Source organism: Eschrichtius robustus, chromosome 6 (genome assembly GCF_028021215.1).
Source record: "Eschrichtius robustus isolate mEscRob2 chromosome 6, mEscRob2.pri, whole genome shotgun sequence".
Classification (NCBI taxonomy): domain Eukaryota; kingdom Metazoa; phylum Chordata; class Mammalia; order Artiodactyla; family Eschrichtiidae; genus Eschrichtius; species Eschrichtius robustus.
In genome coordinates, this window is record NC_090829.1 from 117,449,089 (window position 1) to 117,593,267 (window position 144,179).

Sequence of the window (144,179 nt, forward strand, 5' to 3'; positions counted from 1 at the left end):
CATTTTTTAATGACTTGAATACATATGTCTTCACTAACATTTTAGAGTAGTGAAGAGGCCTTTTAAGAACTTGTTATGAAGTGGAGATATTGGATCAGATAGAGCTGAGAACCATTGACTTAGATTTATCACTCTTCATTCTAGGGCCAAGGAGGGCCCACTGAAGCTCATGGTGTCCAATTCCTACATAAAATAGGAGTTCTATTAACCAGAGAAATAAAGAATGTTTCTTATGAAAGTAAAAAGTATATCCTCTATGGCTTATAACCTATGCACTGTCTAATAATCAAATAATTAAAAGTTAAAGCCTCATAATTTGAAAGACATATGATAAGTAGTTTGAAACAAAAAATATGGTCCCTGTTTTCAAGTAGTTGGCAGTCTGATTGCTGAAGCAAAATACAGGTCTTTTGAAGAACATTAAATGGAAGAGAATGTAAGAACATCTCTGTGTGTCTGCAGTGTGAGCTTTTTTTTGCTTCCTGTTAAGGGCACATTCATATGATTTAATAACTGAGCATAGAGCAGCCTAAAGGATAGTTTATTATTTATTTGCCAACCAACCAATTTCTAGATGAAAAATCAGCCATCCTTTCCTCAGGAATCAGCCCTAGGAGAAGCTGTGGGCAAAGGCAAAGGGCAATTGTAGCCCCACAATAACTTTACTCTGGAAATATCCAGGCTGTCAATGTCTAAAGCCTACTTTTTTCTATCAGTCAGGTAACGATGTAATTGAGGTAAGCTTGGCATGACTCACTCTTAGTGAATCTCTGCTGCCAGCTTTTTATCCTAAGTGCTCTCAAAACACCTATTTAATGGACCTTCCTGAAATTGTGCTCACAATCAATATGAAGCTCATTGATATAGTATTTTTGGAATTCACCATTTGCTTCTTTATTAAACCTGGAATACTTACCTATCTTCAGGATTCTAATACCCCAAACCCTCTCCTCGAGTTTCTCAAAATCAGCAACATTTTTTTCCACTAGGATTCCTAGAAGACTTCTTGATAGTGTATTTTTCTGACACTTAAATTATTTTATAGCAAGGAGAATATAACATTATCTTTCCCGAACCTAAACTCACAATTACACGTCTTGAATCATCATTGAGGACCTTATCCTTAATACCAGAGATCTCTTTTATAAATTTTAGTCTTGGAAATAATTTCTAACTTCTCTATGAATTTAACCAACATTCTTGTATTCTGCTATTAAGAGAATTACATAATATATTGAAGACTAAAACCTGCCCAATTTTCTGATGGGAATGGGAAGGGTTTTTTTTTTTTCTCCTAACTAGGCAAAGATCCTGATTTTTCATGCCAAAATATAGGCAAACTCAAGCATTCAGGCTCTGAGATTCTAAGAAACTTGACACAAGTTGGCTTTCGGTAGTTCTAGTTTCTAAATTACAACATGGGCATGTAAACATAAAGGGGAAAATCAACTATTACTATGTAAACTTCATGATATTCAAAGGAAACTATGTATCCATGTGTTTGGGCTTACAGAGCAAGAAGTTTAGCTTGCTTGGATGTCACTAATGAAAACTTTTATTACTATTCATAGAATTCTAATACATTTAAGCCATCTCCAGAGTAGCACCTGTGGGGAAAAGAGCATATGGAAAACTAGTTGTTTTTTGATTTGGCATTCCTCTGGATTAAATTTAGCACTTTCTTTTTAAACTCTCTCCCTTTGCAGGTCATATGTAATAAACTTTCTAGCTGTACAAGAGCTACTTGCGTAGGAAAGGATGGAGAGCACTACACCCAACAGGGATTCTTTGCTTGATACAGCCAAGCTAGAGCAGCTTCTAAAGGTGTGTCTAAACAGTGTTCTTCTGGATTCATATTATTCACCCAAGTATGCCCTGAAAATCCTATCTGTTTATGCCATTTATAAAGCTAAACTAAGAGGTCACAAGTGTAGCATTCACAGACTTCAGATTCTGACAAAACTTAATAATTCTGTGCAGTTCAAAGGATTTTTTTCTTATTTGTTTTATCCTTCTGCACACAGTCATAATGCTATTTTGCTGACTGCCCTCTGGGAGTAAAGTCATACCAACCACAAATACGTACCTTAAAGAGAGATGTTTATTACTCTGCTATGAATTCCATCTCCTATTATGCTTTAAGGATGCTACAAACTTGAACCATTACTATGTAGATGACATTTCCAGAAAGCCTCCAAGTAACATTTTATGAGATTTCAAATGCTAAGATTATGAAGCAGTAAAAGATTTAAGGAAATAAAGGAAAGAACAATATATGTATAGATGGTGTTAAAACACAAATTTGCAATTATGAAAGCATATAATAAGTAGCAAGCTTTATTTTAAACACCAGTTAAGTCAGAACCACCACACAGGGAATAAAAGTGAATATTAAACGACTGTACCAACAATAACAAAAGTTTCTCTTGCATGATAGAATTTAGTATTTACTAAGGAAAGTATAAAATAAGATGCCTTTAAGAATTCATCTACCAGACACAGTGTGGAGAAAAGGGAACCCTCTTGCACTGTTGGTGGGAATGTAAATTGATACAGCCACTATGGAGAACAGTATGGAGGTTCCTTAAAAAACTAAAAATAGAATTACCATATGACCCAGAAATCCCACTACTGGGCATATACCCTGAGAAAACCATAATTCAAAAAGAGTCATGTACCACAATGTTCATTGCAGCTCTATTTACAGTAGCCAGGACATGACAGCAACCTAAGTGTTCATCGACAGATGAATGGATAAAGAAGATGTGGCACATATATACAATGGAATATTACTCAGCCATAGAAAGAAACGAAATTGAGTTATCTGTAGTGAGGTGAATGGACCTAGAGTCTGTCATACAGAGTGAAGTCAGTCAGAAAGAGAAAAACAAATACCGTGTGCTAACACATATATATGGAATCTATGAAAAAAAAAAAAAAAAAAAAAAGAAATGGTTCTGAAGAACCTAGGGGCAGGACAGGAATAAAGACGCAGACATAGAGAATGGACTTGAGGACACGGGGAGGGGGAAGGGTAAGCTGGGATGAAGTGAGAGAGTGGCATGGACATATATACACTACCAAATGTAAAATAGATAGCTAGTGGGAAGCAGCCGCATAGCACAGGGAGATCAGCTCTGTACTTTGTGACCACCTAGAGGGGTGGGATAGGGAGGGTGAGAGGGAGATGCAAGAGGGAGGGGATATGGGGATATATGTGTATGTATAGCTGATTCACTCTGTTATAGAGCAGAAACTAACACACCATTGTAAAGCAATTATACTCCAATAAAGATGTGGAAAAAAAAAATTTGTCTACCAAACTTAAGAAGTGCATACACTGGCCAATAAATAAATAAAAAGCAAAATGAATATTAGTCAACAACAAATTACATTTATTACCTTTATATTAATAATATGTTGACCATTATTAAGCATTAACATTTCATTCTTTGAGCCAAAACATACTTAACATCCACCACACACAGCACTGATATACTATTGAGAAAATAAAAGCTTACCATCTTCCAGTTCCTTCTAAAGCCTTTATTTGTTATTTCATGCAATAATTACAATAAATCTATGAGGTATACACTGACTTTATCATTTTACAGAGAAGGGAATTGAGTTATACAGAGTAAGTTGTAATGACATCCATATAATCAGTGGCATAGTTGAGACCTGAAGTCATCAACTAGTAGAGTTTAATTTATGAAAGAAGTACAAATGATGGTTAAAAGCATGGGCTCTGGATTCAAATTCTAGCTCATCCCCCTTAGCAGCCATGTGATTTGGGGGAAAGTTCCCTTACCTCTCTATGTCTTGTTAGTTTTACCTATGCATCAATCTGTGCCTCTTTTGTGAGCTGGTGAGTATTATACTAGTTGATGCTTATAGAACGCTTAGTGCCTGGCTCTTGATAAAGATTAGCCATCTTGTACTATATTCTTTACCTTGAATAGTTCATGGCCTCATAGAAATCAATGTCAATATGGATAAATGCTTATAAAGGCAACAGGAAGAAATATAAAACCATATAAACAACTCCATTTTACTGGAAAGCATATTTGAAATCTATGTTAAATTGAGAAGGAGAAGGGAAAGCCTCTAAGGATGAGCTCATAATGGGGGATCAGTGACTGGAAACTGATGAGGCTTGTCTAGAACATTCTCTTGGAGACCCTGAGATTTAAAAGTTTTGACAAAGGAGAAAAGATGATTGAATAGTGTTGGGAAAAGACATTTCTGAAGCCAGCAGATATGATAATTCAATAACAAGAAAGACAAATGCAGTAAAGGGAAACAATATAACGTTATTTAATAAATAATAACGTTATCAGGTATCAGTAATGTCTGTCCACAGCTGATCAGACCCTTACAGCTTGGATGAAATTGATTGTCTTTAAATGCACCTTTTAAGATTTAAAAATCTATTGTCAGTGAGTAAAGTGGGGATTACCATCAACACCTTTACCTCTAGTGGGTTCTCAGATCATATTACAATGTAACTCTCTTTTATCACATTCCAGACATTCCTTCTTCCTCCTGAAAACATCTTCTTTGAAGATTGTGGCATCTCTACACCTTTTATGTCTGTCATCCATAGACCATCAGCCTCTTGCTTAGTCTTCCATTTAATCCTGAATTCTGTTTATCCTATGTCACATGCCGTCTCCCCCAATGCAGGTTCTTGACTGTATTCTTAGCACTGACTGTGGTTACTTGGCTCTGTTACCCACTCCATTCCCCGAACTACATCTTCAAGTATTTCTCTCTGAACTTCACCTCTAAGCACCTAGGATCAATTTCTTGCTTTCCAACTATACTTTCCCAGTGCGCCAAGTATCCCCTATGACCTCTTGTACTCCTGCTTTTCATCTACACAGATGCCAAATTCATTGATCCCTCCAATTTATCACATTTTTTTGCTTATTCCAAGCCTTTATGTGTCCCTGCAATCTGTATATTTCCTCAGGAATTATGGCCCCACAGTGTATTTATGACAGTAGACCCTATGTTAGGCACTGTAAAAATAAGAAGAAATCCTGGCCCCTGCCTATAAGAAGCTAGTTTCCAGCCTAAAATACTGTCAAGAAAGTAAAATGCAGAATGGTAAGTCTCCAGAAGCTGATGAGCACATACCCAATTCAGATTGGGAACATCAAGGAAAACTTCTTGAAAGTGCTGTTAACGTGCTGTGACCAGAAGAACAAAAAAATTAGAAATAAATAGAAATAGAGGATTATATGGATATGAGTGTAGAGAAAGGACATCCCTGTAGACCAAGGAAGCTTGGGAGATGAGAGAAGGCATGAGAACATTTAGGAAAGTTCATTAGCTCAATATGGTTGGAGAAAATGGTATGAAAGTAAAAGCAGGAGAGAAAGCTATAAAGAGAATTATATTTTATCACAATAGGGTCTATATAAAACGCTAAGCTATTTGGACTTCTTCCTTACGGCTACAGGAAGACCTAGAAGAACTTGATGTAAAAGAATGGCACGCTTAGATGTGTGTCTTAGAGCACTCACACAGCAGTGTGGAAGACTTAGAGAGGAGACAAAACTTCCAACGACATGAGATTCTGAAATCAGGTACCATCAGTGGAGATAGAAGGAAAGGGTTATAGAGGTTAAAGAGTTGGAAGAGATGGGCTATGGAGGACAGGTGTGCATTGGAGTAGAGGAAAAGATGCTGAGTATGACCCATGGCTAGAGGTGGATGACCCAGTGGCTGGTGGTAGCTTTCACAAAAGATTGAGAAGTAATAACCAGAGAAGTAAGGAGAAAATTATTGGAGTGTTATATTTCCTTCTTAGTAGAAACCTAAGTAAAACTTATAATCAAATACTTGATCTTTTAACTGATCTCTACTTATATTGCTCCTGAATTAACATACATTTCAGTCTGAAAAACTGCTCAACACTTTTGGCTGGCAGGTTTGCTATTATACCCAGGTATTTTTGCTAACACCAGCTGAGGTATAGGTTTACGAAGGGTGCCTAACCTGTTCTCTACCATATATACCATATTTTATCATTGTACGTACAAGATTATTTAAATATTATGAGCATCAATAGCATGAGTATAAATTTAGTTATAAATACTGTGAAGATTAAATTGATGCTTTTTCAGTGGCTGTCACATCTTAGATGCTGAGTTTGCAGTATGTGTTTCTAATAAACAGAATAATTAAACAAACTATCTGATTCATGGTTGTCTATAGGGGAGAGACTTTAATATTGCCCTGAAACTTAGAAAACGAAGGACCATCAGAGGAGTGAATGGTGATCCAGAGTCTGTACAACTTTAGCATAAAACACAGTTCACCTGAGTCAAACATTATTGCTTTAGGGAACTACACTTTTTAGTCAATATCCAAAATTTATAATTTCAAAAATAAGGCATTGGTCTGGGACAATTACCATTGCATATATGAAAAAATGGAGAAATCTAACCAAGTGTAGAAATTCTAATGATTTCCTTCATCAACTGTTTCCAAATGCAAGCCTATGGAAAGCATACGTTCGGGTTATTTGGAAGGACATGCAAAAGTAATACATATCCTCAGCTCCCCAACCCAGAAATCTAGGAGAAAGGCTAAACTCCTGCCCAATCATAGATAGATATCGCTATGTTACAGTGTTGTCAGTAAAGGCTTCTAACAATGCCTCATGGTTACACCAGATTTGATAATTAAAATGACTGGAAGACTCTCATAAATGGTTCTTATTATTCACATCACATATTAAAATAATATTTCCCAAACTAAATATTGTCTTTCATGAAAAATAGCCAGAAAATCATGACCCAAGCTTAGTCCATAATAACTGCAGAAGCATTCAAGGCATACCAATGCCTCCTGTGTTGAGAGATTAACAAGAAATTACATGTTGTTATAATGTAAAATTTTATCTCATTTGATAACAGGTGATCTTCATTATGCAGCAATAGAGAATTCTAGGACTTATGAGATTCCAGTTTCTCAGGAAGCTGACATTTCAAGAGGAAGCCATAAGGGAAGGAAGAACGTCAACCCTCATTTCAGGTAATCAGAATTTAGCAAATATCCTTCCTTTGTTGAAGTCGCAATGGGCACTTCAATGCTATCATTAATTCTTTCATTATTAGATAATACTATGGGAACTTCATGGGAAATAGGCACTATAGCTCCATCACAAATAGAAACAAGGTCTTTTTTATGATAAGAACCCCCATAAAAGCACAGTTGCAAGATCACAACTCCTAGATAATTATTACCTCTACAGATCATGAATTGTCTGATCATCTTTCCTGTATCTTCACTTGTTCACATTTGATTCCATCATTCTATCAGTTGTTACAGAAGCATCTTACATTAACTTCCCAACTACTGTTTCGTATAATGTCACCTTGCCATCTTGAGCAACAAAATATAGGGCTCACTGAATGAGGTGATGTAGACTCTGGCCTGTACAGTCTTGCTTATATATGGCACCATTTTCTACCAACACCAAGGGCAGCCATACCTGCAACCATCTAGAGAACACTGAAATGGGAGAGTCCATAGATCAAAAGGCAATAATAAAGGGTTAGTGTAAGATAAAAAGGCTACCTAGACTCCTGCTTAATCCAAATCTGAATAGATTCAAAATGCTGGTGCTATTCATGCCTGTTCAACAGTTCCAAAGCTATTGATTTTTCTGGGCTACACCTTCCACTGCTAAAATTACTAAATGTATAGAAAATACTACTGGATGTTGATAACCTTGTTTTGTGCCTTTGAGTGCCCTTATCTATAGTTGTGTGTTTCAGTGATCTAACTTGGGTTTAGACCCTAAACTTTACTTGCCTTGATGAGGTAAAGTTGTTAAGATTCTGCTTATTTCTTGATTCTTATTATTATCAACACTTGATTTACTGAATTCAACAGTGAGAATAACAAATAAATACGTCCTGTAACCTGGACGCATCTTAACCAGGCATGTTCCTTGGTCGTGCTATGTACAAAAGCGTGTGGAGATAGATGACCTGCAATGCTGCATTTGTTGCCTGTGAAACCAATGGGAAATGCAGGCTACTGAGGTTTACTTATGCAAGGCATATTTCCCACCAGCAGTTTTGGGAAGCTTTACCCACAGCCCATATATCTTTTGATATGTGGGTTACCTCTAAGGGAGAAAAACCGAACACAAGCATCAACTTTACATAGAGCTGGACCTGTCCCAGAGCTTTTGCATAAATTTGCTTATTAAGCAACTGTTGTACGTCAGCACATTCACACTATCAAACTTCAAAACAAGAGACCAAATTGTATATTTAGTATTCTGTAAAATTTGATAAAAATATTTTTAAGCTTATACTCTTACAAATGCTGTTATTAGATTTTTATGGCATATTAGGATATGCCAATTAGGAGATTACTTTCAATTTAGTTTAACCAGCCCCCTGCAGGTGGGCTAATTAGTTATACATCACAATTATATTGGTGGCCATGGGTCTCACAAGAAGGTCCCAAGAGTGTTATTTCACCTACAAGGGCATGAATGAAGAGACTTAATGAAAATCAATCATTACAAAGGAAGAACTGTGGTAGCCTAGCTTTTCACTTGTAAAATCCAATTAATTTTACCATTTAATATTTTAACCTGGCAGGCATTCCTCTTATAAACATGTAAGAATAGAACTTGAAACTTGCTAAAAATCCAACTATAAATGTCCTATACACTTTGACGGAGGTAGCTGTTTGGAGTTGAGCTTTTGCCAACTAGACACCCCTAGAAAATCTGGGGGGGGAGTTTTCAGGAAGTCATCACACCCCCTAAACATCAAGGTTCTTGCTTTTAACATAAATATAAATAATTTACCCACTGTCAATCACTTTCAAGAGTCCAGTAAGTAGTCTTTATTGCTCATTGCACTGGCATGATATACATAAACAGCTGATCCATATTCTGTGGTACATTCAGAAAGTTCTACCTGGTAAAGTCAAGTTTTGAAATTACCTTCCATCTGATATTTTTCTTATAAAAATTTGTCCACTTAAAGGCCTATTTCTATTTTTTTCTCATTTTCACCTCCACCCCATCGTTTGTCTCCTGCCTGTACCTCATGATCAGTGCCCTGTAGCATTATTTCTGGAAATACTTCAACATAAAGTTATTAGATATAGAAAAAAAGCACTTTACCAAACTTTGTTTTATTCATGGATATCTTTACCTACTCATCTATAGATAACTATTTATAGGTTCCATATGCTATTTATATGCAGTTTAGAAGAATTTTCTTCAAAATCAAAAGTTTTACATAATTTAAATTATATACTATTGTAACTATACAGTGCTTCCACTTGTGTTTCAAAATTTAGAAATTGAAGGAATCAATGTCCAGGTGCATAGGATTTATAATACAAGAACAAAGGTTGCTACAGAAAGCTGTCTGCCTTATATATGTGTCTAATGACTGTTTATATGATTTTGTATATACCAGTAACTCTGGAGACCTGGACTGGTCAGTAATTATATTAAACAAAAGAAAGAAATGTTGCTCAAATTTCAACAACCAGCCAAACTGAGTAGGTTAACCCTTTGAATTAAACAGACACTAGACAGCCTTTACAAATTAAACATTTTCACTGTTTTAAAAAATTATATAACCATCAGAGTAAGAGGAAAAAAATGAAATAATCTACTTTAACTTTTTAAATTGTATTAACCAGAGTGCTTATATCCTAACTTCATTAGTGTCCTTTGGGTTTAAAAAGAAATCTTTCTTTGAAAATTCACACAAATAAACTAATGTTGGCATTTATTTGAGGTACTCTTTAACCTTGCGGACAACATTTTGAGAACTCATTAGCCACATATCACCATAATACAGGCTAGTAATACACGGAAATAATGAGTTCATTGTAAAGTTTAAATCAGTGATAGCGTGATCAGGAATTTTCGTTAACCTAAAATGCATAATTAGCTCTAGAGGTGGAAAGAAAGACAAAAATCACTTCACATATTAGTAAAAAACGAATTAGAACATAACTTTATAAACCACTACTGTTCCTTGGGTATTAAGAATCAGTGAAATCTATAATTAGGGAACATTAAGGAAAGGTTAAAGATGAGAATACATGCAATCTATCTATAGGAAACCTTAGCTGTTTAGGTTAATGAAATGGCTACTAATTAGCAAGTTCACAGGAACCTAACTTTTATTTTATAAATGCCATAATAGAAAGTATTAGAGCTCCATGCACACACCTGTGTCCCAACTAGGTTACTGCACAGTGCTACCTCTTTCAAACTTCTATTCATTCCGCCCCCCACCCCACCCCGCAATGATCTGGATGCTATTAAGTATCACACATTTCTGGAAATTCTTCATGAAGTAGAAATTTCATTTAATGATATGGCATTGAAGATGTTGAGAAACAGTAGAAACTTCCTATTTTTTAGAAAAAAGGATTGTTGAATTTTCAACGTTTCATTAACATAATGTTATAAGATGCGATATTTCCTTATTTTCCTTTGTCATTTCTAATGTTGACCAAAACTATTCCTTTCATTCAAAGATGAGAATTTTACCCATAAAAATCCAGTTTAAACTGGAAAACAGAAGGCTAGAATCAAATCGTATATGAGGGATTGATTGTATAATAAGTAGCAGGGCCAAAAACAAAGACAAAACCAGAATATTATCAGAATCAATCATTACCACAACACCAGTTCCACTTCTATACCATGAAGTTAACCACTTATCCACAGAAAAACAATCACTGAAGGCAGATTTTTTTGGTGAAAGTTGATTATTGTTGTCCTTGCCTGCATCAACTAAAATGATACCTGCAAATAATACCTTTTATCACTGTTCTTACTTTCAAATGTATGGGTATATCTGATTAGCTGAGCCTAAATTTTATATGCACATCTGCCTACATGGGATATTGGAACTTCAAGCCTTGATTCTGTTTACAGAGGGATTTACAACTTGGAAATTTCTTTAAATATAGAGAGGTCTTTTCAAAATATGATGTACAAAAGTTTAAATTACAACGATGTGGTAGTAGCTCATATCTGACTAACTCAAATGCAGAGGAAAAAATATAAACTCAGATCAAAACATTTGAAAGACATTTGATATCATAGACTGAAAAAGTAAATAGGTAGAGATATCAGAGTATGAAAGAAGATGACAGCATTAGTTAAGTTTGCATTAATTCAGTTTTATATCTGATGACACTCTGCAGTCTCTGAAGAACTGGATGACTATATGAAGCAGTAAAGTTTTTCTAACTTGAGGAATAAGTAATAAGTACCGAGTTCCAGGCTAAAAGAAAAGAAGGGCTGGGAAATTGAGTGGGGTGGGAGAGAATCCCATACAATTGAAAGTCACAGAGGAGAATGTCACAGATAGTGAAGATCTGAACTATGCATATAAACACCATTCAGATTATGGGTGACCCCTAAATTACACACCCATAGAGGAAACTCCATTAGACCCCAGCAGAAAGCAATAGCTGGGGAATTAGAGCAGAGATTTCAATTACTACCCACCACAGAGGAATGAAAATTTGATGTTTGAGTACAGATAGATGCATAATACTAGAAGAAGGTCACTCTTCAAAGGAAAATAACAGAACCCAGAGTCTCTACAATGTATCAACCACAAAATCTAGTATATAATTAAAAATAGCTAGACGTAAAAAGAAACAGGAAAATATGACACATTAAAAAAAGCAGACAATGGAAAGAGACGTTGAGATGGAGTACATGTTGGAATTTGAAGACAAGGACTTTAAATTAGCTATTATAAGTATGTTCAAGATTAAAGGAATGGGTGGTCATACATATGAATATATGGGGAATTTCAGGTGAGAAATAAAAACGGAGAAATGAGGAAATAGAAATTCTAAAACTGAGAAATACAATATCTGATATGAAAATTTTACTTGATAGGCTTACCAGAGATGGCAGAAGAAAATATCAGTAAACTTGAAGACAGGTCAAGAGAAATTTTCCAATATGAAGAATACAGAGGAAAATATACCAATTAAATTCTGCAATGGTATGTAATTTCTCTAAATTGACTGGAATGTTCATTGTTACATCATATGCCTTTTTCATCACTTTAATCCAGTGATTTTCAAACCACAGTAGATTTGCTTAAAATTTTTAAAATATCTGTAAGAGCTGAATTAGTGTCTTAAGGAGTAACACCCAGACTTCTAATTTTTTTTGTTGTCAACTCCCCAGTGATTCCACTGTGCAATCTGGCTCTGCCTTATTCAAACACATGTACTTCATTAATTTTCTGCAAACTCAATTTTCTTTTATATGTGAAAGCCAGTTTTGACTATAAACATGACCACTTAGTTACTTTGCAGCTACAGTATATCCATTTATTTAACCAATATTTATTGACAACTGACTATATTTTCAGTTGCATGCTAGACTCAGGAATGTAGCTGAAAATTACCCAGGTAATTTTGCTGTTTGTTTGAAGACAGAAAGAGAAGTACACTCAGTCTAGAATCAAAAATGAATGTAAAGTTCCAACAACAGAACTACATTATTCTATGAAATTCCCAACTGCTTTTATAATTTAGGCTGAAATTCTGCTAATACACAGGAAATTACTATACCATGTCATATAGAAATGGTTTAATTTTTAGGTTAATAATCTTCAGGTGTTAAAAATGTACTGTCAATGCCTTTTTAAAATGTTTAATTTATAAGTACTTCTCTTGGAGTTTGCTTGTCTAAAAATCCTTCAGTCATAAATTGATAAATAAGTTTATCTAATTACATTCAATTCATAAAATGCTGATTAATGGGGCACAAGGCTTTGAATTATAAAATAGAGATAAATTTTAAAAAGCTAGCCAAGTTCATAACATACATAATATATATATTTTAAACTATTGTCATTAATAATTCTCTTCATCTTTAATCAGATTTGTTCTAATAGTTTGAGACTAAAGTGGACTGTAGTGATTAGATTAAATGCTTTATTATGTACAGATGAAAATTTTTCAATGCAATTTTACATGATATTTTGCTGATATACTATCCAAGTTCCCACATAATTTATATTTTAAGGTTTTGCTTTTAGTTTTTCCAAAGAGTTTAATGAGTTTCTTCCCTGATATAAAGTAAGTTTAATGAAGCTCAAAATGCATTGAAATATTTATATTTTAGATTGAAAATTGATGAGTTACTATGATTTTTATCATCGGGAGGTAAAATGTAGATTTTTAAATCTTACTAGTTTAAATAAATTCCACTCTATCTCACATAAAGATTAGCTGTGTATATGGTATCAATATTTAGGGGTAAAGAACATAGTTGCTCTGTGTTTACATCTGGCTTGACAGGTGTGTAATGTTTCCCATCATTTTTTAAACTTATGAAGGCAGTGTCACTTTATACTAGAAAGTTATTTTCTGCTGGTGACAAGGCTGAGAATTGCTGTAAATTGCCACCAAATGGATGACAGTGGCTGATGCATGTACACGTCATGTGCACAGCCACTAGACGGCAAAATTTAATTGTCAGTTCACATTCCCCTTCATCTTCTCCCCAGAATTGCATCTAGATTCCGAGGACCACAGAGGGCTTTTCTATATTGTTGAGATTTTGCAGTGCGTGGGAAGTAGCACCAAAGTTAACCATCAAGATAGACTTACTCTTATTGGGTCTTTAGTCATTAGTCCATGAAGATCACTGCTGTGTCCACTTTGTTCCAAGGACAACCATAAGACCTCTTCAGATCTGCCAGGTCTGTGGAACACATATTTCTGATATCAGGTCCACAGGCTCATGATGAAGCTCCCTTGTCATTCCACCTACTGCACAAAGTGCACTAATTTGACTAAGCACCTCACTTTTTTCTTGAGGGCAATGTCCAGGATAGGGTCACAGAGAGGCTTCTCAGGCCGATCTGATTCCACCACAGTGCAGACATTTCTCCTGCTCCTACAGGAGCTGGTACAGAGGAACTTTAGGATCTTGTTTTTAACCACTCTTCTTGGATTCTCCAAATCCATTTCCAACAGTCACCCCCCAATACCAGTTTCAATCTGAAGTGAGGAGAGGTTCTCACCATCAATTTCTAAGCTATCTTAGAAATTGCTATCTGTGCTTCTTCTCCTCTGTCTTTTCTCTTCCTTACCCACAGCCTAACCTAGGGGATCAAGGGGAAGACAACTTCTCTACATCTGTGATCCCAAAATGTTTGGGTCCTGACCTAGGCTTTAAAACCCAAGAGCCTGACAAAAAGTTGACTGGTTTGTTTTTTTGTCCTATGCAGTGTCATCCATATTCAAATAAAAAACATATAAATTTATAATTATACCACATCACCCGACAACTGGTCTTTGTAGTTTATTCTGTCTCCTATTTTATGATTTTTTTTTAAATACATAGTTAAACAAATTTTAAAAGGGTATAAATAGTGACATAATTTAGTTTCCTCTCAATGAACGGATGTTTTATCTGGAGTCCTAGAGCAATACCCAGACTCTTTGAAGAGTGCTTAGTTGTTATCAAATTCTTTTTAATTAATTAATTAATTAATTAATTTTTTAATCTATTTTGTTTTTGGCTTGTGTTGGGTCTTTATTGCTACGCGCTGGGTTTCTCTAGTTGTGGCGAGCGGGGGCTACTCTTCATAGCAGTGTGCAGGCTTCTCATTGTGGTGACTTCTCTTGTTGTGGAGCACAGGATCTAGGCACACAGGCTTCAGTAGTTGTGGCGCACAGGCCGTAGAGAGCATGGGCTTCAGTAGTTGCAGCGTGTGGGCTCAGTAGTTGTGGCACACGGGCTTAGTTGCTCCACAGCATGTGGGATCTTCCCGGACCAGGGCTCGAACCCGTGTCCCCTGCATTGGCAGGCAGATTCCTAACCACTGTGCCACCAGGAAAGCCCCTGGTATTAAATTCTAAAGACCATCTACAATGCCACTTGCAATCCAAAAAAAGGCAAATTAAGGGGAAGAATAGTTCTTTACTAATTAAAAAAGAAATTTTCATATATGTATACATAAAGCTGATTCACTTTGCTGTACAGTACAAACTAACACAACACTGTAAAACAACTATACTCCAATAAAAATTAATTAGAAAAACAAAAGAAACTTTCAAAACTCACAAACCAGTGAGTATAGTTGAACAATTAAAGATCTATCAGGAAATAAAAAACAATTCTTTCCTGCCCCTTTACACTTTAATTCCATATGTAAGCCAGGCTTATTTCACGGTTTGTATTAACCCCAGGAACTGTGCTGACTCATGAGTGTTATCTTGGAAATTTGTGAGGCAAATGTAGTTACTGGGAACCAAGCTGGGTAAAGAGGGAAAGGCCTAGCTCTGACATAAAGTCCACACAAGGAGTGGGTCACATGCTATTAGACAGACACCCCCAGCCCCCTTCAGGGTTTGGTAAAGAAGGTCCTTGCTACTGGGAGATAATACATATTAAACTATTTCAGTTACATTCAAGGTAAATGGATTGGCAATGGTGTCTAAGATGAAAGAGTATATTACCCACAAAAGGACATTTAGAATAGTCAGTACTTGAAATTCAGAAAGAGATTAGGCCTTTAGGTTGAGTGAAACTTGCAAGAAAAGCGGAGATGCAGTTTTAGAATAAAATTAGGCCCTAGGAAGGTTTGTAATTGAAAAATTTAGAAGAAGCCATAGCAGAAGGCTGTCTGCTGGGGCTTTCAGGCAGTGAGAATGACTGGACTACTAAGCCAATTACCAAAACAGGAGCTCAGGAATATGGATTCTTAGGGGCCAGAAACTAACTTGCCAGATTATTGAGGTAATTATGAGGTAGACAGTGGTAGAGAGGAAGAACATGTGTCTGGGAATAAATGGGGTAACCTAAGATCTTAATTGGAAAACTCCATAACTGTCAGAGGTGATGCAGAAATAAAACTTTAAATGTGAGCTCTTTTAATCCCCAGGATTGGTTCTAGAGACAGGGAGAGGGATATAGGCTACAGATAAGTGTGTGTTAGTGGCAGGGGATGAGACTGTGGATAGGAGAGGGGTATTGGGTTGGCCAGAAAGTTCGTTTGGTTAACGAATATGTTGTTCAATAAAGTTCTTGGTGAAAATGAAAAATGTGTCTTTTATTTTTACCTCACACCAAATGAACTTTTTGGCGAACCCAATGTTAAGGCTGAAAACCGGATGCAGTCTTTAAACTACACAGGGGCATTTGGCCTTTGCTGCTCCCTGCCAGCAGCTGCCAGTAGTTCTCAATCATAATCACTTGGAGGGCTTGTGAAACCACAGTTGGCTGGGAGAGTTTCCAATTCCATAAGAAACCCAAATTGGAGCAAGAGAGGGTAAGGTGGACATTTATAACACTGTGGGCTGCTCCTGGAAAGAACATTGACTTTGAGAGAGGTAACTATTCAGCTTAGGACAGGGGCAGACAGACAGGGAGAGATGCTGACGCAGATGATCTGAGCCATACACCAAGATATCTTACAATTTACTCTTTATCAATATATCCACATGGCATCGTGTCTTTAGACGCTTTAAGAGGTTAAAAATTAGAAACATACATTCAATGACATTCATTTGCCCTTGGGTAATATATCAGTCTGGGTGCTTCCAGCTTGCCCTTGCTGGGTTAGAATTTTGGATAGCTCAGAGGAGAATTTCACCTTTGATCGCATGAAATTTTAATGCATTCAACTCAGCCACTGACCTACTGTTGACATTTAAAAGATACAACCTACATAAACCCATCTTTCTACATGAGACAATTCAGCTCTTGTTTTCCTTGGATTTTAAATATTTTTCATAGTAGTAATGCAAAACAACATGCATAACGCAAAAAGCTGCTTGAATGCTTTGTATTGTTTTATCATTATTTAGTTATGTGGATTAAAGTAACCTTAAAATTTCAAGGATTGACTATAGTTTGAGGAACAATTCATGTTAAAATGCTGCCCTCTTGTGACAATCTGTTGTGTGTTTTACGGGTAAAACAACCTTATACCCTTTAGAATCCAACTCATAATGGTATTAAAAAGAAATAAAACCTGAACGTATTTTGAGATATTTTAATAATATTTTGCGTATATGGAAATTTTGGATAATGGATAGTTCTGATTAGATAGATGTTCCAGGGAGATGAAGGTTTAAACTTCTCTCGTTATTTAATTTACTTAATGGATATATTTCTAACATTTATAAACCACTTTTCTGTTTCTTTTAAAAAAATTAGTTAAATTTCACTATAGATCAAGGTGTCAGTGGCACATATCATAGAACTTAACAGCTTAAGTTGTCATCTATGTTACTGTAACTATGAATATCACCTCCAGATTGAAGAATCAGTTAATCAGTAAACATCAGTAATGGAATGATGACTAGTACATATCTTCTGGCTTTCAAATGCTCTTGGTCTAATGTAGGAGAGAGATGATATAAAAAAACAATTGCAAAGAAAGACTGTAATGTTTTGTGATATCAATTTTGGGGGTTCTTTTTTATTTCCAGTATTTTCTGAGGTCTTCTTCCCCAGTTCTAGGAGCAAAGCTATTCTGGTCTCACTGATTTAGAGAAATAGCAAAGAAGAAGGAAGAATTTCATGGAAAGGAATAAAAACCTGCAATTCTTTCTGTCTTTTGACTTCTAGAAGCCTGAGCCTTAGGGACAATTTAGAAGCATCATGGAACTGGTGGAGAGAAGTATTTTGCTGAGTGAGAAAGACTTGTATACATGTGAAAGGAGAAAGCTTGTCCCCAGATAAGGAAAAAATCCACTGTCCATACCTCTACACTCTCTCCCCATGGTTGAGATGAGGGGAAAGGAGGGGCCCCTTGATGAACAGTAGAGATCTAGGAGCAGTTCTCTAGAAATATCCCAGGAGATGTAAAGGTCCCAGAAAGAAAACAGCAACAAGGGTGTCTAGGCGGAAGGGGCCAAGGGGAGACTCATGGAGGATTTTTGCACTCCAAGTACGATAAAGCAGCAGAAGTGAGCTTGTTGTCCTAAATGTGTCATGCAGGAATGGACGAAGGAGAGACCAGCAGCAGACTGTGTGGACAGATGGCCAAACACTAAATGCCTAACCACCTCCATCCCCCATGCTCTGGCTCTGCTCACCAAGGCTATGCTCTGCCACCCCAATGCCATCTTCAGGACTACGGCATCATTCTTCCAGCTCCTGGGAGTGTTGACAGCTGACTCCTTGCAATAATGCCCCCAGATGAATAAAATGATCTCATCCAAGTTCACAGCCCCTTTTCAGGGACAGTCCATATCCAAAGACTGGTCCTGTGGACATAAAAGGCGTGGCTACTTTACCCTGATTTAGAAGAATTTTTAGACCCCTCAGAGTCAAAAGAGGAGTAAAATAATTTTATCAAAGACTTAATAATCAATCCTAATAGTGTAACATCAAAATTGCAATTAAACATGGCACTTCATGATTACTTAAAATGAATAGTTTAACTCCAGGTACGAGATATCTGGGATATACAAGAAATTGGTAATAGTTTTGTCTCTAGAGCAGGGAACTCTGGATCTATGTCCTTTTAGTGCATTTTTATTCTGTATCATATTGAGAGAGAAACCCTTAAACAAGCAATAGGAAATTCCCTGTAACACTATATACAGATTCCAAAAGTTCTGTAACTGAGACAACTTAGACAGGAAAACTATGGCCTACAAAACCCTGTAAGATAACTTTAAAGAGGGCTTAATTGATTAAAAAAAGATATTTATGTAAAAAAATACATGTGAAGAGTTTGGGTAAATTGTTTCATGAAAAGTGAGAATTTCTATATCAGCATATCATCTTACATAATATGTATAATTAATAAATTTTATAAGTAGATGTTTGACTTTTATCCACAGCATAACTTCTATATTCAATTTATACATTCAAGTTTGCTCACATGAAAAACTGGATCTTCTCAATGGGAAAATTTGGGAGATCTCTAATACCCTCCCTTTCCCCACCCAGGGACATAAGTAGATACATATAGTTATTAGTCAGTGATTTTTTTCCTAGGAAGAAAGAGAAAATAAAAATAACATTTAAGAGACTTATCATGATCTCTTAAAAAAAAAAAAACTGAGCAAACAAAAAATACCCTTATTCTGCCTTATTCTGGAGAAGGAATTGCCGAGATGTGATGCAATTTGGGCCTAGAGAGTATTGATCTAACTCATTTGGGACCTCTATGTTTGGCAGGCATGGATTTTCAAACCATCACTACTAGTAGTACTTCAAATAGCAGGTCCCATTCAGATTTTATCTCTATTATGTAGATCAACTAAATCTGCCATGTTCTTCAAGTCCCTGCTATTGCCAGAAAGAAAGACTGTAAATGGTCTTTCAAAATAAAATCCATACAGTTTTCAGGTGGATGGTATATAGCAATCCTTAATTGTTTCTCTTATGTTTTTACTCACTCCATTTGAGGACATTTAACAGAACTCCCACTGGGTTTTCCCTTTGGAACTCAAAAGGGGTCGCAGCATGTATTAGAGAAGGGATGAAGAAAATTATGTCACGTTAGAGGGCCACATCTACACAACACATGAACTTTTCCTTTGCTCTTTCCAGGCTGTTGTGACAAAACTCCAATGTATCTCTGTGCTGAATCCCTCCATCTTTTATTTCCCTTGCTTACCTAACATCTCCTTTTATTATTCCTACCTCGGTATGTTCAGGGCTCCAGCAGAGGGGTTGGTAATGTCCTCTGCAATAAGGCATATGAGAGATATGTCTTTTTAATAACACAAATATGCTCATGCCCTATTGTTACCTGATAATCTTAAATAATTCCTGACTAGAATAACTCCTTTTCTATGACATACAAAACTTCATATAAGCTGACCCAGCTGTATAACATCTGTTCTCCCTTCTTGCCTCATACTCTACAACTGTACCAAGCTACATTCTCCTCTATAGGTCTCTCTTTGCATGAGCTAATCCCTGAACATCCATCAGGAACCAGCTTAATCATCTCTATCATCAGTCAAGCCTTCCCTAACCTCCACTGCAGCTGATACTCAGCATCTGCTCCACACCAGCCCTCGGAGTAATCATTATTTCCGCAATAATCACAGGGTATGACAACGTATGTTTAACCAGGTCGCTTTTCTAATAGAATATAACTTCCTTGAGTCTAGGAATTCAAATTTCTCCCTTTTTATATTCCAAATACCTAGCATACTTGAGGAAGCCTCGTTGTTAAGTACACAGTAACCTCACTCCTTTCAAGGAGATGCATGAGGAACTCTTGAATGTTTACAAATATTTTAAAGCTGCAAAAGTAAGTCTTCAGAGATACACTCTCTAAAAAATGTTTCAGGAGATAGCTAGCACAAAATTGAAGGAGATGAACAAAGTTGGAGGACTGACATTATCCAACTGTAAGACTTACTCTAAAGCTACAGTAATCAAGATGGTGCAGCAAAAGGATAGCCAACTAGATTGATGGAACAGAACAGACAGCCCAGAAACAGACCCACATAAATACAGGATAAAGGAGCAAAGGCAGTACAGGGAGCAAAGGTCACTTTTTCAACAACAGTGCTGGAACAATCGGACATCAATATACGAAAGAATGAATTTAGACAAAGACCCTACCCTTCACAAAAATTAACTCAAAATGGATCATGGACCTAAATGTAAAATGCAAAGCTATTAAACTCCTAGAAGATAACATAGAAGAAAACCTAGATGACCTTTATCATGGCCATTGCTTCTTAGATAAGACAACTCCAAAAGTATGATCCATGAAAACAGTAATTGATAAGCTGGACTTCATTAAAATTAAAAACTCTGCTCTTCAACAGACAATGCCAAGAGAATGAGAAAATAAACCACAGACTGGGAGAAACACATCTGATAAAGGACTTATACAAAATATACAAAGAACTCTTAAAACTCAACAATAAGAAAATAAACAACCCTATTGAAAAATGGGAAAAAAACCCAAAACTTAACAGACACCTCACCAAAGAAGATATAAGGATGACGAATAAGCATGTTAAAAAATGCTCAACCTCATATGTCATCAGGGAAATGTAAATCAAAACAAAAGTTAGATCCTACTATACATCTATTAGAATGGCCCACATCCAGGACACTGATAGCACCAAATGCTGGTGAGGATGTGTAGCCACAGGAACTCTCATTCGTTGCTGGTAGCAATGCAAATTGGTACAGCACTTTGGAAGACAGTTTGATGGTTTCTTATAGAGCTAAGCACACTCTTACCATATGATCTGACAATTCTGCTCCTTGATATTTACTCAAAGGAAATGAAAACTTATGTCTACACAAAAACCTACACGTGGATGTTTATAACAGTTTTATTCATAATCGCCAAAACTTGGAAGCAACCAAGATGTCCTTCAGTAGGTGAATGGATAAATAAACTGTGATCTATCCAGATAATGGAATATTTTTTCAGCACTGAAAAGAAATGAGTTACCAAGCTATGAAAACACATGGAGGAAACTTAAATACATATTACTAAGTGAAAAAGCCAATCTGAAAAGGCTACATACTGTATGATTCCAACTATATGGCATTCTGTAAAAGTACAACTATGGAGTTTATCCAAACCCATAGAATATACAACGCTAAGAATGAACCATAATGTAAGCTACAGGCTTTGGGTGATTATGATGTGTCAGTGTAGATTCATCAACTACAATGTAGATTCAGCACATGTTCCACTCCGTGGGGAATGTTGGTAATGTGGGCGGCTCTGTTAGTATGTGAGCAGGGGGCATATGGGAAATCTCTGTACCTTCCTCTCAACTTTGCTGTGAAGCTTAAACTGCTCTTTTAAAAAGTCTTAATAAAATAAAATTTTCAAGCAGTATTCAAATTGAGACCCTCTGGCTCACAAGCAAGCCAAATGGGCAGCTTCCAGTGATGTCAGAGCACAGTGTTACCCTGACATATACTGCCCATGCATCATGGCTGCTCTGCAGCTCCTGAAGTAGCTGACACCAATGACCAATGTCCTGCTTCTGGTCTCTACCATACATAAAGATAACAGTTATAATAATTACTATATCTCTGTGAATTCTGTCATGTTCTAGACATTATAATTATTTAATCCACACACCAACCCTGTGAAGAAAGTATAATTAATACCACCACTTCTCAGCTAAGGAAATGGAGACACAGGTGCTTAAGTAGTCAGGTGAAAAGCACCCAGATGGAAAGTGGCAGATCCAAGATCTGAACTCAGGAAGACTATCGCCCAGGCTTGGATTCGAAACCACTCTCCAGCACCACATCCTCCAGCAGAGTCAGAACCCCAGACACTCTGATTCAGAAATGAAAAGCATTCAGAAATGCTTAAGACATGAAGTCCTTAGGGATGACCAATTTCCTTCTGTAGCTTATTTTGCAAGATGAGATTTCAGGGAGAAAATATAGTGACAGTGATAGAGACATTGTATTGTTTTCCCCTATACATGTGTTCATCACAGTGTTTTATGCCTAAACACGTAGTTTGCATGTTCATTCCACACTTAAAAATAGATGCACTCAATCTGATAAAACCCAGAGGAAGTGGGCAGAGTATATTTACAATCTTGATAAAATGTTTCAAAAATAACCCCATTCCCAGGCTCTTTTGGATCAGTTGCAGAGCCACCCATGGACTGGATTCCTTAGCTTTAGCTTGGTAGCCTTGAATGTGGGTGTTCCATGTTGAGTTTAACTTTGATTGCTCCTAAACCATAGCAGTTGGTACATACAGGACTCTACAGAGTTCTCGCTGATTTAGGTGTTCTGATATTCTGGCAGTTCTCACCATGAAGGGATGGTGCTTCATGGGCATTTCTGTTGAGATTCTCTCTTTTTTAAATCAGAAACCAATTCCTCTTGCCCCACCTACATTTGAAAATTTACCATTGAATTCATTTATTCTAATCTCTTTTTCTTTTTTGTCTATCAATTTTACAGCAGAAAATAATCGCTACACTATTACAACTAGAAATGATGACTGGCGTTATTTGTACGTCACCTCACAATATATTGCTTTTTTTCTTAATACCGTAAAGTTAATATCTCATAGTTATTACACTATTTAGAGTGGTACTAAATACAATCAAATTCATATTAATCTTCTAGACTCAAATTAATTTTTAATACCATTTCAGAATATGATAGCACATTAAAGGCATAGTGTTATGTATTTTAAAAACTTGTTTTTCTCTTTTAAAAAAACAGGATTTTGTAGGCAGTGGTGGGAGGAATGTAGATACAATTTTTGGGTCTCTTTCGTTTCTGCCCAGTTTGCAAGCACTGACCTCCTAGTTCTTGACTGTCTTTGAGGATGTCTATAAAGAAAACCGCCTTAGAATATAAACCAGTGTCTCCTTCCGGAGCAAAGGAAAGATTTGTTTACTCTACAGTATAATACAGATAATGTCTCCCTCTGCGGAAAAGTTCTGCAAGTGAAGTGCATCAGCGTCCCTAAGCTTGGGTTGCTCTCCTGCACTGCAGTGTTCACGCATCACTTGGCCCACTTTGTGTTGCCCTGTGAGAGCTGGAGCTGTCAGAGTTGGATACTCTGCCTATGCTATTGCGAGGTTATTTTTTTCTCTGAGTCAGAAATCATATATCTTCAGCCAGCATCCATAAAACTATAGCAGAGAAATTTGTTAGCTTGCAAGTAAGGAAATGTCTCAGGAATTTCTAAGTTACTGACAAATATGATCTAAAAAATCTTTCAATGTACCCTTTTATACAGAGATACATGTTTGGAGTCAATCAGTGAAGTGGGGAGAGAGAAAGAAATTAAGAAAAATGCTCAGAGGAATAAGATTTTATGATTTTAAATTTTACTTTTACTTAGTTTTCCATTTTTCTATAATTGATAGGTTTATAAACATAAAAATCAATGTTTTATAAAAAATAATAAACTAGGTATACTATACTTTATTGCAAATGTGAAGTAGATCTCTTTTATAATTGTATTTTCAATGTTTTGTAGCTAATAATGTAGGGAAGTTATTAATTTCTGTGTATTCTTTTCTATCCTACCACTCTACTACATTCTTATTTGTTATGAGGGTAGTTTACTCTATTGTGTTTTGTTTGTAGACAGCATTATCATCTAATAACTTTGGAAAGGAGAACTCACAACATTGTTTGCAGATGGTGGTAATATATTTTATTGTAATATGTTATACTAAAGTATCCTATATAACATTCTTCTATAAGATACATATTATATTTTGTTTGTTGTCTAACAATTATATATATATAATACACGGTTTTTCTTGCTGTCATCCATGTTCTATGTATTTCAAGTTTCAGAAAGAATATTGCTTAACTTTTGCTGTATAACAAACCGTCCCAAAACAGTGTCTTAAAACAGCCACCACTTTATTTAGAGTTCATGACTTCGTGGGTTGGTTGTGTGTTTCTTCAGGTCTGGGCCAGCTCTGCCAGTCTCTGTGTCTGTGGTCAGTCCTTTCGATGGCAGCTGTTGGCTGGGGTGTTTCAGTTCTCCTCCATTTGGTGTCTCATCCTTCCAGGAGACGAGCTTGGGCATTTCCACTGAGGTCTCTGGGATCCAATGGTATCAGGTACTTTTCAGGACTCAGCTTGCGTCACATTTCGTTATTGTACCAGTGTCCAAATTAAGACATATGTTCAAGCCTACAGTGAGGGTTTGAGGGGCTTATCTACAGGAATGGTTACAGGGAGATTGTAACAAATTGAACAAATTGCGGGCCATTACTGAAAAAAAAACTTTACCACAGGTGGCAAACCATCATTGCCTGTCTATATTTGTTTCCAACAGCATAATTTTCCTGGACTTGTGGGCTCCTGATGACTGGAAAGTGAAATAATGGAGGAGAGTGTGAAAATTTTCTTGCTCTCAGAAAGTAATTACTTCCCAGTAGATAAACGACCATATACCTCTAGTTGGAAAGTGAAATGGAATCACAGAGCAAGTGGGTCAACCTCTTCCTCCTTATTCTCAGCTCAACTATCTGCCTCAGTGTCCTGTTTGGCTTTGATTATTATAATTTCCTCCTGAAGTTTGGAAGATTGTGAACAGTTTTCCTAGATAGCAGAGATTTTCAAACCTAGATTCTGTGTATTTCCTTGACTCGTTCAATGGGAAGGGAGATAAGGGTGAATCCAGCACTGTTGGTTGCCAGCACCCTAACACTGGGGTGTCTTTCAAATAATTTTTATTTACCATATGTGAAAGGCTGTGCCTATATTCAAATCTATAAATATTGATCAAGTGTTTTTTGGTACAGGCTGTGGGAAAATAAGGTTGAAATAAGATAGTCCCTATGTTCAGTAACTCATTATTTAACAGAAACCGTATCTTGGCATTTAGAATGAAAGTTTCCTGTGGGAAGTGACCCAGGTCACATGGTTCTGAGAATACATTTACTTTAATCATTAAAATAATATGTACTCTTAATAAATTCTGAGTCTCTTTGTCACTCTCTCTCTTTCTCATCCCATATCCCCCACTTAAAGAGTATTCTGCTAGGAGTAAACCCACTTTCTAGTTCTTCACTCTTCATTCATTTTGACAACACTTATCTTGAAAAAGCTTTTTCCATAGACATTTTCCTAATTAAACATCTCTCCTACCAAGTGTTAAAGTGAAACACAACACTAATAAATATTAGAGAGTAAAAAATCCTTTGAAAACTTAGGACAGGTTCCACTGACAAAGTTCCAATGATTTCAGGATCTATGCCTGCAGTAGAATTTTTTTTAACCCTCAGATTGTTTCTTTTCCCAGAGAGTTATTAAGGAAAAACCTAAAATTTATAATTCATCTGTGTTTAGAATGTTACTATTTTAGTACTTTAACACTATATGTAAAAGAACTTTTAAATTTAATTCTAAATGCAAATTATTCTTAAATACTATAATTGTCTTGACTAACATCGACTAATATTAAAATCAAATCTGGTTTTACGACATTCTTAGAAAAGAATGTAAGACAAAGATAATCTTAAATTATCTTCGTGAGGGCTCTCTGATCTCTAACCAGAACCACTTGAAACATTTTGTTCTTCTAAGTAGCCAGCAATCATTGGTGTCTGCCCACTCTTACCCAGCTAAGCCAAAAAGAAACTTACTGCTTCATTTATTTAATTTTGCATTTATCATTCAACAGATGTTTATGGAGCTCCTGAAACAAACCAGGCATTCATCTAGACCCTGAAAATACAAAAATGTATATATAACACAAAATTCCTTACTCTCAGGAAGATCCCATTCTAGTGATGGATATGAACAAGTAAGCAAAGAGTTATAATACCCTATGCCGTAACAGAGACATGAAATAGCATCTTTGGGAAACAGAGGAGGAGGCAAAAGCAAAGGAAGGAGTGAGTTTGGGAGAGATAACAAGTTAACCATGGAAAAGGCCAAGAAAGGGCCCAAGTGTGAAGGAAGGTGCGAGGGTAAACCTGAGTTAAGAGCTGGAAGGTGCTGATGGGGATCAATAGGAAATCTGGAAGAGTTTTCAAAGGGTCCTAGTGAATCTGGGTGAATGATCTGTTGCTTTGAATCTTCAAACACTTTCTGCAATATTATGTTCCATTTAAAGCACTTTAATCATGACTGCTAGCCTACATGCAAACATTCTTCCATGTCCCTGGGAGATATATAATCCTACCCCCAGCCAAAAGCCTCACATTCCAGAAACTCAAGCCATGGTACAGAAATCCAAATTCAACTCATCAACACCATCTGCATAACCAGCTGTTCACCTCCCATATATCCTTCTTTTTTCATGTGCCACATGTTCACAGGAAAAAAGAAATTATGAATGAAAATGCTATCTGTGCACTGAAGTCCTACATTTCATAACTCCAATGTCATCCCCTAACGTCCTCTGACAATTCTGTTTATGCCACTTGGAGAGGCAGGTTATATATTATCTTGGGGAAGGATTCAGGTATTTGGTAACTTTTAGCAGCGTCTTCATCCTAAGATCCTGAAAGCACAGACCAGAAAACCAGCACATGTGTCTGATGACTTATGGGATGTTCCCATGCAGCAAGCTTCATGGCTATTGGCAGGCACTCACTGGCCACGTCACAGTTTCTCAGGGCCAGGCTTCCCCCTTTGTCCTGTGCTTTTTATCCAGAGGATTTGACTTCCTGTTCACCCATTCACAAACATTTACAGGATGCCTAATAAATACCCAATAGGTAACTATCAAAATACAACAAATATATCTTTCAAGTATTGAAAGTAATAGTCTGAAGGATTTTTTTTTTTCTATTTCTCCCCTTAGTCACTGAAGGTGATAAAATAACATACCTGATAGGGCATTTGTAAGGACTAAATGAAATATTGCAAATCAAAGACTTAAAACACAGATTGGCATATAGTAATTACTCATTATGTATTTGCTATTATTATTATTAGAAAAAACAGGATTAAAGCATAGACCATAAATGTTATGACTTGTGACAACACTTTTATGGTTACAGCTGATTGTAAGCTTACATAATTGTGCCTTGTCAATACTGGGCACACACACACAATTAAACAATTATCCAGTAAATTAGATTGGTATTGCAACTTATCTGAATGATAGTTTGTTAAAACAAACAAAATCTAGTTGCCCTTTGATTATGTCCACTTATCATTTCAATCAACTATTGTGTGTAACAAAGTATGATTTGTTGCTTTGTTGGTGATTTATTTTTTTAATAAGATGTTTATTATTCAATGGAAACACAAAGAGGGCACATCAGTAAAATATGGAACATGTTATTTAGGTAAATCCTCAAATTAACTTAAAAATACACTATATGTTGTTGAGAGGACTTTGAACGACAATGTTGAGTTCAAGTCTATGACCCATGCCAAGTAGGCATCCTGAAGGATAAAGAACTTAAACAATTCATCTCTCTGTAGCTTTCTGTATCTGATCCAGAGCAGTGTGTCTTCAAAGCAGCCTGGTGTAATGCATTTTGTGCATAATGGCTGCCTGTTCCTTCTGTTGTCCTAGATAATTGCTATAAAAATACCTGTGTTTCATCACAGTCCTTCGAACAGTTAATTTTTTTCCTCTTACTACTATTTTTGATCTATGATTTCTACAAATTTGGAAAAAAACAAAAATGATTAAAAATATTGCTTGAAGACTTGTGGATCAGAGGAGTTTACTTCCCTCACCCTCAAGACAGGCTCCAAAGGTTTCTTTTCATTGTTCATCTTAAAAAGAGTAGAGGGAATTAGGACACTGGTGAAGATAATACAATATGAAAACCTATAAACATTTCATAAGTTTATATCTTCAACTTAGCCGTGAAAGATTCCATCACTTATGACAAGGAAGTTTTCTTATGATGGTTACGGGGCCCTAATTTAATATGCTGTGGGACAAGTCGGGTACTATTTCTCTGCTACCCAGAGGCCCTAAGCAGTCACAAATACTGGAGCAGGATTTCTGCCCCTAGGGACATATCTCTAATGCATTTTATTTAATTTTAAATGTCACAAACTGAGATTCAAAATTTCTGGGGATATCTGACAAACTACTTGAGGGGGATTGGAAAAGTGAAATTACATAAGCGTTCCTGGTTTTGTTTAAGAATGTGGGAAGTTTGTGAGCAAATGCCTAAGTGACAGAGAGGAGAGAGAAGGTATCTATTGCTTGGAGTCAGAGGCCTGTAGAGTGAAGGGCTGAGGCAGAAACTGAAGGAGCTATTTTCAAGAAGGACTGACAGACAGTAGAGGTGCAGGCAGCACTGCTTAAATCCCTAAGCAAAATGTGAAGAGCCTTCTACTTGTTTCTGCCTGGAACACACATATAATATACATCAAGGGTCTTACATATCAGTGTTTTCCAGGTAGGCACCAATAATGGTCCCAATTCACCTTCAAATGTCATTATACAAAGGTCATCATTGTGGAGCTAATGAGTGATAGAAGGTATTATGAGATGAACTTTTTCCCCCCAAAATTCATATGCTAAATCCCTAACTCCCAGTACCTCAGAATGTGAATATATTTAGAGACAGGGTCTTTAAAGAGGTGATTAAATTAAAATGAGTCCATTAGAGTGGGCCATAATCGTATAAGGACACAACTACCCAATCCTGGGTAAATTAGTTAACATTTCTTTGCCTCTATTTCTTCATCAGTAGAGATAACAAGGCCAATCTCATAGGGCTTTTGTAGGGATTAAATGAATTGATGTATATAAAGTATCAAACTATGCCAAGAATACAGTGATGTATGTAAGCGTTAGCTGTTATTATTTTTATTATTATTATCACTCTGGGCAGACACTAGTCAAAGTGTTGAATCAATCTTCACAAAAATTCTTAGGTAACTGCAACATGGTGAGGTACATTTTGTTACTCAAGATCACACCATTAGTAAATGGCAGACCCCAGATCTGACATTAAGGATTTCAGGCCCATAGATTATTGTCCTCCACAGAAACAAAGCCTTTATTTACAAAGCATTACAAAATGCCAAATAGCTCACTAAACAGGTGTATTTATGGTTACAAGATTTACATTAATCCAAGTGAATTCTCAAAATGATAAATTTACAGATTTTTTAAAAATTCATTTATTACTGCATTCTGAGTGGAGAATGATACTATTTAGACAGTGTTGAAGCAATAAGCTTCTCTCTTTTTCTAAAGACATATTATCTATTAATACTAAGTAATTAAGGGAAACATTCAATGAGAAACATTTGATTAAGGTAAACAGAAATAAATAGCTTTTAAAATATATTCAGAATGCTTTAGCATATGCATTTTAAAATATTCTATATTTTTGATTCTTAAAAATTTATTCAAGAAGTAGAAATATCTGAATTTCAGATTGAACAATGCATTCTGAAAGAAATACTAATTGCGTTGTTTCCATTTACAAGTTCTTTAATTCACAAACAAGTTGTTATATTTGATAGAAGAAGGCATTTTATATTTCATTTGGTGCGCACGTATTTGGACTGAGAAATATTTCCTCACTTTCTTTAAGTACAAAATTATAAGTGCATAGTGGTGGTCTGTGAAAGAGAAAAAGAGAGAGAAAAAATAACTATTAGTAAAACAGCAAATTTATTTTCTTCTCATAAATATTGTAATACCCTATGCCTGTAACTAACTAGTTCTCTAAATGCAGGGAGTTGAAATAAACCTCTGGGATCATTTCTACTCCATCTCATTTGTCTACATAGGGATGAATAGACACAGTATTTGTGAGAAAGAAAAAATTCTCTGTGCTTCAACATCTTCTCTCCTTGCTGCTTCACTGGAGTACTTAACATTGAATGGGAAGTATTTTTGGATACTGAAATAGCTGAAAACTGAACTCAACTCTTAGTGGCTGGGCCACTTCTTCTACCGTGATAGCCACCATGGAAGAGTTGGGCTGAATTGCACAGACAATTTTGCCAAATGTTTTAATCAATCCTCTGCCACCTGCTAAAATGGAAATAATAACATTTAAAGTATTCTATATCTTGGAGAAATTGTGTATTTAGTATTTGAAGGTTTCTGAGAAGTCACGTCACTGTGGTGAATCAGGCATCTTGTCTCGTAATTTATCTTCCTGTTAATGTCTTGAAAACTTCAAAAAAGCAATCAACTAGAATAAGCAAAGATTGGTCAAAATTCAGGAAAGGAGCTAAAGGAAAAAAATGGTGTAATAAATGGAAATTTCCTGTATCAGCCATACTAACTTAGTCTAGGAAAAGGGAGCAATTCAGCTGCACAGGTGCTGGTAGTTCGCCTTTATTTGACATATGCACTGCTCTAGTTCAAGAGATATATTGCTCTCTGTCTCCTTCTAGCTTGATTAAGACATCATTGAACATGTTTTAAAAATATCAACAGTATTGTTAGGTTAAATTCTTCCATTTTAAATCAATTTCCTATATCTGCTAATATTTGAAAAGTAATAAAATATGAACATATTCATCTTTAATTCTAAAAGCTGATATAGAATACTACAATATTTTCCACTTGAAATAATAAATGCATCTAGGAATTTTAATTTTAATAGTGTAGAAGTAAATATGAAATGACAGTACCTCAATTTGATAAGATTCTGATTCTTAGATATTAGCAAAAGTAGCTTTTTGTTAGATTGTCAGAGTTCAGAACATAATCGAAAAATCAGATATAATCCTTTCTCCATTATTAAGAAATAAGTGGAAGAATGACTTTACCACTTCCCCTAACAAATACATATATACTTATGTCAATTTCTAATCTAGCCTGCTACAGCCTTTATTCAATGAGTGAGCCTTCAATGTTCTGGATATCCCTGATCCACCTAATTTTTAAGTTGTCATCGTAGGACAAGGGTGTTATTAGACTTATTAATAAATTACCTCAGTCATTAAGTAATTGTTCTATTCACATATTCATAATACAATATTATGGCAAGTGTGCTCTTATTTATTTTCTATAAAAAAATAAAAGCTCATAACCCTGTTACCATTGAAATATGTTCAATATAGTAAATATATATTTTAATTAAATATTCCACACTTTACAAAGCCTCTGCAAACATTACAAAACAGTTTAGTCAGGTTCATTATGCCTACCAAAGTTAAATTTTACCAAAACATATGAGAAAAATTAATTTTCTTTGTTTTTACATTGTGAAAAGCCTATCTAGTTCTGCTGCCAGGACTCTGATTTTGAGATCATTTATCCTATCTTTATTAATAGTTCCTTCTCCCCGAATCAAAATTTTTAAACTCTATAATTTAGAAAAAACTATGTGATATATGTTGAACTATCATAGGAAGAAGACTATTCGGTGGATTTTTTTAATTTAAAAAAAGAGCACTGAATATTGCATTTCTAATGCTTTGTTTACCACAAATTAGCAGAAATGAGCACAGTACATTGATAAAGTATAAACTTTAATAAAAAATAATAGAAGAAATCCAAGGGTTAAAAGATCTCTCTAAAATTCAAATATAATTAGCTTTTAATTTTAATCCATATATATTCTACCAAATTACAGGGAACAGACATGCTTCTTTATTTGAAAAAGCTCCCTAGGGCTTTTGTACAACATATCACCACATCTATGCATCTAGTATTCTTTTTAAAACTTACTTAGGATAAGGTTCCCAGCACTAACAAAGGTGTCTGTTCCTACCTGCCAGATGATCAGGTAAAAAGAATAGAATGGTCTTGCCTCAGTAGTGGGGGTAATTAACCCTAAACTTAGCACTACTCCAGTCCTGCCTAAAACACCTTGAAGGCAGGACCTGAAAGAATCAACCTGTTTAAAAGTAACTTAACAGCATCTTGAGAATAAACCTGAAGAATATTTATAAGAATACAAAAATATGGAGCACCTAACATGATAAAATACACAATGGTGTCTAATCAAGAATTACCAAGCATGCAAAGAAGCAGGAAAATGGATCCATATGAGGGTCAACCAATTGAAACCACCCGAGAACTAGCATAGATGTGAGAATCAGCAGACAAAGATATTCAAAGAGTTATTATAACTGTATTTCATATGTTCAAATAGCTAGGTAGAGACACAAGAGATATTAAGAGAGTCAAATCAAACTTCCATAGGTGAAAACTATAATATCTGAGTTGAAAAATACCCTGGATAGGATAAATATCAACTTAGACATTGCAGAAGAAAAGAATAGTGAACTTGAAGACACAGCACCAGAAACTATTCAAAACGAAATGTAGGGAGTAAATGAAATTTGAAACTTCACAGAGTATCAGTGAACTGTGGGACAACTTCAAGCAGCCTAATAAACTTGAAATGAGAGTCCCCAAAGGGAGAGGAGAGAGTAGGGGCATAGAAAAAGATATTTCAAAAGAAGTTAAAAATTTAGATAAAATCTGATGAAATCCATAAACCCATGGATCCAATAAGGTCAACAAACACTAAACACAAGAGATATGAAAAAAAATTCCAAAAAGCCACATCAAATCAAACTGCTTAAAATCAGTGATAAGGAGAAAATCTTAAAACCAGCCAGAGAAAAGAGGCTTATTTTCCTCATAGGAACAAAGGAAGGATAGTAATATATTTCTCATTAAGATCAATGCATGGTCTAAGACTGTACAGCAACATTCTTAACGTACTGAAAGTAAAACAACAACAACAACCGTCAAACTAGAATTCTATACCCAGAGAATTTATCTTTCAAAATAAAGACATCATAAAGACTTTTTCAGACACACAAAAGTTGAAAGAATTCACAACCATCAGATCCTACAAAAAAATCTTAAAGGAACTCCTTTTGTTATAAGGTAAATTATACCAGATGGAAATACGCATCTACATAAGGGTTAGAAGTGCACCAGAAATGGTAACGATATGGAAAAAATATATAAGACTTTTCCTCATGATTTATGTATCTTTAATAGACGTTATCTCTTTGAAGAAAAGTGATGCACTGTATTATAGAGATCTTAGCATATGTATAATTAAAATGTATGCCAACAACAGCACAAGAGAGAAATGGAAGTATACTACTGTAAGGCTCTCATGTTATATGTAAAGTAGTAAAATTCACTTGAAGGTACATTGTGATAAAATAAAGATTATAATATAAACCCCAAAGAAAGCACTAAAGTAATCAAACAGTTATAGATAATAAACCCACAAAGAAGATCAAATGTAATAATAAGACTCCTCAATTTACCAAAAGAAGGCAGACAATGAGAAATTGGGAACAAAGAACAGATGGGACAAACAGAAAACAAAATAGCAAGATGATAGATTTAAACCCAAATATATCTACAATTACATTAAATTTAAAGATGCAGATACCCTCAATTAAATGGCAGAGGTCATCAACATCATTTGTCATTTGAGACATGCAAATTAAAAACACAGTGAACTACCTCTACACAAGTATTAGAATAGCAAAAATAAAAAACAAACAACAAAAAAAACAGTTGAAGGTGCAGTTTTTGGTGTAAGAGAGCAGTAGAACTCTGGTAAGTGCCAGTGGGAATACAAAATGTACAGTCACCTTGGAAAAGTCTGGCAGTTTCTTATAAAGTTAAACATACACTCACAATATGACCCCACAATCTCTCTTCTAGGTGTTTATCTAAGACAAATGAAAACTTATGTTCACATCAAAACCTGCAGGCAAATATTTATGTTGGCTTTGGTCATGGACAGATATCAAAAATTATGAACAAATTATATTTCCTCCAACTGGTGAATGGATAAAGGAACTGTGGTATAGCCATACAATAAAATACTATTCATCAATAACATTCCACTGATATAGGCAACAACATGGATGAATTTTAAATGTCTGAAGCTAAGTGAAAGAAGCCATACTTATAGGGCGACATACTATATGATTCCATTTATATAATGTTCTGGAAAGGGCAAATCTAGGTGCAGAGGTTGTCAGAGAGTGGGCATGGGGGGTTGAAAATAAAGGGGCAGCACAAGGCAGTTTTTATGATTGATGGAAATGTTCTGTATCTTAATTGTGGTGGTGGTTATATGACTCTATGCACTTATTAAAACTCATAGAACTGTATACCAAAAAGAGTACATTTTACTTATTAAGTGAAGTTTTTAAAAGTAGATTTAGTTCAGCTTTTCTCAGGCCGTCATCTGGGTACCTCCACTTGAATATCCCTCTCAGTCCCTAAGTTTGAAAGCCTAGTCCGCTGGAAAAGCTCAGAAGGACTATGTTGTTGGTGTAGTCTCTATCATAGTTTGTTACAGAGAGCTAATTACTGATTGAGTAGATACACAGTTTAGTCTGGACCATAAGGCATCATATTTTTATAACTCGCATTCCCAATGATTTGGCAGTGCTAATTCTCATTGATTGCACATTATCTGTATGGACAGATCTAAATGGGAAAAGCAGCTAAATGGTTGCTGCAATTATCTAGGTAATTAAACTTAAAGCACACATTTCATCCAAGCATCTGTTAGCATCCAAAGCCAACAGGGAATGTTAAGAGTTTTGTCAACCACCCACAAAATATATTTTAGGTTTTTTCTTCCCCCTGAGTAGAAGTAATTGCATCTAAATTTTGTAAATTTAGTCAATTTTCATAGTCTATCCACTGTTTAGATTTTACATAAAAATTAAAATGACACGCATGCTTATTTTTTTCTCTGTGGCATATCCCAATGACTTTACCGCATTTCTTACTTAACCAATGAAGGGGTTGTATATAACATTTGTCTGTGTAAAACACGATTAAGGAGACAGTGAATCAAATATAATAGTGGACATACCTGTCTGCCTTTACACTTTCTTTTCCTCTTACAAGTGACTTGAAAAAGAAATAAATGGAGCAACCTATGACTGTCGGTAGGGTCACTGACATTCTGTGTTAAGGTGTGAACATCATGTGGTGAGGTAAAAGATTTGAAAATGTTCTTTCTATGAATATAAAAAAGGCACTTGTTTAAAGTGCAGATAGTTGTCTATGCATGGATAGTGTTTATGAAAAACAAAACTTGGGGGAAAAGTATTCAACATAAAGGAAAATCTAAGTTGAATATTCTATAAAAGATGAAATATATTGAGTCATTAACTTACAGTTAAAAAGAGAAAAATTGCTTATAACCAGCTACATGATGTTGCACAGCTCCAAGTCCAATGTGGTCACATTATTATCTATGTGAACAGTGACCCTTGAAGCTATTATTGCAGTGAATAAGCTGCACGATTCTACACAAAAAGCCTGCTTATAATTCAATGTAAATAATTAAATTCATGATTCAACTATAGCATGTGTGATTATAAGTATGACAAAATATTAACAGTGTTATCTCTTAGTTGTAGGATTATATATGAATTAAATTTTCCAAATGTTCCACAGTGGGAATAATTGACTATATTAATTAGTGAAAAACTGTTTATTCCTATAAAAAGAGCAGCAACTAAAAGCAAAGAAAACAACAAATGAAAAAAGCCAAGAAATTTTGGCTTCGAGTCATTGTGAAGGCACTTCTCAGCTGAGAAACCTTAGACATGTTATAAAACCTCTGAGTTTCTGTTCCCTTACTAGTAAAACAAAGAAAATACTTAACTCATGGAGTTGTTGCAAAAATTGTAAAAATAGCATTTGGGATGTAGTAGATGCTAAGTAAATTTAACCACTATAATTCATCTTGAAAGCAGTTCACTAATATTAAAACAAACTTCTCTGGGATATCCTTTTAATGCCTAAATCTTCAAAGAAGTCATTAATCCTTTGTACACAATAATGTTTCCTTAAATCACATGCATCATCCAAAACATGCATCTTGGAAAAAAATCTAAAAATCCTCCTTCTTATATACTAGTTCCCTAAAGGAGAAGGTTAAATTGAGTTTAGGGCAAATAACTCACAAGATACATTCCACTTTATGAGATAAATTTGCAATCAATCCAGATTTCTTTTTCTGAAGTTCTTAACTCTGCTGAGAGTCTTCCTATATCCCCCAAAACTCTGATGGGTGAGGATTCTGATCACTACATTATAAGAGTGGGAAGTGTGGTAGAAGTGAATAGAGAGTTTGGATAAGAAGTTTACAAAGTATTAATGAATGAAACTTGTACAGAAAGGTAGGGGTGTTTTTATGGTTGGAGAATGTGACATAGTTTCACAGAATTATTGGGAATAAAGCATTTTATTGATGAATTACTTCAGCAAAACAGGCCGATATTTTTCATATAATTATGGGCTTGGCCAGTCTATTGCTTGAGCTGTGTATTTGTAGATAAAAGGAGGTATAAGAAGAGTTAAATTGGGGACCAACAAGAGAAGGGAATAAAAATGAAATGAAAGGATTGCTACTAACTGAGCATCTGCTATGAGCCGAATGTATACTTCACATATATAATGTCACTGAAAACATATGGAACATATTGCAAGGCAAATATAGAAAGAAAAGCAACTATTTTGTGAACACGGGTTGATTGTAAAATGCATTTATATTTATATATTTATTTGTGTAATGTACTTTTAATCAAATTTTGTTAAGATTTGTGTCAATTATTGGGTATTTATATAATAACTATAATTGTATCTTACAGCATAGTGAAAATATATGTGCTGTAGTTTTTAGGATTATAACCTGAAATTTCTTGCTTACATTGTCCAATTATACACTTACCATTTAAAATTATGTCATAACTTTAGGCAAATTAAAAAGATAATCACTTATCTTAATTATCAAATATTTTTTAAAAATTTATTTAACTGCAACAAAATTTTAATCTAAGATAAATAATTTTAGAAGTAGAATATGAATAAAGTATCTTGTCCCTAAATATGGTAAATAAAATATTGAATTTCTAAAAATATTTAGGTATAGTAACCTTTTTGTTCAATACTCTAATGGTATACAAAAGAAGATCATTTCCAGTCATCCTAAAACCTTATTCTTATATGAGGCATAGTTTACATTACATATAGAAACACGCAGTGGCTATTCACACTGTTGACATTGTTTGGAGTTCTTTATCTGTATCACCTCTCAGCATTACACAGACCTAGAGCACCATTTGAGGACCCCCAAGAAAATGGGCTGTGGATAGTGAAGATGGAGGACAGGCTTCAGAATGAGTGAACAAACTTTGTAAAATTGTAAAACAGTTTTGCCAAAATTGTTACCTTTAAACGCCCTTCACAATTCTAGCGTTCCAATCCCCACATTCTCCCAAAGTACCCTTGGTCTTTTAACCGGGCAGTTTAAAAGACAGAAAATGAAGCAGCCGCATAGCACAGGGAGATCAGCACGGTGCTTTGTGACCGCCCTGGGGCGGGGTGGGATGGGGAGGGTGGGAGGGAGGGAGGTAGATGCGGGAGGGAGGAGATATGGGAACGTGTGTATATCTGTAGCTGATTCACTTTGTTATAAAGCAGAAACTAACACACCATTGTGAAGCAATTATACTTCAATAAAGATGTTTAAAAAAAAAAATGAAGTGTTAATGACTTCAGCACAAATAGTATAACTGTAAATTGGTTTTCTGAGGTTACTCTCTAAAGACAGTTCTTTGGCTGTTCTTAACCAAATACTTACCCTCATTAAATCTAAGCTTCATGTATAATATTTTCAAAAGAATCTTGAAACTATTTAATGAAATGAAATACTAAATTAACAAGAGAAGTTACCATGAAGTAAGTAATGCATAGAGGCCAAAGCTACAGAATTATAGATTTAAATGTTTAATTAATTTGAAAAAGGACAAACGTCTAAATTTATACATAAACCCTCATGATACTGCAGTAAATTATTTGAGGAGTTACTTCAATGTTTAATCTCACATTGTCTTGTCAGTCAAAATATTACATTATAGTCATGCAGAACTATAAACATACCTATTTAAAAAACCTAACTTACCCCCGAATTGTTTGAAGTATCCAGACCCTGAAAGATCTGAATTTGAGTGCTCTAGCTTAGCTATTCATTTATTGCTTTCATTCACAAGTTAATTGTGTCAGCCAGTCAGAATTATATTTTTTAGTTAAATCAATATTTAACTTTAGTAAGATATATTACAAGCCAGACAGTCAACGTTTAATTAATGTTTTGCTGACTTATCAAAATATTTTCAGTCTCTCTGTAGTGGTCTGTTCTTTTTGCCACCAAGCATCTATCCCTTTCGGGTAATATTACCATCATCATTCTTTACCCCACTCTCAATCTATAAACTTTGGATGAACTTGATCCCATCTTGTCTCAGAGTTAAGCATAAAACACTGAAAGAACTTATTTCCCTGGCCGATCAGAAGAATATAATTCCCCAAGCACAGTGTGACGTTCAAAGATAGGTACTTGCCCAATCAAAATCAGTGAGATGCAGTGGGACCTTAAAACTTTTTTTTTTCCCTGAGGGGTGTGAACTTGGAATCAGGTAGGTATGATAGTTACCTATCATAGTACCTATTACCATCATAGTGTTAGCTAACACATGCATCACATCACATCACATCACATCACATAATTACCATTTAGTTTGTGGTGAGAACATTTAACATCTACTATATTAGCAACTTTCAAGTATATAATACAATATCTGTTAACTATAATCACTCTGCTGTACATTAGTTCCCCAGAACTTATTCATCTTATAACCGGAAGCTTGTACTCTTTGACCAACATCTCTTTTCCTCCTCCTCCCAAGCTCTAGTTAACCACCATTCTAGTCTCTGGGTCTATAAGTTCAGCTTTTTTAGCTTCCACATGTGATATCATACAGTATTTCTCTTTCTCTGTCTGACTTATATCACTTAGCATAGTGTGCCCAAGATTCATCCATGTTGTCACAAACTGCTGGATGTCTTCTTCCCTGTGGCTGAATAGTATTCCATCACACACACACACATACACACACACACACACACACACACCCCTTCCACATCTTTTTTTTTTTTTAACACCCCTTTCACATCTTTTTTTTTTTAACATGTTTATTGGAGTATAATTGCTTTACCATGGTGTTGTTAGTTTCTGCTTTATAACAAAGTGAATCAGCTATACATATACATATATCCCCATATCTCTTCCCTCTTGTGACTCCCTCCCTCCCACCCTCCCTATCCCACCACTCTAGGTGGTCACAAAGCACCAAGCTGATCTTCCTGTGCTATGCAGCTGCTTCCCACTAGCTATCAGTTTTACATTTGGTAGTGTATATATATCCATGCCACTCTCTCACTTCGTCCCAGCTTACCCATCCTCCTCCCCGTGTCCTCAAGTCCATTCTCTACATCTGCGTCTTTATTCCTGTCCTACCCCTAGGATATTCAGAACTATTTTTTCTTTTTTTTTTTTTTTAGATTCCATATATAGTTAGCATACGGTATTTGTTTTTCTCTTTCTGACTTACTTCACTCTGTATGACAGACTCTAGGTCCATCCACCTCACTACAAATAAGTCAATTTCGTTTCTTTTTATGGCTGAGTATTCCACTGTATATATGTGCCACATCTTCTTTATCCATTCATCTCGTGATGGCCACTTAGGTTGCTTCCATGTCCTGGCTATTGTAAATAGAGCTGCAATGAACATTGTGGTACATGACTCTTTTTGAATTATGGTTTTCTCAGGATATATGCCCAGTAGTGGGATTGCTGGGTCGTATGGTAGTTCTATTTTTAGTTTTAAGGAACCTCCATACTGTTCTCCATAGTGGCTGTATCAATTTACATTCCCACCAACAGTGCAAGAGGGTTCCCTTTTCTCCACACCCTCTCCAGCATTTATTGCTTGTAGATTTTTTGATGATGGCCATTCTGACTGGTGTGAGATGATATCTCATTGTAGTTTTGATTTGCATTTCCCTAATGATTAATGATGTTGAACATTCCTTCATGTGTTTGTTGGCAATCTGTATATCTTCTTTGGAGAAATGTCTTTGGAGAAGTTTAGGTCTTCTGCCCATTTTGGGATTGGGTTGTTTTTTTGATATTGAGCTGCATGAGCTGCTTGTAAATTTTGGAGATGAATCCTTTGTCAGTTGCTTCATTTGCAAATATTTTCTCCCATTCTGAGGGTAGTCTTTCCATCTTGTTTATGGTTTCCTTTGCTGTGCAAAAGCTTTTAAGTTTCATTAGGTCCCATTTGTTTATTTTTGTTTTTATTTCATTTCTCTAGGAGGTGGGTCAAAAAGGATCTTGCTGTGATTTATGTCATAGAGCATTCTGCCTATGTTTTCCTCTAAGAGTTTTATAGTGTCTGGCCTTACATTTAGATCTTTAATCCATTTTGAGTTTATTTTTGTATATGGTGTTAGGGAGTGTTCTAATTTCATTCTTTCACATGTAGCTGTCCAGTTTTCGCAGCACACCTTATTGAAGATGCTCTCTTTTCTCCATTGTATATTCTTGCCTTCTTTATCAAAAATAAGGTGACCGTATGTGCGTGGGTTTATCTCTGGGCTTTCTATCCTGTTCCATTGATCTATATTTCTGTTTCTGTGCCAGTACCATACTGTCTTCATTACTGTAACTGTGTAGTATAGTCTGAAGTCAGGGAGCCTGATTCCTCCAGCTCTGTTTCTCTTTCTCAAGACTGCTTTGGCTATTCGGGGTCTTTTCTGTTTCCATACAAATTGTGAAATTTTTTGTACTAGTTCTGTGAAAAATGCCATTGGTAGTTTGATAGGGATTGCATTGAATCTGTAGATTGCTTTGGGTAGTATAGTCATTTTCACAGTGTTGATTCTTCCAATCCAAGAACACTGTATATCTCTCCATCTATTTGTATCATCTTTAATTTCTTTCATCAGTGTCTTATAGTTTTCTGCATATAGGTCTTTTGTCTCCTTAGATAGGTTTATTTCTAGGTATTTTATTCTTTTTGTTGCAATGGTAAATGGGAGTGTTTCCTTAATTTCACTTTCAGATTTTTCATCATTAGTGTATAGGAATGCAGAGATTTCTGTGCATTAATTTTGTATCCTGCTACTTTACCAAATTCATTGATTAGCTCTAGTAGTTTTCTGGGAGCATCTTTAGGATTCTCTATGTATAGTATCATGTCATCTGCAAAGAATGACGGCTTTACTTCTTCTTTTACGATTTGGATTCCTGTTATTTCTTTTTCTTCTCTGATTGCTGGCTAAAACTTCCAAAACAATGCTGAATAATAGTGGTGAGAGTGGGCAACCTTGTCTTGTTCCTGATCTCAGTGGAAATGGTTTCAGTTTTTCACCATTGAGGACGATGTTGTCTATGGGTTTGTCATATATGGCCTTTATTATGTTGAGATAAGTTCCCTCTATGCCTACTTTCTGGAGGGTTTTTATCATAAATGGGTGTTGAATTTTGTCAAAAGCTTTTTCTGCGTCTATTGAGATGATTATATGGTTTTTCTCCTTCAATTTGCATCTTGGCTTTCTGGTGGGCAGGACCGTGTCCGGTGGTGTGTTTTGGGGTGTCTGTGACCTTATTATGATTTTAGTCTGCCTCTCTGCTAATGGGTGGGGTTGTATTCCTGTCTTGCTAGTTGTTTGGCATAGGGTGTCCAGGACTGCAGCTTGCTGGTCGTTGAGTGGAGCTCGGTCTTGGCGTTGAGATGGAGATCTCTGGGAGATTTTCACCATTTGATATTATGTGGAGAAGGGAGGTCTGTGGTGGACCAATGTCCTGAACTCAGCTCTCCCACCTCAGAAGCACAGGCCTGATGCCTGGCCAGAGCACCAAGACCCTGTCATCCACGTGGCTCAGAATAAAAGGGAGAAAAAAAAGAAAGTAAGAAAAATATAAAAAAATAAAATAAAGTTATTGTAATAAAAAATAATTATTAAAAATAAAAAAAATTTAAAAAGTAATTTAAAAAAAGAAAGAAGAGAGCAACCAAAGCAAAAAACAAATCCACCAATGATAACCAGCGCTAAAAATTATACTTAAAAAAAAAAAACAAAACGGACAGACAGAACCCTAGGACAAATGGTAAAAGCAAAGCTATTCAGACAAAATCACACACAGAAGCATACACATACACACTCACAAAAGGAGAAAAAAGAAATATATATATATATATCGTTGCTCCCAAAGTTCACCGCCTCAATTTGGGATGATTCGTTGTCTATTCAGGTATTCCACAGATGCAGGGTACATCAAGTTGATTGTGGAGATTTAATCTGCTGCTTCTGAGGCTGCGGGGAGAGATTTCCCTTTCTCTTCTTTGTTCGTACAGCTCCCAGGGTTCAGCTTTGGATTTGGCCCCGCCTCTGCATGTAGGTCACCTGAGGGCGTCTGTTCTTCACTCAGACAGGATGGGATTGAAGGAGCAGCTGATTAGGGGGCTCTGGCTCACTCAGGTTGGGGGGAGGGAGGGGTACGGGTGCGGGGCGAGCCTGCGGCAGAGGGTGGCGTGATGTTGCAGCAGCCTGAGGCGCGCAGTGCGTTCTCCCGGGGAAGTTGTCCCTGGATCACGGGACCCTGGCAGTGGCGGGCTGCACAGTCTCCGGGAGGGGCAGTGTGGAGAGTGACCTGTGCTCACACACAGGCTTCTTGGTGGCGGCAGCAGCAGCCTTAGCGTCTCATGCCCGTCTCTGGGGTCCGCGCTGATAGCCGCGGCTCACGCCTGTCTCTGGAGTTCTTTTAGGCGGCGCTCTGAATCCCCTCTCCTTGCGCCCCGCGAAACAAAGAGGCAAGAAAAAGTCTCTTGCCTCTTCGGCAGATCCAGACCTTTTCCCAGACTCCCTCCTGGCCAGCTGTGGCGCACTAGCCCCTTCAGGCTGTGTTCACGCTGCCAACCCCAGTCCTCTCCCTGTGATCTGACCAAAGCCCGAGCCTCAGCTCCCAGGCCCCGCCCACCCCAGCGGCTGAGCAGACAAGCCTCTCGGGTTGGTGAGTGCTGCTCGGCGCCGAGCCTCTGTGCGGGAGTCTCTCCGCTCTGCCCTCCGCACCCCTGTTGCTGCGCTCTCCTCCGTGGCTCCGAAGCTTCCCCCCTCCGCCACCCGCAGTCTCCGCCTGTGAAGGGGCTCCTAGTGTGTGGAAACCTTTCCTCCTTCACAGCTCCCTCCCACTGGTGCAGGTCCCGTCCCTATTCTTTTGTCTCTGTTATTTCTTTTTTCTTTTTCCCTACCCAAGTACGTGGGGAATTTCTTGCCTTTTGGGAAGTCTGAGGTCTTCTGCCAGCGTTCAGTCGGTGTTCTGTAGGGGTTGTTCCACATGTAGATGTATTTCTGATGTATTTGTGGGGAGGAAGGTGATCTCCACGTCTTACTCTTCCGCCATCTTGAAGCTCCTCCACATCTTCTTGATCCATTCATCCTTTGATGGATACTTAGGTGGTTTCCATATCCTGGCTATTGTGAATAATGCTGCAATAAATATGGGAGTACAGGTATCTCTTCAATCTTCAATATCCTGTTCTCATTTCCTTTGGATATATACCCAGAACGTAGAGTTGCTGAATCATATGGTAGTTCTGTTTTCAATTTTTTGAGGAACCTCCATACTGTCTTCCATAGTGGCTGCAACAATTTACATTCCTACCAACGGTTCACAAGGGTTTCCTTTCCTCCACATCCTAGCCAACACTTATCTCTTGTCTCTTTGATGATAGCCATTCTAATAGGTGTGAAGTGGTTTTGAATTACATTCCTCTGATGATTACTGATATCTATTTCTAAACTGGCATACAATGAAGAAAACCCAAATGGCAATATTTAATCTATCTATTTTTTTTATTAATTAATTTATTTTTATTTATTTTTTTGGCTGCGTTGCATCTTTGTTGCTGTGCGCAGGCTTTCTCTAGTTGCAGCAATGGGGGGGCTACTCTTCATTGCAGTGTGCGGGCTTCTCACTGCGGTGGCTTCTCTTGTTGCGGATCATGGGCTGTAGGCATGTGGGCTTCAGTAGTTGTGGCACGTGGGCTCAGTAGTTGTGGTTCGTGGGCTGTAGAGCACAGGCTCAGTAGTTGTGGTGCACGGGCTTAGTTGCTCCACGGCATGTGGGATCTTCCTGGACCAAGGATTGAACCTATGTCCCCTGCATTGGCAGGCGGATTCTTAACCACTGCGCCACCAGGGAAGTCACTATCTATTCTTTTTTGAGCTATAAATCAGATAACTACTTATTGAAGATAAAATATAAAATCCTCAGTGATTTTTTGGAGGAACCAAAGATCTCAATTCTAATAACTACCACAAACTATTATTTGCCTCTTTGTTTTTAAGGAGTCTATAATTTTTAAAAATTCAAGAGGTAGATATGGAAATAATTTTAAAATCACATCATCAACTTCAAAATCCAAAAACAATTTCTTGTTTAAATATTAAAATATTCAACAATTTCACTTTTTGTAAACACTACAGTTTTTACTATATGCTAATTTTTCTACATAGTAATCAAGAAGAGCAATAATTGTTAAAGTATACAGCAAATTACAACTTCTTAAGAAAGTCCTTCACTTAGTATCGTATACATTTATCAAGATCCCTTTATAAGAGAAAATAATTTCATTAAGTTTTTTCCAATTATGGCATACATATATTTTTGTTATATTAAAAATGAGTCATTAACCATTATGTTATGGTAATTTTGCCATTTTAATGATTGCCTAACATTTCATATTGTGGATATTCCATAATAAATTTATCAAGTGCCTCATTGTTGAGCAGTTAATTTATTTCTAATTTTCAGCATTATAAATCAGACTGTGAAAAGAGTTCTCTTCTATACAAATATTTATGTGCATTTCTGATATTGTATCTATTTCACAAACATTTGTGTAACCCTTATTCTATGTCAGACAATATTTTATATCCTTTATAAATGTTACAGTATTTAACCTTAGTAGTGAAGTTGATTATCACTACGCTCATTTTACAGATTAAAAAACTGAGACACAGAAGGATTAATCAATTTGACAAGGTCACAGAATTACCAAGGAACTGAACTAAAGTGAAGACTCAGGCACTCTGAACATTACCCTATGCTACCTAGTCTCTGAAGTGTAAGTTCTAGAAGAAGAAATAACAGGCTAGAAGTATTAACATTTGAGGATTCTTGACATATTTTGCTAAATTCTTTCCAGAATGTGCTTATAAGTTTACACACCTACCAGCAGTGAAACACAGTGGAAATTTCTGTATAACTTCAGCAACAACAGATTTTTTCTTTTTCCAATTTGGGAAGAGATATATCTCATTGCCTTAATTTTAATTTATTTGAATACTATTGGGGTTACAATTTTTAAAATATGACTATTAGCCATTTATTCCTTTAATTTTTTAAACTGCTCTTTGTCAATTTATTTATTTCTGTGGTTCTTCATTCAACTATTCACTTAGTGTCTATTTTGTACCAGGCACAGTTGAAGTACTTGTGTGAAAAAAATGGATAAAATCAATGTCCTCAAGGAACTTAAATTCTACATGGGGAGAGACAACCAATAAACAACAAACATAACAAATAAGTATGTAGTATACTACCTATAAGTCCTATGAGGAAAAACAAAACTTGAGCAAGGTCAGGGAGATCAGGAGTGGTAGGATTGCTATATTGAAAAAATGACATCTGAGCAAAATCTTGAAGAGAAAGTTAGCCTTCTAGGGAAGGAAATTTTCAGGCAGAGGAAACAGCCAGTGCAAAGGTTCTAAGAAAGATCCTGCCTGGTATGTTCAAGGAGCAGCAAGGAGGCCTGCAATGCTGGAGCTAAAGAGCCAGTTCAGTGAAGGAAGAGCTGAGGTCAAGGAGGTATGGGATAGTGGAGGTGTAGCCCCCGAGTCAGGTGGGATTTGTAAACCATTGTGAGGGCTTTGGCTTTTATTGAGACTGTGGTTGAATACTGGATATGTTTAGAAGGTAGGGTCAAAAGTTTTTATGATTGGATGTGGAGTGTGACAGAAAAAGATGTCTACGCTGAGCCCAGGTTTTTTGACTAAGGCAACGAAAAAGATGTTTCTCTATGTTTTAACTGAGATGTGTCTTTCTGTATTTTTGTAAAATGTATTAATATATAAATAATTGAAAGCCATTCTATATCCCATACATTATAAAAGTTTTCTTATTTTGTTTTTGTTAATAATGTTTGTGACATACAGATTTTATTTTTTTAATTTGTATGGAGGCAAATTGATTAATATTTTCCATTTAGTTTCTCTGTCTTGGCTTTCATTATTCTGCATACATAAACATTTGCCTATGTTTTCTCCTTACTGTTTTATATTTGATATGTTACTATATCTATAACTAATTTTGAATATGTTATAATTAAGACAAACTCTTTTTCAGTTGTCATTTATTCTTGTGCCATTACTTGAAAGGTTATTCACATCATCTACAAAATTACGTTTTGGAGTTTTCCTTTTACTCCCTTAAATGCATATATATTCTTCTGCCAGTATCAAACTTTTAAAATTATTGCTGTTTTGGAATTTGCTTTTCTGTTTCATAGCTAAAGTTATAAACACGACTCTCATTATTCAAATTTTCTTGGCTCATCTCAAAAATTTGTTATTCCAAGTTAAGTAGGAAGAGCTAAGCCATCTCTTCTGGAGATTTTGATGGGAGTCATGTTAAACTTATAGGCGAGTTTAATAAGAATTGCCATTGCTACAGCATTAAATCTTCCATTCCATGAAGAAGTCTTTGAATACTTGCAGAATTCTATACTTATCGCTCAATCTTAAAAATAAAATATATGAGTGGCTCTAAATGTTGCTCTCTTTTAGTTTCCTGGTTCTTAGTTCATTCTATCAATGAGATCTGTATCTTCTTCAGTTGAGGAGAGATTCTTTCATCATATCTGTAGTTACTTCTTCTGTTGTGTCTCCTCTTCAGCAATACTAGGTATCTACATTTTTGCATTTTAATTATTTTCCCAAAAAATTATTCCTCAATCTTCTCTATTATATTACCTTATTCTGTAGGTTATTAAAAATGAGTTTTCTACATTATAATTCTACTCTTTCTTGTTTTTAATGTTGACACTAAATTTGATGTTGACCTTAGTTTCTTAACTCTGTCAGTTCCATTTAATCACGGTCAGTTGCTTGATCATCTTGCTCTTCACTTGTTCCTTCACGGATTACTGTTTCCTTATATGTTATTGAGAACACCAAGCAATTCTTTGTGAAATTTCCTGTAATAAATCTTTTAAAAAGTCAATCTTATTTCTAAATCTTGATTGTTGGATCTTTCTTATGTTGCTGATGCTGAATTAGGCACCATTTTGTTGTGTTTTTCCTGTTCACCTCTGCTTGAACAATGAGAGATGAGTATCTAGCTCTGGCACTTGCCCGTATATACATTATCCTTGGTTCCTTTTACTGTACAGACGTATGGAACTAAATTTCTCTTTCTCATAGCGAGCTCATGTGCTGTTTTATATACAAAGATTCTAGCTAATGCCTGGCCGAAACTTACAGCATATGCTTCTTCTAGACTGAGGAAGAAACTCTTTTGTTTCTCTTTCCAGTTATGATATACAGGGAGAAGACTATATTCCAGAACAATATAAAGCCTTTACATTTAAGTGCCAGAAACAGAGCATGTAAAACTATAACAACTACACTTCTTTATTCATACTCAGCATCCTGAGGCTCAGAGAGGTATTAATGGAGGAGACTAGGGGAATATGATAGTGCAACAACCATGACCGGTTTAAAATCTATTTTCTGAGGACTACAAACTTCTATTTGTAGGACTACAGTTTCTATTCTTATATTTAGCATAGGTTTTCGTTGTTAAAATAATAGATACAGAGATCAGTTGAAAATTAAAAATCTTGCAGCTCTAGTCCTTTAAACATGACCCCCCCCCCAAACTTTCTCTTTCTCTGATATACTTTGGTAGGGAATGGTTTTGCTAATGTTCCTAACTGAAAATGTCCATATATTTTGGTATTTTTGTAAGTATTTCAGTCAAAGGCAAAAGTAAAATTACCCCTTGTTATCCCTCCATTACAATGACGTTTCACTCATCGACTTTTTTTAATAAATTTATTTATTTTTTTAGTTTTTGGCTGTGCTGGATCTTCGTTGCTGTGTGCCGGCTTTCTCTAGTTGTGGCGAGCTGGGGCTACTCTTTGTTGTGGTGTGTGGGCTTCTCACTGCGGTGGCTTCTCTTGTTGCGGAGCACGGGCTCTAGGCCTGCGGGCTTCAGTAGGTGCGGTGCTCGGGCTCAGTAGTTGTGGTGAGCTGGGGCTACTCTTCGTTGTGGTGTGCGGGCTTCTCATTGTGGTGGCTTTTCTCTTGTTGCGGAGCACGGGCACTAGGCCCGTGGGCTTCAGTAGTTGTGGTGCTCGGGCTCAGTAGTTGTGGCTCATGGGCTTAGTTGCCCCACGGCACGTGGGATCCTCCGGGACCGGGCTCGAACCCTGTGTCCCCTGCATTGGCAGGCGGACTCTTAACCACTGTGCCACCAGGGAAGTCCCCACTCATTGACTTTTGAATGACTATTCTCATACCAAAAGTTTACAAAATAACATACTTCAAAGAATTTTCCCAGTTCTCCTTTGTGAGATAGACCTCATCTAAATGCATATGCTTACCACTAATTATTTTTATTATTTTTATTCTCCAGAGATTCTTATTTACTGTGTTTGACATTCACAAAAAGGTAATTGGGAAATCAAGTATATAAATACGGGAACATAAACAGAGATAAAGAGAAAGTGTTGCAGTCAACCAAAGAAGAGAGATTTCTAGCAATCCAGAAACCCGTTGAAATGACTGATAAAGTTCTAAGGCAGACATTTGTCTCACTTTTTTCATGTTTATTGTGTCTCATGAAATGATTGTATGTGTTTTTTCTTTGCTTGGGTAATGTGATTCCAAAATGAGTCTCATCTAAGCCAAAAAAAATTTTTGTATCTTTTAGATATTCCAATATTTATATAAAATACAATCTAAAATACACAATAAACAGATATTCGAGTACATGAATTTTTAAACCACTCCTTAGCAAAGCAATATTTTCAAGTTTAAGAGATAACATTGAAATCAAAATTTAGTTTTCTTACCTTTCTGGATATGTAAGTGATTTTAACTTGAGACGTTGAATAGTGTATTTGCATGTGGAACATTGCTGATTTGAGCTCTGAAAATATGCCAAACTAATGCTTGAAATATTTACAACATCATTTAAAAACTGAGCAAGAATCTTGAATTCTTGATGTTTACAAAATAATCTGTTCTTCCTAAACAGAAAATTTAATATCTCATCATATTAGTAATTCAAAATGTAATACAACTTCAAAATCAATATAATCTTATAAACATTAGATAGAAATACCAGTATTATAGGGAAAAGGCCAAACAATAAAACATGTGGTAAAGTATTTATTAAAATAATTTAAATAGTAATTAAAAACAAAATAAAATAATAATAATATATATATCCCCACACTCAAATATTTTGGGAAAACTTTTTTGAGAAAAAGTGGGACATCTTGTCTTTCCGACTTGGTATCTAGATTGTACATATAACTTAGATTAGAGAAGTCACATTTTGCTTCTTTTTATAGGCCCCTGAACAACTATCTCTGTTCTTTGAATAGACTGGGCCCTCAAATAGTGATCCTTTGTTGTTCTGTGCCACTTTATCATTTCATGGGTCTGCCTGACTCCAAAGGAAACAGCAAAGGAGTATGAGGAGGAGGAGAAAGGTAAGAAAGAGGAGGAGGAGGAGGAAAGAAAGGGAAGGGGGAAGGGAGGGAGGGTGGGTGGAAGATACAAAGGAAAGAAGGAAGGAAGGGGATGAAGGAAGGAGAGAAGAGAAGGAAAGGGAAAGAAAAGAGGAAAGGAAACTGAAAAAAAATCTGTTGAAATAATTTCTTCCTTTGAGGCAACAATGACTTACTTGAGCAAAGGTAACTATCACTCATAGAATAGCTGAAAAGCAGCCAGCGGGACACCCAGCACTTCTGCCATCTTATATTTGTCCCTGCTCTCTTCTCCTTTTGATTCTCCCACAGCATCTAGATCCAAAAAAGGTTGTTATCACTCCCCTCAAAACCCATCCCTGCTCCCTTGTGGCAGTGACTACCTCCTCTTTCACAGAATATAATGTCATTGGTCATATCTCTAATTTCTGTCCAAGAGCTTATCTAGATTTCTCAGAGATACTTCAGAGTCAACATAGCCAGATGGAAACATGTTGTCTTCCCCCCAAAACTCACATCTACTCCACTGGTTCCAAATACCAACTGTGTGCTCCACCAAGCTTCTGCCCCCAGCTGAGCCCTATCTGATGAGACCCAGACACATATACCCGCTGTTATTCACTATGTCTACTTGGATGTCTCAAGGATGCCTAAAGCTCACTAAGTTCAAATTTAATGACATCTTCCCCAACACTCACCTCTCACCAAAAAAGAAAAAAAAAGAAAAACAAAAACAAAAACCCTACAACAGGGGTCACCAACCCCTGGGCTGCAGACCAGTACTGGTCCATGACCTGTTAGGAACCGGGCCGTACAGCAGGAGGTGAGTGGCAGCCGAGTGAGCGAAGCTTCATCTGCCGCTCCCCATCACTCGCATTACCACCTGAACCATCGCTAGCATTACCGGCTGAACTCCCCCTGCACCCCCACAGTCCTTGGAAAAAGTGTCGTCCAGAAAACCGGTCCCTGGTGCCAAAAAGTTGGACACTGCTGCCCTAAAACTTAGAAATTTTCTTACAATTTTAAATGGCACCACTATCTATTGCCCAAGCCAGACAACTAGGCTTTGCCCTTGAGATCATCCTCTCTTTTTAATTTTTTAATTAAAAAAAAATTTTTTAGCATCTTTATTGTAGTATAGTTGCTTTACAATGTTGTGTTAGTTTCTGCTGTGTAACTAAGTGAATTAGCCATATGCATACATATATCCCCATATCCCCTCCATCTTGCGTCTCCCTCCCACCCTACTTATACCGCCACTCTAGGTGGTCACAAAGCACCGAGCTGATCTCCCTGTGCTATGCAGGTGCTTCCCACTAGCTATCTATTTTACATTTGGTAGTGTATATATGTCAATGCTACTCTCTCACTTCGTCCCAGCTTATCCTTCCCCCTTCCTGTGTCCTCAAGTCCATTCTCTACGTCTGTGTTTTTATTCCTAACCTGCACCTAGGTTCATCAGAACCTTTTTTTTTTTGTTTCTTTTTTTTTAGATTCCATATATATGTGTTAGCATATGGTATTTGTTTTTCTCTTTCTGACTTACTTCACTCTGTATGACAGATTCTAGGTCCATCCACCTCACTACAAATAACTCAATTTCGTTTCTTTTTATGGCTGAGTAATATTCCATTGTATATATGTGCCACATCTTCTTTATCCATTCATCTGTCGATGGACACTTAGGTTGCTTCTGTGTCCTGGCTATTATAAATAGTGCTGCAATGAATATTGTGGTACATGACTCTTTTTGACTTATGGGTTTCTCAGGATATATGCCCAGTAGTGGGATTGCTGGGTCATATGGTAGTTCCATTTTTAGTTTTTAAAGGAACCTCCATACTGTTCTCCATAGTGGCTGTATCAATTTACATTCCCACCAACAATGCAAGAGGGTTCCCTTTTCTCCACACCATCCCCAGCATTTATTATTTGTAGATTTTTTTATAATGGCTATTCTGACCAGTGTGAGGTGATACCTCATTGTAGTTTTGATTTGCATTTCTCTAATGATTAGTGATGTTGAGCATCCTTTCATGTGTTGGCAATCTGTATATCTTCTTTGGAGAAATGCCCATTTAGGTCTTCTGCCCATTTTTGGATTGGGTTATTTGGTTTTTTGATATTGAGCTGAATGAGCTGCTTGTATACTTTGGAGATGAATCCTTTGTCAGTTGCTTCATTTGCAAATATTTTCTCCCATTCTGAGGGTAGTCTTTCCATCTTGTTTATGGTTTCCTTTGCTGTGCAAAAGCTTTTAAGTTTCATTAGGACCCATTTGTTTATTTTTGTTTTTATTTCCATTTCTCTAGGAGGTGGGTCAAAAAGGATCGTGCTGTGATTTATGTCATAGAGTGTTCTGCCTATGATTTCCTCTAAGAGTTTTATAGTGTCTGGCCTTACATTTAGGTCTTTAATCCATTTTGAGTTTATTTTTGTGTATGGTGTTAGGGAGTGTTCTAATTTCATTCATTTAAGCTGTCCAGTTTTCCCAGCACCACCCATTGAAGAGCCTGTCTTTTCTCCATTGTATAGTCTTTCCTCCTTTATCAAAGATAAGGTGACCATATGTGCGTGGGCTTATCTCTGAGCTTTCTATCCTGTTCCATTGATCTATATTTCTGTTTTTGTGCCAGTACCATACTGTCTTCATTACTGTAACTGTGTAGTATAGTCTGAAGTCAGGGAGCCTGATTCCTCCAGCTCTGTTTCTCTTTCTCAAGATTGCTTTGGCTATTCGGGGTCTTTTCTGTCTCCATACAAATTTTAAGATTTTTTGTTCTAGTTCTGTGAAAAATGCCATTGGTAGTTTGATAGGGATTGCATTGCATCTGTAGATTGCTTTGGGTAGTGTAGTCATTTTCACAGTGCTGATTCTTCTAATCCAAGAACATGGTATATCTCTCCATCTATTTGTATCGTCTTTAATTTCTTTCATCAGTGTCTTATAGTTTTCTGCATACAGGTCTTTTGTCTCCTTAGATAGGTTTATCTCTATGTATTTTATTCTTTTTGTTGCAGTGGTAAATGGGAGTGTTTCCTTAACTTCTCTTTCAGATTTTTTGTCATTAGTGTAAGGGATGCAAGAGATTTCTGTGCATTAATTTTGTATCCTGCTACTTTACCAAATTCATTGATTAGCTCTAGTAGTTTTCTGGTAGCATCTTTAGGATTCTCTATGTATAGTATCATGTAATTTGCAAACAGTGACAGTTTTACTTCTTCTTTTGTGATTTGGATTCCTTTTATTTCTTTTTCTTCTCTGATTGCTGTGGCTAAAACTTCCAAAACTATGTTGAATAATAGCAGTGACAGTGGGCAACTTGTCTTGTTCCTGATCTTAGTGGAAATGGTTTCAGTTTTTCACCATTGAGAACGATGTTGGCTGTGGGTTTGTCATATATGGCCTTTCTTATGTTGAGGTCGGTTCCCTCTATGCCTACTTTCTGGAGAGTTTTTATCAAAAATGGGTGTTGAATTTTGTCAGAGGCTTTTTCTGTGTCTATTGAGAATGATTTTTATCCTTCAATTCGTTAATATGGTATATCACAATGACTGATTTGCATATATTGAAGAATCCTTGCATTCCTGGGGTAAATCCTACTTGATCATGGTGTATTCTCCTTTTAATGTGCTGTTGGATTCTGTTTGCTAGTATTTTGTTGAGGATTTTTGCATCTATGTTCATCAGTGATATTGGCCTGTAGCTTTCTTTTTTTGTGACATCTTTGTCTGGTTTTGGTATCAGGGTGATGTTGGCCTCGTAGAACGAGTTTGGGAGATTTCCTCCCTCTGCTATATTTTGGAAGAGTTTGAGAATGATAGATGTTAGCTCTTCTCTAAATGTTTGATAGAATTCGCCTGTGAAGCCATCTTGTCCTGGGCTTTTGTTTGTTGGAAGATTTTTAATCACAGTTTCAATTTCAGTGCTTGTGATTGGCTGTTTATATTTTCTATTTCTTCCTGGTTCAGTCTCAGAAGGTTGTGCTTTTCTAAGAATTTGTCCATTTCTTCCAGGTTGTCCATTTTATTGGCATATAGTTGCTTGTAGTAATCTCTCATGATCCTTTGTATTTCTGCAGTGTCAGTTTTTACTTCTCCTTTTTCATTTCTAATTCTATTGATTTGAGTCTTCTCCCTTCTTTTCTTGATGAGTCTCTAATGGTTTATCAATTTTGTTTATCTTCTCAAAGAACCAGCTTTTATTTTTATTGATCTTTGGTATTGTTTCCTTCATTTCTTTTTCATTTATTTCTGATCTCATCTTTATGATTTCTTTCCTTCTGCTAACTTTGGGGATTTTTGGTTCTTGTGTCTCTAATTGCTTTAGGTGTAAGTTTAGGTTGTTTATTTGAGATGTTTCTTGTTTCTTGAGGTAGGATTGCATTGCTATAAAATTCCCTCTTACAACTGCTTTTGCTGCATCCCATAGGTTTTGGGTTGTCGTGTTTTGTCATTTGTTTCTAGGTATTTTTTGATTTCCTCTTTGATTTCTTCAGTGATCTCTTGGTTGTTTAGTATAGCGTATTGTTTAACCTCCATGTGTTTGTAGTTTTTACATTTTTTTTCCTGTAATTGATATCTAGTCTCATAGCATTGTGGTTGGAAAAGATACTTGATACGATTTCAATTTTCTTAAATTTTCCAAGGCTTGATTTGTGATCCAATATATGATCTATTCTGAAGAATGTTCCATGAGCACTTGAGAAGAATGTGTATTCTGTTGTTTTTGGATGGAATGTCCTATAAATATCAATTAAGTCCATCTTGTCTAATGTGTTATTTAAAGCTTGTGTTTCCTTATTTATTTTCATTTTGCATGGTCTGTCCATTGGTGAAAGTGGGGTGTTAAAGTCCCGTACTATTATTGTGTTACCATCAATTTCCCCTTTTATGGCTGTTAGCATTTGCCTTATGTATTGAGGTCCTCCTATGTTGGGTGCATAAATACTTACAATTGTTTTATCTTCTTCTTGGATTGATCCCTTGATCATTATGTAGTGTCCTTCTTTGTCTCTTGTAATAGTGTTTATTTTAAAGTCTATTTTGTCTGATATGAGAATTGCTACTCCAGCTTTCTTCTGATTTCCATTTGCATGGAATATCTTTTTCCATCCCCTCACTTTCAGTCTGTATGTGTCCCTAGGTCTGAAGTGGGTCTCTTGTAGACAGCATATATACAGGTCTTGTTTTTGTATCCCTTCAGCCAGTCTATGTCTTTTAGTTGGAGCATTTAATCCATTTCCATTTAAGGTAATTATCGATATGTATGTTCCTATTACCATTTTCTTAATTGTTTTGGGTTTGTTATTGTAGGTCTTTTCTTTCTCTTGTGTTTCCTGCCTAGAGAAGTTCCTTTAGCATTTGTTGTAAAGCTGGTTTGAATTCTCTTAGCTTTTGCTTGTCTGTAAAGGTTTTAATTTCTCTGTCAAATCTGAATGAGATCCTTGCTGGGTAGAGTAATCTTGGTTGTAGGTTTTTCCCTTTCATCACTTTAAATATGTCCTGCCACTCCTTTCTGTCTGCTGAAAGATCAGCTGTTAACCTTATGGGGATTCCCTTGTATGTTATTTGTTGCTTTCCCCTTGCTGCTTTTAATATTTTTTCTTTGTATTTAATTTTTGATAGTTTGATTAATATGTGTCTTGGCGTGTTTCTCCTTGGATTTATCCTGTATGGGACTCTCTGCACTTCCTGGACTTGATTGACTATTTCCTTTCCCATGTTAGGGAAATTTTCAACTATAATCTCTTCAAATATTTTCTCAGACCCTTTCTTTTTCTCTTCTTTTCTGGGACCCCTGTAATTCGAATGTTGGTGCATTTAGTGTTGTCCCAGAGGTCTCTGAGACTGTCCTCAATTCTTTTCATTCTTTTTTCTTTATTCTGCTCTGCAGTAGTTATTTCCACTATTTTATCTTCCAGGTCACTTATCCGTTCCTCTGCCTCAGTTATTCTGCTATTGATTCCTTCTAGAGAATTTTTAATTTCATTTATTGTGCTGTTCATCATTGTTTGTTTGCTCTTTTGTTCTTCTAGGTCCTTGTTTAACGTTTTTTTTATTTTCTCCATTCTATTTCCAAGATTTTGGATCATCTTTCCTATCATTACTCTGAATTCCTTTTCAGGTAGACTGCCTACTTCCTCTTCATTTGTTTGGTCTGGTGGGTTTTTACCTTGCTCCTTCATCTGCTGTGTAGTTCTCTGCCTTCTCATTTTGTTAAACTTACTGTGTTTGGGGTCTCCTTTTTGCAGGCTGCATGTATGTAGGTCCTGTTGTTTTTGGTGTCTGCCCCCAGTGGGTGAGGTTGGTTCAGTGGCTTGTGTAGGCTTCCTGGTAGCGGGGACTGCTTGTGTTCTGGTGGGTGAGGCTGGATCTTGTGTTTCTAGTGAGCAGGGCCGTGTCTGGTGGTGTGTTTTGGGGTGTCTCTGAACTTAGTATGATTATAGGCAGGCTCCCTGCTAATGGGTGGGGTTGTGTTCTTGTCTTGCTAGTTGTTTGGCATGGGGCCTCCAGCACTGCAGCTTGCTGGCCACTGGGTGGAGCTGGATCTTAGCATTGAGTCAGAGATCTCTGGGAGAGGTCTCCCCAATTGATATTACGTGGGGCCGGGAGGTCTCTGGTGGTCCAATGTCCTGAACTCGGCTCTCCCACCTCAGAGGCTCAGGTCTGACACCAGGCTGGAGCACCAAGACCCTGTCAGCCACATGGCCAGGTACATGGGCCCTGTCAGCCACATGGCCAGGTACGTGGGGATTTTCTTGCCTTTTGGCAAGTCTGAGGTCTTCTGCCAGTGTTCAGTAGGTGTTCTGTAGGAGTTGTTCCACATGTAGATGTATTTTTGATGTATTTGTGGGGAGGAAGGTGATCTCCACATCTTACTCCTCTACCATCTTGCAGGTCCCCCCCCCATCCTCTCTTTGACTCCTACATCTAATCTATCCCATGTGCCTGCTGACTGTCTATGAAATATCCTGAATCTGCTTTGAATCCATCCTCATCCTCATTTTTCCATTTCCACTGTAGACACTTTATCTCAGGGCACCATTGTTTCTGGTCTTTATTCTTGCAACAGCATCCTGTCTTTTCCCTCTCCAATCCACTGTGGTTAAATTGTTTTTCCAAAATTATAATCCAGTCCTGGCTCCAACCAGACTGCCCCAGTGCAAACACTTCATTGGTTTTCTCTTGCCCAGTGAATAAAATAGAAATCCTTGAACATGTCCTACAAGTTCTAATTCCTCCAAAATCTAAGTGTTTTTTACCTCTCTCATCATTCTCTTCCTTTCCCTGCCTCTATTCTCAGACATAATAAACTTCCTTCAGCTCCCAAAATGGACTATACTTTCCCCTGCTTCAGGAGTTTTGCCTTTGTTGGCCCCTCTGCCCAGAATGCAGCAGAGCGACTAACTCCTGCTCCTCATTTTGGTCTCAACTAATATAAAAAGGCCTTAGAGAAAGTTTTAGTGACCCCACTAACTATTTCACATTCCCTATTTTATGTTCCCGTACATACTATAATTTTCCTCAAGACATTTTTCACAGACAGATTTTTATTTACATATTTTTATAATTATTTGTTTTATATCCCTCATTAGACTGTAAATTTAATGAGGGTAGGATCATGTCTGTTTTTCTCATCATAGTATATTCAGCACCTAGTACAGTGCCTAGCTCAATATAGATATTCATTAAAAATTGTTTGGAAACAGGAATGATGCACATCATCATTTTATTTGTATTATGTATTTGCAAACTGCTCACTAGACAAAAATTATGAAAGGACAGAAATCTAACTTTCCCTAAATTTTTTCCTTAATTTCTAGTACAGTTCAAGAAATTTTATTGAATCATTAAATTGGCTCCTCTCCATGTATCTCCTAGCTCAGTAAATGGCACCATAATTCAAATAGTCGCCAAGCTTAAAACTCAAAGTCACTCCAGATTGGTTTTTTTCCCTTCACTTTCACATGTTTAATTAATCACAAAAACAAATCTACTGTAAATCCTAAAAACCCACTTCCACTGACTCGATCCAAGCCTCCATTATCTTTCATATAAATTATTACAATAGCAACCACTCTGGACTTGTTCCACACTAATCTCCCCATTACTCATCCATCTGGGGAGTCATTCTATCCTGAATACACAATATTGACACTCTCTGTTTAAAATCCTATATTGGCATATTAATATATTTGGCATCATCTTATGATGTGTAAGTGATTTTTAGTGACAGAGAAAAAATGATCACACTATCGCATTCAGTATAAAGATCAGAATGCAGAACACATTTGCAAAATGATCCTAATTTTGCTAAGTAAAAAAATAATGCAGGCATGTGCAGGGGCATGTAAAAGAAGAAGAAAGAGGAGGAAAAGGAAGAGATGAAGGTGGAAGAGAAGGAGAAGGAAGAGGAGGGGGAGGAAGAAGAAGAGGAATGTTTATAAACCAAATAGTAATGTGAATATCCCTGGACAATGTAATTATAGATTATTCTCACTTTCTACTGTATAATATAACACATTTTCTACAGCAAAAAAAATTCCTATTCTAATTTTGAAAAGGGAAATAAAAGATTATTTAAAAGTCTCTGACTTCCCTGGCATCTAAAAGGGTTAAAATCCTAGAGCATGATTAAATTTATTAGCAAAGAATTATTAATAGAAACACAAGAAAGCCATTGGCCAGGCTTAGATGGGTAGATTTACCATGCGTATGGGTTTTATATTTTACATTGTTCATGAAAAATGCATTAATCAAGTGTTTGAATAAAAATGCATCAGTATTTCATGGTGTTCTGCATAGAACATGATTCTTGTAAAGGAAAGCAAGACTCACAATTTGTTTGCCTTCTGAACAAGTTTGAAACAACTGCTCTAGGACTGCAATCTGTGCTATTAATGAACTCACATACTTTCCTATCCATGCCTTTGAAAGCACCATCTCCCATTCCCTGACTGCAATACCACCCTTTCAAATGCTTCCTTGCTTCTTTCTCTGTACTCCCATAGCATATAAGTGTTCTGCTACTATAAAACTTATTACTCAGAGCTGTAATTATGCATTAGTCTCCTCCAGGATTCTGTGACATCCTTGAGCACGGTAACATTACTATTTTAGTTTGGATCCCCATCATTTGGTGAAATGCCTGAATACGTTTGGTTGGTTCTGAATAACACTCGTTGAATACGTGAATTCAAAAGCTAACAAAGCATGTGTCTGATAAGAATAAGTGATGAATTATACGTATATGTGTGCATGGGTATATACATATATACACAATTCTAAGCAGTTTAAAGTAATAAACTGTTATGGGGTGATATTATTAGTTATTACAACACATTCTATCAGTGTTCAAAATTAGGTGGAAAGTTTCTTCTCTTCTTCTAACTCTTGTAGTAGCTAGATGTATCACATGAACAAGTTATTTAGTTTCTTTCGTATTCGGCATCTCCCTCCATAGAATGAATGAATTAGAATATGACACCAGAGATCCATTTAATATTTAACAGTTTAAGACTCACTGCATAGAAAATTTATACTATTTAGATTATCCTCCAAAAGCTCGAGAAAACATATTTTATAAAACAAAAAGATACTAAATTATACTTACTTATAGAGCCTTGGCTCTTCAACCATTCCAAGTTGGTTTAATAATTTAAATGTAATATAGCCATCCTTCATCGTTTTATCCAGAACAGTTATACTGAGAACAAAATAATAGGCTACAAAACAAAAACATGGAATGCAATTCATGTTATTTTTTAACTTTGTTTTGGTGCAGATATGCATGTAAATATATATTTATGTAATCTAGGCATATATAATATCTGCAAATAATATTGAGAGGCACTCATTTGGTACATAAGTAATATATTTTACCTCTTGTTAATCTTTTTTTAATATTTATTTATTCGGCTGTGCCGGGTCTTGGTTGTGGCACGTGGCCTGTGGGATCTTTAGTTGTGGTTTGCGAACTCTTAGTTGCGAACTCTTAGTTCCTTGACCAGGGATCGAACCAGGCCCCCTGCATTGGGAGCACGTAGTCTTAGCCACTGGACTATCAGGGAAATTCCCTCTTGTTAATTTTTAACTAGTCTTGAAAATGAGGAATAAAAGCTTGCCAGACAGTCATGGGTATGGTGAAAAGTTGGTCAAATAATTAGTAAATACTAACTTGTCTGCAAATCGAAAAATATCAGGATTTAGGTCAATTAAACAATTTTTCTCTATCAATAGCACATCTAAGGTAAATATGATAAGGTTCCTTAATTATCTGATTAATAGTCCTAGCTAAATTTGCTTGACAAATATAATTCCCAATTTCACTGGTTGTTTCGGAATGACTGTAAAATTAGACAGTCCTATATAGAGTGAGCTCATAGTAGTTCTTTTTCAAAATGCCCATACAAAAAAATTGATAAATCTTTCAGAGGCAAAGATGCTGAACTCATCCCTATACCCGATATTGTCTGGGCTACACAGAAAGTTCTTACTCTCCGTGAATTTTCCCAATATTGTGCAAAACTCTTGGAAGACAATGTATATAAACAGAACATGGGATAGATGAACTTTTCTTGTGAAATACATATGTACTAAAATTGTGCATGCTAGCTGTTAAATGTTGCTACTAAACAGCCCAGAGTAACTTCCTGCCTATGCCAGATGCTTAGTACTACCTCAAATAAGTTAATGGATTTATAATTGACCCTCATCAACTGCTAACACAAAAGACATAAAGGAACACTTCTTACTTTGAAGTGACTGCCCAGCTTTAGATAAAATACTTTGGTCCCCTCACCCAAAAAAGTGGGTGCTCATACTTGTTCAGACGATTCCTGGCAGTATGATATATTGAGATGTTACATAATAAGCCTGCCTCCTGCTACAAACGTATAGAAATTATGGGTGTAAATTGAAAACACGACCAAGCTCAGATGAAGGAAGAGAAAATATCAGGAGACAGCAATGAAGAGAAATTAAAGGCAAGGCTTAAGAAGAACTGAAGCCCTGGATCTGCACGGGACTTGAGAACTGGGTGTAGCATGGAGACAAAGGATGAAGTGTCAATTTCCATGCTACAGCAGGAGACAACACTAAGTGATGTAGCTACAGTGAAAAACCTTGCACAGTCAGGGACCTTAGCTCTCTGCTTTGTCATTGAAAGAGAAACTTGAAAAATTCTTCCTATTGGTTGTGTATGGGTCTTAAGTGGAAAAATAAATTCCTTAAGACTAAATAAAACTCCAGGTAACACAGAATTTAAATTTACAAGTCCCCATTGGTTAAGGACCTCCAAAAATTTACATGAAAAATCCTCCAGTATTATGGTACCTAAATTCTGGAAAAAACAAAATCCAACTTGTTCTGAAGGGAGAATTTTGAAGAAGAGCAGACTGATGAGAGTTTTCTGTTAAAATGTGACATGAATCTTTATTTTGAAATAACACAAATATTTTTTCTTTAATAGAGATTTGAACTGACCACTGAGACTAGAAAATAACAACAAATCATGCATAAATTAATAGATGGATAAATAAATACATATATACATACATAAGTTTAACCAGAAGAAAAATATAGATTATCTGCAGGGAACAATTAGACTGCTAATAAATGAAAAAAAAATTATCTTAAAATGAGAGAATTAATATCTTCAAAGTACTCAATGAAAAAACTCTCAATGTAGAATTCTATTCTGGACTAAATTTACATTCCAGAGTAAGAAAAAGATAAGGACATTTTCAAGGAAACAAACAAACAAACTGAGAGACATTACTTAGTGAAAAGTCATTAAGGATCTATTTTAGCAAGATAGAAATTAAATCCCAAAGGAAGGAGTTGGGAAGGGAGGAAAGGACAAGATAAAATGTAGAAAACTGAAATTGGTAAATATAAGTGAGCATTTGATTAATGATAATATTCATAATAATTGTTTATTGTTAAATAAGTGAAATAAAATACTACTGAATATAATATTGAGGATAGAAAAGAAGACACAAGATTCGAAGGCTCTATGAGACAAATTGTTGTTGTGACAAAATCTGATTAAATAGTCTGTGAGGCAAAAAATAATGCATTTTTATTTATGAAGCAAAAAAAAGGAGCAAAGGAAAGCAAATCACCAGGAAAATATGATAATCCTGAAGCCTTATGTAGCTAAAACTCACAGCCTCAAAATACATAAAGCCAAAACCTAAACAATGTAACTCCTGCTAAAATAGAAGATTTAAACAGGACTCAAATTGTCACATAGAGAAAATGTCCAAGATGTGATTGAAAATTACCCATTATACCAAGAACAAAGAAAATCACAACTCTGGTGAGAAAAGACAATCGACTAATGCCAGCACTGAAATGAATCAGAGGCTGGGATTATCTGACAAGGACTTTAAAGGAACTGTCATAAAAATGCTTCAAAGTCAGAGTCTCTTGAAAAAAAATGAAGGAATAGAAAAATCTCAGCCAAGAAATAGAAGCTATAAAAGAAAATAAAGTAGACATTACATAAATGACAAATACCATAATGGATACAGAACTCACTGGATAGTCTCAATAGCAGAGTGGAAATGAAAGAGCATAGAAATCAGTGAACTGGAGAACAGATCGATCTGCCTGAAACTCAACCTGAAAACAGAGAAAACAGACTGAGAAAAAAAATGGACAGAACCTCAGGGACCTGTGGGAGTATAACAAAAGAATTATAATTAAACTTCAGAAAACTAGAAACAAATAAAAATATCTTGAAAGCAGCCAAAGAGAAATGATGTGTTATCTACAGGAGAACACCAAATTGAGTTACAACGGATTTCTCATCTGAAACCACAGAAGCCAAAAGGAAGTGACACAGCATTTTTCAAGTGTTAAAAGAAGGAACTCAGCTCTAAATCTTATACCCAGAAAAACTATCCTTTGAGAATAAAGGAGAAATAAAAGACATTCTCAGACAAAGAAAAACTTAAAGGATTTCTCTTTAACAGACCCATTCTTAAATATTGTAAGAAGGAACACAGAGGAATTGATGAAATAAATAATCTTGGAGTATCAGAAACAAAAGGTAATAATAGGAAGAGAAGAAATATGGGTGCGTACAATAAATTATCCTTATCCTTGTGAATTTATACATCATATTTGATACTTGAAATAAAAATTATCACATGATCCGATACTCAAGACGATATATAGAAGTGGAGAATGTAAAATAACCTAAATGGAAGTGAAGTTCCCACATTTCACTTGACGTGGTAAATGTTGATACCAGTAAACTGTGAAAAGTCACATATGCATATTATAATTGTGGTAGACCTCCCCAAATATGTCCGTGTCCTAATCTCTGGAACCTGTGAATATGTTACCTGAAATGGCAAAGGATAATTAAGATCTCAAATGGAATTAAGGTTGCTAATCAGCTGCCCTTGAAATAGAGAGATTATCTTGAATTATCCAAGTGGGCCCAATGCAGTCCCAAAGATTGTAATCACAAACCCTTAAAGGTAGAAGAGGAAGACAGAAGAGAATCAGAAAAAGAGATGTGATACAGAAGAAAGGTCAAATTGATTATTTCTTCTTTATTCTTCTTGGCAATGATTATTTTAGATATTCTAGGGTATGTACTTTTCAGTATAAATTTAAAACAAGGTTGTCTATGTTTAAAGGAACACACAGAACTATAAAACTGTTAGACAAAAATTTGGGGTGAAAATCTTCAGGACCTAGGGCTCAGCAAAGAGTTCTTAGATACCGCAAGCATAGTCCATGAAAGGAAAACATGATAAATTAGACCTCATCAAAAGTAAACACTTTTGCCCTTGTGAAAGCCCTTGTGAAGAAGATGAAAAGACAGTCAAGTTTCAGACTGGGAAAAAATAATTGCAAACCAAATCTTCAACAAGGAAACAAGGACTACTATCAAAAATATATAAAGAATCCTCAAAACTCAACAGTTAAAAAAAATCCAATTGGAAAATGAGCAAAAGACACAAACACACATTTCACCAAAGAGGATATACAGAGAAGATACACAATCTCATAAGCCATTAGGGCAACAAAGATTAATACCTCAACAAGGCATCACTATATACCTATCAGGAAGGATAATTTTTTAAAATAATGACAACACCAAATGCTAGTAAGAAATCACTCATTAGATCACTCATACTTTGCTGCAGGTAATGCAAAATGGTCAGCCACGCTGAAAAACACTTTCTCAATTTCTTATAAGGTTAAATGCACAATTAACTTCTGACCTAGCATTTGTATTCCTGGGCCTTTCTAACAGAGAAATGATAACTTAAATTCACACAAAAACTTTTATACAAATATCCATAGCAGCATTAATCATAATAGCCAAATCTAAACACGTGCCTAATGTCCTACAAGAGATGAGTGATTAAACAAACTTCAGTACATACATACTGTGGAATACTACTCAGCAATAAAACGGAATGAATTATTGATACATGCTGGATGAACCTCCAGAGAATCATGCTGACTTTAAAAAGGCCAATTAAAAGGTCACATAGTGAACGATTCCCTTTATATAACATTTTCAAAATGACAAAATTTTAGGAGTATATTAATGGATGTCAGGGATTAGAAACAGCAGGACAAGAAGCTGGTATATATGGCTATAAAAGTGCCACCCAAGGGGTCTGTTAGTGATGGAACTGTCCAATATCTTCACTGTGGTGATAGATACAAAGCCCTATATGATGATTAAGTTGTACAGAGCTAAACACACACACACACACCAGTGAGGAAATATAAATAAAATGGATGGATTGTAGCGATATCAATATCATGTGGTAATGATATTACATTTATTCTATAGTGTTACAAAATTTTACCACAGAAGAAAACTGAATAAATTGTACACAGGATCCCTCTGCATTATTTCTTATATCTGCATGTGAATCCAAATTTAATTCAATAAAAATTTTAGATTAAAAAATGGATGAGCCCAATTCTGAATGACAGGGCACATCACAAATGTTTAAAGAGTATCTTAAAAATTGATAATAACTTTGACTGCAAAACATCTGCAATAACTGACCTAAAATATTTTAAAATAATAAGTCTATTTTAAATATTTATTCCCCAGTAACCAAGATCAATGGCAGTGACTGGAAACTTACTTCATAAGATTCTTCATATAATAGGATTTGCGTTTATTTATAAAGCACTTGAAGATCTTGCTCTCCAAATAGAATAATTTTACTTTTTTAAATAGCTCCTCATAAAACTAATTAGTTAATACATTTCTGAGATTCTCTTCTGTTCTTCAAATTTTTTCCTCTTGTCTAACTCTAAATATATTGGGAAGATTATTATTTACTTGCATATTTTTGCATTTATGTAATTTAGTTTCAGTTTCTGAAAGGGTGGTAATAGTGTAGATAGATGTCTTAAACTCTGTAAGCTGTTATATGCTGACATAACTCTAAACGTGGGAAGGATAATCATGGAAATTGGGGGTAAAAAAAGAAGATCTTGATTTTTTTGGAAGAATATTACCCAAAGCATATGCTCATTTTATTCAAAAGTTAAGTCCTTATTTGAATTTGTATAACTGGCTCTAACAAAATTTAAAGTTCCTTGAAAGTACATTACGAGATTTGAATTTTGAATAAAAATATGAATTAGTATATAAAACTAATCATTGGTTCATTTGTTAAAAATGTTAACTTACTACAGAATGGATTTCTGCCAACAGTATCCAAAAACACAGTGGTCCTGAGAGTTCTGTTCTCTATTCTCTCTTTTAAAACATCTTTCCATAGCTCAGTTTGATAACCTGAGATTTGAGAAATAGAATATTAGTAATTGGACTTTCATCAAATAGCATACAAAAATATCAAATCACTAAAAGAACTAAAGGATCAATGTATTAGAATAATAATTATAATTTATGAATTTTTATAATTTAAAAATCATTTTTCAAATAATTTCACATTCTATTTATTTCAACTACAATAACAACTCTTACATTCAAGATTCACAAATAAATCTACTCCCTGGAAACCTTACCAGAGCTTTGCATACGCCATATAGTTAAAGTCCATTTGTATAAGTTTTTACTATTACAAATGCAGAATTTTACTTGAAACTCTTTTCAGTGAATTCAGCAGAATAAATTGATTAGATAAAACTTGAACACAGAATTTAGCTCCATGAGCACAGCCTTCAATTATCCTATATACACATTCATACAGATACAGTACGCATATGTATACATTATATATACAATGTATATATTATAGATAGCATCTATGTACACTATATATTGTATGTATAATATATATTTCAGATACAAACAATATTTGTACATACAGAATATATAATATGTACACACACACACATATTTAATATGCTTCCTACTTCATGTATGTGTCTATTTCTACACTGCTACCTCCGAATTTGAAATTTGAATGCAGTAGAAAGAATACTGAATTGAAAATTCAGAGATTTAACTCCAGTTTTCACTTGTGCACTTCAGCAATCCATATGTTCACACGGGGTCACAATTTCCTCATTTATATAGAAAAGCAACGGGACCAGAAAAGCACTCCCCAACATGAGGCCTGAAGAAAACTAATCCCACAAGATATTTTGTGGACAGAAGGGGTCTATGAGGAAATAAGTCATGCAAAACCTGCATATTGCCTGCCTCTTCTAGCAATTCTCTAGTATGTTAGTATAAACCTCCTGTGAAAGAAAACCGCAGGAGGCTGTTTAATTCAGCCTTTGTAATTGCTACCCATTTCATTGAGGTTACTTGACTTTGGAAACGTTTCTGGTAGAGCCTATCATGATACTGATCAGATGTCTACATGCCCATGACATGCTTGGGGTCTGGTATTGTCTTTGGCAAACCCTGAACAAACAGCCTCTGAGATTCTTTCCAGCTCTAACATTCTATTTTTTATATGGATTCTTTTTTTCTCTATAATTTCCCACTGGCAGGCTTTAGTTATCAAAAGTTGCAACACTTAACTGCTCTTAAGTTTATTGATTTCACATGCATGGTGTGAACCTTGCATGATTCATATCTACTTGCTAATAGCAAATGAAAAGCTAACCATGGTTCACACCTCTTCACTTGTTAAGACTTCCCATAAAAATACAAACTAACAAACAAACAAAACCCTCAGTACCACTAAGAATGCACAAGTTTCTTTCTTTAGTGGAAATATAGATGGATGCTAAATAGTGAGATCCTTTTGTGAATCAAGAACAAGGATCATCATGAGACCACCAAATGCGCCCACTACATGGAGCACAGAAAGGAGGTTGACCAAGTTCCTCTCACTAAGAATCTGAAAAATATTTAGTAGGAAATAAACTATTTTCTCTGTTCCTCAGAAAATTTTTCCATAAAATGTTAATAGCATATTCACAAGTAAGTATGAAAGCTTCCAGCAGAAAATACTGACACAATTACGTTGTTCATTTTCCACAAAGAAGTACAGTAATTATGACAATCTCTCTTACCTAGTTTAGGACATGATTTCTCCTTAAAGTCGGCACAATCCACACATGAACCAGTCTTGTAATCTTTGTATGAATGACAAGGAAATGAAATAAAATTGCAGCTTGTTTCCAAAGCTGCCATGAATAAGTAGACTGCTCTCTGGTGGTCGCATTTAATAAATTCAAGTCCTTAAGTGTTCAGAGTCAAGAAGTTAGATGTATTAAGCCAAGTTCAAGTAAGTTTGAAAAAAAAATTAAATATTAAGTTCTACCTAATGCTGTGCACTGTATGAATATCAAAGTGCTAACTACAATGCAGTTTTATCTCAGGCAACTAAACAAATGTTACCATTTAAAACTTAAATGTAATATGCCTTTTATATGAGATTTATTAGAAGTTTTTCTAAAGTAATAACACAGCAAAATTGTTTAATTTCAATTATTCAACAAACTCTACACACAGTGCTACCATATTTAATAACTAGTGTACACATATCTCCCTTCTAAACTCCCACGCCTAACATTTCTATTCAGTGTCGGATATGACTATGAAACAAGGTGACATTAAAACTTTATCATTTCTCTTTCCTTTCCTAACTTCTCACATCCCTATCCCTTTAACCAAACTTCTCTAGTTGCAGTGGCCTTTAATGATGTGGTACTTGATTGGTTGCCACTGTAGACCTCAGAACATTTTTTGCCATAGCTCTGAAGTGAGCCAAATTCCACACCTGGAGCTGTTGCTCAGCTATTTATGTACAGAATAACCAAGTGCAGAAGTTCATAAATCTGTGTTTGTAGAATACTATGGTAATGGTAAAAATTAAATGCTGAAGCCAAACTTGTGTTATATAATTTTGCTATACATGCTTCTTCATTGACTTATAACTTCTCCTAATGTTTAAAATGATAAACTAAAACTGTTGAGACTATAATGTAATAGGTTTCACCCATAACCAAATGGGATGTCACTGGTAACAATTATGAACTGAGAAGGATCACATTAAACCATTTTCCACCAATAACTCCTGCATCATGAGCAATGGTGATAAAAAAAAATCTTGCCCCCAGATTAATAAGGGAAAAAAGTAAACTGATTTTCTTTCATTATTTTGACTTATGCACAATTTATTCTAAAATACTATTGGTATACCTGAAAAAATTGATTTAGGACAGCCAGGTTGCTTTTTCCCTCCATTTGGATAGAAATCTATATGTCCCAAGGGTTCTTTAATGCCTAAACCTGAGAAGAAAAGCACCCAAGAATCACAAAGTAAATATAATCAGGTCAGCAACACTTATGTAAAACAAAATCTCCTATAAAATCCTTTGAAAGTGACTCAAAATTTGAATTGAAAATAAGATAAATGCTATTTTTTAAAAGATGAGTTTTTCTGGTATTAATTCCTCAATTAACTTCTCATGCAAATTATGTTTCATTAATTTAACACATTTACATGTGATCAGTTTATTATGGGTCCATCACAGTTCTTTGTGCTATGAATATATAAGTGAAAAAGGAAAATAGAGCAAAAATCCTTATCATAGTGGAAATTACATCCTAGTGGGAGAAAGACATAATAAACAAGTAAAATACAGCATGTCAGATAATAATAAGTGCTGTAGAGAAACATTAAGTAGAATAAGGAACAGTGAATGCCTAGTGAGTGTGGTAGGTTGCACTTTTATGTAGTTTGGTTGGGGAATTTCCCACTAAGGAGGTGAGAATTGAGCAAAGATGTGAAGGATGTGAGCAAGGAAGTGAGTCAAGAAGGTACCTGTGTGCACATGGAGTATTCAAAGAATCCAGGTTAGCTGGTGTAATGCGTGAGAAAGAGCATTGGAGGAAATGAAGCCAAGTCATTTAGGACCTTTTAGGTGAGTGTGATCATTCGCTCTCATTCTGGATAATAATGTGTAGGATTTGGTGCTAGACTCACTAACTGGAAAAATCGAATGCTGCTTCTGCTGGAACAAGTTGGGCCAGAGTGACATGAAACATGTAGCTATGATTTAAGAGTTTCTGTATACACTTGTCCATTGGTATCCATGGGGTATCGGTTCCAGGACTGCCCCCCCCAATCTCCCGCCCTCCCACACGTACACCAAAATCTGAGGATGCTCAAGTCCCGTATATAAAATGGCGCAGCACAGTCGTCCCTCTGTGCCCAAGAGTTCTACATCCGCAGATACGGACGGCCAACTGTATCTGTAGAGCCTTGGGGCACCAGGGAAGGTGCAAGTTCTGGGTGCATTACCACTATGGGGTCTATAACCCAGGGGAGCCATAGGAAGGAAACAGGTTAGCAAGCTCAGAATATTCAGGACTGCGGTTAGATATAAAATCTTGCTGCCAAGTAAGACTGCAATGCTTTGGCTTGGGGTACAAGAAATTTCCTACAACATAATGAACTCTTGAGAGAGCTCAGCAATACATTCAGTACAATGAAGATAAATAATTTGGTCTGACGGTAGGGATTAAGTTGCAGTTACTTGATTTAGTTCTAGTATGTATCAGAACACAATAACAGCTAGTGAGGTGTTAGCAGGGCATGAGGACACTGGGCATGTACATTACAGGGGAGGGGATACAGCATATAAGGAAAGACAAAGGACAACTTAGATGACTTCCTTAGAACTCCCTGGAATCCAGGGAAGCATATGTATGATTTGATTGTGACAGTGGTGAGGGTATGCTAACCAATTCCTCTACATTCCATTATCCACTTAGCTTGTGGAAATTTAGTAAGGAAGGACAGTCTTCTAAATATAACCAAAAAAAAGTCCAATAATTTTGGAGATCTTTACAATTTCCTCCTATCTGAACTCAACATAGACTTCCAAGACTAGGGTGTTTCAGGTTTAGAGCCATCATTTTCTCCAATCTGCTTCTGAAGTAGAATCAAACCAAGAAGACTGCTCAGGAATCAGGAAGAAGCAAAAGATATTTATTATTACAAGCAGCCCTTGATTCAGGCATGTCATTTCCCTTTTATCAGATGGAAGGGGCAGGGCAGCTTGGTCTGCTTAGGCCATTCATTCTTTTGGTTTCAAGAAGGGTGGGGAGAGCAGATATGGCTTTCTAATTTTCTTTTTATTGTAAAATACAAAACCTACATGCAGTAAAGAACATAAAACATAAAACTAAAGATTAATTAATGAATATAAAGCAAATAGCCACTTAGCTACCACACCCATGTCAGGAAATAGAACCTAGAAACTCCCAGTGTGCCCTTAACCCAGTAACTAGCTTCTTACTTTTCTATAAAACTAAGAACCATGTTTACTTTTACTTTTTTTTTCTTTTTTGCTATTGCTATTCTTTACCTTCTACGGATCCCTCTAAAACAATATATTTTAGATTAGCTCATTTTGGAAATATATATAAATTGACTCATATTTGTATCTGGCTTCTTTCAATTATCAGTATATTTGTGATATTAAACCACATTGTCAGGTGTAAATGTAGTCATTCATTTGTAACCATTCATTGCTATATAGCATTTTATTGAATGAACATACTACAGCTTATTTATCCATTCTCCTGTTGGTGGTGGACATATGTTGTTTCAAATTTGGGGTTAATATGTGTTAATACTATGAACATTCTTGAACATACATATCAATGCATATGTGAAGGAATATCTGTTGGTTTTATACCTAGGAGTAGAATTGCTGTATTATAGAATATGAATATCTTCAATTTTAATAAATAATCCTAAATAATTTGCCAAAGAGGTTGTACCAATTTACCCCCTACCAACAACATGTGAATATTTCTGTTATTCTACATCCTCTCCAATAAATGGTCTTGTAAGGCTTTCTAATTTTAGTCATTCTGGTAGGCATGTGCTATTTCATTGGGGTTTTAATTTACATGTTTCTCCTCACTGAAGATTTTAAGAACTTTCCATTGCCTAGTTGGAATTTCTCTTCTGTAAAATGTGTGTTCAAGTCTTGATTTTTTTAAATTAAGTTGTATTTCTCTTTATTACTGATGTATAGTGCTTACTTATCTCTTTTCCTGTTTTGCCTTGCTGTTAGCTTTCATAAAGTGTTCTTTAATGAAGTTCTCAATTTTAATATAATCAGACATCTTAATGTTTCAATTTGGGTTATGGTTTTTCATGCACACTGAAGAAAAATGTTATGTTATGAAGATTTTTTAAATAATATCTTGTAATATGTTTATTGCTTTTCCTTTCACATTTATACACACCATAGGAAAAGAATTTTTGTGTTTTATGGGAGTTAGAGACCTTTTTATTTCATTTTGAGTTTTCAGTTGACTGACACAGAACCACTTATCAGAAAGTCTACAAATAACAAATGTTAAGAAAAGGAAACCCTCGTACATTGTTGGCAGGAATGTAAATTTGTGCAGACACTATGGAAAACAGTATGGAGGTTCCTTAAAAAACTAAAAATAGAACTACCATATGATCCAGCAATTCCACTCCTGGGTGTATATCTGGAATAAATGAAAACACCAATTTGAAAAGTTACATGCTCCCCAGTGTTCATAGCAGTACTATGTACAATAGCCATGACATGGAAGCAACCCAAGTGCCCATCAACAGACAACTGGATTAAGAAGATGTGAATGGAATATTATTTAGCTATAAAAAATGAAATATTGCCATTTGCAGCAACATGGATGGATCTAGAGAATGTTATGCATAGTGAAATAAGTCAGACAAAGAAAAACAAATACTATACGATATTACTTATATGTGGAATCTAAAATATAATACAAATAAATGTATATACAAAACAGAAACAGACACACAGACATAGAAAACAAATTTATGGTTACCAAAGGGGAGAGAGCAGGGGGAGGGACAAATTAGGAGTATGGGATTAATACATCAAACAGATAAGCAACAGGGGTTTACTGTATAGCACAGGGAATTATACCCAATATCTTGTAATAACTTATAGTGGAATATAATCTGTAAAAAAAAAAAAAAATGAAACACTATCCTGTATACCTGAAACTAACACAATATTGTAAATCAACTTCAGTTGATTTGTAAATTCTTCAATTAAAAAAATGAAACCCAGAAAAAAAAAAAGAATCATTTTCACACTGTCCAGCAGTACCAAACTCATAATAAATCTAATAAGTTACATAACTCTGTTTTTTTTTTTACTGACTTTTTTTTTTTTTTAATTATTTCAGGTATTTATTTCATCATTTTTTTTTTTTTAATGTAGCTTTTTTTCCCTTTGGTTGATTTGAAGATTTGCTCTTTAATTTTATTTATTTATTTGTTTGTTTGTTTGTTTGTTTGTTTGTTTATGGCTGTGTTGGGTCTTCGTTTCTGTGCGAGGACTTTCTCCAGTTGCAGCAAGCGGGGGCCACTCTTCATCGCGGTGCGCGGGCCTCTCACTATCGCGGCCTCTCTTGTTGTGGAGCACAGGCTCCAGACGCGCAGGTTCAGTAATTGTGGCTCACGGGCCTAGTTGCTCCACGGCATGTGGGATCTTCCCGGACCAGGGCTCGAACCCGTGTCCCCTGCATTGGCAGGCAGATTCTCAACCACTGTGCCACCAGGGAAGCCCTTTACTGATTTTTTTGTCACCCTTACACTAATGACACTGTCTTCACTACTACCATTTCATAAGACTTGATATCTGGAAGCACATGTCTTTGCACTTTTTTCTTCTTCAGGAATACTTTAACAGGGGCTTCCCTGGTGGCGCAGTGGTTAAGAATCCACCTGCCAATGCAGGGGACATGGGTTCGAGCCCTGGTCCGGGAAGATCCCACATGCCGCGGAGCAGCTAAGCCCGTGCGCCAGAACTACTGAGCCTGCGCTCTAGAGCCTGCTAGCAACAACGACTGAAGCCTGTGTGCCTAGAGCCCATGCTCCACAACAAGAGAAGCCCCCACTCGCCACAAGTAGAGGAAGCCCGCGTGCAGCAACAAAGACCCAACGCAGCCAAAAATTAACAAATAAATTAATTTAAAAAAAAAAGAATAACAATACTTGACCCCTTGCATTTCCATATTAATTTTATAATTAGCTTGTGAGGTTATTTTTAAAATATTGGCTTTTGACAAAGATTGCATTGAATCTGTAGGTCAACTTGCAAAAAATTGACATGTATACGATACTCACATTCATATGTGTGGTTTATTTCCTTTTTATTTTGGCTGCAATGTTTTATGGTTTTCTGCATAGAGCACTTGCACAATTTTCTTAAGAGTTATTTCTAGGTATGTTACATTTTATCTTATTAAAATGGTATAATTCTAAAATTTTATTTGCTAACTCTTATTGCTGGTTTCTAGAAAGAATTGAATTTTGTATATATAGCTTATATTCAACAACCTGGCTACATTTTCCTGTGAATTCTAGTTAATTATCTGGAGATTCTTTGGGGTTATCTATGTATGCAAACATATCATCTGAAAATGATTTTATATTTTTATATCTTTTAATACTTTTCTCCCCTTACTGCACTTCAGACATCCAGTAAAATGTTGCCTCAGGATGACGAGACTAGGCATCCTTGTCCAGTTCCCAGTCTCAAAAAGAAAGTCTTCCAAATTCCATCATCAACGTGACATTTTCTACAGATTTTTGAATAGATATATTTTAACAGATTGTGGAATTTTACTTCTTTTCCCAATTTTCCAGTTTTTGCCATACATAAATTCTCCCTAAAGCTTTTTCTGCATTTGATTGAGATTATTAAATGAATTTTCTCCCTTATTCTTTTGCTGAGATGAATTAAGAAATTGATTTTTGAATGTTAAACTAAATTTGCTTTCTGATAATAAATCTAAATGGATGTGATTCAATACCAATTTTATATGTTGCTGGCTTACTAATGTGATATTTTCTGCAGAATTTTTGCATCTATGATTATTACAGAGAATGTCCAGCAAACTGTCTTTTCTGCAATGTCTTTCTCAACTTTTGACATTAAGTTTGTGATGGCTTTCTAAAAAGGTTGCAAACCATTTCCTATTTATTTGTTATTATCTGAAGGTGTTTGTGAAACAGTGGCCTTATTTATCACTTAATTGTTTGGTAGAGAACAAAAACTTGCCTGGGAATTTACTCTGATGGAACACTTTAAATTACAGCTTCTATTTTATCAACAGTTAAAAAACTCTTCAAATTTTCCCTTTTCATTTGTCAGTTTGGTAAATGCTTTTGCTTTTCATAAGAATTTTTATATTTCATATATCATACCATATGGTCATATATTTTCATATTTATTTGCAAAATATTGTTCATTACCTTGCTTTGTGATGATTTTAATACCTATAGTATCTGTAACACTATCTCCTTTATTAGTATTGATATTAGTTGTGTTTTCTCTCCTTGTCCTTTCTGTTTTTTCTCTCCAAGGACTCATTAATCTGGAGGGTGATATATAAAGTTCAAGCATTCTATGTTCCTTTCATTTTATTGAAAGAAGGTAAAAATGACACAAAGTCTAAATAATTAATGTTGTTTTTTTAAAGTGCAAATTTTTAGCTTTTTAAATCACTTCTAATTGATATTTTTGTTCCATTTTTGTATGTTTATCATCAGCTTCTTAATATCTATGGGTATGTTTTATGTTTAATTCTTAATTTCCCAAGATAGATGCTTAGATTATTGATTTTCAGCCTTTTAAAATATCTGTAACTGGACATTTACTTCTAGTCATGGCTTTTGCTGACTCCTACAAATTTTAATATGTAGTAACTTTAATACTATTGAATCAAAATATTTTATATTTCCATTATTATTTATTCTTCCCTCATTAGTTATCTAAAAATATGTTTCTTCTAAAAATATATGGATTTTCTACTTATATTTTTCTTATTTATTTATAGTTTAATTGCTTTGAATATAGAGAATATTACCTTTTATGCTTCCCCCTCTATGAAATTTTTGAGAGTATTTTTAAGGCCCAGTGTATAATGTTTCTCTAAAATATCCATGGTGCTTTAGAAGAATGTATATTCTCCAGTTGTTGGGTATAATGTTTTATAAATGTCCATTAGATCAATTTTTCTAATTAAAATCTCCCACTATGATTGTGCAGTTACTTTTCTTTCTGCAATGGGATACTGTAAAGTTTGCTTTATGTAATTTGAAGCCATGTTATTAGGTATACACAAACTATCTTCCTGGTGAGTTGAAAGTTTTATCATTTTAAGCCTTTCTATGTTTCTACTAATTTTGAGATAAAATTATTTTTGTCTAAGTTAATGTATGTAGATTCACCACCTTTTAGTGGATAATATTTGCATATCAATGTTCTACTTTCAAATATTCTGCTTCCTACTGTTATATATGTCTTTAATAAATAACACATAATTGAATTTTTGTCTTTTTAACTAAGTGTGACACCATATTTTAATTGAATCTAATAGCCTAAATTTAATTTAGGCTATTTACATTTAATGGTATAGCTGGGTTTAATTTTACCATCATATTATTTACTTTGTCTGATCTTTATGATTCTTTCTTTCCTTTCTTGCCTTCTTTTGGACTTAAAAAAAATTATTCCCTTTTGTCCTTCATTGGTTTGGAAGTTATATACTCTTTTACTCTTTTCTTTTTGGATACCTAGAGATTTAACAGAAAGCCTTGATTTATAAATACCAACTGTTGACAATTACTTTTAACCTTTCTTCCATATAATTAAAGGAACAAAAAATGCTTGAACTTCATTTAACAGCCCCCAAAATATGCTATTTTTGTAATGTATTTTAATTCTCTCTCTATATTCTGACTTCCATAAAACAATAACAATGTTTTATGCCATCAACATCCATTTAGATTGAACTGTATTTTATCATTTTCAATACTCTTCCTTCCTGAATAGCCATCAAAGGATAATTTTCCTTCTTTTGATGACAATTTCTCTCAGTGTATACTTGTCTGAAACTATATAGTTTCCATTTTTTTTCCTGAAACAGATTGGGATACTAGGCAGCTATTTTCTTTCACCATATTGGAAATATAACTCTATTCTTTCCTAGTTTCCACTGTTTCTGTTGAGAAACTAGTTGTAATTTGGGTCATTTTTTTATTCATTTAATTTTATGCTGTATGCTTTGATGTGGTCTTTTCTGTAACTTTACTATCATGTGTCTCAATGAGGATGTCTATTTATTCACATTGGAATTAACTGTGCATTCCAATTTTTTTATTGATTATAATTCCTCAGTTTTTAGAAATTCTGAGATATTATCTTTAGATATCATTTCTGTTCCATTTTTCTCTCCTTTTATTTTGAATTTGAATGAAACATGATTGACCTTCTCACTATTTATCCCATGTACCTCTTACCTTTCTGTATTTTCTGCTTTGATTTTTGCTCCGTATTGTACCCTTTTACTTTATTCTAGAAATAGACTTCTTACCTATTTTCCAAGTCACTCGCATTCTCTTTTTACCTGATTCAAAATTTCTGTTAAACCCATTCAATAATTGTCAATTATTTTATTTTTTAAGTTAAAAACTTTTATTATTTTTATCAAATATAATAGGTCATATTTATATTTAAATGTCATTCTCTGCTGATATTTGCAATCTTATCTTTTATCTCTTTGAAAATATTAAGCATGTTTTAGCCAGTGTATAATAATTCCAATAGTTGAAAGCCTATGGGTCTGTTTCTATTGATTATTGTTTCTGTTGGTTCTCATGCATGTTTCTTGCTTCAAGTGTACCTGGCTATCTTTATTTGGATGCTAGACATTTAAAAACATATTTATAAAAATAACTTGAGACCAAAGATGATGTGATCTTCCTACAAAAAAGGACTATTATTGGCTTCTATCAGGCACCTAGCAGGTCCAACAATCCAAGAGCTCCTTAAACAAAACACAATAAATGAGATTTTTCTGGCAACTTCAGATTATTAAAAGCTTTGCTAGAGATTATAAAAAGGCTGGTTTATTTCAAGTTTACCTTTATTCCTATAGTGCTACCCTTTGGGGTCCCAAAAGGTAGTATAAGATGTTTTACAAGCCTCATATGAGGGTTTCAAAAACACTTCCCATATTCTCTGCACCAGAGAAAAGTGACTCCAAATTACCAGTTCACCTCCCTGGAATTTTTCTGTCTTCTGGATATTAGACTGGTAATTTTTTTCCTGATATCGTAGCAGGAATGTTTGTTCAAATTACCTGATCAACAATTATGAAAGGCAACATAGCTTCCTTAACATATACAACTGAAAAAGGACAAGAATTACTGGCAAGTAGAAAATTCACTCATAGGTTAGTATTTAAGGAAAGGGCAGTATCTCATTCAGAGATTCCTTGAGACAGGTGAATATGCAGTGTCAAAAATCTGTGTTCCTCATTTGTGATAGTCATAAAAAGATCAGTTAAAGGTGCTAACTATGTGGCATCTAGTGGCAAGTTAGATTTGATAAGCTGAGTCATCAAAAGATATTAAGAATATAAGACAATCCAAACAGTTTATTAGGAAAAGTCAAAAATGCAAACAAAAACAATAAAAAGTATGAAGAGCTAATTCAAAAGGCCATAAGCAGAATTGAAGTTGGAATTTCAAAAAGAAGAGTTCAAAATTGCAGAGTAATTGGCACTAGGTGTGCTGTGTGTGGGAATGTTAAGCTGATATACAGGGCTAGAGATAAAGAAAACGTGAAAGGTTGAGGGTATCAGAACTATGAGACTTAGGCACTGACTCTCTGTAGGATGTAGATGAACTTAGATTCATATGCTCTTAGATAAAGAGCATAATTGTTCTGATTATAGGCTCAGCCCACTGGCATATAGACATAGAATTTGAAAAATTGTCATCTATGGCATTAATGGTATTTATATATCTCACAAAATCATTGGTATGGATCACCACAGGGTAAATTCAGAATAATATGGGAGAAAATAAATTACCTGGACCAAAGAGAAAATAAACCTGAGGAAATAGGGAATTGGGAGCAGTCTTTGTGTCACTTCCTCCTGTCTCTGCCTTAGCACTATATCCTCCCCATGCACCCCAAACACAACACATGTAAATTACCAGTTAATTTCAGCAGCATACTGGTGAAGTGCAGATTTTGCAATCAGAAGATTCTATTTCAAATTCTGACTCTGCCTCCTACTGGCCTTGTCACCTTGACCTGAGCCTCTTCTCCATTTGTAAAAGGGGGATGATAACGTTTACTTACTCATGGGGACTTAGGAGAATTCCATAATTAATTCACATAAAGAACTTGAAGTGCCTGGTATATAGGAAGTACTCAATAAATATTAGTACCATCAGTTTCAGTTCAGGAAGGGGATCTGGGCCATCTAAAATATTACCTGAAAGTGTCTGTCCAATGCACTCTGGCCAAAACGATCAATAGTCGGTTAGACATTTTGAGGAAAATAATTAAAAATCTTTAGGGAAAAGTACTCTCTCTGTGCCTGAAGATCTGTGCTCAGTTTGAGTTGACATACAACAAAGTGATAAAATGAGAAGAGAGAATGGTAATCTAAATGCATCAGGAACATTAAGCATGAGGGAAGTTGTAATCAAATCAATAAAATTGTTAATAGCATGAAAAGGATGAAGTATATTTTTTTATCAAATTTCAGTTTTTTTAGGATGACATGACAGTTCTTGAAACCTGAAGGAGGAAAGCTGAAGGCAAAGAGTTCCATTGGACACCACAGGTTATCACTAACTCCAGGAAATGTTGCTTGTGGGAAATATAATCATTATAGAATTACAGTCTTATCACATCATCCACTACTCTCTCTTATTAAGTTTTCCTCTTCCCCAGTGTCTACATCTCCTTTTCCATTTTCAAATAATTAAGCAATAAATCCTACATTGTTACCATTGGTATCAGTGTGTATGACATCCACAATATTTGCATCAGTGTAATCTAATTTGCCCTTTGATGGTTTTCCAGAGAATTGTGGTCCAGCAGGGTCAAGACCTGAAATTCAAGAAAGAAGCTATTAATCTATAAATCAAGTCATACTACAGAGTTCAGTAGATCATATGCTTGCATTATTATTATATTATAAACATAATGAGCCTATACAGTTTTAGCTTAAACCTGTCCAAAAACAAATCTAACAATAAATGAAATTAGATGAATAGCAAGTATCTTCTTTATTTGAATAATCTTTTTTCCAGTCTTCAGAGTTCATCAATGATGTAGTGTTAAGCCACACTACAGATGCCTAGGCAAAATACTGTGGGGTCTTTTAGCATTTTTACTTAAGAAGTAATTAGGAATACACTGATAGTAAATCTCTATTTAATAGAAAGTAACTACTACTACTGCTGAGGAGGGGAAATAATAAATACTATCCTGGTCCTGTCTTGAGCTTCGTTCTGCACCATCTCATCCTGGATCTCTCTATAGGTCTAAAATGTTAAGTGCAATTTGAGCTTGGAATAAAACATATTTATCATTAGCTTATCATTCATTTCTCACAAAAGTTTCCCGCATACACATAAGAAAAATATATTAAAAGTTTCATAAAATATAGATATTATTTCTGGTGTACTTGAAATTCTAAATAAAAATTTGAAGCTCATGACCTACTGCAGTGTGTCAAAAAAGGTGAGGCGGACATGAAATGCAATGCCTTGAGAACATCTATGCAATAGGGCAACAATCATCTTAAAAAGTAAAATACAATATTGCTTTATCTCAGTACCTTCTGTTATCCCTAGTTTATTTGGCCCACATGACTGAATGAGGCAGAAACTTCTCTCTTCCTATAAATTGTTCTGATGTAGAACCACTGCATTTGCTGGCTTTTTAAACATTGATGATTGCTTGGCATGTGGAACCATTCAAACTAGACTAATATGTGAATCAACACACCTTAAAATAAAGTAGGATTACCAGCAGATCAAATTGAGCTAGTATGGTGGTTGAAAGAGAATGGGCTTCGGATGCTAGAGACGTTTGTATAAATCCTGGCTTAGCTGTTACTAACTTTTTGACCCTCCTGCATTCATTCAGTTAACCTCAACTTTCACATCCATATAATGAGAATCAAGTTAAAACTGATCAAAGTAAGTAAGGTATACTTAAGGTTTGTAAAGATCCTAAATATCTAAACAAGTTATTCACCTCTACCCTCCCCCTTTGTTAACTTAAGACTCTAGTATTAACATTTGAAATTATTATAAATCATCTATGGGAATAGATCTCAATAATTCTAAAAAGCTAAATTAACTGGGGAGGGATACTATCCTTCTAGTTTTAAAATCACCACCATTCCTAAAGGGAAGCCTGAACGTCCATGTCAGCATTATTTGGTTACTAAGCTTTGTGGATGCAGTAACCTTGTCAAGGAAATACAAGGAGAGCTGGAGTCCAGAATCCCTCAGGCATGGATATCAACTCCTGATTCTCCCTTCTAGTGTTCAAGTAAAATTGTTAAAAGAATTAAAATACATTAAAGTTTCTAAAGTTTAAGTACATGGTAATAGGTTATCTTCTTAGTTAATACATGAAAAAAGTTTTACACTTAATGGGCCAAACTTTCCTTAGGATTGTTACAGTAATGTGTCCTTAAAATTCATATGGGACTGCAGAAATTAATCATTTTCCTCCCATTTCTATATGGGTAACTTAAGTTTGGTTAAGAAATAAGTAAGACGTAAGAGTCTAACCAAACAAAGACCAGCATTTGAATATAATATAGAAAAAAAAAGTTTGTGCATCATTTCCTTTCCTTAAATATTGCCCCTGTTAAATGTTAAATAAAGTAATAACTTCTGATGCTTAAAAGTATACTAAAATATTAATTTTGTCAAAAATATTTTACCTGTTATTCTTCCAACTTGACCATGAAATATCTTTCCAACAAATCCACTAATATGAGCCCCTAAGCTCACACCTATGAAATGAAAATTATCAAGAGATGTTCCATGCTTCTGCAATTCAAAATACAATGTTACAGTTTTCATTTCAGAAAATCACAAATTATGCCTGTTGCATCAATATTCTAAAATTCATTATTTTTTCTGGTTTAATCCATTTCTGGGAGACAGGGAATGGGATTTTATAATTTCAAATAACTATATCTTTGTTCAACGTTTTCCATAAAATATCTGATTTCTCTGTACACAGTTTTAATACCATTAAATTTTTATTTAAAAATTTAGAAAACGTTGTCATTTTTATCTAGAATAGCATATGCAAAATAATACATTTAATTAATAAAGCATTTTGTAATAATAACAAAACTTACTTTGTGCTAGCTACCTTGGTATGTGTTTTTTAAATCTCATATGTAATATTCACAATAGTCCTATGAGTTACATATTTTTATCCTATTGCCTAAAACTTTCCCCAGCACCTACTAAATGCTGAATAAATACGCTTTGATAATGAGTTGCCCAAAGTCTCATATACTTATTACTATAAGGGAAAAAGACTTGAAATCCAGGTCTGTTCAACTCCAAAATATAAACTAATCTACCTCCCTTTTTTATCTGTAGATTGTGTCAAAAACTTTAGGAAGACCAAACCGTGTGAAAAATCATCCTTACTCTGGAGATGATAAAATGAGACTCAGAGATTTTAAGTGATTTCCCCCAACACAAGCTGGAGAGTAATGGAGTCTGATCTTCCAAGCCCGTTGTTTTTTTTCTTGTTTTTTTGTTTTTTAAAGATTTATTGATTGATTGCTATGTTGGGTCTTCGTTTCTGTGCTAGGGCTTTCTCCAGTTGCGGCAAGCAGGGGCCACTCTTCATCGCAGTGCGCGGGCCTCTCACTATCGCGGCCTCTCTTGTTGCGGAGCACGGGCTCCAGACGCGCAGGCTCAGTAGTTGTGGCTCATGGGCCTAGTTGCTCCGCGGCATGTGGGATCTTCCCAGACCAGGGCTCGAACCCGTGTCCCCTGCATTGGCAGGCAGATTCTCAACCACTGCGCCACCAGGGAAGCCCCAAGCCCAAGTTTTGAACACCTTCTAGAGTCTCAGCCCAGGAGAGGGGGATGGGGGCATTAGGAGCTTAAATGAGGAAGAATTTCTTCTACCACACTCTCAGGAAGCAGGTCATGGTCCATTCTACACAGTGACACATCCAATGGCTTACAGAAAGATGTGGAACATTTACTCTAATGAGAAACTAGATTCAGGTTTTCCAGGCACAGAATGATAATTTTCTTCAAATTTCTCAGACCAATGCCTGGAACCTCCAGGGAGTATCACTCTCAACTTCAGTGCTACTGAACTTTTCATCCCTTCTCCTTAATATGGAGACTTTGCAAGCAAAAGCACTGTTAGAAATCTAATACTACAATTTTCCTAAATTTCTCTATTTAACATTCACATGTTCCATACTTTGAGGTACATATTTATTAATTAGAGAAAAGACGACTGCTAAAAGGAAAAATCAATTATGCAATTCATAGACTATCAGTAAGAACGGGTGAATCAATTACTTCTTCTGTCTCCAGAGGCATGGTTTGGTTTTGTCCAAATTTGAGGATGTAAAAATAATAATGATAGCTGATTTTATTCAATGGTTATTATATGCCAAGTGCTGGTTAAGAATTAATTTCATTTAATACTTAAATAAAATATTGTTAGAAAGCTTTGTTATCCCAAATGTATAGACAAGGAAATGAGGCAGAATAGTTAAGCAATTGCTCCAACTCACACAGATGATATGGATTTGGTGGTCTTTGAACCCCTCCAGTCTGACTCCAACCACTATGTGCAACTGCTTCTTGGATCTATGACGCTTGCTCGATTTCAGCAGAGGCTTGGAAGTTCAGCACAACACAACTCAAAGGCGATTTCAAGCTCAAGAATGTCCCCAAATCATATATCACCCTTCTTTCTCTCGAGTGCCGCCACTACCACCTCCCTCTAGAACAGACATGGATCTTCATATGTATTGACTTAGCAGTCAAAGATCAATCAGACTATAGATGACCTAGAACTGGCCTGAATTTATTTGACTCGTCCCAACCCTGGACCTAAATGCTGGATAAACCTAAATGGAACTGAGACCTGCCTCCACTGTTGGCAAAAGTATGCTACTTTTCAAGCTGTTTTCCCCTCACTTTTACCAACGCACACTTGATTAATTTGAAACATTTTAGACATACCTTAGAAAATATATCTAAAAAATCTAATGATTATATAGTTTATCCCCTCTGTGCACATAGAATCACTACATTATCCTGAAGTATAAAAAAACAAAAATCTTAAAAGATTTTAAGATAAAACACAATAATTGAGTCCTTAAGATAATTTTTAAAAAATAAGGTCACGTCTAGATATAGAATTATCCTTACACAAAGAAAAGATGGCTGCATACCTTAGCATATCAATGCAGTAATTCTAAATGCTACAGGAAAATGGTATTTTATTACCACTTTGCAGTATTATATAACATACTGTACATTGTATAACATATATAACACATAAAATTCCAGACTTACCAAAAGATTCTGAATGTACCTACTCAAACTCACAGCAACTTTTCTGGTATTTTTAACCGCTCTACTGTAAAAAAAAGTTGTAGCACCTCGGTTCCAGTCTACTACAATTATATTTATATCGTCTTGGTCCAACAAAATTCTCACAAAGTTCTGAAGCCATGGTGGAGTGGAGCCCATTGGTCTGTATCCATGAATAAGCCAGACTGTTTTCTTTCTTGGGTTGAATTTAACATTAAGTGAGTTATCCTGCTCAAACAGTGACTCAGCACAGCTCGGGTTGTTCCTTGTATACAATATCAAAAATATCTCCATTTTGGGATTAAACAGATCTCTGAAGGAATCCTTTAAACTTAGCCGAGAGAATTTAAGGCATGGTCCTTTATTCTCTGAAATAAAAAAAAGAAGTCAGTCAAGCTGAGTATTGGAATAGTATTTGATTCGATTCCTGTTGCTGTTGCAAAGAAAAAAATTGAACTTGGAGGGTGGGGAGGTTTTCTCTTTATTGGCATTTTAACATAATTTTCTGAGCAACTACAATGTTTTAAGTAATTCGCTGATTACTTAAATAGACCTTTTTGAACTAGATGTATTCAAAATTTACAATGAAATATAGAAATAAATGTGGTTGGCTAAAAATTAAGAATTAATTTTTATCTGTACAAAATAGCAACCGTGTGATTAAAATCGTTAATATTGTTAATAAGGAAATTGTTATACACACCAATAAAAGCCCATAAATTGACTACGAACTTTAACAGAAATTTTACAGGGACTTCCCTGGTGGCGCAATGGTTAAGAATCCACCTGCCAATGCAGGGCACATGGGTTCGAGCCCTGGTCCGGGAAGATCCCACATGCCAGGGAGCAGCTAAGCCCGTGCGCCACAACTACTGAGCCTGCGCTCTAGAGCCCTCGAGCCACAACTACTGAAGCTCACGTGCGTAGAGCCCGTGCTCCACAGCAAGAGAAGCCACTGCAATGAGAAAGGCACGCACCGCAACGTAGAGTAGCCCCTGCTCGCCTCAACTAGAGAAAGCCCATGCACGGCAACAAAGACCCATCGCAGCCAAAAATTTTTAAAAATTAAAAAATAAATTTACAGAAGAATATTTAGGTATGGATAATAAGCATTAGAAAAAATATATTTTACCTGACTAGTAATCAAACACAATCAAAACAAAAAATATATCATTTTTTTCCTATCAAATTAAACAAAATGATAAAATCCTTTAAATACATAATACTTACAAGGGTAAATTTGTAACAAATATTCATATACATGGATGCTGAGAGCATAAGTTGACACATCCTTTTGAAATTTTATATGTGTCTAAGTGTATACTACACAGACATAATCTTAAAAATATTTACTCTTCCTAATTTTCTTTCTAGGATTTACATTAATGAAATAAATAATTTGTATTAAATATAAAGACATTAAATCAACTATCCTCCAATACAAAAAAAAAACTCTAAAAAATATAAAGACATTAATCAGAGGGTTATGCATAATCACACAAAAATCTAAAACACCTTAATTATCATCATATAGAATTTCATCAATGTGTGCATCCTATTTGTCTATCTATCTACCTACATACCTACATATCTATCCATCCTAGAAAGAAGTAGAGCAGAAAATGAAATAACTAAGCCAAACCAACAGCAATAGTCATTACTAGGCAGTGAAACATGGCTGCTTTTTATTTTCTTTTCATAGTTTTTAAGAATTGTATTTTTTTTTCCAAAATAAGCATATAATCTCAAAAAAAATTTTAATGAGAACATATGCTCGTACTGCTTCTGGAAATTTAACTTGGTAAGAAGATTTGGGAAAACAATTTGTCAATATATATCAAAAATGCACAAAAATGTTAGTAGTGTTTATGCCAGTAATTACACTTCTAAGAATTTATCCCAAGAAAATAGTCTGAACACATGTAAAAAATGAATATACATTATTTTAATACTGGAGAAATAGAAGTGATTTAAATGCCCAGAAATAATGATGTGCTTAAGCCACTACATATATAGGTATTTGATACATTTAAATGTTTATTTTAACATATATAAATATATATTTAAAACTACACATATATATTTTATATGTAGATATATTTGGTAAATCCATAATAATATGCACTAGTTGCCATCAATCTAGTTTGGAAATTATATATGTGACATTGTCACAATTATTTAGAAGAAGATAAAGGACGAAGGCAGTGAAGAAGAAGCAAGACCTGCATTCAATTCTCAGATTAACAGCTGAGAGATACTTGGACAAGTGAAAAACTTTGATACTTCATTTGTTCTAAGTACAAAGGAATGAGGAAGTAGAGAGGAGAAATAAACCTCAGTGCAATATCAGTGCTTACTACACAGTACAAATTGTGTAGGGAATTGTGCTTATCCACCTTCCTACCAGCTGGAACTCTGAGAAGTCTAAATGCAATTGATACATCCAAACTGCTGGTCCACTCCAAGCCAAGGTAGATTTTACCTGGCCCTGGAATGAGTAATGAGGAGTAAACAATGGAATCTCTGTGATAAAATAAGGGAAAGAAATAACTTAAAACATTCAACAGAAAAGTCTATGGCCTATTACCAGGATCCAGAAGTAATAGCAGAAAACTCTTTAGCACCCTCATTAGAATGCAAGAAAAACCACATCTCAAAAACAGGAGGCCACTAAGAGAAAATTTATTGAGGCGAAAAACAATAGGCTAAGTTTAAAATGGAATAACGAGGAAATTCCCTGGCAGTCCAGTGGTTAGGACTCTGCATTCCGCTGCAGGGGTCACAGGTTTGATCCCTGGTCAGGGAACTAAAATCCCGTGTGTGGCGCAGCCAAAAACAAACTGATAAAATGGAATAACAAGATACTCCACTTCAGGAAAAGTAAAAATGCAACTGCAGACTAAAAATTCACTTTATAGATGCTAAAACCTGGAAATCTCACCTTATAGTAAGAAAACGAAGGAAGAAAGATATTTAAATTATGAAGGTAAACACAGATATGGGATAGGAAATAATGAATCAAATTAAAAATCATCAATGTTCCCCTGGCAGGTGGGGGAGGAATTGGGGAGAGAGAGGTTAAAACAACTAAGGAAATAATTGCATACCAGGGTGTGCAAGCTGAAAAAGGCTCAGCATGACCTAGAGAAAATCAGTTCATCAGACTCACCAAGAGACCTCCTAGAACCCAGTTTTGGTTTCAATGAAAGAAAAAATATCCTAAAAATATCAAAGCAGAAAATCCAGGTACAAATAGAAGAATGAAGTTATGGTGACTTCAGATTTGTCTTCCAAAACAATACATCAGACAGATAAAAGTGTAATAAATGAAGATTATAAGTGCAAAAGTTTGTGGCCTAATAATTTTATATTCTTCCTAAAGTATACCACCCATAATTGACTAAGTACAGTTCCTGACATCATTACTGTTAAGTAAATGATAGATTTATTGAAGACAAGATCCATAAAAACTCACAGTATAAAAAGAATGAAAGTGAGCATAGAAACAAGTTAGACACCAATCTAAGTGTAAACAGCATGAAACTGAGTAAAAAAAAAATGCAATATCAGAAGTTATTCTTGTTCAAATGTTTAATAAGAATATTTAGTATAAGTCAATATGCTAATAAAATGGGAATGTAGGTTAAAAGGGGTATAGAGAAAGTAAGTGTGGTACAAAAATTCCTTAACTGGGGGATTCAAAATATGTCAATTTAAAAAAATTTAATAAATAGATAAGTATGGGTTTTAAAAAATATTGAAAACTTAACTGTTAACCATTACACTATATAAAACAGTACACATAGATTTCTACACACTAAATAATATAAAAGTATAGCAACAGTGTATATATACAAAAGACACAAAGAAAATGAAAAATATAGAAAGTAGAAAGCATAAAACAAAATGATACAATTACACAAGAGAAAAAGATATATATGATATATAAACAATTATGTAACTGTAATAAAGCCTTCCTATTAAAAACCAAAAAAAAATCAGCTTTCATAAAAAAAGAAACTTATCTATAAATTATTTAAAGAAGTACATGGGAAATTTTAATGGAGAGGTAGGTATATTCTACACAAATAAAATAAAAGGAAACTAGGTTGATATACTAGATTGCAATGATGGCTCCAATTCATCACTCTTTCCTGAGTCCATGCCATTTGTCTTGTAACTTTGAGGTATTCCCATGATAAGCGGGGTGATTTGCCCCGCTTCCTGATATGGGTGCAAATAGTAGAGCTTGCCCTGGAAAATAGGACGTTGGTAGACGTAATGCAAGCAGATGCTGAACTGGGCTTGCACGTTAGGGCTGGGCCTCCCACACTTCTGCCATCACCGTGAAAATACCCCAGGTCTGGCCTGCTAGAAAAGTAAGGACAGGTGTAAAAGAGCTAAGTTGTGTCAGTCTCCCCAGCTGATTGACAGCCAGTCAACAGCCAAACCTACCAGCAAACCCAACAAAGAAAAGCAGTGCCGACCCAATTCCCACCTGACTCCATAAATGTGAGTAATAACTGCATTACCTCAAATGCCACTGAGGGTCTGGGTTTTTATTTTGTTTTGTTTTGTTTAGCTTTATTGTGACATCATATAATCAATTTCATCAGCAATATTAATATTAGGTAAAGAAAATAAAAACAAAACTTTTCCAATGATACAAAAAAGTTAAACTAGTGTACTGTAAAACTCTTAAAGAACATCGAACTGACTCAACTCGGGTAGATTATAGGAACAGAAAGAAAAATAAAGTTCTAGGCATCAGATACTTACAGGAATCCCCAATAAGATTATCAGTGGATTTCTCAGCAGAAACTTTGCAAGCCACAAGCAGTAAGATAATATATTTAGAGTGGTTAAAGAGGAAAACTTTCAACCTAGAATTCTATATCCAGCAAACCTGTTCTTCAAAAATGAGAGAGAAATAAAGACATCCCCAGACAAACAAGAGCTGAGGAGTTCATTATCACTATAACTGCTCTATATGAAACGCTAATGGGAGCCCTCAAGTTGAAAAGAAAGAGTGTTAGACAATAACTTGAAGTCATATGAAAATATAAAGTTCTCTGGTAAAGGCGAATTATGAACAAATATAAAAATCAATATTACTGAAATTTTGATTTGTAACTCTACTTTTTATTTTCCACAGGATTTAAAAGACAAGTGCATAGAAATAATTATAAATCTATGTTAATGGGTATGCAATATATAAAGATATAACTGTGTCATCAGTAACATAAAGTGAGGGAAGCAGAGCTTAAAGGAGTAGAGTATTGTTGGGAAAACTAGTAAAGTAGTATTGTTCAGGCTTCAGAGGCAGAAGCAGGCCTCTGCCGGACCTGTGACCCTTCCTGGGCTGCGCGCCTGCTTGCACACTTAACAATTGCTGCTAGCAAGTCAAAAGGCTCTTACGATAAGAAAGGGAGTGGGTCTTGGAATTTCTTGAGCCCTGGAGACCCGGCCAGTCCCCCAGGGTCTGGAAAATCTTGCGACTCACATGGTGAAACCAACAGCATTGTTAAAGTGAATCCAGAGCTGCATTTTTGCACGCGGCGAACTGATGATATCAGTTTGCGGCTTGGAATTATAAAAGAAGCCCCCAGAACTCCAATCTGAAGTCTCACCCATGGGGTGGATGCACCGCCCTGGACCCTTCCCAACTGGGGCTCCAGATTGCTGTCACCTGGGACTTCGCAGCTGCTGTTTGGATCTGGAAGTAGGTGTTGGCCCAGCTTGGTGATGTATACCCTGTTATGTTTCTGTAATATTCTTATTCCTTTCCTTCTAATGATTGCATATTAAAATTAAGTTAGATCACCTTTCATTAAAGAGTTGATTAAAGCTGTTTATTTGTGTGAAACGAGTGGTTATTTTGCCAGTGAATCCAACGAACCTTAAAACCGAAAGCAGGCTTTCGGCAAAACAAGTATTTTATGTGAAAGTTAAGTTTTTACTGAAGTCTTTATTGTCTTAATTTGAGTTAAGTTAGTATCAATTTAAGATAAATTGTCATAACTTTAGATGTTATATGTAATCCCCATGATAAACACAAACAAAATAATCTATAGAATATACACAAAAGAAAATGAGATGGAGATCAAAATGTGTCAGAACAAAAAATCAATTAAAAACAATGAAGAAAAGAGATAACACTCACTTCAAACCCATTAGGATGGCTACTATTAAAAACAAACAAACAAACAAACAAAAAACCAGGAAACAACTCTTGGCAAGAATGTGGAGCAATAGAACCCTTGTGCATTGCTGAAACGTTTCAGCTGCTGTGGAAATGTTATGGTGGTGCCTCAAACAATTAAAAATAGAATTACTACATAATCCAGAAACTCCACTTCTGGGTATATATCCAAAAGAACTGAAAGCAGAGACTCAGAGATTTTTATACATGCATGTTCATAGCAACATTATTCACAATAGCCAAAAGGTAGAAGCAACCCAAATATCCATCAAAGGATGGATGGATAAACAAAACCTGGTATATACATCCAATGGAATATTATTCAGCCTTTAAAAGGAAGGAAATACTTACACATGTTACAACATGGAATAACTTTGAATATGTTATATTAAGTGAAATAAGCCAGTCACAAAAATACAAATGCTGTATGATTCCACTTAAATGAGGTACCTAAAGAAGTCAAATTTATAAAAACATAATGTAGAACAGTGGTTGCCAAGGGCTGGGGAAAAGTGGAAAATGGGGAGTTCAAGGGGTACAGATTTTCAGTTTGGGAAGCTGAAAATGTTCTGGAGATGGTTGGTGGTGATGGGTGCACAACAGTGTGAATGTACTTAATGCCACTGAACTGTACACTTAAAAATGGTTAAAATGGTCATTTTTAATATATGTTTTACCACAATTAAAACAAAACAAACAAAAAATCTAAACAGAATCCAATCCCTGCCCTTATAGATACTATTCCAGACATGCTTTTCTTCTGTAAACAACTAGAACACTCGATAAAATATATGAAAAAAAAAAGTTTAGACACTGCACAACAAGAAGCACAGGACTATAATAGCTAAAAAAAGGTAAACAAACGATTTGAACCATATACCTAATACCTTTCTACCTGGAGGCAGTTTCCAGGCTTCAGTGCAGGAAGGTTGAACCCAACAAAGCATGGCGGTTTTGCCAAGTTGAGGAGAAATACGGGAGTTTGAAGAAGTTGAAGTAACTAGGATTTGTATCACAGTGTGCCACAAAGGAGGGAACCATGCAGAGGCAGAGCTCCAAACCCTGCAGAGGAGTCCTCTTGAATCTGTTGCTGGAGACAAACCTATGCCTGCATAGGGTGAAACTCCACAAAGAGCTGTAAGCTCAACAATTCCAAAGGTCACATCAGGCTAGGAGACACTGAAGTTCTGACCAGCCAGAGGAGAAAAACCTTAATGAACATCAGGGACATTCAGTGGGGACCCCAGAAGGGTCAGACTTAGTTACAATTGAGCTAAACTAGTTCTAGAGTAAAAGAGAACTTAGACCATTCTTTCTCCTTCTCATTCTCTCAGCTCTGCTTGCTTTGATTTGGCTTCATTCTCTGGCAGGCAACAGGCCTTGTGTGTGAAATACTGAGAGAAAATATTAACAATTTTGAGGTAAGCAAAGATTTTTCAGATAAAATAGAATAAGCACGCAACATAAAAGTGATAAATTGGAAATTGTCATAGTGAAGGATGTCTGCCCCTAAAAGGACACTGTTAAGAATGTGAATATGCAGGCTTGCAAAATATACACCTGAAAAAGTACCTGTATCCTGAATATATGTGTGTTATGTTGTATGTGTGTGTATACACACACATATATGTAAAATAGGAAAATGTGATTTTTAAAAAATGACAAAAGAATTGAAGATACTTCACAAGAGATGGTCTAATGGCCACTAGGGTCAAAAATGATGTTCAACATCATCAGTTATCAAGAAAATGTAAATTAAACCAAAACAATGTACTGCTACACAATCACTAGAATGGCTACAATTTAAAGACTGACAAAACCAACTATCTGGGAGGATATAGAGCAACTTGAAGCATCCTACAGTGCTGAGGAAAATGACAAAATGATACAATACTTTGCAAAACAGTTGGTAGATTTTTTCTAATGTTAAATATACACTTACATGACCCCAAACATTCACTTCTAGGTGTTTACACATAAGAAATGAAAACATTTGTCCACAACATGTATAACAAGTTCATAGTAGTTCTTTTTCATAACAGCCCCAAATTGGAAAAAAGCTACATGTCAATCAAGAGGAATCCAGATAAACAAATTATGGATTATCTACATGTCGTAATACTACCCAGCAATAAAACGGAATAAGCTGATTACACATGCAACAACTTTGATGAGTCTCATAAACATCACCCTGAGCAAAAGACTCCAGAAACAAAAAAGGACATATTCCCTCTTGCACTGTTTGTGGGAATGTAAATTGATACAGCCACTATGGAGAACAGCATGGAGGTTCCTTAAAAAACTAAAAATAGAATTACCACATGACCCAGCAATCCCACTACTGGGCATATACCCAGAGAAAACCATAATTCAAAAGGACACATGCACCCCAGTGTTCACTGCAGCACTATTTACAATAGCCAGGACATGGAAGCAACCTAAATGCCCATCGACAGATGAATGGATAAAGAAGATGCAGTACATATATACAATGGAATATTACTCAGCCATAAAAAGGAACGAAATTGGGTCATTGGTAGAGACATGGATGGATCCAGAGACTGTCATACAGAGTGAAGTGAATCTAGAGACTGTCATACAGAGTAAATTAAGTCAGAAAGAGAAAAACAAATATCGTATATTAACGCATATACGTGGAACCTAGAAAAATGGTACAGATGAACCGGCTTGCAGGGCAGAAATAGAGACACAGATGTAGAGAACAAACATATGGACACCAAGGGGGGAAAGCGGGCGGCGGGGGGTGGGATGAATTGGGAGATTGGGTTGACATATATACACTAATATGTATAAAATAGATAACTAATAAGAACCTGCTGTATAGCACAGGGAACTCCACTTCGCTGTACAGTAGAAACTAACACAACATTGTAAAACAACTATACCCCAATAAAAAAATAAATTAAATAAATAAATAAAAAATAAAATAACAACAGAAAAAGGACATATTGTTTAATTCCATGTATACGAAATTCTAGAAAAGGGATATCTAATCTAGAGTGTCAGAAAGCAGATCAGGGTTGTACGGAGCCAGAGGTAGGGAGCAGATTAACTGCTAGAAGCTACCTTTTTGGACACAAGAAATGTTTTGTATCTTGATTGATGAGATGTCTTGGGGAAAGGGAAAATTGCACAAGAAAAATGAATGAAATTTACAGATAATAAGGTGGCATGATAAAAATTATATTTATATTATAAGTCAAGTAAAAAGAGGCCTATGAAACTGAATCAAGAAGTGACAGATAGATTAATGAAAAAGAATGGAACACCCAGAAATACTCTATTATCCATGATACCTAAGGATACCTATTTTAAAATAAATAATGGCTGTGATAATTATTTGATTCTAGTTATATAAAAAGCATTCCATGTAAAAGTAAAATTATGTGAACTAGAAGAAGAATACGGTTAATATGTACATGATCTCAGATTGAGGAATGACTTTTTAGCATAAAAACCAAGGAAGAAACCATAAAGTATGACCAATAGATTTCACGGCACATGAATTTAAAACTTCTGTAACATAAACACTATAAACTAGACAAATGACAAAAAAAAAAAAACTTAGGGAAATATTTTCAGTGTAAAGTAGAAAAGGAATTTATATATATAAAGAACTATTAATGAAGAAAAAGAACACCCCAGTTGAACACCAAGTGAAGAATATAAACATACATTTTAAAAAATTAAATATTCAAGCAGCTCATGAATGTGTCAAAATGTGTTCAATCTTCTTAAAATCTAATAAAAATTAATTAAAATAATGACATATCATTTTTACCATTATAGCCATGACCATTAACACCAATGTATATCACAGAATTTTTAAAAGTAGTTATTTAGGAAATCAACTAAATATATGGTAATGCAAGTCTATAAAAATAAATTATGATGTATCCATGATAATGCAGGAATTAAGAAATCTATATAGTCCATAAATATACACATATAGTCCTCATTTTAGCTGTAATATATAATGTATATACAGGGCACTCTAAATGCACATTTGTGCACATACAAACATATTTATTGTAATAGAGCTGGAAGGAAATAAACCAATACCTTAATTGTAGTTTGTGATGATGGTAATAATTGGAGTCGATTTTTCATCTGTTTTTCTATATTTTTCTGTGTGTTTTCTCTCTCCTGTATTTTAATCTTTTCTGAGTATTCTAGATCTAACATACTCTTTGTTAGTGTTATGAGGAAAAATGGTTTAAACAGACTTCAGTTAATTAAAAACTGGTAACAAGTAATGTTACCAGCAAAAAGATGAAGGTATTTAGAACAGAAAAATAAGCACTGATTTTGTTTGAAAATTTAACAAATTCAGGTTCTGGGGACTAGACTAAGTAATGCTACTGTGATTAGAAATTTAGTAGCAGGGGCACAGTATTGGATTTCATTGCCAAATGTGTAGAAAGATGATGACTCTAGCAGTAATCTCAACAGAGCAGTACACAGAAAGAATTCTGAAAATCTTCTTAGGTTTCAAATTATAGAAGCAATTAAATTTTTTTTAAATATCAAAGATATATGAAGTTAGGATTAATGATTCTAGGTTGTTCAGCTCTGTCTCTGAAATATATTTCCATTATCGCTGCAATGGCTGTGAAGAGGAGGACAAGGAGATCAAATGGACAGAGTCTAGAGGTGTGGACAGCACCTTGGACGTGGACAGCTGAGACCCAGGTAACTCTAGCTTCTCTCAAACCTCCCTTGTGACTCTGAGCAAATTTTTTTCTCCTCTCACTTCTGAGCCTCAGTTTCTTTAAATGGAAGGAGTCGAAACAAATGGTCCCCTATGACTTGTGTTATTCTAATATTCTTTGATTTCAAACCCATTTGTGCACTCGGTTAGCTGCTGAGACAAGTTAGTCTGTCTTGCAACTTTCAGCATTGACCAAATGAATAACAGAGGGGCCTCAAAACCCAGTCATAAAAAGTTACCAATCCTAACACATCCTGGAAAGATTTAACCCTTCTTCCTTCCTCTGAAAATCCTCTGAAACCCACATTTATCCCCAAAAGCCTGCATGAAAACCTCCTTCCTTCTCTTTCTCCATTTCTGAAAACGAAATGTATTTGTTAACAGCAATAACAGTAACATCAATAATGTCAATAATTGCTTATGTTTATTTAGGAATCACTCCATGTAGGAACTGTACTGTTTTATATTTGCTATCCTTTCCCTCATTTTATGTTTGAAGAAAGTGAAATTTAAAAAGATTAAATGGGGCTTCCCTGGTGGCGCAGTGGTTAAGAATCCGCCTGCTAATGCTTGGGACACGGGTTCAAGCCGTGGTTCCGGGAAGATCCCACATGCCGCGGCGCAACTAAGCCCGTGTGCCACAACTACTGAAGCTGTGCACTAGAGCCCACAAGCCACAACTACTGAAGCCCGCATGCCTAGAGCCCATGTTCCGCAATAAGAGAAGCCACCACAATGAGAAGCCCACGCACCACAATGAAGAGTAGCCCCCGCTCACCACAACTAGAGAAAGCCCACACGCAGTAACGAAGACCCAATGCAGCCAAAAATAAATAAATTAAATAAATAAATAAAATTAATGGACCTGTGGAAGGTCACACAGTTAGAAGCAACAGAATATTTGTGGGTGAGATCTGAAAAGCATGAGCTTATTTATGGCACAAGTTATTATGCAAACAGTTGAGCAACATAAATAAGACTCTATCAGAAGTTCACTAACTCGATTATTTATTCATGTGTAATAAGAAGAATGAAGACCTTCTGGGGCCAGCAGAATTCCAGATAACAAACGGCTGACTGATTTGATACTATAAGACAATTAACTGAATTGAAGACAGAGGTTTGCATGGCCATAGAGCCAGTTGAGACAAAACTGTAGGTAGAAGTTTAAAATCCCTGAAGGCTTGTGACAGAAAGTGATACAGTATGTTTAATTTTCTGATTCTGAAGCAATCAAAGCACATTTTGAAAACATACATTTATTTAACATGTCACAAGAAATCAAGATATTCAATCAGTAACTTTTTCAACTATGCAAATGTTTGGAAAACTGTCGAAAATGAAGCTGACTACACAAGCAGAATAAAGTAGGTGACTGATAAGTCTTTAGACCAGGAATTCCCAAGCATGAGTTTAAAAATGGGTGTAAAAAATGACCGGGAAAGTTTATTTAAATGTATTGTTAGTTTTCTGGGCCATCCCCAGAGATTCTGATTTGGTAGGTACACCTACATTTTTAAATGCATAACTCAGGGAATTCTGATATACATAGTCCATACAGGTCTAACATAACTGTACACAGGTAGATACAGTGTGAAGCCCTACACCTGGAAATTACTCTGAGAGAATTACAGAGAAAATGCATGTGGAAGAAAACACAGTGGATTATTCTAACCTAATTTATATTGCTTTATAATTGACCAAATCACTCATTTATGTTATCTCTTTCGAGCTTTGCAATGCACTGAGATAGTATTATAAATTTTACTTCCATTTTAAAATGAGTGAACTGATGTTCAAGGAGGTTAAGTGATTTGGCCTAGGAGAACAAGCCACCAGAACTAGCCACCACTACTATACATTACAAAAACATAAAATGCCTATCAAGAGAATTCCAAGTGAGTAAAATATAAATAATAAACTGTATATTATTACCATTTAGATTCTGTATTTGAATGTAAAACTCAAACATTTCCAGAATGTACTTTTAGCTCACATATACAATTGAAAAGAAATAAGGAATAATTTGAATTTCTAGCTGACATTTTAAGGTTATTCAAGTATGCATTCAAGAATTTTTTTAAAAGAAATTTAAAATGAAGGAAATGGACTGCTTTTGCAAAATCTCTACAAAAAACTATTCATTGTGAATTGTAAATTTGCTACTTTTCTTATTACCATAAAGTAGAACAAGTAGTCCTACTTTATTACCATAAAGTAGTAAATGATATTACTAAAATTAGTAAACTTTATTACCATAAGCCAGTAAACCAGGACAATAAAGTTCTACTTTATTACTGTAAACTTGTTTTGGTTTAGTGTAATAGGACAAAAAAAAAGTTGTAGAGTATGTTTATACTGTTTATTTTAAAATTGACAATTTACCCATGTAAAAATTTTCCTCAAAAGTAGGGTTATTTGAACAAATGAAATTGAAACAAGATGTTTATTAAGTCATGATTTCTAAATACTGAATTAATTTCTCTATTACTAAATTATTCTAAATTTCTCCTGAATATTTATATTTGTTCTCTATTTATAACTCCTTGTAAAAGATTTTCTAGTTACTAATTATCTAGAAAGTAAAATAAAATACAGAACATACAATTTACCAAGCACACATACATGCACACACACACACAAACTTTCTTCATAATAATCTGTTTGATATAATTAGTGTCATAATCATAGTATATTTTTATACCATAATATCATATCATTCTTTATTCCAGAATACAGACCATACTGATTATTTTATACATAATTATTAAAGATAAATCAAAGCATTAGTTCTTACCAGATCTTGCCCAGCACATCAAACAGAGAAAAATGTATACTCTCATTTGGAATCTGATAAAAGTAAAAGAAGCACTCAGGTTCACCAAAAAAGAAATTCTGAAATTCATTAAGGTTTCTCTGGTAGGATTGTCACAGTCTGGTAGGTTTTAATGTAAAATACCCCTGGCTTTTGCTCCTCCCTGTTTGTTGAAAAGGTGAGGCAGTTTGTTTTCTCCAATTTAGCTTGTACTTGTGAGAAGGATTTTTAAGTTAAAGACTGTAATAAGTCACAAACATTCAGCTACACAAGTTGAATTTAAGGGAAAGAAAAAGCTAAAAATATCTTTCTTTATTCCTCTTAACCTCAGGATTTCAGAAGTGGTTGGGAAGAATATGTTTCTTGAAAGCCTAAAGCAAATGTAATGTTAGAAAATGTTAGAAATGAGAAGTGTCAGAAAAAGTTGTGGTTTATGTTCATTTTGATTACAAACTAAGTTGTCTTTATACACCATAAAATCAATAATAAAATCCATATCCACCAAGCTGCCAAGTATAAAATATGGCCCTTTTATATTTATGTCATTTTGCAACCCAAACTCAGTGGCTATTTTAAAATTCAAAATGCTAGCCTGTCTCTTGAGACCTACTATTTGAAAATATAAAAAAATTTTCTGTTTTCAATGTAACAAACATTTAAAAATTATTACAGGATTTCTTTTCACATGTTTACTTATTTTTTCCCTTATTTTCCTTCTTAGAAATGGACTTTAGTAGGCAAGGAAAATAGAGAATTGTTATTCTCTATGTACATGCCTTGTAAGTTCAAAAATTAAATTTGTGTTTTGGAAACTCAAATCTCTGTAAATTTCCAAAAATACTTTAAGAACAGATCTGTTTAATTTACCTCAATCAGTAGAAACTATGCTGAGGTCTGGGGAGGTGTTTCAGAGGAACTGCAAACAAAATGAGGCGTTCATTTAAAAATCATGAAAAATGTAACCACTGATGAGATGTCATCATTATTTTGGCCTGCTTGATCTCTTGGAATTTTATGTGAGACTTCAGTTTTAAAAGGGTGCCACCGTGATAATTTGACTGGAGACCAACAAATAACCTAGGTCCTTCCATACCATTTAGCTGTAACAAGTACGCTTTTCTAACAAAGATATAAGTAAACTACATCTTTTCAGAATGTGGGAAGAAAGATAATATGTCATTCATCTTAAGAGAAATTCTTAATAAGTTTATAATCAAATTAATAGATAAGTCTTTCCTATTTAACATATCATTTTCCTTTGGCTCTGTGCTTTTGATGTGACACTGTAATATGAATCTTGCAAATTATTTTCATCTTAGCCATTCTAAAGTGCTCATTGAAAATATCAAGTTGGCATTTAAGACAATACATGGCAGAGTTTCAAAATATAAAATTATATTTCATTTTCATATTTTTCACTTACTGTCAATACTGAGAAAGTTGGGATTGTTCATGGCCATTGCATTAAATAGCAAAATATTGAGGAAGGATGAAATATTATATAAAAGGCCTATAGTTTAGTAAGACAATATATATGTACTATTTAGTCTCCTTGGATATAAAAATAATTATTTTAAGAACCTTGCAGACATGCATACAATATAAATCATACTATAAGACTGAAAATGAGAATGATGATGATGAAGATATAAAATTGATGGAGCCCTATGCATCAGGCAAGCTTCTAGGCACTCTATAGCTAATTACAGTAGGTAGTTGAGTCGTATTTATTGAGATGAGGAAGTCATTTTTTTGTCAGAATATATTGTGGCACAAAAAGTTGAATAATTTAGCAACATGTGTCAAAATGCTTAATGATCTTACCATTTGGTTCCGTAATTAAATATCCAAGATACTTTCCCACAGAAATACTAACACATGTGCACAAAGATATATGAGCAAGGAAGTTCATCTCAGCATTTTTATAATAGCCAAAAAATGGAAACAATATAAACGTCTAACAGTGGGGGATTAGTCTAATTATATACATACTGTGAATTAAAATTAATGATGTAGAGAAATCAGTATTTATTGGTGTAGAAAGCCTTCATTACATGGTTTTGGGGTTATAAAAGGCAAGCTAAAAAACAGTATGTATAGTAAGGTTTATTTTCCTAAAATATGCTTCATGTATATATGTATAGATCAAAGTTAGGAGGATTTTCCTCCAAAATGTTTATATCTGCATGGTAGACTCGATGATTTTCACTCTCTTAGTTATCTCTTTAAATATTATGAACACGTCTTTACAATAAACATCTTATGTAAGTAAAGCAACACAAAGTTATATTTACTTGGGACAAATATGGTTAAGAAAATCAGAATAAAGACAAAAAGACAGTAAGAAGAAAACAATGAAGACAAAATTGAGGTCAGTTTTTAAAAGGCATCCACTGCACTCCCTTAACATTAATTTCCCAAGTTTCTCCATTCATTCATTCATGTGTTCACTCATTTATGCAACTTTTATTAAGTATCTATTAATTTCCAGACTTAACTTAGTTGCTGGACATACAAAGTAGAGACATTCATTTAGTCAAAGTGTATTATTTCAACAACTATTTATGATACATCTACAGAGGTGTCAGGGATTGTTCTAGGTACCAAAATATATTTATCCTATAGTACTTCACAGTGAGGAGGGCTTGGAAAAGGTATATCTATGAAACTATGGAACCACACAGGTGGAACAGCCAGCTAATCTACAGTGCAGAATGGGAAACCTTGCAGGAAATGCTGTCTACAAAAGAGACAAAAGAGCTGAACTACAAAAGAGAATAAGTCACCTGGGCAAAAAAGGGGAGAAAGGAACTCTAGAGCTCTAGATATATCTGTATCTATATCTATCTATGTATACACACACACATACATTTTCATTTTTGATGTCTTCATGCAGTTAGGGGTATAAGACATCCTGATATGAGTGAAGAAAGGCTAATTCTTTATTCATTAATTTAACCCATTAAACCTTACACGTGACTAATGGCCCAAGAAATTCTGAGAATAAAGTGGATTCTTTTTTACCTAGCACTAGGTTTATCACCATGCATTCACTCAATTTCAATTAGGAAACACAGTAAGCTTACATTAGAAAAACTCTCTCTCTCTCTCTCTCTCTCTCTCTCTCTCTCTGTATGTATATATATATATACAGAGAGAGAGAGAGAGAGAGAGAGAGAGGTCAAATTCTGAGCAAACAGCTAACTGCATTGAGCTGGCCTTCAGAGCTTAAAACATTAAATAATTACTCTAGAAGTACATGGGCCATAAACTTATGTACTGCCAGAAGAAAAGAGGATGTGATAAGAACACCAAAATCATACACACTGTAGACAAAGAATGACGCAAATTTCAATCCAGCAAGAAAATATAATCATGACTTATATGCACTACATATTTTACAATGAAATCTGAAGTTACAGCTCCCAGATAAGCAGTGTCTGAGGGGAAGTTAAAGAGAAAATATCTTGGTTTGGATAAAATTTATGGGGTAAATGAATTTTAAAAATAAATAGGTCTGCACATAATAGAGACCTGCAAGTGTACACTCATTTGATCAACATATATTTGTTACATGCCTACAATGTGCAAGTTTTCTCAACCCACTCCTACCCTACTACAACAATATTGATGATAGAAGAAAGAAAAAATGAAGACAGGACTTATAGATTCATAATATATCAACCAAAGGTAACTACTGAAAGTTACTGACACATGATTTTATATTTATATGATCAAGAAGTCTGTTTCTCCCATTACGCTGTACGGTTTAGGAGGGCAGATCTTTATACTCACCTTTGTTTCCCAAGGATTAAAAACAGTGCCTGGCATGTACTGAGCACTCAGAAAATATCTATTAAATGAGGTAATTATATTAGTCCAATCCATTCCTTAAGAAACAGAACTTGAATTCCAAAAAGTGAAATTACTTGCTTAAAGTCATAAAATTAAGTATTGTCAGAGTTCAGTTAGAAATCAGGATTCCAAACATGTGTCCCTTTTCATTAGAAAAGATGATTTCTTTGGTCCAGTAACCATGTAAAAGAATACCTTTTCAATTAAAAATGAATTATCACCACACCTAAGTAAAGGCCAAATAGTCTCCTGATTACTTGCATGATATTTACAGGAAGATTTCAGGGTCCTATGTAGACATATCATATCAGAAAGGAAGCCAAGTTAACAGTTGACAGTTAATTTATCAAAGCACTGAGATTCTAAGTTTTCTTCCTCCTTTCTTTTAATTATCTTTATTGTTTTTAGGATTTTTTTTTCAATCCTCAAGTAAGAATTAATTCTTCACCCTAGCCCCACAGCTTACAAAGTACAGCCCTGATACAAAATACAAACATTGGATCCTACTACAATCACCCAGCAGCCATCCTCAAGAATTCTGGCTTCAGTAACAAAACTTGCTATATTCTTTCCGGTATTCCTTGGTATAGTCTGTTTTCTCAAGTTCAAATGCCTTCTGCAGTCCACCTAAAACCTGTGTCCATTTTCAAAGACTTCACTAGGGAGCCCTTCCTAGGTAAATAAACTAATTCTATTACTCTACTGTATCCACATCCATGCATGCATGCATGCACTCACTCTTTCAAAAAGTATTTTATGAAGAATACAAATTTCAAATCCCAATGATTTATTCATTTACTCTTTGGAAGCAAAGAAATTAGTCTTCCCCCATTAGCCTGGGAGCTTCTGTAATGAAGTTAGTATGTTTTAAATCACCTCTATAGTCATTTTATTTAAAATGTTTGTTGAATAAATCCAAACTCTATCATAATGTCGTGCCCTGGGAAATGAAGGAACCTCCATAAGCAAGAGGTCAAGGCCCCTTGCACACTAATCTTACTTATTCTCACTCACTCTCCCAAGGTCCCAGCCGGATCCGGGGCGTGGCGAAGGCGCGCTGGGCGGTTACCACGGGGTGCTGGGGGCGTGGCGCCGCAGCCTCGCTCCGCCCCTTGCGCGCTTACTCTCGTAGCCGGCTCCGCTGGTGAGGAGAGGGGGCGTGGTCTCGAGGCCTCCTCCGTTCTTGGGCCGAGGCGAAGGCATGTTCCCTGCTCAGGAGGAAGCCGACAGGACGGTGTTTGTGGGAAATTTAGAGGCCCGAGTGCGGGAAGAGATTCTTTACGAGCTGTTCCTTCAGGTACTGTCGGCGGGGAAGGGGTGGCTGAAGGGCGGGGCGCGTCGAGCCGGAAGCGCAGCCAGAGGGGCGGGCCGCACCTGAACCATCCGGAGCCCGGCCCTCTTCCCTCCCCGTCCTGTGCCTTGGTTTTAATTTAGTTCCGCTTTGGCGCACCTGTCTCCAGGTGAGCAACTGGGTAGTGAAGTGACAGAGTGCGCCCCTTCCGCATCCCTTCCGCATCCCATCCCCACTGCAGAGTCCTGGGGTGAGCAGTGACAGGGCCCCCTTCAACCCCCAGCCCTGAGTAAGGGCTTTTCAGAGGCTGCCTGGGCCTTGGGTGTGTTCAGGCGAAACACAAAACAGCCCTGTCGCTGTCTTGCTTCAGGTAATAAGCACCTCACGCCTTACATCCCGCGAAATGAGAGGAATACGTTTTAACATGTTTCCATATACATTACTTATTCCCCCCAAGCCCTTTTACACGGCAAGTATTTTTACTCCAGAATGATAAATGACATTTGAAATGATCTGGGCAGCCAAATCATGACTGTGACCAATTGATTCCCTGGCCAGTTCCCTTTATTTCATACCAAGAGGATCTTATGAAAACTTTTCCAGACCTGGTACCTCCAGGATTAAAACTCCTGTCTCCTGTAAACACTCACCTACTGTATACACATAGGTCTCACTTGCTAAAGAGATGTCTTCATTCAGCCTTTCATTTAACCATTTAATGATCCACAATTATGTGACAAACAGTAAGTAAGGTGCTGGACATACAAATTTAAGAGACAGCCCTTGGTCTTCCTAAAAGGAGACATTTCAAATTAATTACCATGATTTAAGATAATCTGCAAAAAAGAGGGACACATAGTATAGAAAAGTTGTTTAGAGTGTGAATTCTGATGTCAGCAGTGTGACTTTGGCCAAGTAAGTGAATAGCTCAGTGCCCAGTTTCCTCAAATGTCAACGGGAGTAATAGTATCCACAATATGATGTGGTGTGAAGATTGAATAAACTAATCCAAATAAAACAAAACTGAACCTGGCCCTTACTAAGTGTTTGCTGCTGCTGCCACTACTAATATCACTACTATTACTATCAGTAATACTACTGATACTAACATCAAGAGAAATCAAGAGTGACTTCCTCCTATCAGAATAAGGGCAAGTTCAAAGGGAACAATAGCAAAACTAAATATCAAAGGCTAAGTATGAGTACCAGAGGTGAAAGGGGTTCTTTATGTAGTTTCTGAAAGGCTCTACCTTCATCTCTGAACTAAAGCACCCCTCTGTTAATTACAGATACACACAATTTGATAGAATTTCCTCCAGGAACTCAGTTTCCTTTCCTGGACATAAAACATTTTTATTATTTGAAAAATATTGTTGATTTTAAGGCTTTTATTCTTATTCTTCTAACTTGCCATCTTTTTAAAACTCACCCTTTTTAATCTACTCTAATACTTGTCTTTACCTATGGTTATTTTTTCTCCCAGTATTACTTGAAACTTATCATTCTAACTTAAAAAAAAAAGGGGGGGGGGGAAGGAAGGTAGGGAGAGAGGGAGGAAGGGGAGGAAGGAGGGGGAGAGAGAGAGAATGAAAGAAAACTTATAGTTCTTTTTCTCCAGGAGGCTTCTTTCATGTTGAGCCAACAAAAAAGGAGCAGAGGGGACTGATGAGGGGAATGGGATAGGCATGAAGGCCCCCATGCACATATATTATTTCTAGTCAGTAGGGACTGGATCTATATCAGTTGTATGTGGATCTACAAGATAGATAGGTAGATCTCATTGTTTATAATTTCTCCCTAAACGAAATGTTCATCTCTTTTAACAGTTCAGACAACCAAGCATACATTTTTATTTTTGCCTAAGCCCTTCTGTATTCTAGAAGAATTTGCTAAAGTGAGGTATCTTTTAGGAAGGCTTCAACCCAGCAAAAGTTAGCAGATCTTGACAACTGGCCACACTGTTTATGTGTTTCATTCTGTTTTAAAGAGACTAAAAAGTTTTGATGTGATTGTTGCTACTAGCAAGCCTTCTTGTTGGACTTTATCTTTAAAAATGCATGGGCATAGTTTTGAATTTGTGAAACTCAAAGCATGTAAGCACATTCTGTCCATTTGCAATTTCATATATTTAATATCAGCAGTGGAAAAGTACTGATTAAAATTGATTTATTTTATTACTATATATAGTTATCCTTTTTACTGGTTTCTTTCAAATTTCTGCTTATCCTTGGAAGAGTGGAAATCAGTATCAATATCTTTGTACTTTTAACCAAGAAATACTGAAATAGAGATTTCAAGGGGAAAGATAATGAATTCAGTTTCAAATATGTTGAGTTTGAAACACAATCACATGGAGGTCTCTAGGAGACTGTCTCCATGAATGAGGCATGAATGGGAAAAATAGATTTGTTGATGCGGTGGCTCTTGAAGACAAGCGAGGGTGAGCTACTCTCTGGGAAAGCAGAGAATAAAAAAAGAAAGATTGAATCTTAAAATACAGCATCATTTTGAAGACGATAATTAACATTTTTCTTTAGACTAAAAGCAATTTCTTAATATACTTAGCCAACTCAACAGAGATCAGTAATCAATCATTAAAGTACATTGGAAAACTATGAGCCCTTCCCCATTAACTCTTAGCTATTGTGAGTCTTGGTGAGCACTTCCTCAAATCACTATCATGGTGGAGAGGTAACATTCTTTTGGTTGTAATTAACACATTTTAACAATAGTTGGCTCTGCTTTTTTACTCTGTATTGCTAATTATAGGTTTTATTATCAATAAAATCTGAATATTTTCAATTTATTTTATTTTATTCTATTTTCATAATACACCATAGAGTAATATTTTCCTGTTGTTGGATTTAGAGCCTTCCTCATTTTTCATTCTTATAAATAATGCACCTACCTAAAAGTGTTAAACATATTAAAACATTTTTCCCTTTGAGAATATTTACCAAATGGGATTACCAGATCAAAATACAGTTTCTATACAGATCAAAAATTTAGTTTCTCCTGTGAAAATGTTTAATCTTGTCAGAAAAAATTAGGCTTTGATGTAACGTTACCAGTTTCTTTATGATAAGCCAAAGAACATTGGGTTTGTCATTTCAATTATTTTTGAGTTATACACTGTTAATATGTGTGGAGACATAGTAGTATTTTAACCTTAGATTTAAATGCACTCTAAATTGTTTTTTTAGGCCTAACATAAGGGTAACATACCTTTCCTTTTAAGATTTGAAACTATTACCTAAAATTTTCCTGATCTTAACACCATAAATGTTTTTTGATGAGACAGAAAAATGCCAAGAAAGTGTGATGAAGTATGATATTTATTGTTAGGAAAATACATTATTAACAGAGCTACATAAAGCTGTTATTGCTAACAGATTTTTTTTTAGTTTAAAGTTGAATATACTTGATTTTCTTGGTGTAAAAAAATCTTTAGATTTATGAGAAAATAATTTTTAAGTTTCTTACAGGCTGGGCCATTAACCAAAGTGACTATATGCAAAGACAGAGAAGGAAAGCCGAAGTCTTTTGGGTTTGTCTGCTTTAAACACCCAGAATCGGTGTCTTACGCCATAGCTTTGCTGAATGGAATTCGTTTATATGGAAGACCAATTAATGTGCAGTATCGATTTGGTAGGTTTCGTCACTGATGAATCTTCCAAGTGTGTTTTGTTGGTGGTGCTGTTCCCAGAGGTGTAAACATTTTTGTTTTCTATATTATAGCCTAAGACCAAAAGAGTGCCCCTGTAGTCTCTTAAAGTTTCTCAGAACACATTCATAATGTTATGCAATTAGTTAATATTACCAATTAGGTTGCCAACTCTATAGCATCTTTTCTGTATTAAAATTTTAAATGTTCTATTTTAATGTCAGCCAGCAAATAGCTATGATAGTTGCTACTGGCTGTTAAAAATTCAACAAATCTAAATGAACTGGGGACACCCAACTCTAGCTTCTATATAACAAGGCTATTTGCTGATCTTCTTGTCAATGGTATCAAATATCTACTATTTGGAAGATAGGGTGGGTGCCTAGTCCTTCTCCTGATGTTACCATGCTATACATATCACCCTGGATCTGAGTCCCTGTAAAAGCAGCTGGCCAAAGGCTGACCCTTAATGGAAGAAAGCTTCCTGACATGAACGGCCTCAAACGCCTTCTCCTGCTACACGTCAAGAACTGATCATCTTTGATTAGATGCCCAGAGAACATTGTACTATTGCTCTAGCCCTTTCATAGTTTGAGGGACTGATAGAGGCAATGCTTATGCTTTTGCGGCAATGTTTGCAATGCTTATGTTGCCTACCTCCCCTAATGATTCAGGTTTATTTATGTATCTCTTGTTTGTTTGGTTTTTATTCTTCTTGCTATACTAAAAAAAATAAATAAGAATAAGAAAGCAATGCCTTGTTGCAAAGGAAAAGCATAACTTTGCATTTCGTTTTGTTTTTTTTTGTCTTTGCAAAGATAATTAATTGGTTGCATCATGCTCTCACGTACTGTCCCGTTAACTCGTACTGACTGGTAAAACGGGCCAGGCCATATCGTGTTCTGACACATCCCCAGCCAGCTGCTCATTATCCTCTGTCAGGTTGCATTCACTTTTGTCAGTACAGTTCAGAGAACTCATGCCTTCTACACAGGAGGCAAATAACACTGATTATTTGCCATTTTTAGTTTCCAGGTGTGTATTTGACATTTTTAGTTTCCAGGTGTGTAGAACCAAATAGCATCACCTGTCTTATATGGCCCCGTGTCAACATAATTCTTTTCTACACCCATTGCTTTGGACAAAGCTTGGTTATAATTCAGTCATTTATAGTGATGTAAGCAACCTATAAATATTACTGGGGAGATCAAAGATATATTCATGTATCTTATATGGAATTTTTTTAAATGGTTTAACGTGAGAACTCCAAAAACTTGTACCATGAAGTAATCTGTTATTCTGTTTCTTTTAAAGGGAGCTCTCGCTCTTGTGATCCAGCTAACCAAAGTTTTGAGAGCTGTGTTAAGATAAATTCACACAGCTACAGGTAATTAAAAATATTTTTTTCGTAAAGGTAAAGCAAATAAATATGGTCTCACGCCAGGAAGGGTTTTTATATATTCTGGACTACTGTAAAACCTTACTATTTAGACATAGGATAATATTAAGGAATTCACTTTTCCTGAAAACATGAAAAACGACAGAAAATATTTTCATTTAAAGTTCAGTCAACATTTTCTGCAGTAGGTGGGAGAGATATATATTTGTGGCATTCTTTATAGGTTACTGCATACTTTTCATAACTGTTAAATCACTTAAGCATCCAAAGTCTCATTACGATGGATCACAGAGACACTATTATCCATATTTTATACTTGAATAAACATAGAGATGCAAAAGTTAACTAATTGCCAAGGGCACAAAGATGAAAAAGTGATAGTTGCTAGGCTTAAAATTAAGCCTTCTGACATTAAGCCACTCTACTGTTTATTTTACTATTTTTAAAAACTTCTCTATGGTAATTTTCAAAATATTCTCAAGTTTTGTGTAGGCTGATTTCTCGATGCAATGGTAGCCTGCAAGGACACTCTCAGTTCAGCTATACCAAAGGTCATGGAACAGAAATTCTCCCAAACCAAATTAACGTGCTCAAATAGCACCATTTAGTAAAGCAATTTAAAAGATACAGTCAAAAGCAAAAGGAAAGGGGCTTCCCTGGTGGCGCAGTGGTTGAGAATCTGCCTGCCAATGCAGGGGACACGGGTTCGAGCCCTGGTCTGGGAAGATCCCACATGCCGCGTAGCAACAAGGCCCGTGAGCCATAATTGCTGAGCCCGCACCTCTGGAGCCTGTGCTCTGCAACAAGAGAGGCCGCGATAGTGAGAGGCCCGTCCACCGCGATGAAGAGTGGCCCCCACTTGCCGCAACTAGAGAAAGCCCTCGCACGGAAACGAAGACCCAACACGGCCATAAATAAGTAAATAAATAAATAAATAAATAAATAAAATTTAAAAAATAAAAGCAAAAGGAAAGATACTGGATAGTGAAAAGCAAAAGGAAAGATAGTGGATAGTTAGCATAAAGGGGCGGAAGGAGCATACTAGCTGAGTTCTGATTACACTAATATTCATATGCCCTGTTTCTCTCTCTGCTGCGTCAACCTTCCCCACTGATAGTGTGGTCATGAACCCTAGAGTTGAGATTTGAGTAAGGAATTCCATTCAGATAGAAAGATCCTGGAGCTAGTCTCACTCACTTGCTCTCTCAAAAAGACATAGAGGCAAATACACCTGGCTACAGAAGGAGCTAGATGCTCACAGGTTCTATCTGAGTTTCTTAGGCAGAACAAAAACAAGAAGAGCAGAATAACTGTTAGCTCATAGGTGCCATGATAAGGACTAGGTATTTCCTTCCCTTTCTTTCTGTGAGTAACAATCTTATTTGTTCCATCATATTTTCTATCCGATCTATCTGTGGCATCTCTTAAAACATACTAACTTATTTATTATGCATATTTAATATATACTATGAATTCTGCCTGTGTCTCCCAAGTCACTTGCTTATTCTGTTTCTAACACAGTTTCATTGCTATCTCATAAACTCATATCAGCTGAGTTCTGGCTACACTAATATTCGTAGACCCTGTTTCTCTCTCTGCTGCATCAGCTTCATCAGTGTAGCTTACTTAAAGCCTACCCTAAGCATTTCTTGTGAGTTTCATCCATCCCTGTTGTTTTCTTGCTTTCTGTAGCAGAACTGAGTATTCTCCAGTTAGGCTAACAACAGCTGAACCTCCCATGCCTGCTAATTATATCAGCCCTCCTAGGCATGGAAGAGTGGCCTCTTAGAACGGACAATTTCCCAGTCTTATCTTTAGGAGAAGTACTGCACTCCAAGTATAACACGGGGTGCTCCACGTCTTTATTCTCCCCCACGTTTCGGTATCAGTGAAATAGAGACAAAATAGGTACTGAAACCAGACTGCCTGAATTTGAATCCTGCCTCTGTCACTTTATTAACCTTGGACAAATTATCACACTGTACCCCGTCTCTAAAATGAGGATAATACCTCAGAAGGTTATTGTGAGAATCAAATTTTATAATAAATTCAAGGTATTTAAAATACTGAGCACATAGCAAGTATCCAGTAAATACTTTCAGCGAATGTTAGCAAAAAGGGGTAGTGATTCACTTCCTTCATATGAGAGGAACTATGGACTCATGAATTGAGCCATGTAGGTAATATAAAAGCTTCCCCTCTTCTTCTAGTGGGAAAAGATACGTCTTTTTTCTCAGGAGTTTGGAAAAAAACAAGCTATTGCTAGGTTTGGGGCAGAAGAAGAAAGACTAGATAAACAACTAGGAGATGGCAGTAACTCGCATTCTCTACTTATGTTTGATGTACTTTTAATCATCACAGATTCTAGGGTAGAAGATCAGAAATATGTGTATATTCCATAATACTCCACTTCACTGGTTGTACCTTATTCTTCTAGTATGTGCTACATTATAAAGGAAGAATAGGAAAAGGTTATCATGTTCTAGAAGTGTTGTGCAGAGAAAAATGGTGCACTTGTTATACCCTATAGTCTTTCTTGGAAATGGGTTTTTGTGCCTGTTATTGCCTCTTAGGCAATAAACAGTTCTGTTTTTAATAAATAGTTCCTGTATTAGCGTGCTAAGGCTACCATAAAAAGTACTGCAAACAGAGTGCTTATACACAGAAATGAATTGTCTCACAGTTCTGAAGCCTCAAAGTCCAAGATCAAGGTGTCTGCTAGATTTCTTTATCAGGGTTGTGAGAAAGAATCTGTCCTGTGCCTCTCTCATAGCTTCTCCCGGTTTGTTGGCAATCTTTGATATTCCTTGGCTTGTACAAGCATCACCCGGCTCTCTGCCTTCATCTTCATATGGTGTTCTCCCTGTGTGCATCCGTCTCCAAATTTCCCCTTTTGATTATAGTAAGTAAGGGTACCTGTTTAGCCCATCCTACTCCAGTATGACCTCCTTTTAGCTAATTACATCTGCAACAACGCTGTTTCCAAATAAGGTCACATTCTGAACTATTGGGGGTTAGGACTTCAACATATAAATTTTGAGTTGACATGGTTCAACACACAGCTCCTCCCAATTTACATGTGATTCCTCTGTGGAGACAACTATGCATGCCCTGAGATTCACATAGGAAAGATAGTGGTTTTAGAAAGTCTGCAGCTGTTTTCATAACGGTGCTAATCTCACCACCTCTGTTACTGGGTTGTATCTTCCCCACTCTATAACTTCATTGCACTTTTTATCTTGTTTCTTTTCCATCACTTACCCCACACACATGTTCCAATCTCCTTGAACTCTACCTCCAAATCATGCTGTTACATTTTTTACCCTTCCTCTCACTGAAAAATTATCCTTCGCATCCTTACCTCCTGTTCACTTCTTAACCCCATTGTTATGTGGAAGTTATTCTTTTAAAGGTTATCAGGAACCTTCTGATCAACAATTGAGTAGCTTTGGTGCTTACCCAGTTTACTGTTCTGTAACACCCGACACTAAGTATTTCCTTAATGAAATGCATCTTCCACTGGCTTCTGTGATACTACTCTCACCACTTACCAATGCCTGTCAATCTGACTGCTTCCTGTTGTTCTCCTGCCCTTGCCTTTGCCTCCACCTGCCTGTATTAATTTCACCCTTCCCCACAGTAAACTTCCTGTCCTAAGATTAGTAGTATTAGCATTAAAATTGTGGAATACAATGGAGCAAGTAGACTAATGACTAGCTGTAGAGTCTAGTCAGTATGCGTACCATTGGAATTTATTAGACATCTCCATAGAAGCAAATATTACATGTATAAATAAAACTTCAGGACACTACTGCTTTTAAATTAGGGATTGGTATTGTTTTAAATAGTGTGTGGAAGAAATCAGCAAATATGTGTTCATGTCAACATAAGAAGACCATTTAGGAAAGAACATAATTTTTGTAGTTAAACAGTGAAGATTCCTTCAAAAGTAAACTGAGAAAATTTCTACCTTTCTTTCGCTTTTTTTTTTTTGTAGAAGATTGAATGCACCCTTGGTGATTATTAATGACTGGCTTTGCTTTCTTCATATCTAAGTGTTCTTTGTCTTTATACAACTATAACATTGATTAACATTTTCCTATCAGAAAGCCAAATGTGACTCTAAATATTGAGATTTCAATATGTAGCAATTAGTAAGACTTGCAGTACTGCTGTGTCACTACATTATCAGTGTAATAATGATCGTGTGTTTAAAGTTATCCTAATTGAGTTCTTTCAGAGAAGCTCTTTTTTTTAAATTATGAAGACCTATCTTATTTTAAGAATAAAGGACATTTATGCACAGGAATTTTAACTTTGTGTTACTTCTTTTACGTCCCCCAAGAAATGAAGAAGTCGTGGGCAGAACTTCCTTTCCCATGCAGTTCTCTCCAATTAATAACGCAGCTTTACCTCAGGAATATCTTTTCTTTCCGAAGATGGTAAGTTTGATATGCCTTTGGTTCAATATATAGCATGATACAAACTATAAAGAACATGAAAACTACTTGGAACTTAAGCTGCTCAAATCTAAACCTAGAATGAAGGCAGCAGCTGCCCTGAGTTCTATGCCCCAATGGCAGTCTGCTCTAATGCAATCATCTGAAATCCTACACATAGTACGTAAGCAAACAGCCAGTGTGTCAACAGAAAAGGAGCAGGTGCTAGTGATGATACACTGTGGTACAAGTAAAATTTGACTATAGAGTTCTCATTTAAATTGATATAGCCACTGTATAAAACAGTATGGAGATTCCTTAAAAAACTAGAAAATAGAACTACCATATGACCCAGAAAGCCCACTACTGGGCATATACCCATAACCCATGTATCCCAATGTTCATTGCAGCACTATTTACAATAGCCAGGACATGGAAACAACCTAAATGTCCATCTACAGATGAATGGATAAAGAAGATGTGGCACATATATACAATGGAATATTACTCAGCCATAAAAGGAAATGAAATTGGGTCATTTATAGAGATGTGGATGGACCTAGAGTCTGTCATACAGAGTGAAGTAAGTCAGAAAGAGAAAAACAAATGTCGTATATTAACGCATATATGTGGAATCTAGAAAAATGGCACAGATAGACCTATTTTCAGGGCAGGAATAGAAATGCAAACGTAGAGAATGGACACATGGCCACAGAAGGGGAAAGAGAGGGTGGGATCAATTGGGAGATTAGGTTTGACATAAATACACTACCATGTGTAAAATAGATAGCTATTGGGAACCTGCTGTGTAGCACAGGGAGCTCAGCTCGGTGCTCTGTGATGACCTAGATGGGTGGGATGGAGGGGAAGGAAGGTCCAAGAGGGAGGGGATGTATGTATACATATAGCTGATTCACTTCATTGTACAGCAGGAACTAACAGCATTGTAAAGCAATTATACTCCAATAAAAAAAAATGTGGAAAAAAATGACTATTTTAAAAGATATGTTTTTAGAATCAAATAATTTCATTTAGTAAAACATTTTGGTAGAATGTAATCATCAATCACAAATATATTGCTTTTGGACATGGATATTTTTAAAAATAAATTTCTTCTTTTAACTAAAGGCAAAGATTCTCAACTGGTCGAGTAAACTACATTATTTCCAAAGACTCTCAAAAATATGGTTCTGGCCTAGAAATCATAATGATGGTCTATATTGTTAAAGGGGAACTTATGAAATTTTTTTCTTCTAACTCCTCATTTTATACATAATAAAATTGAGGTTCAGAGGTATTAATCAACAAGCCCAAGATTATACAACTTGTTAATAAAAGATGTGGGACTATAACACAGGTATTCTGATTCACAGGATGTGAATTCAGATTTTTCAAATAGCCATTTTCACTTGGCAAACATAAGGAAAATTGATAATTTAACTTTCAGAAAAAACTTTTCATAGTTATAGTGAGATATTAATAAACAGCCAGTTCTTATCTAAGACTGTCAATATCTTCTTTCTGGCATTTTTTTTTATCTTTGATGAGATAAGAAACACACACACACACACAAGATCATGTTATCTCTATTAATCTTTAATCTACTTCGAGTTAAAAACTAGTTTAAAAACAAGAAAGTGTCTATCTTAACAATTGAAAACTGCTGTACAATATGGTGGCCATCAGCCATCCATAAGGAGCTGAGTTTTAAATTTTTTTTAATTTTAATTAATTAAAATTTAAATTTAAAAACAGACTTGATTCAGTTATTGAAAAACTTTTAAGTATGTTTGAAAGAACTTGGGTAGTATATCTACTTTTTCAACTAAATTTTATGTAATCTAAATTCAGGTGAAGTATTTTCAATGAAAATTCACCATCCAAATTAAATATGCTATAAAAGGCACACCAAATTTCAAAGACTTAGTATAAAAAAAGTAAAATATCTCATTAACAATTTTTATATTGGTTACTTGTTGAAATGATAATATTTTGGATATTTGGGGATAAATAAATTACATTATTTAACTGCACCTGTTTCATTTTTATTTTCATATTGTGGCTACTAGAAGATTTAAAACTACATACGTGGCTTACATTATATTTTGATAGGACAGCACTAATCTGTATTGCAGTAAGCTATACATTACCTTGAATCTTTATGTTAACCATTTATGGAAACTACCATATCCCTAGTATGAAAAGTCACTGTCCTTCTTATACCAGCACATGGTTTGGTTTGCTTGTAGTTATTTGTGTAATGAATGTAAACTGTTAACTTTTTTTTTTTTTTAACTTTGTGGGCTTGTTTTGGTAGATGAATGTTTGTGGGTTTTTTCCACAGCAGTGGCATGCATATAATCCAGCACTGCAGCTTCCTTACTATGAGATGACAGCACCACTTCCTAATAACACTTCTGTGTCTTCCTCACTGAATTGTGTTCCAGATCTAGAGGCTGGACCCAGCTCTTATGAATGGGCTCACCAACAACCAAGTGACTCTGACCTTTATCAGATGAATAAACGCAAGAGGCAAAAACAAACCAGTGATAGTGATAGTAGCACAGAAAACAGTAGAGAAAATGAATATAGCCAAAATTTCCGAAAGTGTAAGAAAAAAAGATACTAGTATTTACATTCTAATGAAATGTATCTACACTGGTCTTCATTCTCTTAAAAGAAAAGAAAAATCTGTATTCCACTAAATGACCAATTCCATGGCTTTCTTGTCTTCTTTGAAATATATAATAATATGACATCTGATTTGCTCTTCAATTTTTGTCTTGAATGACGAAAACTTAAAAATAATATAGTATGCTTTTATAATGTATGTATAGTATGTATAGTATGCTTTTGTAATGGTGTTGTTAACAAGAAATGCACTTTGAGTTGTTATATTTTAGTATTATAATGAACTTGCAATAAACTATTAATCAAAAGTCACTGAGCACTTATGGATAAGGCACCATGCTCTTCTAGACTGTCGCCTGTAACCCTCAGCTGTAAATAGGCTGAGATGAGAAGTGGAGTGGTCAATTTTCTGAATGAAACTAGTGCAAATATTTGAGTTGCATGTTTTTCCTAAGAAGACAGAATAAGCAGAGTTTAGTTTCCTCTATTACTAATATTTAATTTTTTATGTCTAAATATGTTGTCTCTGAGCCTTATTCTCATACACGTTTATTTAATAATATGAGGATGTATCACAGTGATACCAAAGGAAAGATGATTATCACATGGCTAGTTTTTGGTCCTTCCCTTTTCATATGATTGTGTATAAATAGGAATACCTGCCTTTAGTTGGCTATGTCATTATTTATTATCCACCTCTTTTGCCAGCTGGGTTTGAGAGCGTGTATTCGACACATTTAAATCTTGGTAATGAATAATAAATGGAATGATATTTCATTAATGTATGATATTTAATGTTTATCATCAAATCAAGTTTCCTATTTCTGAATCATTTATTTTCAGAAGGTAATTAGACTACATGTAAAATTAATGATTTATTTGGACGAGTTTGTTAACTTTGTAGCTCATTATAAACTAGAATGATGAAAATATTTATTTATTAAAGCTAATTGAAAGGATCTCACAACTTCATTGGGGGTTAACCACCCAATTCAATAGGAAAAGCCATTCTTTGATATCTCTTTTGCATGTTGCATAGCACTTTATAGGTATTTATTATTTAAAATAATAAAAATATTTTTAACAAAATGAGTAACTGAATTTAACTTTTGTTTATAAATATACAATGCAGTAGCGTTTTAAATGTAAATATTAGTCTATTTCCATCTGATCAACATGAAAAACTAAATTCTGCTTGATGTAGCTTGACCTATATAACTTCATGTTCCTGAATATTCAAACTAAAAAAGATGACCTTTTTTTTTTTTTAAATTCACACTTTTGCAATTTAGAATCATACCAAAGGAAAAATATCTTTCTATGTAAATAGGAAATAATATATATTTAAACACATTAACTTCACCTTAGCCTTTCCTTCAACTCTTAAACCTTACAGTTTCCCTAAGGCCCAAATTATTTCATTGTGATTGACATTATAGGGAATATATATATATATAAGCAATATCTTAGCAAGTAAGGGTGGCATATTTTTTTTAAAAATTATCTTGAAATATTGTTACATGAACTAAAATCTTAGTTGCAAGTAATTCTTGCAACTTCTTCCATCACAGGCAGGAATTATCTGGATATCAACTCTACCAAGTCAAGCAATTTGAACCAAGCAGAAGGCAAATTCACCTATCTACATTGGTGTATTTTGTTATTAGAAAATATAAAACTTTCCTTAAAAAGGTTAATATCATCTACAATCCTGTGTGATTTTAAATTTTCAATTTTCCCAATGTTATATCTTTGAGTTAAAAATTATTTAAATTATTTTCCTTCAGTATTTAAATTATCTTTCCAATTTTAATTCTCCACTCTCAAAATCTATTTATTTAAGTATATATGTACACATTCTACTTCAAATGCTAGAAGCTTGGACTTTGTGAACAATCATGTTTTTATTCTCATTCACTACTTTATTTTGTAAATGAGTTTCTGTAATATTGAAAAACAAGGCAGTTGAAGAACAAGACGGAAATTACATTTAAAGTTGGTCAAAAAGATGAATGCAGAACACACCCTTGAAATCTTTGCTGAAATGACACGTCCTGAGGTATGGTTTCAAATGTATTGCTGTTAAAACGAGTATATCACCTTTGAAATATTAGCATTAAATGCAGCTATAGTAAGATAATAACTAATTTATTGTAACATGATTATTATAAAATTCTGATGTAATAATGTTTTTGGTAACAGTTTAATGAAAGAAACAGCGTTAAGAATTATTACCGTTCCTTTAGCACCGTCCAGGTGCTGGGGCATTGTACACTGACGTGTAGTCAACCCCTTCCTTTGTATGGCTAAAATAATAACTGATGGGTGATTAGAGAGTGAGATTTCTCCCTCTTGCCAGTACTTCCAAAGCGGCATCCCCAGACCTTTTTCTCCTGTGCCTACAGAGCATACCTGGGTGTCTCGTTAGCACTGCAATTCAACACTTTCAATTTTACCCTAATTTTTTTCTCTCCAGATATTTTCTTCTTTGACCAACTTGGGCCAATATTCTACTATGGACCAGTTGCTGGAGGGTTTCGACAATTGTTGACCTCGTTTCAGTGACTTAACAGAGAGCTGTTCAGTCCCTCTTAGCCCACTTGCATGCTTCAATGGTAAGGAAGCACTCTTGATGTCAGACACTTAGAGAAATGAAAATAGACCCATTTATCAGGATGGTGAACAAAATGAAAAGATAGATGTGACACTGGTTGTTCAGCTTCATCTCAATTTAAACATATTTAAGAGCTGGGTGTATTCTCCCTCAGGGTGGATGTGGCCTGTTGCAGATGTGATTTCAGTAGCTATTTCCGGAGGAAGACTTGCCTGTTTGGTTCCCAGTCTTCCCTCTCTCTAGGAAGGGGCGGAAGGCTGGAGGAGTAGAGTTACCTCCTATAATATCATCCTAAAGAACCGATGGCACACCAACTGCAGCCACTCCGGTCTGTGTTCAAAGCTCAGGAGCTTTAGAGTGTCCATATCCTACCGCTATTTTCTATTTCTGTACATCCCAGTAAAGCTAGTTAAATCAGAATTGAGTTTGTCTCTCATTAATTTATGTACCATCAAGAAAAGTAAATTAATAGCATGGGTGTGATGTTGGTGAAAAATGAGCACTAATATATAAATCTCTATAGAAATCACATTTAACTTCAGAAAGCTCAGAAAAACCTCTTTTTAACAAAGATGATATCTACATCTATACCTCAAGCCCACAAAAGTTCAGTGAGCACAGCCTCTCCAGTCTGCACTAAGCAATATTTGCTGAGGTGGTTAGTGATGATGTTTTTCTGCCCAATCAGGATGAGATCTATGAGGTCACATGTCCCCCCAGCTAACTGTGGGCTAAGTCTCTTTATTCCCAATCATGCCCAACCTGCAAAAATTACTTCATGTACATGCAGAAACTACCTTCGCAAGTGAGACAAGTGATCTATTATCTGGTTCCTGGTAAAACTTACTTTTGAGCTTCCAGTACTACCTTGTTACATTATCAACAGGTTATATATTGATTAAGAAACACACAAGCTACTTGCATTGTAGTTAGAGAACATAACCAGTAGGTAAGGATACTAATATATTTCCTGTGTTATAAAGTCTGGGAAGGATTGAGCCCAAAAAGCCTGTATACTGCAAGGAACCTGGATCTAACAATAATTGGCACAGCTACTTGACCTTGCCTGAGGAGCTTAATAAATGAAAACATTTTTAGATGCATACTGTTGATCAGTCCAGCACACTAGTTGAATCCTAATAATTAATGTCTTTGCTTCTATTTTTAAATGAGAAAAATGGTAATATCCTGGATAGAAAAACAGCCCTCATCTCAGCCACCTATCCCAGTCTGAAAGTATCTTCGTTATTCTATTCCATCTCCAAGTCAATCACAAGTGAAACATTGCAGACTCTCCTGCATGCCAATCAAAACCCTGGGAGTTACTCTAGACAATTTTCTTCACTTTGTTTCTAAGTGGTTATTAGCTCCTCATTGTGAATTTGTCCAGGTTCTGTTCATTTCCTGCTGGGAGTTTTCATTAAGCAAACCAATCAACAATGAATGAATATCATTCTAAACAGAGATTTTGGTGCTGAGGTTACATCACTGAAAGAGTGTGGTCCCCACATTCAAGGAACATGTGGTCTACTAGCATAGCTTGACAGGTAATTTCAGGATAACATTATAATATATATATATAACATATATATAACATGTAAACACACACTGCAGTGGGAGTGCATGAGAGTCTCCATTCCTCAAGAAAATAAATCACGGGAGGACGGAGACTTGCCTGCTCATCCAACTACATTATTTTAGACGTGCTTCTTTATATCAGAGAGATTTTCAATTAAGACATAAATTCAAAGATTTCTATGTTCTGAGGCCTCTGGATTTAGGGCAGTTGTGTCTTTGGAATAAGGCTTTAGAATACTCTCCTTCCTTCCGAGCGCCTAGTTCTACTTTAGCCCACTTAGCTTTTGAAGGGAAGTCTTCTCTGGCTCCTATCAAGTCCTAAATATCAGCCAAGAAATGGCTCCAATTGGGCCATTTCTTGATCATTTGGAGGAGGGCCTGGGAGGGGGTCTGGCTGTTTATATACTCAGTGAAGAGGATTTTCTCCAAGGGGCCACCTGGCTTGTCATATGACTCTAATATAATCAGAGGTGGGAAGGACACTCTTTGGTAGCCCTATGAGTGGGATTGTGGATGGCCACCCATCTTTCTATTGCTAGTTCTTCTCTGGATGTAGTAGGATCTCCAGAAAGTGGGGGTGAAAAGGGTTTTGTAATTTATAAAGTCAGCTGCTGTACAGGATTCATTAATTCTTTGTGGTGGGGATACAGGGAACCTGCATAATGGGGATTTCATAGGAAGGCTTGAGGCTGGTTGGGCCTGATTGTTTTAGGCCTGATTACAGAGTCACCGAAAGTAGGTGGAATCAAAAGGGATGGTAAAATGAGCCTTGCTGTGCATCTCTGGGGCTTCAGCTAGAGCTACTTCTTGGTTGACAGTAGTCATGTGAATGACTTGACTGCCTCATGTTTTGAGGTCAGTTTTAAAAGCCTCCTATAATTGTTGTAAGGAAAGAGAGGTTAAAGCAGGTGGTTAGGTGGTCAAGAGATTTTCTGGGGAAGCCAGAGAAGTTTGGGGGATTAAAAGAATTGGTTGAAGAAGTGGGGCTGGGTTTGGAAGCAGGTAGATTTGGGACAGGGGTCCAGAGATCTAAAAGATCTTCTGGGGGGTCAGGAACAGGGAACTGGGGCTAAAGGTGAGTATAGGAGGGAGGCAGAGGAGAATTTATGGTGAACTTAAATTTTTGTCCTAAGTCTGACTTCTGCTGTTTGATTTTGTTAAAGGAATCTTTTAAGCCAGCCGTAATACTTTTTTGTGACCTGCTTTCAATTTGATCCTCCCAGAGGTACCAAGAGGGTATTTGTTTAGGCTGAGAGCTCTCTATAAATCCCCTTAAATATGAAAGTTTTATAAATCATAGGACCCATTGTCTGGCCACTGACACTTAGGATCTGCATAAGTATACCTGTTCAAATGTAACACAAACCATTAAGTCTCTTTTTGGGAAGACCTGGAGGTAACCTTCCAGGCTTAGAATATGATTTAACTATGTACACGAGAGGTGTCCCTGAAGAGGGCACAGAAAATGCAGCCTCCATAATCCAAAGTCACTCCCAAATATAGCTGGAAAGAAGGAGAACAAGTTGCTACCGGCAGTAAGAATGGTACTCCAGTCTCCCACAAAAGTGAGACACCTCTAATCAGGAACCATCTAATCCATGATTCTGGATGGGCAGTACTGAGAAAGGAATCTCAACACTACAAAGGCAGTGAGATAGGAAAGGTTTTAGATTAGACAATCCCCTGAGAGCTGATAATGGTACCTCGTGTCTCAGAACCCTGACCTGACAGTCAACCTCATCCAGGCACAGACCCTATAATCTGCACCTCCAGCAGGCAGAAAATGGTTCTGACCATTCTCAAGAGAGAATGCTCTTTTCTGGAGCTAGGCCAAGCTCTCAGAACACAAAATCAAGATGGAAGGAGAGCCTCATCCAGGTTTATAGGTGACTCACAGAAAAGTTTGTCCAAGTGAACAGCAGTCCAGTGAGAATCGCAAACTCACTGGCCGATGAGGCCAGCTCAAACAACAGATTTATAAAACCTATGCCTGTGTTCAACCCTATGATTCTCATTCTTATGAAAAACACTTTTAGACGGCACAATACAAAACAGTAACACAAAAGACAACGACAAATGGACACAATGATTATCCCTGGGAAAGACTAATCCAAACCAAGAATCACAATACCCAGAGAACTAGTTCTAGCCAAAAAGTTTTTTTCTTGTAAATCTAAATTATGGATATTTCCCTTTTTAAAAGTCAAGGGAAAGTTCTTATTGCCCTCACTTAATTGGACACTTAGCAGAGACCCAAGACTGGTAAGAAAGCTTACTTTCTCTGGCTTGGTTGGAGGTTTCAAAATCTCAACTGCAGGGACTTCCCTGTCGGTCCAGTGGTTAAGACTTTGCCTTCCAATGCAGGGGGTGCGGGTTCGATCCCTGGTCAGGGAGCTAAGATCCCACATGCCCCGGGGCCAAAAAACCAAAACATAAAACAGAAGCAATATTGTAACAAATTCAATAAAGACTTCAAAAATGGTCCACATCGAAATGGAGCTAGAGACTGTCATACAGAGTGAAGTAAGTCAGAAGGAGAAAAACACATAACGTATATTAACGCATATATGTGGAATCTGGTACAGATGGTACAGGTGAACCTGTTTGCAAGGCAGAAATAGAGACACAGACATAGAGAACAAATGTATGGACACCAGGAGGGGAAAGGGGGAGAGGGATGAATGGGGAGATTGGGGTTGACACATATATGCTAATATGTATAAAACAGATAACTAATGAGAACCTGCTGTATAGCACAGGGAACTCTACATAGTGCTCTGTGGTGACCTAAATGGGAAGGAAATCCAAAAAAAAGAGAGGATATATGTATACATATGGCTGATTCACTTCGCTGTACAGTAGGAACTAACACAACATTGTAAAACAACTATACCCCAATTTAAAAAAAACAAAAAAACAAAATCTCAACTTTAGCCTCCAGAGTGAGTGGGGAGCCTGGAATACCCCATCCTCATTACCAGAACTGTTGGGAGAAAACAGTTCCTCTATCAACTTATGTCCAAGTGGGTGGGGACCTGTGAATTAATTAACAACATACAGATCAACAAGATGTATTGGAGTTCTCTAGAGAAACAGAACCAATAGGATTTGTTGGTTGATTGATTGATTGTAAGGAATTGTCTCACATGATATGGAGGCTGACAAGATCTGCGGTAGGCAAGCTGGAGGTTCAGGGGAGCCAGTGAAGTTGTTCCAGTCCAACTCAATGCCTGAGAGTCAGGAGAGCCAATGGTGTGCTTCCAGTCTGAAGGACGTTAAAAAACCAATGTCCCAGCTTCAAAGCTGCCAGGCAGGAGCAATTCCCGCTTATTCAGGGAAAAGTCAACCTTTTGTTCTACTCAGGACTGTACCAGATTGGATGAGGATAACCTACATGAGGGAGAGCAATCTGCTTTACTCCATCAATTTAAATATTAGACTCATCCAAAAACACCCTCCCAGAAATACCCAGAATAATGTTTGACAAAATATCTGGGCACCCTGTGGCCCAGTCAAGTTGATACATAAAATTAACCATCACATAGGAGCAAAGTTTGATCCACATGCATGTGGGAACACTCTAAGGAGGGGTTCCCCAAATTGCCAGAGGTCATGGTTTATACACCAGTTTAACAAAAGGGGAGGGGTGGTTTAGAGCTTCAGTGGGAAAGTATAGAAGTTTCTATCAGGCTTGTTTACACAATTTTTCATCCAGGTGCTGGGGGCAGTCTCCTTCTGGGCTGGAAGCTCCCCCAAAGCGGAGTTTATGGCAGTTGAACTCTCACATTCCAGTGCTAAGGATCAGTCTTCTCCCAAACAGGAAACTCCTTCAGAGAGGGCATTATGGCTCTGCTCAAGTCAGTAAGGGGAAGTTTAGATAAGGTTTCTTTCTGAGGCTGCTGTTTGTTCAGATGTTTTCAGTTTAAAGTAATCCTTATACCATTCTGGTGGGTGGTTGGTCCCTTTATTAGCAAATTCACTTGTCTGTTTATATTTATGTAAGGAACCTGATACTACATTTTGAAAAAAATTAGTCTTTCTTAAGTGGCAAAATTCAGTAACCCTTAAATTCTGTTTATTATGAGCTAAGGCGTTTTGGACTCAACTAACACATGCCTCTGTATGCATGGCCAGACATTTTTTAATTGTTCAAATGTCTGTACAGCACTTGGTCTGAAAAATTGTCATCTTTTTTTAACCAGAGATTCTTAAATGATTATATTGCTTTAAAATTGAATTAAAATCGCCTGGGCTTAAAACATTACCCCTAGGTAGTAGCAAAGCTCAGGGCCATACAACCAGATTTTGGATGGCAGATCAGATCAGCCATTTGCCCCAACTTGCCCTAACTCAGAATATGTGCACAAAGATAGAATCTGATTAAAATAAACATCATACCCAGGAACAAGAAGATAAGAAATTCCAAATGTCAGCCTGTGGGTTGTATGTGAACATAAGAGAGAGGCAGTTACATGCCATTACTTTGATGAAAGTCTCAGATCTGTCTTTATCACAAATTGGTACCACCTCCAGCTTCTGCCCACAGATTATCCAGCTGCCCATGCAGCAGGTTCTTCCCTCCTTGTCCTCCATCAAAGTAGGACTAAGACAATCGTTCTGGTCCACTGTACCACAGAAGTAATTGGGAACCTTATGAAAGAATTGTGCAGTTTACCATAATGTACTTTTCTGAAGAACACTGAAGATAAATTCACTGAACTGCTTCAAAGAACTAATCTTCAGGCAATAGCAGAAGAGAACATCAATCAAACTTTGTTTACTACAGGAGATGTTCATTACTTGATTTGGGGAGTATGAATGAATGAATGGGTGAATGATTAATGAATGAAGGAATAAGGGACTGAAGCTGTAAGAAGCTAATAATCTGAATAACTATTACTTATTCAGGCTGCTGTGTGCCAGACATTAGTCCTGAGAAAAACAGCTGTAAATGAGGAAGCTGAAGTTTAATTGCCCAAAAATGCACATCTTTTTTCAGCAGAGAAAAGCTAGGATATAAGTGTCATGGGACCTGTTCCAGGGCTCTAAATATACTACCACACTATTGGTACTAAAGATTTACTTGCAGGATCCATAATAACTGATTGGTGCTTTTAAATGGAAATTTGTTAACAGCTATCATAATTACCTCTTGCTAGAATTGATTTCATTGTCACTTCTCCTAGATATAAACCTGGACCTAATGGTCAGTGTGACTAAAAATGAGGCTCTGTGTAAAGACTCTGCCTTAACTTAGTATAAATTTCAAATCTATTAAGGTTACTTTGGGTAAATTAAATGGAGGCTTTCCTGCAAATATTCTTTGGAAGAGAACCATTTTATGACAAAACTGCTTTTTCATTCTTTGATCCCCTAATTTTCCTATTTTAGTCCCATATTTCCTGAAGTTTCAATTCTTTTTTCTCCACATAACATTCACCACTGAGAATAAACATGAGAAATTTTAAAAGAGATAGTGGAGTGTGTGTGTGTGTGTGTGTGTGTGTGTGTGTATGGGTGTCTGTGTTTAAGAGTTATCAGTATCAAAAAAATCAAACAAAAAACAGAAATTAAAAGAATTTTTAACGCAAGACAACACCTCCTACAAAGATGAATGATGATGAAATGACATACTTCACTTTTAATTTTTGCTTGGTTAGTTTTTATGTCACTTGCTTAAAGAAACCTAAACCTGAGGCATATTGACTGTATCGAAATTTGAAAGAAAGGTACAATATAAAGCAGGATTGTTGTCTGGAGAGAGTAGCCAGCTCCCTGACAAGAGGACTTACAAGGTGGAATTGTTAAATTTAATACAAAGAGCAGTCTATGAAGAGTCTGTTCCTCCATTTCAAAGTTCAGAAACCTGATTATATCTGCACACCTATTGTGGATTGACTCACTTTAAATAATCTCATTGAAATACCAATTCCCCACCACCATGATCCACACTATAGCAGCCAAAGGACACTGGTTCCTCAGTCATGAATGTTTGAAGCAGCTAAATATACAAAACCCAAGCCTAGCCAATCAGAGCCTCTTGGTGCCTTCAACTTCTGGCCAAAAGGGCTTGATCAGAATTGGCACCCAATCCAGGATGGCTCAATCATGGTCTCTTCCTCTGGAAAAGACAACAGGGAAAGAGAAGGAATGGCTGTATTCAGAAAATGTAAATTCAGGAGATGTCTGTAGCCGTTTTTCATCTTGTGTATAAGAAAAACAGATAAAGTCCTTTACAGAAGAGAATAACATAGATATGCAGAGAAAAGCAGAAACAAAAGAAAGTAATAAAGGCATTTGAGACCATGGTTCAAATAATCTACCTAAGAATCTGTAGTTTTACAATAAATTCTCTCTCTTTGCTTAGGTCTTTGATTTAGATTCTAAATAATATACTCCTTAAATCCAAGCATTTATTGTAACATAAGGATCATAGGTCGAGCTAGTAGTGATCTCTGTGTCAAAATCCAATCTGTTACTTAGGGTAAGTGGCTTAACACATCTTATTTTGGTTTTCTCTTTAGAAAGATGATGGTAATCTATGTTTCTATCAGCAGTATTAGTCACTTCTGGCTGCTATGTCAAATTACCATAGACTGGGTGTCTTATAAATAAATAAAATTTATTTCTCATAGTTCTGGAGGATGGACATCCAGGGTGTTCTCTAGTGAGAACTCTCTTCCAGGTTGTAGGCAGTGACCTTCTCATTGTATCCTCACATGGCAGAGAGCAGAGAGGTGAGGCAAGCTTTCACATGACTTTTAGAAGGGCACTAATCCCATTCAGGAGGGTTCCACCCTCGTGACCTCATCTAGTCCTAATTACTTCCCAAAGGTTCCACCTCCTAATACCATGACATTAAGAGGTACGGTTTCAACATATGAATTCTAGAAGAACACAAACATTCATCTATGACAATGTAAGATGATAGCTCATTTTCCAACAATCTTACCCTCACTAGATATTTAATTTCTTTTATAATTGCCAATCTCTAATAAGCCAAGTATGTTATCTTGTTATTGTTGTTACTTTATTATAAATGAAATTTATGAGGAAAAAGAGGGTGAATATTTTATTTTAATTATTGATAACTTCCTGGTCTGTGTAAATGAAGTTCTTTGTCCATTTTGTCTAGTGGGGACTCATATTTTTCTTAATTTTCTTAGTTATTTTAAGTGGATCCTTTATGAAAGGAATACTAACCATTGCATTCATAGTTGTTACAAATGTACTTTCCCTGTTTGTCAAGTCTTGTTTGGGGACCTTTGAACTGAAGAATTTACAATTTGTTCTCAAGTCTGTCGTTTTTTTCCTTTGTGGTACCTTCTTTGGGTGTCATTCTTAGGAAGGCTTTTTCATTATTAAATTATGTGACTTTTTCCAGCTTTACCTCTGGCATGTTATTTCATATTTAACATTCAAATATATAATATAATCTATCTAGAATTAATATTGTTGTGTGGTATAAGTTAAGGATCTAACCTATTTATTATCCAAATAGTTAGTTAAAAATGACTCCTCTGTTACATAATAAATTCTTACTTGTTCGTGTTTCTGTGCTTTTTACTATATTCCATTGAGGTATTTGGCTTTACAAAAATACTACATTGTTTTAATTACTCTAGCTTCAGAATATAATCTCCACAGGCTTTTGTATCTCCATAAAACATTTAAATCCGTGCAATTTTACTGCAGTCAAAATTTGTTTTTCTTCTTATTTTTTTTTATTGATGTAAGATAGTTTAAATTCAAGAACTACTTACCAATAATTAAATGCGGAACCTAGCAAAAATAATCACCTTGAAGGGTTAATTTTGCTTAGGATTCCTTTTTTCCTTCTTTTCTAATGTGAGTTAAAATATCTACAGAATTTTTTGAAGTCCTGGCAATTTATTTTGGAAATATATATGAGAAGGCTGCCCTCTTGTGTCAATGTAATTTACATTTTATCAGTCATTCCAGTTTTAAGTAGTCTCTATTCAGGGTGAAAAGGATAAAACAAAATCAATATTTTTGAACATTTATATGACTGTGTCATTAGAAATAAATAATAAGGGAAAGTGAACAATCTAATATTGCTGTGTTTCTTCTTCTCTCTTCTTTGTTCAATTGGTAGCTCTTGTAACATGAAATTTTTTTTTCTTCAAGTTCTCTTCCTATTATAAAAATGTGCCAACCCTAGTTCCAGTGGTATTGACACATAATACTTTAAAAGGACTAAACATCCCCAAGTCCTTGAATATTTATATCTGTGTAAGACAAGTGTTTCCCCATGGAGAGACCTTCAATGGTATAGCCTTTTAGCATACAGAAACCAGGAAAAGGCTAATCTGGAATTCATATAACATGACCTCTGGCTCAAGAGCAGGAAGTACTAGAGTTATAACAGGATGGTGTAGTTATTACAGGTGGACATGCAAATATTAACTGTCTTAAATGAACATGTACATGAAAGTTATGGAATTCAGAAGTGGAGGAGAGACTGACAGAGTTATCTGTTCTCTCTGGGCTGTTAGGTACATGAACACCAGAAACATCAACAGCAGCTTCAACCAAGAAATCTGCAGAGGAAGTTTTCTCTAGCTGAAACAAATGTGAAAGCAGGAAGATTTTGTAGGTCTAAGCAATTCTACAACAAATGGTAGAAGCAACAGGGCTAAAAATACCTTCCCACGTGTGGAGTCCACATTACCTGACAAAGCTCCCCTTTAATACAGCAATGAAGAGCCGGGAAATGAAAATGAAGAGGGTTTTCCAGATTGCAAAGAAAAGCTTCCAACTTTGCAGATGTCCACACTTTCTAAGACATTAGCAATGTTTTGATTGCCACTTCGGGAAAAAAAAGGGTATGTCTTTGTGGATTTTACCCAGAAATGTGGTAAATGCTTGTACCAAAATAACCCTCCTACAGGAATGAGATGAGGTTTACAATTTATGTATCTATACAGTGAGCATTGACTATCTGGTATTAAATGGTTAGCACTAGCATTCTGTCAGAGCTGAAACCAGGATGCCCTACCCATCGTCCCATCTACCCGTCGCTACTCATTTACAGCTAAGTCTCTTGCAATAGACTTTGGCAATGCTAAATATTGAGTTCTAGAATAATAGTCCTCATGGCTAGGAATTGGCTTTTTTCTAAATTTGCTGAGGGTTTGGTCAGTGCTGGGATATTTATGAGCTTCCTACTAACTCTTGAACTCTTTAAAAGTTGAGGTACATCAGAGACTTGGTGGGAATGAACTCACCTCGAAGGACTTAACACCCATTTTCAGTGAATTTGTAGTGTGTCAATTTAGCTGAACTGGAACTACATTTCCCAGAATTCTTGTCTCTGTAATTCCAGGTCAGGTTAGGCATATGGAAAACTGTATTTAGAAGGAAACATGGAAGCAGCAACAGTTAGGCTTTGAAGTTGCTTGTGGGACGTCAGACACTGTTGCAGCCCACTGCCACACTTTTACTGTTCTGCAGGTTCACGTTCGAGCCCACAGCTCTTCAGTATCCCAGGGATCTCCTTGTTCAGTTTTTCTGAGTCCTGGGGCAGGCGTGTGTTTAGTTCTGTGTGAAGCGTCAGCTGCTTCTGCAGTCACTCACATCATCCTGGTTGGAAATTCTAAGAAATAAACATAGATTCCTGTTTGTCCTTGATCACCCCACTTTCACATCCCCTTTTTTGCCCTCTACTTCTGGCCGTAATGATCTATAGCAACTTCAGGCTGGCTACTGGATGCAGAGGTAACACTCTTCCAAGACTTCTCCACCAGGTTCAATGATAGTGCAAGTTTTAATCCCTAGAATAAATCCCCATTCCTTATCACTCATAGTAGTTCTTCTTCCTTGGTTGCATCCTACAAAATCTGGTGCCTGAAATAGAAATGCTGTCATAACAAAAACCTAAAACAACTGACCCTGGCTTTGGGACAGCATAGCAGGAAGAGGGCAGCTGGCCGAAGCTGGAAGGGTCTTCCCAAGATGCTTCGTTAAAGTTGAAGAGTCTACAGAAGACAGTGAAAATTTGAAAAACAGTAAGAAAAGTTTTATTGGAAAGTTTGGTAATATAGCTCCCAGTCATAATGTGGAAAATAAATATTTAATGAACTCGCTGATCTAGCTGGAGAAATTTATAGACAGAATGTGGAAAATTCCAACAGGCTTCTTTTTATGATTAAATACAAAATGAAAGGGGGATGGGAAAAGAAAGAGAAACTAAAGAAAGAATTGTACCATTTTCACTTAGACTTTAAGAATTTAGAGGAAATACAAAGAATCCAGGGATTGTCAGGTTTGAAAATAAAATGGTTTTTCATCCCTAGTCATTCCCCAAAAAATTCTCAAAGAAGGAAATAGCCTCAGCAAATATAAAAATCCAATGCACTAATAGAAACTCACAGTAAAGACTGTAAATGTGTAGCTGCTCTAAATCCCCTTGTTGAGACCTCAAAAAAATGTAAGCGCGTGACTCCTAGGACTCTAAAGGATCTCATAGATGTTGCCCCACAGCAGCCTTACTCTCTGCCCGAGGTAGAAGAGGGCCTGTATCAGTTAAAAAAAAAAAAAAAGTGAGTGGTTTATGCTAATGGCATGGATTTTAAAAGTACAATACAAAATACGAAGGAGTCTTTGGACCTCCCCAACCTACTATGGGCAGGAAGCAGGCTGAGGAGGTCACTTGGTTACAAAAAAAAATTGATCAGTGCATATAGATAAGGACCTAAAAAGCAGAACCAAGAGCTAAAAGGCAATGCCAAGAGCAGAGGTGAATCATTCCCAGGGAACAAAACTGTCCCCGACCCTAGATTTCAGTAACCGCTGTGCCGCTCATTCCCTCCTTGTTTGAACTGAGTTTCCTGCTGCTCTTATTTTATCTCACCATTGTGTGGTGGTAGGAAAACGTGTCTCTTTAGATCATAGCTCATCAGACAGAGAGGAATCAAGCCCCAGGAGCCAAGGAGGCTCATCCACACCTGGAACCTGGCCTAAGCTGTTGCTGTAGTGCAGTGAGAACTCAGGGGGGTCATGGGAAGGGCTGAATGTATTTTCTGTGTAGTCAAAGGGCAGGCAAACTATCACGAGGCTTGAATCTGAGTGGACTCTTTGACTTCTTTGCAAATAGAATGTGGCTAAAATGATGAGAGGCTAGATTCTGGGTCCAACTCTTAACAGACTAACATTTCCATTTCCTGTATCTCGAATATTCACCTTTGGAATCTTGAGTCTCCATGTAAGAAGTTCAGCTGGAGGAACCATGTGGAGAGGTCCTGAGACTGCGTGGAGAGGGAGAAGAGCATAGTTGAACCCAGTCTTCCATCAGTCTGTGCTAAGACAGGCATGTGAGTGAATCCATTTTGGAGTTCTGTATCAGCCCATCAGCTGAATACCCCCAAATGACCCTAATCAAGACCATGGGGAGCAGAAGAATTTTATAGCTGAGCCCTGTTTTGATTTCTGACCCACAGAATCATGAAATATAATAAAATGTTTTGTTTTTAGCCACTTAGTTTTGGGGTAGTTTATTACTCTGCCATAGGTAACTGGAATGACATTCAGTGTGAGACATCTCAGTGTACAGCAGCTGGGATATGGAAAAAAAATTCGTATCATTTTAAAATGGAAAAAAAGAAGCACTGCTCTTTCCCTTGGTCTCTTTAGTGGTCACTTGGGCTCAAGGTGTAGTAATTCTCTGTTCCTCATACCAGAGATTTTACCAACACAACCTTTACTACGTTAGTAAACTTTTTGGATTTTAGAGTCCGATTATTGGGACCATTTGGATCTAATACTCCACTGCATCTTCCCGCCAAGCTTTATTAATAAAAAGTGTTATGTTTTGGCCTCCATCTGCCACTCCTTTTTCTTCAGACATCTTTGGAATTCAGGCAGAGATGTGGAGGGGTATTTTCTCATTCCTCTCTAAAGTATTTCTGCCAAATCCAACTTTCAGAATTTTAATGCAATCAGATTGGTTTTATTTGCTTTAAAATACCAGTGAGATGGAAAGGAAAGCACTGATTTTTTTTTTTTTTTTGTCATCTTCCATTAACCAACGCAAATAACTTTCCATATGCTCACTGAACAATTTAAATGCATTTCTGCAAGTCAGCCTGCCTTTAATCTTTTTTCAGCATATTTGTTAACTGGGAAGTTTAGATCTGCGTGACACCTCTCCCTCCTTATGGTTAGAGCGTGAGTAAAATTACAGAGCTTTAATCCTGAGAGTAATCTGTAAAATTTTTTACTGCTCATTTCATTTTAACCATAAAAAATCCCATTTAATCATATGCTCTATCCATAAACAGATATTTTGAAACTTGGTCTTAAAAAGTCTTGGGAAATAACTTGCATTAAAACTATTCTAAGAATTTGCATACTCTGCTTATTTTTGGCTTTTAGTTCCCCTCTGAGCTGGCCATCTGTGTAGCTATCTCTTGGACTTCCTTTGTCACACCTAAACGCTGGCTACCACAAAGCCACATAACCTAGAAAGCTTCAAACCCAGTTTAATCTTCTCAGGTCCAGTAGATTACAAAAGCTCTGTTTATGTCACTAAATGCCTTTCGTTTCTTTACATTTCATTCAAGGAGACAAAATGGTCTCTTCCCATCTTCTTTCCAAATCCACCCTGTTTCTTCACAGTGACCATGAAGCAGATCCAGCCGTGTCATTCTCAGGCTTCCTAACTCTAAACATCTAAGTGGTATTAGGCCCCCCAGTATTCCCTAAAACTATTAAATAAGAATCTAGGTATAAGAAAGTATAGAGTATAAGGTATTCTATAAATAAGAATCTGGAATCTATAGCTCTTTCATTGTTAAATCAGAGTTCTAAATCCCTCAGTAGACTGGATTATTGGGGGCTCCATCCAAAGGGACAGCTGTGTACTGGCAAGATGCCCCCTCCTCTGGCCGCCTCAGTGAGAGTAAAGGAGGGCTCCATATCTGTGATGCTCTGGCGAGAGCCTCTTCACTCTCTCTCTCCCTACCACCAACCCTGGTGCTCACAGCTCCTCCGTCACGATTTCCCCTGGGCCCATTAAGACGATTCTTATTATGGTATCCATCTGGATTGCGTTCAGTTGCTACAAAAAAACACATCAGGTCATCCCTCCTCTCCCAGACTATAGGGACCATGAGGCATCTGAACGTCCCTCCTCTTATTCATGTTCCTCTCCTTCTCACTTCCTGAACCTTCCTGCTGTGCTTTTAGGACTCATAGTCGTTCAGTAGAAAAATCCCCTGTATCCTTAACCTGTTCCCTTAACTACCTGCTCTAACTGAGACTAAGTTCTCCTCTGAGGACACTGGTTCCCTTGCAGCCCTCTCTGGTGGAGGCACCCACCGCACACTGCTCAGCCTGGAGGAGGAGTGGCTGGCTCTTTGCTCAGCATTGCCACTTCAAGATCACTCTCCCTTCTTCCCTCTATCGCGATACATCACCAGCCATGCCTTCTCATTGCACCATTCACAGAGCTCTCTCTCACTTCTTTTTTTTTTTTTTTGACATCTTTATTTTAGTATAATTGCTTTACAATGGTGTTGTTAGTTTCTGCTTTATAACAAAGTGAATCAGCTATACATATACATATATCCCCATATCTCCTCCCTCTTGCGACTCCCTCCCATCCTCCCTATCCCACCCCTCTAGGTGGTCACAAAGCACCGAGCTGATCTCCCTGTGCTATGTGGCTGCTTCCCACTAGCTATCTATTTTACATTTGGTAGTGTATATATGTCCATGCGACTCTCTCACTTCATCCCAGCTTACCCTTCCCCCTCCCCGTGTCCTCAAGTCCATTCTCTATGTCTGCGTCTTTATTCCTGTCCAAATTCACTCCTGTCTCACTGTCCATCTCTTCAATGCTGTTCCTGCCAGAATTCTCAGTGATTTCAATGTACACCTAGCTGATCCTTCCAAAGCCCTGGTTCCTTAGTTTCCTGAACCCTCCTCTAAGGATCTCAACTCTTGCCCTACCTCATACACTCACTCCTGTGGTCATATCTTAGATTTTGACTCATTACCAAAAAATGTAACCACTCCATATTTCAACTTCAAGAATTCTGCTCTTCACAGACCAACTCCTGTCTTTCCATTAACAAGTGTGGGCAAGAGCAAGATAGAGACTAGAGCTCATATGATCACATTTTAAACCCCGAGCTAATACAGACTAGAGAAACTCACATTTCATAGTATTGGCTTCATTACTTTATTGTTAGGAATTTGAAGAGTTTTTCACTAACATAGATAATGCTGTACTAGACATCTCTGTATAAACTGCTGATTGTTAATGACTTTATTTAATGACATACATTTCTAGGAATTAATAGATTCAGAAGGATGAGCTCTTTTAGACCTCCTATTGCATTAGTTGAAAGTGGCCAGCTTTGCTCAGAGGAGTTATGATGAAGGTTGAGAGATACAAGAGACTTTTATTTTTTCCTTTATACTTCTACAGTGTTTGAGTTTTAAAATAAGAACCAACATTTATGAATCAGTTGTGAAACTAAAATCTTTTAGTTTAAAAAATAGTAAATAATATTAACCAGTGATTCACAAAACAAGAAAAGTAAATTGCCAATGAATATGTGAAAAAAAATTTCCAAAGATGAACTCTGAGACCGGTATAAATATTCTTTCATTCTTTGTAAGCAACTTAGTTATCCTGCCTTGATACTTCTAGAATTTTTCTATTTACCATTCTGTTTCTTAAAATATGAAGGTATGTTCAAGGTGTTAATTTCTTTTCGTTCACAGGATATTTTAAGGTGTGAATTTATTATCATTGACTTTGCCTGGAATATGCTGTACTCTTCTTCCAATTTGGCTTTTTTTCCGTTATGGAATATACTAAGTCCCTCTTTTTCTCACCCATCTCCTTTTTATCATGTCTTACTCACCTTCATGCCAACCTGCTCTTTCTTTGTGGTCTTCTGCCATGCTTAATTAATGTGGAAAACACCTTGTGTCCTGAGGAGAATTAACATGCTGATCATTATATGTCTTAAAGTAAATAATTTTTGGAGTCTCCTCTTTCTCTGAAATTTCACAAAGACTTCTTTTCTGTTGCTTTATCATACATTTTAATTTCCCTCTTTTAAAAAAAATGTACTCAGTCCTAAATAAGGAGAACTCTCCCCAGGCACAGTGATTACCACATCACAAGGACCGAGGAATGAGTTTATGTCCATTGTGATCCAACTTGTGTGCAAGTCCCATTCTTTTATTGGGACTTTATCCAGAACACTGTTTCAGGAGCATGTGGTGATTTCATATGCTCTTTCATTACTTAGAAGGCTTTTATCTATTTGGATTCTGCAGGAATGAAATGAGCCCTTTCTATACTCACCACCTGGGTTTTTAACGTTCTGAACAAATAACGCACGTGGATCTGTAGAACCCTCAGTGTGTACCATGACCGGAGGTCTTCCTGACCCCATCCCTCTTTCTAATACTTTTTATTTGTGTGCATTACATCTTGCAGAAGATAGTAAGCTGGCACCACCAGTCTCAATTTTGGGTGGCCCCTGGTTCTATCCCACTAGTATTACAGAAATTTTGGTCTCTAATTAGATGTAGAAAAAGTTGAGTCGGGTTGTAGACGTTGACATCACAAAGTAGCACCTAGAAAGTAGAAGAATAGCTGTCAATTTTTCTATTTGATAAAGATCTTCAGGTTCTGAAACAGGAAGAAAATGGCAGAGGATGCAGAGAGAATGGCTTACTGCTTCCCATCACTGAGCTAATTGGTTTCTCATTTCTATCATCCTGGCAGTTTGTAGAAAATGTTCCCAAATTCAGTTAGGTTTGCTACCATGGCTGTTGTGAGTTTTTATTTTCTTCTGTTTCTAGAATCGGTTATCTGAGTTAGAAGTTGAGTGAGGCAAATTAATTATAGCCATTTTCTCAAAAGACAAGAGATCATTAACTAGATGCTTTTTATTCATGAGGTGTAAAAAGGAAACTAAAGCAACCGGGTGGGGAAAAATACTGTATAAAAGATTGATTTTGTTTTCAAAATTTAAACTACTGATATTTTCTGCCATTTACTTTATCTTTTACTAAGAAAAGCATTTAAATACATGCTGGGGCACAATTAATTTAAACAGAAAGAGTAAACATCTTATAAAAAAAATCACAATAGTCTTGATTACTTCTCTTAATGGCAGTCATATCATGAAAGCAAGTTCATCTGTTCCTTCACCATAGCTTCTAAGGGAGATAAATAGTAACTTTGAATCAAATGGACTGTGTATTGATTGTTCTTACCATTCATCTCAAGATATCATTGTTTACTAATACTTAGGTACTTAAGTCAGGATGCAATGAAAAATAATTTTACTGTAGGAACATATGCAATTAAATTGACATATCGTTACTTAGGACATTTTCATAAATTACCATGTACTAGTCATCTTAAATTCCCTATAGAACAGATCCTTAATATTTCTTCAAGAAACTGAATATCTGAAATCTATGTCCAATTCAAATCACATATAGAAACATGCAGCAATAAAACTTTGTACAATTTCTCTTCTTAGTTTATTCATACACAAAGTGGGAAACAATAATCTTTTCCACATGTTAAGGATAAAGCAACTAAGAATGTCCTAGATATCTTACAAATATTTAGTACATATTATTTATCCTCTGGACCACAAAAAAATCTAACATGCCATATTAAATTTAAGAATTTGACATGTAATCATGAGAGGGTGTGGAAAAGGACTGATGTTTTCTCAGTTCTTAAAAGCAAAAGCAAAGTTCTGTTGCACGAAAATGAGAAAACACTCAACACAGCGGCACAATTTAATAGCTTTCAATATTAATATGTACAAGGACATACTATAACTATGTTCAGTTTTCCATATTTCTATGCCTATGTTTATCTATTGAGACAGATAATTGATGCAATTCTCCAATTCAAGTGCAAGGATGAATTTTAATATTTTTCACCCTAGAAAACATAATCAGGAGAAGAGAAGTGTATCTCATTCCCTTAAATTGTTTATCCATTATCCAACTAGCATAGTCAGATTGTTACAATGTGACACAGCACAAACAGTAAATTAAAATTCTTCTTAACATAATCTAAGGTAACTATATCTGGATATCCCAGAGTGCAGTGATGATGTAGGGACACCTTACTTTATTCTCCAGTTTTCTCTATGCAAAGAAAACATGAATGTTTTGATTCATCACCCCCTTTGCTACCATGGATATAGCAATATCTAAAATCACTTACAAAATTCATTTTTGTAATGAGAAATAGAAAAGAGAAAAATTACGTCTTACATTACGTCTTACATGTGTCTAAGAGTTTCTGAAAAGATAGATGGCAGTCATGAATATAGAATCATTACACAGGATCACTGATCCTTCCCAGCAGATGTCAAAGGAAGGTTAAGAAAATCATTCCAGTCCCAAGAACGATAAGGGCAAACTGAAAACTACTTTCAGAGAATAGGACTCCTCATCTTGAGTTCCAACGACTGGCACTTTCTTGGGGTTCTGTAAGTATCATTAAAGAAAGAGTTTGGCTATTAATCCCACTAATCCTGTGTGGAGGATTTTTTTTTTTTTTGGTCTGAATTATCAAATCCAGTAAAGCGTAATAAGTAGTCAACTAAATATTAAGCAAAATCAAACTTCACTCTGAGAGTCTTAACTCAAGAAGTTTTAGACATTGAGCTTCTAGTAAAAGGTCCAGAGTCAAGGGCACTCAGTATATCTTAGGACTGATCAATAAATCTCCTTGACCCTTTGCTCTTCTCTCACTGTGCTCTTTGTCAAAAATATCTCATCATGACCTCTGTGAATCATACCTGAGTTCATATTCCATCTCTGAGCTTACTCCTGAATACTGATCTCTTGTGCACAAGTGCCTATAATGTGTCTTAACTACAGATACTTGACATATTTGATTGTTTTGAAGACCAGCAGGAGAAAAGCCAAGGTTACAGCTCTGCTGCAAGAAATAAGGAGTCCTCTCTACATTCCCTCTCAGGCAGGGAGCCCTCCTGAGTTGTATCAAAGGACAATGAACAGTGTGACAATGAACAGCTTTCCTTCAAAAGATATTTTTAGTCACACAAGTGTCTATAAAGGTATTTGGCTGAGATCTGATCATTGAGACTAAAACATATTATTCTGGCCCACAGAATTTTGTAGATGGGTAGTAAATCCAGTTGCCAGTACCATTAAACAAAACAAAAACAACAAACACGTCAATATGGTTCCTTTAAGCCTTCTAATTTTCATTATTTCTTCTGTTACACAAAATAAGATGAACTACTATGAAATGTGGCCGAGTGAATCACCCTATTGGAAGATATCTTTTTTTGATATTGTTCATTGACAGATCATTTATTATCAGAGATGCCATGTTTTGGCAAATTATGTGGAGAAATACTTAATATCTTCTTAATTATTACTCAATAACTTAAATGAGTTACAAAGTAAAGTTATATAAAGACTATGCTGAATACTGGTTTAGTCTATTGCAAGGGAAATGTTTAAAGATGAGTTGATCTGAACAGCTGACACCTGAGTTCTTTTTAGGTGCCGGAAGTCTGTGTTTAGGAAAACACCTTGAGAAGCCACTAGAGGGCAATAGTTAGCAGGAAGTTGGGAAAATAAAATGTGTCAGAACTGTGTTAATGTAAAATAAAATATAAAATACAAAATAAAATGTGTTAGAATAGGATGGTGTGGGAGAGAGCTGATTAAAATGCTGTGAGACTGGACCCTTTGTTGGTGGAAAGCACCATGAGATAATGTTTAATGTTCAATTTCAAATTATTACTTTGCAGTCTAGGTCAACCTAGGTCATCTGTCCAGAACATCAGTAAAGTCAGATATGCCAGAAGAGGCCTTCAGTAAAGTGTGTGTATGTGTGTGTGTGTGTGTGTGTGTGTGTGTGTGTGTGTGTAGAAAATAAGGAAAACTCTGAGTTCACTGTTTGAGTTAACAAGTCGTGGATAAGTGGCAATAAATTATTTGTTCTAATTTAGTTAAAGTAGGAGTTTGAAAGTAAAGATGACACTGACTAAGACTATGCTGGGTATTCCCAGAAGTCTTGGGGAGCCCCTTGAATATTTCATAAGATGTGGATTTGGGATCTGAATCAATCTTACAATCTTAAGTAGCAGGATAAGTTTAGTTATCACAGAAGATTTTAGATTAACATGCATACACACACACAGACGTGTACACACACCACAGTTATTAAGAAAAAGATTAGCACAGGGCTTTTAAGGTTTTTGGTTCATGGTGGCAGGTAAAACAGTCTCAGCAGCCAAGTAGACACTCCTTATTACTAGAAATTTATTTCTATATCTATCATGTTTATCTCTATCTCTAAATGTATCTGTATCTATCTGCCAAAAAATCGGGGAGATATATATATATATGAGATGTATCATATATATATCAGGGGTTGGTAAACTGTGAACCACAGGCCACATTCAGCTTGCTGTTTATTTGTTAAATACACTTTTATTGTAATAATACAGCCACACCATTGTCTATGGTTGCTTTCACACTACAATAGCAGAGTTAAGTAGCTGTGTCAGAGCCCTTAGGGACCTCAGGATTTGTGGTTCTGCTAGTTTAGTGGTCTTGGTTCCCAAGGGAGGAATTCTTCCACCAGGAGACCCAGTAATATGGTTCCATTAATCTAGGAAGTTTAGCCTACCACCTGGCCACTTGCAGCTCCTCATGCCAGCGAATCAATAGGCAAAGAAGGAGGTGAATGTCCTGCCTGGGCAATTAATTCCAAAGAGCTAGTGGAAATGGATTGCTACTACACAGGGGCATAAAGGGGAGTATATTTGGAATTCAAACGTTGCTCTGGTATCTTAGTGTTCCCAAATTGGTTGCTATTTAAAGTGTCCAGAAGATGGTGCTCAAGCAACATATATAGTTGATTTGGGGGGCTCCTATTGGCTGATGATTTGCTCCCGACCAGCCATCCTTTGCCAGAGAAAGGTAAAGTCTGAATTTGCAGTTGTTATTGCTAGAGCTGGACAGCCCCCTGCTTCTATATAGGAGCTGAATGTAATTGCTTATTTTACTTTTGGTGTAGAAAGAATAAAGTTCAAACCAATATCTTACATCTTTTATAGACCTCCACTGATACAATTTTTTATGGAATCATAAAATAGTCTTGAAATTAAATCAAAAAGTGTTATATGGGCAAAAGGGCAATACTCTATAATCATATGTCATACTTTTAATTGAAAAGTCATATTTGAAAGTTGTTCTCTATTTTTAATCCCTACTATATGCTCACTGTTTTGTTCTACGATTAGCCTTTAATCCTGAACTAGAACACTTATTAAGTCTTGTTTGATCTTTTCTAGGAATCCCTGATCAGCTGAAATAAATAGTCAAAATATTGTAAAGGATTTCAGCTAAAATTTACAAATCTATAGATAATCAAAAGCAATTGCTAAGCAAAGTTGAAGAAAGATAGACTATATAAAGGATTTGATTGTTCTGGGCAAAATGGTTGAAAGCACAGTCTCTGGAGAACAACCCAGGTTCAAACACTCAACTCTGTATAATTTGGAACAAGGTTCTTAGATTTTTCTGTGCCTCAGTTTCCTCAATTATAAAATGAGGATCATATAATTTCTTCCTCGTAAGTTTACTCTGAGATAACATGAATACAAAGAAAGCACTTAGAACATGCCTGCCATGTAGGAAGCACTAAATGAATGCTAATAATATTAATTATCATTAATATTATTTAACAAATTTAAATTTTGTGAACAGATGTCTAAAATATTAAAATTGTACTGTATAATTTGGGCCATTCATTTAAGGTAAGTTTGTCCTTTTTCTTATTTAAATATTTCATGCAAATCAACTTTATAAAATGCCATGTTATTATCTTCCATATAAATAGCATGACACTGAGGGCATATGTAATTAAATTGAAATGGATTTCAATTAAATCAGGATTTAATTCATTAGTCAGAATTAATTTCCTCATGCTTTTTTATGAATGCCACATTCTGGTTCAATATACCAATATTTATACTCTTGATAATTAAAATATGATTGCAAATTTTATACTTAACTGGAATAGTTTAGAATGCATATCCTGTATATTTCAAAAAAGGTACCCGATTTAATATATTTCAGTTAATTCTGTAGATACAATCACACATGGGTTTTATTCTAGTGAAAACATTTATTAAAGCCGACTGATTTTAATAAGAGCACTGGAGGGCCCCTCTCTCCCCAACGGTCTCATTTACAGAGACTGCTGCACCTGTTTACATTGAGCAACTATCCACAAAGCCTTAACAATTTGACTTTGATTATATTGAAAAGATACCGGTACTCCTGAAGTTAATGAATGCATTTAACAAAACCCCACCCCATACACTTATTTTGCAACTCAAGAAAATAATTCTAAAATTTTCTGGTAAAAATAAAATTTCAAAACTATGAAATAGTGCTTTGAAACAAACAGAACAATAAAAACCATGAGTTTAGCAAGCAAAGTATAGCCTGCTAAAGACTGAAACATATTTGGATGCAATAATCACTGAAGTATTATTGTGTTGGCATGAAAATATATCAGTGAAAAAGAATAGAAAGTTCATAAACACACAACTGTATATGACAATTTAAATATAAGGAAGTACATATCACTAAATATTGGCAAAGGGATAATATTTAATAAGCAATGTTATGAAAAATTAACAATTTAGAAAAAAAAGTGACACAAATTTTAACATGTTCAGAAATAAATTCCAGTCAGGTTAAAGGGTTAAATAAATTAAAAAAAAATTCAAGTCTTAAGAAAACCAATCCTCTCAAAAATCCTGCAAGATTTTTAATACTATTTGCATAGTATGACTGGGAAAGCTTATCTTAAAGAGGTTAAGTAACTTACCCAAGGTCACTGTGCTAATTAGTGAAAGAGTAAGTAATCAAATGCAAGTATATTTAAATACAAAATCTATAATTTTCCATTACAATTCTATATTAAGTGCTTGGAATAGTGCCTGGCATGTTTTGAACTAGATAAATTTATCATTGTTAGTGGTGTTTACACCATTACAATCATTAGTATCCACAGAACTAGAGGAGAGTTGCAGAACTGATGAAATAAATAAATCAATTTAGAAATAAGTATGACCTGGAAACAATGTTAGTAGTATACTTTTACATAATGTTGCCAAAAGTTACCAAGAGCCAATAAAAATTTTAAACCTTCTGAACTAATGATTCTTGGTAATTCGTTTCAAGGAAGTAATAAAAAGAAGTGGATAAAAACACTTTCTGCACAAAGAGGTTTATGACTAGGTCCTCTGTGACAGTAAAAATTTGAAAATAATCTAAAATTTGAAGAATCAACATTACTTCATTAATTAAACTTGCTGCATTAGCACAATAGAATAGTAGGTTGATTTTTTTTTAAGTGATAATTATGTAGATAATGTAGCAAATGTAAATCATTGTAGCAAAAGGAAGAACATAAATGTAATCCTGGTAAAATGCACTTAACTACAATAATGGTGCTTACACAGAAAATCACACATAGAGTGACCATCATGGGGATGTGGAGTTTTGGTGATTTTTTTTCTTCGCTTTTTTAAAAAATATTTTTTATGTTTGTTCAATTCATAAAATTGGGAGACAATACATTTAGGTAATTTGCTTAATATATTCATAAATATAATTATTATTTCCAAATATACATAAGTATATTGACATTTAAATTCAAATTAATGTGAGATTTAATTAGATTGTTTCAGCTCATTAAAAAGGGATAAATTTAACATATTAAATAATATATTTTCACTTTCTCCTCCATTTTTTACAAATTTGAATAAAAATAAAATTTTCTCATTAATCCTTAAATTAATTCCCAAGTAATCACTGGAGGGGGGGAGAAACCATGTCTAAATTTTAGTAAGAATTTACTATGATTAAGGATAATCACTTCCATAGTCTGAAGAATCTAAAGCTTTTCTGATTTCTCTCTGTTCATTAATATGCCATTTTTACAGCCTAATTAATAAAACTTTCTTCTATAGCTCATCCTTGTCCCATAAATTCATCTTGTTAATGTTAATGGGAAGATAATGATTACATTCTTGTGTCATAACCACCACCTTTTCTTTAACAGGTAAAGATTGATAGTGATTCTAAGTAGGAGAATGTTGGCCCAGGAGGGGATAGGGAAAGAGGCAGAAATTGTACACAACCTGTTGTGACTTCTTTTTCAAGCTTTCAAATACACACAATTTTTTTTTTTATTGGAGTATAATTGTTTTACAATGTTGTGTTAGTTTCTGCTGTACAATGAAGTGAATCGGCTATATGTATACATATATCCCCTCCCTCTTGGACCTCCCTCCCACGCCCCCCATCTCACCCATCTAGGTCATCACAGAACACCGAGCTGAGCTCCCTGTGCTATACAGCAGGTTCCCACTAGCTAGCTATTTTATACACGGTAGTGTATTTATGTCAAACCTAATCTCCCAATTCACCATCCCCCCACCGCCCATGTCCACAAGTCCGTTTTCTGCATCTGCATTTCTATTGTTTCTACTTCTAGGTACTTAAACGATATTAACCTTATTTTGAAATGATACTTTTTTAACAAACAAAACCAACAAACAAAAAAACTACCAATGAAACTATGAAACAATGTCCTCTTAACTATTAGATGTGTTATTTTATACTTCTTTAGAGAGCTTCTTTAGACTTTAGACAGTGGTTTTATTGTATCACTGTTGTGCCTACATAAAAAAGATAAATAGAAGCAAACCAAATCAATTGATATGTTTCTAAAACATCTTCACACGCAAATCCAACTTTAATAAATCTTTCTTTGGATCAGGGTTGTTTGGTCCTCTGTGTCCGCACTATATCGTCCACTGTGCCATCAAGAACCATAGTGAGGTGGATACTCTGAAAAGTGCCCCACAGTTGTCCCAGCTTTTCTCCAAACTGTTGACATCTGTTTTGCAAGTTTTCATGTCAAGGTTTCCTTGAATATTACCAAATACCACATTCCTTGTTCCTCTTTCTCCTCAGGTGTTCGCTGAAAGACCCTTTTTCAGGGAGTCTTTTGCTGATTACCATACAACATTGTATGCAACAACACCATCCATATTCCTTTTCCTCTTCCCCTCATTTTTCTTCCCAGTAGCATTTATTCCCATCTGACATCAAAACATTTCCTCATTTATCTATTTTTTGTCTTCCCCCAAACACACTAGACTGTAAGTGTTATGAGACAGGATTTTACTTCCCCACCCTTTTTTTTACCGAGCACCTAGCACAGTGCCTATCCCATAATAGATACTCAATGAATAACTGATGAATGACTCCATGACTATTCACCTGAACTATGGGAAATTCAGAAAAGTATTCCTAATTCACAGGCATCGCCCTGCCTTTGAAAGACAGGGTTTACACAGCGAGAAAATGTATTTCTCCTCGAACCCTCCTCTATGGTAACAACCCCACCCCTTTTGACACCATCCTCCCTAGCTGTGTTAATATGAACGTGCATACAAACCACCACAGCTCTTGAGTTTTGAGTGCACTGTTTCCCTTCCTTCTGACTACCTTGATGGTAAAACTGCTTCCGGTCAACTCTTGGCTTATCAGCCATATGACTCTTTACAAGTTATTTGTTTTCTCAAAAATGCATGGGTTTGGTTTTGTAGACTTCGTTAGATATTGAATGTAAATATCTTAGTATATACTTGACACGTAATAAATGCACTATAAATATTAGCTATTATTAAGTTTTTAAAGTCCTCCCGGGCTCTGTTCTAGCATCCTACATGAGTTTGAGCAAAAATATTCAAATCTATTTGAAATGCGTTATGTACAGAATGTCCGGAAAGAATCCCATACAGATATGTGGGATAAGGCTCAATAAATGTTCATTTAAATACAGTAAATGTGGACTGTATCCCATATTTACCTCCTTAGAAATCAAATAATGCTTCAGATGATGATGGGGAAGGAAGGTG

The 144,179-nt window shown here is 35.8% G+C and overlaps 2 protein-coding genes across 3 annotated transcripts; one reads left to right on the top strand and one right to left on the bottom strand.

Annotated features, from left to right (window-relative positions):
• Nucleotides 1-29,925: 29,925 nt before the first annotated feature.
• On the bottom strand, nt 29,926-102,600 carry LIPI (lipase I). The gene is made up of 10 exons (XM_068545713.1): nt 102,554-102,600; nt 83,932-84,317; nt 81,300-81,408; nt 79,343-79,444; nt 68,682-68,771; nt 67,550-67,717; nt 65,748-65,852; nt 59,673-59,784; nt 49,415-49,591; nt 29,926-30,013 (listed from the first exon to the last, which is right to left on the bottom strand). Exons 2-10 carry the CDS (start codon nt 84,241-84,243, stop codon nt 29,926-29,928), a joined length of 1,263 nt encoding a protein of 420 aa, XP_068401814.1. The 5' UTR covers nt 84,244-84,317; nt 102,554-102,600.
• A 154-nt stretch (nt 102,601-102,754) lies between these two features.
• RBM11 (RNA binding motif protein 11) lies at nt 102,755-114,975 on the top strand. 2 transcript variants are annotated; one of them, XM_068545714.1, is made up of 5 exons: nt 102,755-102,840; nt 106,320-106,492; nt 107,823-107,895; nt 112,253-112,349; nt 114,664-114,975. In XM_068545714.1, the coding sequence occupies exons 1-5, from the start codon at nt 102,755-102,757 to the stop codon at nt 114,973-114,975; spliced, it is 741 nt and encodes a 246-aa protein (XP_068401815.1). The 2 variants fall into 2 exon arrangements, with proteins under 2 accessions (XP_068401815.1, XP_068401816.1); XM_068545715.1 differs by having other exon boundaries at nt 114,691-114,975.
• The last annotated feature ends 29,204 nt before the right edge of the window (nt 114,976-144,179 follow it).

Coding starts and splice junctions, on each gene's coding strand:
- RBM11 (XM_068545714.1), top strand. CDS start 102,755: ATGTTCCCTGCTCAGGAGGAAGCCGACAGGACGGTGTTTGTGGGAAAT. Junction 102,841..106,319: donor GAAGAGATTCTTTACGAGCT/GTTCCTTCAGGT, acceptor ATAATTTTTAAG/TTTCTTACAGGCTGGGCCAT. Junction 112,350..114,663: donor ATCTTTTCTTTCCGAAGATG/GTAAGTTTGATA, acceptor TTGTTTTGGTAG/ATGAATGTTTGTGGGTTTTT.
- LIPI (XM_068545713.1), bottom strand. CDS start 84,243: ATGGAGATATTTTTGATATTGTATACAAGGAACAACCCGAGCTGTGCT. Junction 59,785..65,747: donor TGGCAGAAATCCATTCTGTA/GTAAGTTAACAT, acceptor TTTGTTTTGTAG/CCTATTATTTTGTTCTCAGT. Junction 30,014..49,414: donor TCACTTACATATCCAGAAAG/GTAAGAAAACTA, acceptor TCTCTTTCACAG/ACCACCACTATGCACTTATA.